This window comes from Ascaphus truei, chromosome 6 (genome assembly GCF_040206685.1).
Source record: "Ascaphus truei isolate aAscTru1 chromosome 6, aAscTru1.hap1, whole genome shotgun sequence".
Lineage (NCBI taxonomy): Eukaryota > Metazoa > Chordata > Amphibia > Anura > Ascaphidae > Ascaphus > Ascaphus truei.
The window spans coordinates 116,545,700-116,651,555 of NC_134488.1; the positions used below are offsets into that span (position 1 = coordinate 116,545,700).

The 105,856-nt window shown below is 44.9% G+C and overlaps 2 protein-coding genes across 4 annotated transcripts; one reads left to right on the forward strand and one right to left on the reverse strand.

Annotated features, from left to right (window-relative positions):
- Positions 1–258: 258 nt before the first annotated feature.
- On the reverse strand, positions 259–68,567 carry PADI2 (peptidyl arginine deiminase 2). 3 transcript variants are annotated; one of them, XM_075605977.1, is made up of 16 exons: positions 68,329–68,564; positions 52,009–52,192; positions 51,469–51,541; positions 47,374–47,435; positions 46,612–46,729; positions 46,374–46,499; positions 41,361–41,524; positions 36,351–36,454; positions 35,631–35,742; positions 35,096–35,203; positions 22,985–23,136; positions 8,227–8,371; positions 3,487–3,580; positions 1,704–1,780; positions 1,200–1,328; positions 259–838 (listed from the first exon to the last, which is right to left on the reverse strand). In XM_075605977.1, the coding sequence occupies exons 1-16, from the start codon at positions 68,421–68,423 to the stop codon at positions 602–604; spliced, it is 1,980 nt and encodes a 659-aa protein (XP_075462092.1). In that variant the 5' UTR covers positions 68,424–68,564; the 3' UTR covers positions 259–601. The 3 variants fall into 3 exon arrangements, with proteins under 3 accessions (XP_075462092.1, XP_075462091.1, XP_075462090.1); XM_075605975.1 differs by lacking the exons at positions 259–838; positions 1,200–1,328; positions 1,704–1,780; positions 3,487–3,580; positions 8,227–8,371 and adding an exon at positions 8,405–12,956 and having other exon boundaries at positions 68,329–68,567; XM_075605976.1 differs by lacking the exons at positions 259–838; positions 1,200–1,328; positions 1,704–1,780; ... (11 more) ...; positions 52,009–52,192; positions 68,329–68,564 and adding exons at positions 8,380–12,615; positions 12,791–12,884.
- LOC142497735 (uncharacterized) lies at positions 16,723–20,271 on the forward strand. Its single transcript, XM_075605978.1, has 2 exons — positions 16,723–16,884; positions 17,060–20,271. The coding sequence occupies exon 2, from the start codon at positions 17,080–17,082 to the stop codon at positions 19,195–19,197; it is 2,118 nt and encodes a 705-aa protein (XP_075462093.1). The 5' UTR covers positions 16,723–16,884; positions 17,060–17,079; the 3' UTR covers positions 19,198–20,271.
- Positions 68,568–105,856: the final 37,289 nt, after the last annotated feature.

Genomic DNA, 105,856 nt, shown 5'->3' on the forward strand with positions numbered 1-105,856 from the left:
CTCATTGTCTGGTTCGGAGGTATTCAGGATGCATCTTGTTGGTGGTTTGGCCGAGGGGAAGCGAGACTGCCGGCTGTGTGTCTTGTGACTACAGTTTTTTAGGGCTTTAGCAAAGAAACCGAATGAGTTCAGAGCTGGTAGGAGACAAGCGAGGACACTAATCAGCCAGTTATTAGGGGGCCACCATTCCTCACATAGCTCTCAAGCACATCAGTGCTGGAGGACCATGCAACATAATACTCTTCCAGTGGTGAAGGGTCAGCTGGGATAGTGGTTTTTATTGACAAACATGTTATTAATCATGTAAAATGAAAATCATACATTTCAAACCTCATTAACTGGGCCCTACAACATTTGCTTAGCTTGCATTAGCTGCGGTTCAGGTGTCCCAAGCAAGTCCTTCCTACTTGTCAAAGCGGAATCATTGGTAAAGCTCAGGCACCTCCTGCACTGAATAAGGCCGAGATGGAAATTACATTAATGATCCTAATAATTCAAGGGACAACTGCATCACTAAATGCCTTCGCAGCTGGACTTCTACAAACAGCAGTGAAGGAGAGAAAGAGGGGCAAGGCTTGTGCCAGGTGGTGGTGTCTGGAATCTACGGCTCTTCCATTTCCCACCACTTGAAAGTGAAGGGCTTCCGACGCACATTGGTTCCGCAGTGCACCTCCCCAAGTTTCTTGTGATAGGACACCACATCATCTATGAAGGTGCACTTCAACTCAAAGGGCTTCAGCAGCGAGACAACGTGATCCTCTAGACAGCATGTCTCCTCGATGACAGGTCCATAGGGTTTGGGGATCCCCAGATCCTTCCCCAGGACAATCATGTTAACCTGCAGAGAATAGAGTCCCACCATAGTGATCTCCTGTCATACAGCGCTTTAAAACATAGCTGTAACAAATCACCATCATCCTTTCCCCGAAGTAGCCCATTCTACACCGAATTCACACAAACCCATCATATTTGTCATCTATTCTAGTTCATGCACTGTTAACCTTTTTGTAGCATGATCCATCAATAGCAAAACGAAGTTTGCTTCTAGACTCCATCCCTCTTAAAAATGGCCCTTTAAAAACTATTAAAGAAATGGATATGTACCATTTAGGAGGTATACAATCCACAATAAAATCATTACCATACTCTTATTTCCCATCCCCCCAACTCTGCTGTGTTCGAACGTGCACACCACTCACCATGTTGGGGAAGAAAGATATCGCTCTGCCCTTTGCGTCCAGTTTGAATAGTGCAGGGATGTCAATGATGTCATCCTCCGTGAGACCCAGCTCCTGCTTGAGAATATCCCGGTTCCAGTCAATGCATTGCTGGAGAAAGAGGAGCCAGGGTCTGATTTACTGTTATTGAAAACCATGAACATCTCACAATCATGAACTGCTCTCTCTTCTTCTGCTCATCCCTCACTTAAAGCAGCCGTTTCACTGCCACCCACCCCTTTTTTATTTTTCCATGTATAGGAAGTAAGGTTCCTCCAAAGCGGAACCATGTTAATTGCAGCTCCAGGGGGCCCAAGTTCCACCAGTACTTCATGGAGGCTTAATCCCAGCATCACATGGGCCAAATGGAAGATGATCCCTAGACGCTAGCTCTCTCTCACTGCAGTATGCACAGCTGTAGCTTTCATTCCCAAGTTTAAATATTCAGCAATGTCATGGACAATCAAGTTGCTCCTCTTCACTCACCTGAACATAATTGTTCTCCTTTAGAATGATATCAGTGGAGAGGATTTTGGTGATGGTCCATCTTTTGGTTTCTAGTCCTGTAGTAGTACCAAACAGACACAGTCAGCACAGGGCATGGGGGCAGGGTTATGACACGTCCTCTAGAGGTGAATGGTAACAAACTAAACTAGTTACTGTACAAGCAGAGAAAGTGGGGACAAGGATCAGCTTTAGAATACTTGTTATGGCACTGAAGGGAAATGCAGTAACTGTGCTGTTAGTGAGAAGCAGAGGGCAGCAACTTGCTCAGGGAGTTCAGATTGTCCAAACTGGTAAGATTTGGGGGTTCTGATTGCAATATACTACTAAATATGGTTTGTGGTAAAAATGTTGTGTACAGTGTGTATCCATCTGTATGGTTTCTAATAGGTTAATACACTGTTTAAACCTTTGCTACTCCAAATCAGTGGTTCATTTATAGTGCCTAAATGGTTCTGATTCTTTGTAGTAGAGATGGAGCGCTGTGTAACATCTTGAGTGCGTAACTGCTGATGTGGTGGCTGCTTTGCGGTTTTCTTATGTGAGCCGAAAGTAGAAGCTGAATCTGGAACTATGTGAAAGCTAAAGTAACCAGAGAGTGAGAAAATGATCAAGAAACTGGACAAAGATCTGAGCCACGATTCAGTGATGGGTAATCCAGTGTGGTAGGAAGGCCAGAGACTGATCCACCGAGGGGAAGCCCCGTGGATTGGTCAGTAAGGCAAGTGCCAGCAGACACAGTTCTATGGGTAGACCGAATTATGCCTGCCATGCGCCCGAGGTTCTAAAGAGAAGTGTCATTGTGAGTAACTGGTAGGATCGCCAAAATCAAAGACTCAGCAAAGATCTTAATGATGGATAAAGCTTGCGCAACCATTCCAAAGACTAGTGCGCTAACTGGGTGCGACTCTGGGAATCTGGCAGCCACTTAGTGAATTCATATTTATTTTGTTTGCGGAAATTTCTCTTTTTTTTTCTTTTACTGAAAAATCAATGTTGCTATTTTATTGGACTCTGAATTCATTGTAAAGATTGATTATTTCTATTTTTGTTGCAGATGTTATAATATAGACTTATTTCTGTTGATAAAAGTTGTCCTTCCTGGCCACACCGATCCACTTCTGGCACTGCTGAATCCAAACAGGGCTGTTTAAATCACATCACTTGGATGGTAAGCTCTCTGGGGTAGCAGTTACCTTTCCTATTGTCTGATCTTGTTTGTTGCACTTATTGTATTATAATTCCCTGTACCGGTGGTCCTCGCTCTCTGACGAACGGCATATCCGACTCTTTATAATGCATACCAATGGGCAGTTTTCCAATATCAAAACGCCTTATCTGGCTTATATACAGTATATATATAATATAAACCAATGGACAGAAAATGGGTTTCACTCTAAGACAATTCACTATCTGAACTACCAGAACACATTGTGTTGGGTAACGGAGGACCACCTGTACTGTATCGTCTCTCTTGGAAATCACCGAAAACATTGTGGGCACTATATAAATACATACATACATACATACATACATAGTGTCAGCAGCCCCCTGTAACTGACATTTGATCCATAAAATCTAACACTCACATGGGGGGTGTTCTATGATATTTTAATAGCTATGTGAATAGTGATGTTTATATTAATGTGTATAAAACCATTGTTTATGTAGATGAGTGAGATGTCCCTGAAATAAGAAAGCCTCATCCCAAAATGATGACATTAGATAGGCACGTTGTTGCCTGCACTAAGGAAACTCCACTTGCCTTGGAACATTGTGGCGTCCCCAAACCCTTCCTGCTTCTTCTGGCGGAACACCCGATAGCAGGCGACTGGGCTAGCCAAGAGCAAACGGAAACCCTAGCAATGATAAATAAAAAGAAACACGGATGAAATGCCAGTAGATACACGTAACGGTTTCCAAGACCAGCTTGTGATGGTTTATGGAATTGGTTACCAACCTTATTGTGTTTGACACAATAACCAAGCAGCAGAACGTCCTGTGACACACATTTTATGGGCAGAAAGGTGTGCTAAAGTTTTGCAGCCTTTAGTGAATGTAGCACCAAGAACGCTTTTAAAATGTGACTATTGTGCTTGTTTTTTCTTTGCCTCTACCCTCTTCTCTCACAGAGTAGGCCGAGGCTAAGAGGACAATAGAGTACCAATTTGTAAGATGACGTGTACACCAGTGATACTTATACTGCAGGTTGGGAGCCCCTATAATAGCTGGCAAAGCACTGAGCACCATCAGATGGAGTCACCCACAGCTCTGCTAAAGCCACAAGTAGTCGTTGACTTTCTCCATCCAAGATTAAAGTTGTAATTTCCAACACAATGTGCATCTAAAATAGATTTACAGTCGTTGGCAAACTCCCCGTGCAGGTGTTTTGACGGTGTGCCATGTGCAGTACCAACAATGTCCAGCAGATAGCACCATTGCCTTATTTGAAATAGATCAAAAGTTTGGCGCTGGTCATTCTGTTTGTACTTTCCAAATGCCTCAGCAGAAGATGTTTATTTATTTATAAAATGTGTTACCAGGAAGCAATACATTGAGAGTTTCCTCTCGTTTTCAAGTATGTCTTGGGCACAGAGTTATGATGACAAATACATGGTTACATTAAGTGAGCAGGGTTGTACATTATATACAAGATATTGCATGCACAGTAACAGATATGGTATAGGTGTATATTACTGTCCCTGCAGTCATGTTATCGGCTATTCATGTACCTTCACTACCAGCTCTTTGGCCTCACCATGATCTTATAGTTTTTAAATCCCCATGACTGTCAGGTTGCATGTTATGCTGAAGGTGATCGGTTTCTGCATTGTTTGATATCCAGCAGCCTGTGACATCCAGACAGTTTAATGAAGGAGATGGTCAAAGAGTTCAAAACCCCATCTCTGTGTGTAAAACACAGCTCCAATGTTTGCTTCACATCTCTCCCCAGTCAGGCTTTTTCTGCCGGATTAACTTGCTTATATCACGGAAGGAACAGCAAGAGCACTCCAATGGAACAGCAAGAGCACTCCAATGGAACAGCAAGAGCACTCCAATGGAACAGCAAGAGCACTCCAATGGAACAGCAAGAACACTCCAATGGTCTTAGATGATGGTGCCATCGTGGTACCTTCCTTGAAATCTGCTGTTCCCATTGTTTGCTCACTATCTGGTGTGCACCCATGGCAGTATACCTATACTGTAGTACCATGAGTGCACCTCTTCTGGACATTAACTTGCTTATATTACATGGATAGGAGTATTGCTATATACATTTGTGTGGCGTCCTCCTTGGGTTGGAATGAGAGGATCCTCCTTTGAACTGAAAGGCACTATTTTCAGCGCTGGGGACCCCTTGGTTCCCAATATACATAGCAGGGCAGGTAGCGCATTGCAGTACCCTCAAGGAAACAAAATGGTGGTATAAAATCTACCATATCACGCAGGCCAATAGGAGAACGCAACGCTATCTTTTGAAGCTTTCTATTGGCCTGCATGACGCTGCAGATTGAAATACCAGGAAGTATTGGCGCTGCCTTCACCTGTAAGAGCCCGAGGAAGCAGGGGTCCCAGCAGCGGAACTGTGTGTGGCTCAGTAAAACAATCCGACATGGCAAACACATTTGCTGCTTTCTTTGTTAGTGTGCAAATGTTGAGATTTTTATGTTGCACATGTTTCAGTATGTAAATAAAAGATTAGACATTAGTGAATGGGATGTGTTTTATGTTGCTGTTTTTAAAATGTATTTATAATAATAGTGACATTTTGACAAATTTCCATTGATTTGATTTAAAAAAAAAAAAAAAAAAATGAAAAAACCCGAGTCACAAGACCAATGTGAGCATGGGAACAAAAAATATATATCAGATTTCCCGTTTGTAAACGTTTATGTACATGTCACTGGATCCTACTTCTCACATATAAGGGTTCTACCCCGCTATACAACACAGACCTTCTATCCACACTCCCTCTCTGTCCTTCCCAGAACCACCTCCCTCACAATCTCCTCCAATTCTGAGACTTCTCCTGGGATCAAGCGCTTCCCTTGTGGATTTTTCTGCCCTGCGGCATCAGAATCAACCCCGCCCTCCACAGCACCCTGAAAATGCACTCCTTCAAGAAGCCTGTGTGACATCCCCCCCAGATATCCTTACTCATATAAAACCCGTAGTCTCCAGGTCAAACTCGGAGTGGTGGCAACCCTGGCACACACTGTTTATGTAAAAGGTGCATGTAACACACGACTGCTCTGGCTAGTGTATTGCAGCGGGACTAACGTGTTATCCCACCCGTTGTAACACAGTAACGTGTGTTACATCTGTATGTGGTGCACGGTAAGTGTGCGATTGGGAAATATATAGTGTTTGTTCACGCTGTGTGCATCTGGTATGTATATCTGTGTAGGGTGCGTGTATCTGGTAGGGTGCGTATCTGTGTATGGTGCGTGTATCTGTGTATATGGCGTTTGGGCCGCCTTGTTTTTGGGACAGTTTGTTTGACTTGCCCCGGGCTAAAGTTTGCCAACCAGCCCCTCTCTGACCTGATCACATCGTTTGGGTTTAAATATCACCTCCATGCTGATGACAAAAAATTTACCTTTTAGCCCCTAACCTGCTGTCCAAACCAAAGTCTCTGCTACAGTATGTCATCCTTAATGGCCCTTCGCCGATTCAAACGGAACATTTCATACCCCCTCCCCCCCATGCCTGGCCCGACTGCCCCTTCTCGATTTGACTCCTCTCATTCACAATGTTGATAAAACCTCTTGATTTTCCCTCTGTAACATTGCAAAGATACACTTTTTCCTCTGTCGCCCACTGCTAATACTCTAACCCCTCCTCTCATTCTCTCCCATCTCAACTCTTGTAACCTCCTGCTGTCCGGCCTTCCTACCTCTCACCCGTCTCCCTACAATCTATCCTAAACGCTGCTGCCAGAATCACTCTACTCTCTCCTGCTGAAATCTCTCTCCTGGCTTCCTATTAAAGCCCATATTGATGACACATTGCCCTCTCTTTTAAGGCTATACACTCTTCTGCCCCTCCTTACATCTCAGCCATAATGTCTCGCTATACACCTGCCCGACTCTCGCGTTCTGCTCACAGGATGTCTTCTGTCTACCCCTTTTGTGTCCAGTCTTCTTCACCTAAAACCTCTCACTTGCTGTCCCACACCCCTGGAATGTCCTTCTCCGCAATACCAGACTGGCGCCCTCTCTCCCCACCTTTAAAGGCCCATCTTAAAAACACCTCTTCACTGAAGCATTTGGGTAGCTCCCTTGGCGGATACTATACGTCTCATATGCATTTACCATGACCTCTTGCATACGCACACAGAGACAGTTGGAGTGTGTTATGCCAAGTTCTCCTTACCCCTTAGATTGTAAGCTCTTCGGGTCAGGGACTCTATTTTCTAACGTCGACTTTTAAGTAAGAAGCACTTACTCCCATTACTGCTGTAAAGCTCAACGTACAGTCATGGCGCGATACAAATAAAGATATACATACTCACAGCTCCTTTCAACAAATATACTGCACTATACATATAGCGCACTGTATTTACATTACTATTAGCACTACTATATGGCTTCTATTCGATAAAGTTGTGAAGCAATCTTCCCTGTTCTGGAGAAGACTGTGGTCCCTGCATAGGGAAGAATATTTCAGAACATAGACCCTTCAACATTTGGCACTTAAAAATGGGTATACTTTATTTGCTACAGTATATCAATATGGGAGAGAGGAGCTTCCAGGCAAGTGACCTCACCAAAAAAAAGCACAATAACTTTTAAGATCATTTGTATATATGAACACACACAGGCACACAGGCACACAGGCACACAGGCACACAGGCACACAGGCACACAGGCACACAGGCACACAGGCACACAGGCACACAGGCACACAGGCACACAGGCACACAGGCACACAGGCACACAGGCACACAGGCACACAGGCACACAGGCACACAGGCACACAGGCACACAGGCACACAGGCACACAGGCACACCGGCACACCGGCACACCGGCACACCGGCACACCGGCACACCGGCACACCGGCACACCGGCACACCGGCACACAGGCACACAGGCACACAGGCACACAGGCACACAGGCACACAGGCACACAGGCACACGAAATTCCCCCTAACCAGCTGATCAATAGCAGATAAGTCATAAGTCTCCAGGCTGCTTTAATTAGCTGAAGCTCCAGCAGTCCCTGGCAGCAATAGATACGGCTGAATTTAATCGGTACAGGACATAAAACACACAGGTACAGTACCTGCTAAATAGGTATAGTTGGAGGGTATGTAGAATATTGAATAAAGGAGTGTAGGGAGAGAGAGGGGTGTGTGGGTGGATAAAGGTAAACAGAGATGGGCTGGTAACAAACAAAAAACATCTGCAAGGCTGATTAAGGCCTAATGTAATGCAACATTAAACCCATATCTAAGCACAAAGCCGTGTGAAGAATGCAGCAGACACAGAATGTTCTATTACCTTTTTATCTGATGTTGGTACAAAGGTCATGAACTCATCCACGTGACCCACCAGCAGCCAATCGGTGAACAGCTCAATGGGCGCCTGCACCCGCTGGGCGTGCAGGAAGTCTCTTACTACTTTGGTCATCCTTCTCCCTGAAGTGCTGTGTGAGGGATAAGAGAGGAGACACTGATAGAGAGCGACAGTACCAATAACAACATCTGCTTTTTAACACATTCTCTGCACGCTCCAATGTTCACCTTGCTACATAGTTACAGTTGAAAAAAAGACGTGCGTCCATCAAGTTCAACATATGCTAAATTTAGACGACAGATACTTTATCCTATATCCGTACTTACAGTATATTGATCCAGAGGAAGGCAAACACAAATCTCCAGTGAAATATCATCTAATGATCTCATAAGGGGAAAAATGAAATCCTTCCCGACTACAAGAATTGGCAAATCGGATTACTCCCTGGTTCAACATCCTTCCCATGTTTACTTATTTGGTATATCCCTGTATACCATTCCTTTCTAAAAAGATGTCCAACCTTTTTTTGAACAAATCTATTGTATCTGCCATCACAGACTCTATGGGTAATGAATTCCACATTTTAACTGCCCTTACTGTAAAGAACCCTTTCCTTTGTTGCTGGTGAAATCTCCTTTCCTCCAACCTTAAGGGATGCCCCCGAGTCCTTTGTACCGACCGTGGGATGAATAGTTCTTTTGAAAGCTTCTTGTACAGTCCCTGAATATATTTGTATATAGTTATCATATCCCCTCTTAGACGCCTCTTTTGTAATGTAAAGGTTCATGCTATTCTTTCTAAACTCCTCTAGTAGTTTCCTTTTTAATGATGATGTTATACAAGATTTTTGGGGCTTCTTATTGTGATTGTAAGTGATTTTATACTCATCTAGGATTACTACAACTTCAGCAGTATCAGTCAGTCATTCTCAGTGATGGTGATATTAAGCTAAACTAAAACATATACTAAAGCGCTCAACCTATTAACCTAACTTAACTACCTACTTGTGATATATAAGTCTCTAATTATTAATTCCTCTATAAATGAATTTATAATGAATATGAACTGAATCCTGCAATCTAATTATTAAACTGAGGAAGTGGCTGCCTATGGACGAGAATGGCACACCTATCCACAAGGAATGCACAATCAATACTGAACAAACACTACAAAACATACAATAAACATAAATGTCCTTGGCGCACTATCTGGTGAATAACCTGACAGTTAGGGAAGTCCAATTGGTCCTTGATGATAGGGATATTAAATCCGGAATCCAATCTTTTCTGGAGGTCCTTAGAGGTAGTTGAATCAAATCTGTATTGATATAAAAGACAGAACAACCATTGCGCAGTACTTCTGGTCAAACTTCAACTCCCCCACCGTTGCCAGCTACTTACATAAAAATGATTATAAAAGGGCCTCAAAAGGTATCTTTCACTTCTTCCCCGTCACCTTAATTCTGCTATGTTGCCAGGTGGGATGACTCCTCTGTTAAGAGGGAGGCCTCTCTCCAGCGTGATACCGGAAAATAAGGGAATAGGGCCAATGGTATGATACCGTCACAATTTTAATACAATAAAAACAAGACTATAAATCAGTGCACTCACATGCTTATAGTCCCTATATACGTGGTACAATGTGCCGTCCGCTTGCGTGGCAGGATGCTGGGTTGCTGCAGATAGGGGTGAGATTCAGCGTGTGTCCCCGCTTCGTGGCCTCGATTCGGAGCGCCTCGTCTCACACCGATGATGTCACTGCTCAAGCTCCCCTTTTCCTCCGTGCATGCGTGGACGTAAGCAACGTAACACTGCTACAGAAACTCCACCCTACGCGCGTTTCGTGACTGCTGACGTCACTTCCTCAGGGGCAATGGAGTGTCCATGGTAGTAAGGGCTATTTAAACCCACCGGATTATCAATGCAGGGCTCCCATTGGATATAACCAAATTGGAAACCCCTACTCATTACGTTGCACAATTAATCAATGTACAATCAAATGATATCATTAATACATGTAAATCAGATATTATAAAATTATAAAACCGCATTAGCACAAAATTAACTCAACAGAAGACAGGTAATTAATGTGTATGCTTATAAAATGAATTCGGAGGGGGTTAACCTATATTGCACAGGGGATTACCCTCTATTGCATCTAATAGAGAACTCAGAGGAAAGATGTTTATTGAGGTTGAGGAATATACTAGCAGATATCTAACCAATATTATATTGATCTATCCATTTTTTAAAAATGAAGCCAGATCAAACTCTATATTGAGTCCTTTTGGGGTCAGAGTTTTTAGAGTATATATCCAGAAGCTTTCGCGTCTGGATATCAGATTTATTTTATCTCCCCCTCTCCAATTTTGCTTTGGGCATTCAATTCCCTTACAGATTAACCCTGCTGGGTTCTGCCCATGCTTCAATCTAAAGTGGTTGGAGACACTATGTGTCTCCAAACCCCGTTTAATATTGAATACATGTTCTGCCAAGCGCCGCTTAAGTGGTCTACCTGTTCGCCCCACATATTGAAGCCCACACGGGCATTCTAACAGATAGACCACAAAAGGGCTCCTGCAGGTGATGAAAGACCTAATTGGGAATGATATACCTGTTATATTTGATTTGAAGTCTTTACATTTTTGACCATATTTGCAGCCTATACATTTATTACATAAAAAGTATCCATTGAGTTCCTTTAACCATGTAGTGTTCCGTGACTTTACCTGGTTAAATGGGCAACTTGGTGAGAGTTTTAATTTAAGGTTGTCAGCCTTTTTAAAAACTATCTGTGGATGCTGGGGTAATATATTTTTTAGCTTCACATCACCAAGTAGGATACTCCAATGCTTTTTAATTATTGTTGTAATTTTATTTGCCATGCCATTATATTTCGTGATGAAAGGAATAAACTCTACCCCATCTTTTTTAATTATGGTCTTTTTATTCATTTGAATTAATTCCTCTCTATTTGTGTTTTTAGCTGCCTCTAGTGCCTTTTTTACCCTATTATGGTTATATTCCCTTTCAAAGAACTTGGTTTTTAGTTCGTTGGCCTGTGTGTTAAATATTGCTTCCTGTGAGCAATTCCGTTTCGTTCGTAGAAACTGGCCTTTGGGAATATTATTTATCCATCTAGGATTATGATTACTCGATGCTAGTAAGTAAGTGTTTGCATCTACTTTCTTATAAAAGGTCTTAGTTTCAATTAATCCATTTTCAATGAATAAGGTTAGGTCTAGAAAATCAATGGTGAGTGGATTTATATTGAAAGTAAATTTTAAATTCATATTATTGTTGTTAAGATACTGTTGGAATTTACCCAAATCCACTTCATTACCACCCCAGATACATAGCACATCGTCGATATAGCGCCTCCATAGCGCCAGGTCCGCCCCAAATGGGCTGTTGGAATGGATATAGTTTTCCTCCCACATGCCCATAAATATGTTGGCATAACTAGGGGCGAACCTGGTACCCATGGCAGTGCCACATACCTGGAGGTAGTATTCATTATCGTAATTGAAGAAGTTATGGGTAAGGATATATCTAATCCCTTCTATTATAAATTCCCTAAATCCCGATTCGAGACTATCATCCTGCTCTAACACTCTCCTAATGGCCTCCACACCTTGGTCATGATTGATGACGGTGTATAGAGAGGTCACGTCACACGTGACCCATATAAAATGATCCTCCCACTTAAGATCATTTACTATATTTAAAACATGGGTGGTATCTCGAAGATACGATGGTATTTGGGAGACATATTTTTGTAATGCAGAATCAATAAACTGGGACAGATTTGAGGTCATCGACTTAATCCCAGAAATTATTGGGCGACCGGGGGGATTCCAGAGATCCTTATGGATCTTTGGTATGAAATAGAATATTGGAATCCTTGGCTGTTCAATATCCAAGAATTCCAATTCCCCCTTTGTAATTATACCATCTGTGAATCCCTTATCTAAATATTTATTTAGGGCTAGCTTAAACTTAGCCGTTGGATTACCTGGCAACTTTTGATAGGTCGTGGGATCACTGAGTATTCTCATGGACTCCTTTTTGTAATATGCTGAGTCCATGATTACAATACCGCCCCCCTTGTCTGCTCCTTTGATTACAATTTGAGTATTACTCTCTAGGCTCTTAACAGCATCTATCTCTATTTTGGTCAAGTTGTGTTTATCAAACTTAAACTCGCTGGTGGCCTTCTCTAAATCCTGAATTACCAATTCGGTGAATGTCTCTATAAAATTACCCTTAACATGTTTAGGATAGAAAACAGAAGGTCTTTTAAATTTATTTGGTGGACTCACCTGAATGTTATTTGGATTATTGTTTGCCTGCATAACCTCTCTACTCACCGCATCTTTAAGAAAATATTTTTTGAGTGTTAGTCGTCTGACGAATTTTTGAGTATCTATATATAAATCAAACATGTTAGGTCCCTGGGAGGGGGCAAAATTGAGCCCCTTCGAAAGGACCCTCTCCTCAACTTCGGATATTTGTTGGCTGCTAATATTAAACACATTGCTGACCTCTACCTGTGGCTCGCTTGGTCTGACTTTTTTCTCTTTCCTCCTTCCTCCTCTTTTTCCTCTGAATCCTCTATTCTTTTGCGTCTCGCAGTTCGTGGGGTATCTTTTCTCCCTGTTGGATTGTCTGTCTCGCTGTTTCTCCTCGGGGGGAAGTCGTAATCCCTGTCGTGATCTAAAAAAGACGTTTGATGTTGATTATTTTCATGGTCCCTAGATGGTATATGGTAAGGTCTAAAGCCATTATTTGGTCTAAAAACATCATCATAACCTCTATGTCTTTCTTGTGGTCCATCATGATAGTAGTCATGATGTCCATAACCTCCATGACCGTTGGTATACCCTCCCTGTGGTGGACCTTGGTATCTATAAGGTCCATTCCTATATGGTGCTTGTGGACGAGCTCCAAAAGAGGGGCGTTGTACTGCTCCCTTTTTATTAAGTGGTTTGGGTACTTGGTTACTATCTTTTTTAGATTTTTGTTCCTCCTTAGTTTTTGTTCCCTTGCTGACTGGGGTGGTTTTAGCCTCCGCGGAGGTGATTTCTTCTACAATAAGGACTTTCTTCTCTGATTTCCAGTCTCTCTGTCTATTCTGTTCATAGTCTTTTTTATCCCGTATATATTTTTTCTGTTTTGTACTAATGACCTCCTTCTCTAGTTTTTCAATCCTTTGTGTAATTTTCTCATCCAATACTTTGTATTCTTTGAGTTCAGAGAAGTGGCTCAATTTACCTTGGATTTCTGTAATCTCTTTATCCAAATAAATAATATTCCCAAAGGCCAGTTTCTACGAACGAAACGGAATTGCTCACAGGAAGCAATATTTAACACACAGGCCAACGAACTAAAAACCAAGTTCTTTGAAAGGGAATATAACCATAATAGGGTAAAAAAGGCACTAGAGGCAGCTAAAAACACAAATAGAGAGGAATTAATTCAAATGAATAAAAAGACCATAATTAAAAAAGATGGGGTAGAGTTTATTCCTTTCATCACGAAATATAATGGCATGGCAAATAAAATTACAACAATAATTAAAAAGCATTGGAGTATCCTACTTGGTGATGTGAAGCTAAAAAATATATTACCCCAGCATCCACAGATAGTTTTTAAAAAGGCTGACAACCTTAAATTAAAACTCTCACCAAGTTGCCCATTTAACCAGGTAAAGTCACGGAACACTACATGGTTAAAGGAACTCAATGGATACTTTTTATGTAATAAATGTATAGGCTGCAAATATGGTCAAAAATGTAAAGACTTCAAATCAAATATAACAGGTATATCATTCCCAATTAGGTCTTTCATCACCTGCAGGAGCCCTTTTGTGGTCTATCTGTTAGAATGCCCGTGTGGGCTTCAATATGTGGGGCGAACAGGTAGACCACTTAAGCGGCGCTTGGCAGAACATGTATTCAATATTAAACGGGGTTTGGAGACACATAGTGTCTCCAACCACTTTAGATTGAAGCATGGGCAGAACCCAGCAGGGTTAATCTGTAAGGGAATTGAATGCCCAAAGCAAAATTGGAGAGGGGGAGATAAAATAAATCTGATATCCAGACGCGAAAGCTTCTGGATATATACTCTAAAAACTCTGACCCCAAAAGGACTCAATATAGAGTTTGATCTGGCTTCATTTTTAAAAAATGGATAGATCAATATAATATTGGTTAGATATCTGCTAGTATATTCCTCAACCTCAATAAACATCTTTCCTCTGAGTTCTCTATTAGATGCAATAGAGGGTAATCCCCTGTGCAATATAGGTTAACCCCCTCCGAATTCATTTTATAAGCATACACATTAATTACCTGTCTTCTGTTGAGTTAATTTTGTGCTAATGCGGTTTTATAATTTTATAATATCTGATTTACATGTATTAATGATATCATTTGATTGTACATTGATTAATTGTGCAACGTAATGAGTAGGGGTTTCCAATTTGGTTATATCCAATGGGAGCCCTGCATTGATAATCCGGTGGGTTTAAATAGCCCTTACTACCATGGACACTCCATTGCCCCTGAGGAAGTGACGTCAGCAGTCACGAAACGCGCGTAGGGTGGAGTTTCTGTAGCAGTGTTACGTTGCTTACGTCCACGCATGCACGGAGGAAAAGGGGAGCTTGAGCAGTGACATCATCGGTGTGAGACGAGGCGCTCCGAATCGAGGCCACGAAGCGGGGACACACGCTGAATCTCACCCCTATCTGCAGCAACCCAGCATCCTGCCACGCAAGCGGACGGCACATTGTACCACGTATATAGGGACTATAAGCATGTGAGTGCACTGATTTATAGTCTTGTTTTTATTGTATTAAAATTGTGACGTATCATACCATTGGCCCTATTCCCTTATTTTCCGGTATCACGCTGGAGAGAGGCCTCCCTCTTAACAGAGGAGTCATCCCACCTGGCAACATAGCAGAATTAAGGTGACGGGGAAGAAGTGAAAGATACCTTTTGAGGCCCTTTTATAATCATTTTTATGTAAGTAGCTGGCAACGGTGGGGGAGTTGAAGTTTGACCAGAAGTACTGCGCAATGGTTGTTCTGTCTTTTATATCAATACAGATTTGATTCAACTACCTCTAAGGACCTCCAGAAAAGATTGGATTCCGGATTTAATATCCCTATCATCAAGGACCAATTGGACTTCCCTAACTGTCAGGTTATTCACCAGATAGTGCGCCAAGGACATTTATGTTTATTGTATGTTTTGTAGTGTTTGTTCAGTATTGATTGTGCATTCCTTGTGGATAGGTGTGCCATTCTCGTCCATAGGCAGCCACTTCCTCAGTTTAATAATTAGATTGCAGGATTCAGTTCATATTCATTATAAATTCATTTATAGAGGAATTAATAATTAGAGACTTATATATCACAAGTAGGTAGTTAAGTTAGGTTAATAGGTTGAGCGCTTTAGTATATGTTTTAGTTTAGCTTAATATCACCATCACTTGTTTTATCCATCACACATATCAGCAGCCAACCATTATTTAAAATGACACTTTTTTCTAGTCGAGCACTTCGCAGTTGTAATTTAGATAATATTTTTTCAGAGGACACAGAGGTGGAAAATATTGATGTTGACACTGAAACTCTAGACACTCTATTTAATAAAGTAGAAAAACTTCTCACGCAAGAAATGAGGCAGATCTGGGAAGTAGTAGCATTGAAAAAATATTTAGAACAGAAACGGATACCGAGAGGACTGAGGGTCCTCAAAGTACCGACACTTGAGACAGAGAATGAGGAATTCATGAAAGAGTGGAACCATCTCCTTGACTCATGTGCATTTGGTTTAGTGAACCTGTCTATTCAGTATAGAACTAGATCCCTAGATGTTTTGGATAAAGAGATTACAGAAATCCAAGGTAAATTGAGCCACTTCTCTGAACTCAAAGAATACAAAGTATTGGATGAGAAAATTACACAAAGGATTGAAAAACTAGAGAAGGAGGTCATTAGTACAAAACAGAAAAAATATATACGGGATAAAAAAGACTATGAACAGAATAGACAGAGAGACTGGAAATCAGAGAAGAAAGTCCTTATTGTAGAAGAAATCACCTCCGCGGAGGCTAAAACCACCCCAGTCAGCAAGGGAACAAAAACTAAGGAGGAACAAAAATCTAAAAAAGATAGTAACCAAGTACCCAAACCACTTAATAAAAAGGGAGCAGTACAACGCCCCTCTTTTGGAGCTCGTCCACAAGCACCATATAGGAATGGACCTTATAGATACCAAGGTCCACCACAGGGAGGGTATACCAACGGTCATGGAGGTTATGGACATCATGACTACTATCATGATGGACCACAAGAAAGACATAGAGGTTATGATGATGTTTTTAGACCAAATAATGGCTTTAGACCTTACCATATACCATCTAGGGACCATGAAAATAATCAACATCAAACGTCTTTTTTAGATCACGACAGGGATTACGACTTCCCCCCGAGGAGAAACAGCGAGACAGACAATCCAACAGGGAGAAAAGATACCCCACGAACTGCGAGACGCAAAAGAATAGAGGATTCAGAGGAAAAAGAGGAGGAAGGAGGAAAGAGAAAAAAGTCAGACCAAGCGAGCCACAGGTAGAGGTCAGCAATGTGTTTAATATTAGCAGCCAACAAATATCCGAAGTTGAGGAGAGGGTCCTTTCGAAGGGGCTCAATTTTGCCCCCTCCCAGGGACCTAACATGTTTGATTTATATATAGATACTCAAAAATTCGTCAGACGACTAACACTCAAAAAATATTTTCTTAAAGATGCGGTGAGTAGAGAGGTTATGCAGGCAAACAATAATCCAAATAACATTCAGGTGAGTCCACCAAATAAATTTAAAAGACCTTCTGTTTTCTATCCTAAACATGTTAAGGGTAATTTTATAGAGACATTCACCGAATTGGTAATTCAGGATTTAGAGAAGGCCACCAGCGAGTTTAAGTTTGATAAACACAACTTGACCAAAATAGAGATAGATGCTGTTAAGAGCCTAGAGAGTAATACTCAAATTGTAATCAAAGGAGCAGACAAGGGGGGCGGTATTGTAATCATGGACTCAGCATATTACAAAAAGGAGTCCATGAGAATACTCAGTGATCCCACGACCTATCAAAAGTTGCCAGGTAATCCAACGGCTAAGTTTAAGCTAGCCCTAAATAAATATTTAGATAAGGGATTCACAGATGGTATAATTACAAAGGGGGAATTGGAATTCTTGGATATTGAACAGCCAAGGATTCCAATATTCTATTTCATACCAAAGATCCATAAGGATCTCTGGAATCCCCCCGGTCGCCCAATAATTTCTGGGATTAAGTCGATGACCTCAAATCTGTCCCAGTTTATTGATTCTGCATTACAAAAATATGTCTCCCAAATACCATCGTATCTTCGAGATACCACCCATGTTTTAAATATAGTAAATGATCTTAAGTGGGAGGATCATTATATATGGGTCACGTGTGACGTGACCTCTCTATACACCGTCATCAATCATGACCAAGGTGTGGAGGCCATTAGGAGAGTGTTAGAGCAGGATGATAGTCTCGAATCGGGATTTAGGGAATTTATAATAGAAGGGATTAGATATATCCTTACCCATAACTTCTTCAATTACGATAATGAATACTACCTCCAGGTATGTGGCACTGCCATGGGTACCAGGTTCGCCCCTAGTTATGCCAACATATTTATGGGCATGTGGGAGGAAAACTATATCCATTCCAACAGCCCATTTGGGGCGGACCTGGTGCTATGGAGGCGCTATATCGACGATGTGCTATGTATCTGGGGTGGTAATGAAGTGGATTTGGGTAAATTCCAACAGTATCTTAACAACAATAATATGAATTTAAAATTTACTTTCAATATAAATCCACTCACCATTGATTTTCTAGACCTAACCTTATTCATTGAAAATGGATTAATTGAAACTAAGACCTTTTATAAGAAAGTAGATGCAAACACTTACTTACTAGCATCGAGTAATCATAATCCTAGATGGATAAATAATATTCCCAAAGGCCAGTTTCTACGAACGAAACGGAATTGCTCACAGGAAGCAATATTTAACACACAGGCCAACGAACTAAAAACCAAGTTCTTTGAAAGGGAATATAACCATAATAGGGTAAAAAAGGCACTAGAGGCAGCTAAAAACACAAATAGAGAGGAATTAATTCAAATGAATAAAAAGACCATAATTAAAAAAGATGGGGTAGAGTTTATTCCTTTCATCACGAAATATAATGGCATGGCAAATAAAATTACAACAATAATTAAAAAGCATTGGAGTATCCTACTTGGTGATGTGAAGCTAAAAAATATATTACCCCAGCATCCACAGATAGTTTTTAAAAAGGCTGACAACCTTAAATTAAAACTCTCACCAAGTTGCCCATTTAACCAGGTAAAGTCACGGAACACTACATGGTTAAAGGAACTCAATGGATACTTTTTATGTAATAAATGTATAGGCTGCAAATATGGTCAAAAATGTAAAGACTTCAAATCAAATATAACAGGTATATCATTCCCAATTAGGTCTTTCATCACCTGCAGGAGCCCTTTTGTGGTCTATCTGTTAGAATGCCCGTGTGGGCTTCAATATGTGGGGCGAACAGGTAGACCACTTAAGCGGCGCTTGGCAGAACATGTATTCAATATTAAACGGGGTTTGGAGACACATAGTGTCTCCAACCACTTTAGATTGAAGCATGGGCAGAACCCAGCAGGGTTAATCTGTAAGGGAATTGAATGCCCAAAGCAAAATTGGAGAGGGGGAGATAAAATAAATCTGATATCCAGACGCGAAAGCTTCTGGATATATACTCTAAAAACTCTGACCCCAAAAGGACTCAATATAGAGTTTGATCTGGCTTCATTTTTAAAAAATGGATAGATCAATATAATATTGGTTAGATATCTGCTAGTATATTCCTCAACCTCAATAAACATCTTTCCTCTGAGTTCTCTATTAGATGCAATAGAGGGTAATCCCCTGTGCAATATAGGTTAACCCCCTCCGAATTCATTTTATAAGCATACACATTAATTACCTGTCTTCTGTTGAGTTAATTTTGTGCTAATGCGGTTTTATAATTTTATAATATCTGATTTACATGTATTAATGATATCATTTGATTGTACATTGATTAATTGTGCAACGTAATGAGTAGGGGTTTCCAATTTGGTTATATCCAATGGGAGCCCTGCATTGATAATCCGGTGGGTTTAAATAGCCCTTACTACCATGGACACTCCATTGCCCCTGAGGAAGTGACGTCAGCAGTCACGAAACGCGCGTAGGGTGGAGTTTCTGTAGCAGTGTTACGTTGCTTACGTCCACGCATGCACGGAGGAAAAGGGGAGCTTGAGCAGTGACATCATCGGTGTGAGACGAGGCGCTCCGAATCGAGGCCACGAAGCGGGGACACACGCTGAATCTCACCCCTATCTGCAGCAACCCAGCATCCTGCCACGCAAGCGGACGGCACATTGTACCACGTATATAGGGACTATAAGCATGTGAGTGCACTGATTTATAGTCTTGTTTTTATTGTATTAAAATTGTGACGGTATCATACCATTGGCCCTATTCCCTTATTTTCCGGTATCACGCTGGAGAGAGGCCTCCCTCTTAACAGAGGAGTCATCCCACCTGGCAACATAGCAGAATTAAGGTGACGGGGAAGAAGTGAAAGATACCTTTTGAGGCCCTTTTATAATCATTTTTATGTAAGTAGCTGGCAACGGTGGGGGAGTTGAAGTTTGACCAGAAGTACTGCGCAATGGTTGTTCTGTCTTTTATATCAATACAGATTTGATTCAACTACCTCTAAGGACCTCCAGAAAAGATTGGATTCCGGATTTAATATCCCTATCATCAAGGACCAATTGGACTTCCCTAACTGTCAGGTTATTCACCAGATAGTGCGCCAAGGACATTTATGTTTATTGTATGTTTTGTAGTGTTTGTTCAGTCATTCTCAGTATCAGATGCCCTAGACTAGGGGGGCGCAATTTTTTCCCCTGCACCCCCCTGCTGGCTTTCCCCCTCTTTCCCCCCCCCCTCTTACCTTGATTCAGACATCCTGGCGTCATGTCATGGCAACGTGACGTAACATGCCCCAGCGGCGTCAAATGCCATGGCGACGCGTCACCAGGAGCGTCTGAATTAAGGTAAGTAAGGTTTACAGAGGCCCTGCATCTCCCCCGGCATTAATTTAAAGGCATTCGGGAAGCGCACGAGGGCATCTGTAAACCCCGCAGCGATTCTCGCGCTTTGCGCACCGCTTCCCTAGACCTAGAGCATAATGTAATAAATACCTCCCGATTAACACGTAGAAGAAATGGGGGCGCTGAATAAGTAATAAAAAAGGAATACGGCACGCCTAGAGGGCCTCAGGAAAGAGGTCTCCCGGGTGCCTGCAGATCAGCTCTACCCGCCGATCTGCACCAATATTTCTCATCCATCTGTACGGAAGTGGAAGTTCCCAAACAGGCAAAAGGTATAGAAGAGATCCATCAGAATTCCCATAGGGGCCCGGAGTAATAGGATCAATACGGTTGTTGGTTCCGAAGCAACCAGGAGGGCCGGGTCCCACACGTACTCAGAGCGATTAAGTAAAAGTACCTTCATTGAAGTGTTAAGATTGGGCACTGATGGAAGAACTGTATTCACGTATGTCTGTTATAAAATACAGTGCAATGTTATTAATGTGTACGAGCGGTCCCTGCGCTCGGGGACACGAATACATGACTGTTGTACTACAAAAGTTCCTGGCACCCATTATTTTACAACCATGCTACATCATCGCCCAGCCGCCGGGATCCAGCCCCCCGAATCAAGGTAACCCATGCGGAGCAGCCATATAATACACCCCAATGTAATCTCCGTACAAGCCGGACAGGGAGGCTTTCAAATGCATACAGCAAGTATAATAAATAAGACCATAATCCCCCAACTGCTTTGGTATTGAGCTTCCACCAATGGGAACAGCAGAGACAATGGAACTCTCAATTGGAAACATTCTACTGGATACCTGCTGAGAAACTACAACTACAAGAAATTCACTCTGACCTCAGGTAACCATACATTAAATGCTAGGCCAGAGGAAACTCGTAGGTAAATGGGTTACATATTGGTCAATCATTCACCATTTTGGCCTAATGTAGAGTAGCGAGCTGTGTGCGTGTGTGAGAATGTTCCTTGTAGCTCTGGCACAGGTTCTAAGTTATACTTGGGTTTCAGAAGGGAATACAGTGTAGGGACTGTCTCAAATAGTTCCGTCAACTCAGCAAAGCTGCCGCCGTCACAGTCTAGGGGTGTTTATTGCTACACGTGACAGCTGAGGATCTAAAATTATCTGCTGTCCCTCCATGTCACAGACAGGAGAGGGTATAGTGAGGACACAGGCAGTACTAGAGTACTATTGAGATCCTACCGGTCACTGCAGCAGTGGTTGAAGTGGGATGGTACAAAAAAAAAAAAAAACTTTTCTTTTGTCTTTCATGGTCCGCTGCTCTGCTGATAGAAAGTACTACAGGCTGCAGATGTGAGTTATAAAAATACATTTCCATGGTGGGCCATAGACTGCAGTGTGAGAACCCCTGGTGTAGAAGATTAAGGTTTCCCTTAAGGTTGGAGGAAAGGAAATTTCACCAGCAACAAAGGAAATGGTTCTTTACAGTAAGGGCAGTTAAAATGTGGAATTCATTACCCATGGAGACTGTGATGGCAGATACAATAGATTTGTTCAAAAAAAGTTGGACATCTTTTTAGATGGGAAAGGTATACAGGGATATACCAAATAAGTAAACATGGGAAGGATGTTGATCCAGGGATTAATCCGATTGCCAATTCTTGGAGTCAGGAAGGAATTAATTTTTCCCCTTAATGGGGTTTTTTGTTTGCCTTCCTCTGGATCAATAAGTATAGATATAGGATAAAGTATTTGTTGTCTAAATTTAGCATAGGTTGAACTTGATGGACGGAAGTTTTTTTTCAACCTCATCTACTATGTAACTATGTAACTATTTAACTATGTAAGATGGTGCAGAAAATATTTTCCCCCACCATATGTAAAAATTATTGTGTTCTACAAAACTAATGCACAGTATCACTATATTTAAGGCACTTTGACCACTGAATAGCAGAAAAGGTGCCTATTAACCTGCTTACTGCTGGCATGCAGATCAGCATTGCGTTAACCCTGTAATTACTTAATACACTATTAAATCACTGGTTCCATCAGCAGTTAATGTTGTACTGATTGTAGTGTGAAGGTTTTAATGCATTTGACAGACCTAGGACATTCAAGATCAAGTGACCCAAGGTTAATCCATCTACTCTATATACATTTTAGATCTGGTTCTCAGTAACTAAGGTTAACATGGCATGGTGCTCGTGGCAGGGCTTCATTATGTCAGTATTGTTTGGTCATGTACAGCACTGCATACTGCACACTGTATGAATAGACAAAAATGTAAACAGTACGGCGTGGCAAAAAGGACCAGAATGTTGAAGTAATGCCAGGGCTGAAGTGGTAACACCCAGCTGTACTGCCAGTGCAACAAGGACTACGCCAGCTAGAACTATAATCAATCATCTCATAGAATCGGAGGGATACGTTTGACAGTTCTGCTGGTGATCTCCACATGTCCCCAAGCTGCCCTCTTATCCTTACGTGGGGAAGCTACTTCCGATCAAAATCCTCCCCAGGGGATACTTCTTCCCATGCACGGTCACAGGGGGGCTGACTTCCAGATTACCAAAGGAGTCCAGGCTTGTGACTTCCTTGGACGAAGCGACTTTGGTCACATAACCAAAGTCTGGGCCCTGTTGGAGAAAGGAGGGTAAGATATCTTCTAGTGACATTAAATGTGGAAGCTAAGCAGCTTGAAAAACAAAATAAACAAGCCGCAGCAAACAAATAGAGGGAAATAAACACCAAGGAGCAAACCAGTAATAAAATCAATGAGGCAAAGACACCAGCAGCATAAAGAACACACATACAGAGAAGTACTACAGTTATTATAGGGGCAAGGCGGTCATGCATGGAGGTAGTGGTTGCAGATGGGCCACGAGGGCATGTAGCCGGTAAGAGTAATATCAACCACATCACTACTGCAGCAGACTGTATGATCTGGCATATATTTTACCACGCTGCCATAAGTGAAGGTAGAGCAACATGCGCCCTGTTTATGTTCTTCTTTGGGACTCGCTGCACTTATGTTGTGAAAATCGCACTTCTTGGTTAAACATGCGCCACAAATCAGAGTCTGCAGGAAAAGTGCGCTCTGCAACCCTCAAACAAACACTGGAAGCCCTTCTATCGAGGGGGAGACAATCAACATGAACTATTACCCATATTATATGTGCTATACTTTATCACAAGCTTATACTGTAAGATAAGAGCCTGGTAACAGCTTATTAATTATCCATCAGATATTCATTCCCTATTTGCTCTGGCAGCTAAGCCAAAGTACCAGCACAGCTGGAGTAGGGTAGCATCCTGGTTCCAGATCCAAGGGTTTAAATTGGGATGTAGGTTCATTGCAGGTTGTGATTTGACCAACATGGTCCAATAAATGATATCATACCTTACAACAAAGCTACAGTAAATGCCTCCTTGACTATCCCAGGTACTAGAATGCTGCATTAGCTTATTTAAAAGAAGCTGGCTGAAGCCATCTTTAGCTTTTAAAGCCTTGGGCAATTACCATCCACAAGGAAGTGTATTATGTGTAAATACATAAATAAAAGTACTGTGGTGTGAAAAAGAAAGTACACCCTCTTTGAATTCTAAGGTTTTACATATCAGGACATAATAACAATCATCTGTTCCTTAGCAAGTCTAAAAATGAGTTAAATACAACCTCAGATGAACAACACATGACATATTACACCGTGTCATGATTTAACAAAAATAAAGCCAAAATGGAGAAGCCATGTGTGGAAAACTAAGTACACCCTTACTGCTTCCATAGGAATTAAGATGCTAAGTAGAAGACAGGTGCTACTAATCAAATGTCCTTGATTAATTGATCATAAGCAAGTGTGACCACTCTATAAAAGCCAAAGTTTTAGCAGTTTGCTGGTCTGGAGCATTCAGGTGTGTGTTAACACAATGCCAAGGAGGAAAGACATCAGCAATGATCTTAGAGAAGCAATTGTTGCTGCCCATCAATCTGGGAAGGGTTAGAAGGCCATTTCCAAACAATTTAAAGTCCATCATTCTACAGTGAAAAAGATTATTCAAAAGTGGAAAACATTCAAGACAGTTGCCAATCTTCCCAGGAGTGGACGTCCCAGCAAATTCACCCCAAGGTCAGACCGTGCAATGCTCAGAGAAATTGCAAAATACCCAAGAGTTACATCTCAGACTCTACAGGCCTCAGTTAGCATGTTAAATGTTAAAGTTCATGACAGTACAATTAGAAAAGAGACTGAACAAGTATGGTTTGTTTGGAAGGGTTGCCAGGAGAAAGCCTCTTCTCTCTATAAAGAACATGGCAGCACGGCTTTGGTTTGCAAAGTTGCATCTGAACAAACCACAAGACTTCTGGAACAATGTCCTTTGGACAGACGAGACCAAAATGGAGATGTTTGGCCATAATGCACAGCGCCACGTTTCACATACATTAAACCACTTTATACCAACATTTTGCCATCTTTCTACACTGCCATAAACACATGTTTTAGGACAGCTTTCCCCTCTCGGCATTTAGGGCAGTTGCCAGAAACATCTCCAGTTGCAAATGTCCTTTGTCACGGTGAGATGCCAGCTCTATTTCTTATTTGAAGATGTGTGTCTTGCACCAAGTCACCTGATAATGCTCATATTATTCTCATTGGGTTTCAGAATTACTTCAACTGAAGACAAGTCAGGAAAGTCTCTTTTCCGTGCCCTGTATATATTTTTTTCATTCATTTCTCATATGCGCCTGTCAGTATAACTGGGTTATACAATAGTGTAGCCCCCCCAACTGGGGACTACTAATTAATACAATAGGTTAACAGCCGTAATGGGTTAACTGGGTGGGCTCACTCAGGTTACTTGCTTCCTCATCATGTGATGCAGGGTGACTAGGCATTAATGGATAGCCACTCCCCAGTATGTTTCGTGACGTCAAGATGGCGGTGATGTAGATATAGATAGAGTTCTCTAACCAGGCTTCCTAGGAGTGGCCGCCTCGTGAGTCATGTAAATATGTGTACGTGTGTGTGATATGTGTTTTAAAGAAGTTCCTGTCACTGTTTATTCTTTTCAGTTAGGGAACATGCCCTACTTAGTTAGTGCCTGAAGTTGTACTGCTGTTTACATTTTAAATTATAATTAGTTTCCCCTATTTTTTTCCTTATGATTATTGTTAAGGGAATATTTGAATAATGAGAGGGAGAGAGAGAGAGAACATCCCCAAAGGATCGTGGCAATTCCAAGCTATTACAGTATATCCTCTCTCTAAACTGTTGAAATAAAGCCTGGGATTGATTTATTAAATCAGATAGGGTCCAACAATTTCGTCGGAGCAGTAAAAGTTGTCCCTTGGCTATCCCTCGAATAACCGCTTGGGGGGGGGGGGCAGATGTGAGAAATGTGAGAAATGTGTTTCGAGAATTAATTGTGTGGAAAACATCTTAATGTCAAGATCTACAGAAAACGAAAGATCTCGTTGGTGAATATGATGGGGATTAAAATTATGAGTTAACGACAAATTAACGGTGTTATTATTCAGATACACATTTACATTTTTGGTGATAGTTATATTTTCCTAAAATTATTCTTATTTATAAAAGATTTATAGAGAAAGGATATTTATTTGGAATGGAAATACAGATACACTTGTATTTTTATTTTTAAATATCTAAACACATTTACAGTAATTGGTCTCACAATTCATCACATTCACCATCTTGATCTTGAGTTGTATGTAGATCTTGACCTTATATCGCAACAGTTTCCCTGCAAAATTAAGTGTCAAACACATTGCGCACCCCCCCCCCCAAAATGATTATTCGAGGGATACCCAAGTGACAATTTTTATGACTCAAGATGAAATTGTTCTACCCTATCTGATTTTATAAAGCAATCCAGGATTTATTTCAATGGTTTTGAGAGAGCGGATATAACATCGCTTGGATGTGCAACAAGCCTTTGAGGTCTATTGAAAGATCTTATTATTCAAATATTCCCGTAACAGTAATCATAATAAATAATAAAATAAAAAAGGGGACACTCATTTTAATATAAATGTAAATACTAATAGAACTTTCATAGAATCAAAGGAGTGACTTGAAATTCCTTTGTATATTATTCCGTGTAGTGGATACAGTAATTAAATCAATTATCCACAGGCATTTGAACATACTGTCCCTCAATCCTCATTTACGAAAGTATGTTCAATCTGGTCCTAGATCAGTCTACATGCCAATTGTTAATCTCTGAGTTTATTGCACCCATCAATTAAACTCAAAATAGATTATTCTGCAAACCTAGTGAAGTTCAGTAACACGGAAGAATGGCAAAGTACACACATCTGTATACAAAAAACCCACAGACAGATGTACCTCCATAACTCCAACTTCCATCCCACTCATACTATACAAAGCGAGCCATCATACACAGCCAGGCTATAAGATATCATCGCATATGCTCTGACACTAAAGCCAGAAACAGACATCTCACAACCCTGACTGAATCATTCAGACAGAAGGGATACAAGTCAAAGACTATTGCTAAAAACAAATCACATCGGGCCTAAAAGCCCCACGAGAACACCTGCTCCAATACAAAAAGAAAGAAACAACCACACGCGTACCACTAGTGCAGAGGTGGGAAACCTATAATTCAATGTCGCCTCAGGTGTGCGAATCAGAAGTGAAAATCGCCACAACATGAAAAAATGGAGAAATGAGGCTGCTCAATCGAACATTTAAAAACACACACTGTTCGTCTGCTTCACTTAGCACTATCACCTGCTGCTGCTTCCCTCAGAAGTGTATGTACAAAGCTCCTAGGCATTGTGGAATCAGGTTGTATTCTTCTTTTCATTTGTGTTATTTTGGAGTGAAACTGTGGGGGATTGTGTACTATGTAGAGGTTTAAAGGTTGTTTTTTTGGGGGTTTAAAAACCGTTTTTGGTTTTTCACCCAGGGACTGCAGTATTTTTCAACCCAGCACAAGCTGCACTTTGGCTGGCTGGTACTGTAGCTTTCAACCCCTCTCTCCTTCCCACACCCCTGGTTGTTTTATTTCTATTTTCACTTTATTTCTTAAGCCTGATTCCTCTTTTCTCACCTGCAATTAAGAGCTCTGTGTCTTTTCTTTAATGACTTATAAATTGTGTGGCTTATTACAATAGAGAGAGAGTAATAAGGGGAAAGAGAGAAGAACTACAGCAGGTTTCAAAAGCTGTCTTTTTCCCCTCCCTTTGCAGAGAGGTTAATTGGTTCTTAAAAGGACAGTTCCTCTTTGCACCTTTTCTCCCTAAACACTACCTCCTCCCCTGACTAAAAGGCTTAATATTATCATGCCTAAGGGAGGTAGGAGTAGTGTGGCAACGGGGACCACACCCGGATACAGGACACCAAAAACTGTGGCCCCTAGGAGCAACACTCTTAGTCACAGCCCTAGGCCTGGTCCTTCCAGTGCCCTGGCCACGCCTCCCCCAGCGCCTGTTAGTAGCGTGGCCCCTGCGGCCCCAGTTCAAACATGGGTGCAGATAACAGCTGCAGGCGTCGACCCCAGCAACAACAATGCTGGGGCCACACCCGGTGTGAGCAGGAAGCTTGGGGTGAGATGCCCAATGTCACCTGGCCTTAACATGGAGATCTATGTAAGGGCTGTGGCAGACGTTGTGGGTCCCTCTGCTGTGGTGGCGGCCAGCAATATGTATGGGAGGGGCATTTTCTTCCTCCGTACGCTGGCTGCCCCCCACACCCTGGTGCAGAAAGGCATCAGTAGGGGGGATCTACAACCCTATAGAACCCATGGAGGGGTTAGGCACAAAGGTCATCCTTTCAAATGTGCCCCCCTTCATCCCATACAGCCTCTTGCGGCCGCACCTGCAAACCCTGGGAGACATTAAGTCTCCTATAACAAAATTGCCTATGGGCTGCAGGGATAGGGCGCTGAGGCATGTGCTCTCATTTAGGCGGCAGATACAACTGCTGCTGCCGAGGAGCATAGAATCTGTGGAGGGTTCCTTTAGGGTGCCCTACGAGGGCATTCAATATATTTTTTCTATGGCACGGAGGGGGTTAGGTGTTATCTGTGCAAGGAGCTGGGGCACACTCGTAGGAGTTGACCCAAAAGGGAACAGGAATCCCACCTCAGCTCCTGCACCCGCCCCTCCCTCTGCCAAGACACTCGGTACCGCTGTGCCTACCACAGCGGGCCCCTCGAGAGCCCAGATCCCCCCTGGGACTGTAGGAGATGTTGCTGCCCCATCTCGGGCGGTAACATCTGCACCTCTCCCAAAAGAACAGAGGGAGAAGGTAAAGCCCTCGAGGGCCCAGGTCCCCCCTGGGACCGCAGAAGCTGTCGCTGCCCCATCTCGGGCGGTGACATCTGCACCTCTCCCTAAAGATCAGAGGAAGAAGGTAAAAGCCACCCTGAAACAGCAACCCTCTGTTGTCACTGTCCCCCCCCCCAAGAACACCTTACCCCCATTGTAAGCACCGTACAGGGTGCGGGGGAGCAGGAGGAAGCTCCTGCTGGGGAGGCAGCGGCACCCTCTCCTGGGGAATCAATCCCCAGGAAGAGCAAATTTAAAAATAAAAACAAGAGGGCGTTTGAGGAGGTCGAGGTGGGTGAAATGGATTACGTTCACCCGCGGATGTCTCCTAAAGGGAACGGAACATCAGTTCCGCACGAGGTGGCTCCATCCGGCCCACTGGTTGGGATTAACCAGTGTGAGCCGGATCTCATAAATGTACAGCCCCCCCCTCGAAGATCTGGAGGGAATGCAAGAGGAGGTACCCGACGTCTCTGGGGTGGAAGGTCAAAGTGCTCAAAAGCATGAGGCCTTGCCCCTGGAAATGGATGCTGGGGAGCCTCCCAACGCCCCTCTGGGTTGGAGAGAATCCCCCGGAGACTTGTGTTTCGGTGAATTTACCCCACCGGACACAAAAAAAAATACCTGTCTTCGGGGACCCGGGGGTCGACCGGGATCCCCTTCCGGTTGTACCGCCTTCGGATGATGCACCTAAGGAAAAAAAGCCCCGGTTTGCGTCACTAGAGGAAGGAGATGGGTTAGGGCTGACCCCCGTGGGTGGGGGTTTGGAGGGTGTTTTGGTGACCCTTCCTTCGAGGTCCTTGCTAACGAGTGCCCTCCCATGGTTGGTGAGGGCCCTCCCGCGGACGGTGGGGGCCCTCCCGCGGATGGTGGGGGCCCTCCCGCGGATGGTGGGGGCCCTCCCGCAGGTGATGCGAACACCCATGGCATGCCATTCATCTGTATGGCGCTTGAGGAAACTAGTAAGGCATTGTGTGCTTCTGTGGCCCCCGAGGACTCTCAGGAGACCACTGCCTCTGCCATGTCGCCACCAGCTGCCCCTGAACATCCTGACTCGGGGATGGAGGGGGAGAGCACAGTGGACCCCCTCGTGGAAACACTGAGGAGGGGATCCAATCTATGGCTGAGAGAGGCCCCCGCAAACAAGGACAGGGGTCTTGAATTCTCCAGCCAAGAGTAGCCTGGGGAGTTGGGGCTCAGTGGGGAGTCCTCTGGCACCATGGAGTCGGTGGACTCCTCGATCCCCGTTATCCCTTCTCGGGAGCTAGATAGTTTCCTGGATGAAACCCTCTGTAGACACGGACATACGAAGGTGCAGTTGGCCCTTGAGAGGCGGAAGGATGCTTCGGTCATTCTCCACTCTCTCAGAGTATATATCAAGGCTAACCACAAGGCCAAACTTTCCGGGACTATCGAACATGTTCGGGTCCTAAAGTTTAACAAAGTGTTGCGAGAGCACGTAAAGGCTTCTCGGGGTATAGTACCCTGAGCGCCTATGGGAAGCAAGACTCTTGATTACCAATGGCTTTGAGCATCGGTACGCTAAACGTAAATGGATGTAAGGACGGGTTTCTCAGGTTCCAGGTACTCTCCTTTTTACAAAAGGGAAAGTATTCTGTGAGTTTCCTGCAGGAAACCCATACCACTCCAGAGGCTGAAGCCAGCTGGCATCTGGAGTGGCGAGGCAAGGTCTTTTTCAGCCACCTCACTTCGACATCTTGTGGGGTGGTGACCCTGTTCTCCGAATCCTTTCAACCTGAGCTGCTGTTTGCCAAAACTGTTGTTCCAGGTCACCTGTTGCATTTCAGGGTCCGGCACGAGGACTACACGTTTAATTTCTTGAACGTGTATGCTCCTGCCCCCGGACCCCTGAGAAGGCAGTTCTTCGTCAGATTGTCCGAATACCTGGAGACAGTCGACGCGGGCGAACACGTGGTGCTCGGGGGTGATTTTAACTGCACCCTCAAGGCTCTGAGGGACCGGAATGGTCCGGAGCCACACCCGAGTTCTGCGTCGGCCTTGCGGGAGGTCATCACCCGCTACTCCTTGGTAGACGTCTGGCGAGAACAACATCCCGGGGTATCCACTGAGTTCACCTATGTTAGAGTGTTTAGAGGTGGACGGATATCCTGGTCCCGGATCGATAGGCTGTACATATCCAGCCACAGCCTGTCGCGAGCTCAGTCCAGTACCATTAGGCTAGCGCCGTTTTCGAACCACAATTGTGTGTCCGTGACGCTGGCGCTAATACCAGCAGCGCCCTCGGCCGCCTATTGGCATTTCAACAATACGTTGTTGGAGGACAAGGGGTTTGCGACGTCGGTCCGAGACTTTTGGATGGCCTGGAGAGGTTGCAGGTCAGACTTTGCCACGTTAGAGCAGTGGTGGGACGTGGGCAAGGTTCATCTGTGCCTCGTTTGTCAAGAGCACACTAAAGGTGCCAGCAGGTGGCGCGATGCTGAGATCGAGACCCTTAGGGAAGAGGTGCTCGATCTCGAGAGGCGGCTGTCTGTGGCAGGAGAACAATTCTTGCAGTGTGCGTACGTGGAGAGGAAGTGCGCTCTCCGGGACTTGGAAGATTGGAGAGCTCGGGGGGCGTATGTGCAATCCCGCATCCACTTCCTTCGGGAAGAGGGTCGCGGGTCGCGCCTCTTCTACGCGCTGGAGAAAAAGAGGGGAAACCGTAAACATATCACCTGCTTGCTAGCAGAGGACGGTACCCCTCTGACTGACCCGGAGAGCATCCGGGACAGAACCCGGAGGTTTTACGTAGATCTTTTCTCTCCGGAGTCCATCCAGCCGGATGCGTGCAGGGTCTTATGGGAGGGCTTCCCACGGTCGGCGAGGGTGGAAGAGAGCGGCTTGAGTTACCTTTGACTCTGGCCGAGCTCTCTGAAGCTCTTAATCTCATGTCCCACAGAAAAGCGCCGGGGCTAGACGGGCTGACTGTGGAGTTCTTCCGTTTTTTTTGGGAGATGATGGGACCTGATTTCACCGAGGTCCTGGCCGAAGCCCTGGAGACTGGCGAGATGCCCCTTTCATGTCGGCGGGCAATACTGTCTCTGCTGCCGAAGAAGTTGGATCTCCGCCAGATCTCTAACTGGCGACCGGTCTCACTGCTCAGCACGGATTATAAGATCGTAGCCAAAGCGCTCTCGCTGAGGCTCAAGTCCGTGCTGGCAGAGGTGATTCACCCCGACCAGTCCTATACTGTCCCGGGCCGGAGCATTCATGACAACATTTTTCTGGTCCGGGACCTGCTACACCACGCGCAGAGGACTGGTCTGTCATTCGCCCTCCTGTCCCTAGATCAGGAGAAGGCGTTTGACAGGGTGGATCACCGTTACCTCATGCAGACCCTGTGGGAGTTTGGCTTTGGCCCACAATTTGTGGGCTTTCTCCGGATGCTGTACGCCTCTGCAGAGTGTCTGGTAAAAATTAATTGGTCCCTGACGGCACCTTTTGTGTTTGGTCGGGGAGTACGTCAGGGGTGTCCCCTGTCTGGGCAACTATACGCGCTGGCCATCGAGCCCTTCCTCTGCCTACCGAGGAGGCTCACCGGGCTGGTGCTGCGGGAGCCCAGCATGCGGGTAGTCCTGTCGGCTTATGCCGATGACGGCTCCTCGTGGCCCAGGACCTAGATGATCTGGAGCGGGCACACGCGTGCCAAGAGGTCTACACCGCGGCCTCTTCTGCTCGGATCAACTGGTCCAAGTGCTCCGGCATTTTGGTGGGTCCCTTACAAGTGGACTCTTTGCCCCCCGCGTTTCGTAATATCTCGTGGGGGAGCGATACTCTCAAATATCTGGGAGTCTACCTGTCTGCTGCGGAGGACCCAGCCCCAGAAAACTTCAGTGAACTTGAAGAATGAGTCATTGCTCGTCTGGGGTCATGGGTGTATCTGTCAAGAATGCTTTCCCTTAGGGGAAGAACCCTGGTGATCAACCAGCTGGTGGCCAGTCAGCTTTGGCACCGGCTGATAGCCATGGGTCTGCCCCCCGAATTTATCAACAAGATCCAGAGGAGATTGATGGATTTTCTCTGGATGGGGAAGCATTGAGTCTCTGCGGGGGTTGCGTGCCTTCCTTTGGAGGAGGGTGGACAGGGAGTGGTGTGTGTCCACTCCCAGTTACACACTTTCCGCCTCCAATACCTGCAGAGATACCTATTCGCAGATCCGTCTCCGCAGTGGTGCCGGCTGGCGACCAGTTTCTTTCGCCAGCTGCGCAGTATGAGGTATGACCGGCAACTGTTTATCATCAGGCCCGAGGGTTTAGGTAGAAACCTCTCGGAGCTGCCGGCATACTACCGGGACTTATTAAAGGCCTGGAAACTGGTCTCCGCGACCAGGAAGGAACAGGCGGCGGGGGTTGATATCCTCGCCGAGACCCTGCTGTATAATCCGGCAGTGGGGGCTCGGATGTTGGATTCACCCTCTATTTGTCGCCGGCTAATCCTGGCACAGGTGACCAGAGTCGGGGATCTCCTGGACTATGAGCGGCGGAACTGGGTAAGCGCAGAGGTGCTTGCGCCCCGTATGGGTATGCTTACTGCCCGTGTCCCTCGTCGTTTGATCCGGTAGATTAAAGATGCAATCCACCCCGACTCACGCACCTTCATCAAGGGGGTTTTGCAGACTGGAGAGCCTTGTCAACCTATCAACTTCAGCTCTCCAGATCTTTGCGTAGAACCCAAACCACGGCAACCCCCTCGGGCTCCTATCTCCCCCAGCCTCAGCAGGTTGGGGGATATGTCCCTGGCATGTTTTCGCGGCATGCCGAGGAAAGTCCTGTATTCTCTGGTGCTCCATATAGTGCACTACCTCGCCCTTGTCACCCGCCCAGATACAATCTGGAGGCGGGTATTTCTTGGGAACGAGGGCGAGAGACCCCGGTGGAGAGAGCTCTATTCAGCTTTGGTTCCCCGTCCCGCCGGAGATTTGAGTTGGAGGGTCCTCCACGGTGCACTGAGCACAGGAGAGTACTTGGCACACTTCACGGACTCCCCCGCTGCCTGTCCCTTCTGTGGCGAGCGGGAGTCCGTATTCCACATTTATCTGAGCTGCGCCAGACTGCAGCCCCTCTTATCCACCTTGAGAAGCCTTCTCCTGCAGTTCTGGCTGGGTTTTTCCCCTCATCTTTTTATTTTTGGGTGCCCAGTGTCCCGAGACAATAAGCCTAGGGATCTCCTAGTCAACCTGCTCCTGGCAGTGGCTAAGGTAGCCATTTACAAGACCAGGAAGCAGTGTTTGGAGAGGGGGGTCCCAACGAACATCGTGGCAGTATTCCGGGCGCTGGTGCACTCCCGTATTCGGGCAGAGTTCACCTACGCCGAGTCCGCTGGGACGGTTTCGGAGTTTGCCTCCCAGTGGGCGTTAGGCGGGGTGCTCTGCTCGGCATCCCCCATTCGCCGGCCAATCAGTATTAAACCAGATCAAAATAGGCTGGTTCACTTCGTTGACTCCTTCAGAAAGCGGAAACCAGCACACGCCGTCCGGAAAAAGTTTTTTACTGTGGGAGCTAGCAAACTCAAATTCGCCACACTTTCATGCCAACCAATCAAAGATCTGCAACTTATGCTGACAGAGGATGAAACATTAAAAGACATCTACCCAAACCTCCTATTCTTGCCTTCTGGCAACTGCCAACCCTCAGACAGATGTTAATCCACAGAAAACTTCATAACGAACTCAAGGACGCAATTGTCAACTAATCAACATTTACGTATTTAGAGATGACGCACTCTGCTTCCCACACGTTTGGAAAAGTAGTGAATTTTGGACTCCTGTTGCCTGAGAAACATTTTGCAAAAGGGATCAACATTTACAAATATTCCCCCAATCACTGGCAACTCATTGTGCGTTAAAAATGAACCATAGAAATCGCTACCCTCTCCAAATTTGCATGAATTCTCCTCACAGTGCCACAAGGCCCTTTGAGCAAGTTGATCTTGGTGTATTTATGTTTCACGGAAACAGAGTTAAAATGTGGGGTTCATGGCGATGTTCTGCAGATAGCAGGGCACAGACGTAAAAGAAATTGTGAAAAGTTTTTCCGAACCGATTAGCAAATTATTCACACATCTCTATTCACCAACACACAGCTCTGCACAGAGACTACGGGGCGTATTGTACACCTGCCGAAGAAGCCGGTCTGGCTGTTTTCAGACACACTCCACCATTGACGTTAATGGGAAATTTGGGCCAGAAATTGCCCGGTCGACCTCTGAGGGCGAACATAGAATAAACCACTAAAACGAACAAGCCACTCTGATCTTACCACTAGCTCTTTGATGGGGAAATCCTTCAGTTCCCCGTCTCTTGGGGAGTCCAGGACCACAGGGAAGCTCTTGTGTGGAGCATGGATGTATCCAAACTCCATTTCATCCTGTCCAGAACACACAGCAATTACAGATATGCAAATCAGTGCATTAGCGCTGTAACCCTACCTTGTTTGGTTCAACACATATGAAATCAAAGTGCTTTTTATGCGTTTTGTTAAAAATGTTGAATATCTTAATCCAACAGTAAAAGTTAAAAAAAAACACCCACAACTTGTACTACTCCACAGCACTCTCCAGTACAATATTACTAGGGTTACATGTCAAACTCAATACTCCTCGTGTGCAGATAAACACTGAAATGTAGTAACTGTGATAAAGATTTTTTTTCCACAGTAATACTTCAATCAGCTCATGTTTGCACTGAACAGCGAAGTTTTGTACTGAACAAGTATGAGTGCCATGGTAAAACCACAGACTATAATACTTCGCCACAAAATATCGGCGAGTAAAAACATTACCGATATCACTGACCTGCATCCAACGATCTCCGCGGTTCACATTCTCGAAGCAGATCTTGATCTTGTAGTTGGCCTCACTTACAAGGCTCTTGATCTCCTTCAGGAAGAGATAATTATCCTTCACACTGCAGAGGGAAAGAAAGAATGTAGGGGGAAGTGTTAACCCTGTGACTCCCACTTAAAAATGAGATTCGGACACTGGGTGGTGTAAAAATGCCATTAGCTTAGCGTCAGCGAAGAGGACCCTGGCATGAGCATGAGGGGAAAAGCTCAGGGTTTGGTGCTGGTGAATAGAAGGCTGTCGTTGACTGGAAATATTTATATTGTCAGATTGAGGATTCAGTCAAATTATTAAACTACACTACACGCTTTCATAAGGCCTCGGGCATGGTCATCGCTTATGCGCTGACCCGTGCTGAGGCGCGCTGCTGCTCAGCACTGAGCCCCTACAGCCGCAATGAGAGCAGCTTTAGCAGGGGCTCGCGCACGCTTCCGCACACAGTGTCGCACACAGTTTTCAAATTTGGCGCTCGCCTGAGCGCAGGGCCGGTCACGTGAGCGGTTCGCCCAATGAGGGCGAACCAGCTCCGTGACGTCACTGGCCCGCCCCCAGACGGCGCGCTGTGTAAGGCCAGGGAAAGCACCGCTTTCCCTGAGCCTCAGCGCGCCTCAGCCCGGACAAAATCACTATGTCCCAGGCCTAAGAAGCGCAGAGAAGGCAGAATGGCTTTACCTGCAGACATACACCTCCACAGGCTCTAGTGTATTTGGAGTGATGATCAGAGGAGCCACACGGAAGGTGATCACATCGGTGAATATGGGGGTTTCTGGGACTCCCTGCAGGAGAAAGCAGAGGAATACAGGAAAGCATACACAGTGACAATGTCTCCCAATTCAAACCACCGCATCGCTGGCCTTCCCTCACTAATACTTTCCCCGAGCGAGTGTCTTTCAACATGATGTTGCCAGACACCACCTTTCCCTCTGCCACCAGCCCATGTTACTTCACTGTATCGCCACCTCCTCACATTTCAAGCACACCACACAAGGAATGACCTTTGCAGCAAGGCCCCGCTTTTCGGCGGGGCGCCGATACCGACAAGGGGACTCCCATGCCTGCGAACGCGCAGAACAGGCTGGTCCGGTGTCGCGTGTGCAGAACGGGCCGGTCCAGGGTCGTGCATGCGCAGAATGGGGGGGGGGGGAGAGGAGGGGGTTTGCCGATGTTGCGCATGCGTAGAACGGCGCATTGCCGGTCTGCGCATGCGCAAATAACGAAAATCGCCGGTTCTGCTTTCCACCGGCTCCTTAGAACAGAACCCGCCGCGTGACTGGGGCCCTCCTGTATATCATTCCCGATCGCCTCCTAATGACGACTGTTAATTAGTTACAGTATGAGGGTTTATGACCCGTATTGTAGTGTCGTAAAAGCCATTGAAAAAAGGTGTCCGAGAGATGCCAAAACAGTAGGGCATTGTTGTAGGTGTTTTACTTTTTACCCATTTTTTCACACAAAAAAATGCAACTGTTTATATATTGAACATAAAATCGGTGCTTCTGTATGGCTCCTTTTGAAAAAAAGAAATTTAAAAAAAACCCTCAATATGCAGAGAAACACATGAAAAGTAGAGATGGACGAATCCGCCGAAATCCTTTTCCTGCCTTTTCGCTGATGTTACCCCCAAAATCCATTTTGCAGTGTAAAATCCACAAACTGATTGCGAATTCATCAAAATCCGCCATTGGATACAACCTGTGGACAGATTTGTAGAATCCAGTCCACGGATTCAGCGATCCATTGGTGGATTCTAAAAAATACGCCGACGGATTGCTGAAGCCGTAGATTGGATCCTACGAATCCGTCCACGGGTTGTGGAATCTTGAGTGTATTGGTAGTAATAATAATAATAATAATAATAATAATAATAATAATAATAAAAGCAAAATGTGAATTGCCCGTTTTTTTACATTGATCCGCTGAAAATCGGCGGCCCAAGAAGAAACCAGACGATCCGCTGCGGATCCAAATTCACCCCCAAAAATGTGCCCTTCTCTAAATGAAAAGTAACCTGCAGATTCAATAGGTAGGCAACTAAATCTTGTCAGCTGTATGCACCAGGTAAACAGCGGAAGTGGAACAACAAGAATCGGGCTGAACCATACGCACGTGGGAGAGTGACTTACATTTTAACCCCAGTGTCGCTCATGAGATGAAAAATGTGTGCAGCGTTTTGAAATAATGAAGATCATATTATGACATCAAGATTGTGTCCCGCTATAGGCTGTGGATCAGGGGTGGCCAACTCCAGTCCTCAGGGGCTGCCAACAGGTCAGGGTTTCAGGATATCCCTGCTTCAGCACAGCTGTGCTGAAGCAGGGATATCCTGAAAACCTGACCTGTTGGTGGCCCTTGAGGACTGGAGTTGGCCGCCCCTGCTATAGAACTTAATGGATCTCACAAATACATGAACATGTTGGGAAGAGGTCAACCCTGTGCTGGAAACGACAGTAGCAAAATAAAAAATAAAAACTGGGGATAAAATCTGCCCCAGCGCTGGAAAAAAAGGAAAATAGGAACGGAAATAATGTAAATATTAAAATAAGGGCATATGAGCAAGCTACTCGGCTGGCTGTTTCAAAAAGGTACAGTATATTGCTGGGATTTGACGGTTCTTACAGCAGAAAGTGTATAACAGCCCGAGTAATGGGAGGTATAGAATACATTTGCTGCACATATTTTAATGTGACCGTGTGTATCAAGGTTTCTTGCACATCACATACAACAATCTTCTCTTGGAATATATTTTTTAAAGCTCTTGCTAGTGAGCACATGCTTTCTTGGATAGAGATGTGTTAAACTTTTTTTTTTGTGAGCTATGCGAAACTGGCTCTTTAATTGTCGTGAAAAAAGCAGCAGCTGAGACAAGAGTTCACAAGCGATTCGCCAGGTATTCTCTGTTAACGTGCACTGCAATTTCTTTTAATGTGTCGACTTGCAAAACGTTCTAAAGATTGCTAGATTTGCTTAACAGACAGACTATAGATAAGCCACGCACACCACGTCTATCTCACTGCCGGGCAATTCTTTGCTGAAAGCTTACTTATTTGGAGACCTTATTAGCCCTGCAAAGCTTGGCAAAACGTTTTGCAGGAAATATAATTTGTAGAAAGAAAAAACAAAACACTCTGCTTACAATTTCACCCATTTGGAAAGTTTTGCACATCTCCGCAGCCTGCCACAGTACCAGTATGGCTGGTACAGTACCGGTAGGTACTGCACCGGCCAACACGCAGTGTGCCTGCTTGTACCGGTTTCCCCTCTGCTGCACGCTGTGACCGTGGGCCAATCAGAATCTTTGACGATGCTTATAGGCTGGCCGGGCGGTCCCCACTTGCCCAGCCTATCAGCATCGCCAAAGATTCTGAATGGCACCTCTGCGGTCCTTCAGTGCGCAGGGGGCCCCCTCTGCCTGCAATGGCTCAGCAAGCTCAGCCTACAGCTGCAATGAGCTTCCTTGTCAGGTAAGAAGCAGCTCAAATTTTTTATCTGTTCTTGTAGTAGTGGGGTAGGGGTATATAAAGGGTGTAGGATATTTAAGTGGGATGTGGGATATTTAAGAGGGTCAGGGGGGTATATAAGGCTTGTAGGGTATATGACTGTCTATATGGAGGGGTGTGGAGATTTATATGAAGTAGATGATAGGTAGGGGACATAGGGTTATAGTAGATGCATCTGTACCTTTTTTTCGTTGTGAAATGTTAGAGTACAGTATGCATCTCTATTCTAAGATTAAAGTGAAGAGCGGCTCAGTGAGTAAAGACAGAAAGGAGCGGCTCAGTAGGAAAAGGTCCAAAGGAGCGGCTCAGTAGGAAAAGGTCCAAAGGAGCGGCTCAATAGGAAAAGGCCCAAAGGAGCGGATCAATAGGAAAAGGCCCAAAGGAGCGGCTCAGTAGGAAAAGGTCCAAAGGAGCGGCTCAGTAACAAAAAGGCCCAAAGGAGCGGCTCAGTAAGGAAAGGTCCAAAGGAGCGGCTCAGTAAGAAAAGGCCCAAAGAAGCGGCTCAGTAAGAAAAGGCCCAAATGAGCAGCTCAGTAACAAAAGGCCCAAGGAGCAGCTCAGTAAGAAAGAACGAAAGGAGCGGCTCAGTAACAAAAGACAGAAAGGAGCAGCTCAGTGAGTAAAAGCACTACCTCTGAAAACAATAACACCGACTTTGAAGCAAGGGAGCCGGATTAAAATCCAATTGTCAGGTCCTTGTCACTATCTCCTTGTGCCTCAGGAACCAGACTTGGATTGTATGCTCATTGGGGCAGGGACAGCGCCTGTAACAAAGTACAGCTCTGCGTACCGTGCACTACATTGTAACTGCGAAGAGCTGTGAGGCCACTGGGGGGAAAAAAACCCCCACCATTTATTATTATTTCCTTAACAATGGTGCACTCCAGGAGTTGCATTATCTGTGGTCTTTACCTGCAACAAAGGGAAGCCCATAATTGTAACTTTGTAAATGTATGCATATCCGCAGCAAAGAAGCCAACTACTACGGGAGCTGAACATGCAAATGGCTTCTCTGAGCTGGCATTTCATACCATTAGAACGATGTGTATCTTTCTTCCCAGACAGCACCAATTTAATAGACTTGGGTGCATGCCCAGACTTTTCAGGAGATTGGTACAGCGTCTGAACACTTATGGCACTTCTAATGACTAGTACAGCAAATAGGACGCTCAAAAGGAGCGAATGCATTTTACTTCTAGGCAGCATTAGACACTGGCCTCTGCATAAAAGGTATGAATTGGATATAAATTGGTCCCACTCTTGGCTCTACTGTATTGACGGATGGATCCGATTAATTTCGGGGAACCTATAATCCCCCACTCAGAGGTGGCACCTCTCCCCAGGTCAGTTCCTTCCCCAATGTTCTACAGAAGCTCTGTGCTATTGAGAGTGGATAATATCATGCCAGGGCTGGCACCCCGCCCACACCATGGTGCTGATGATGTGGTTAGCACTGAGAGACAGTTTTAAACAGGAATGAAACTAAAGCCTGTGACAACGTGGCCGTGTCAAGAGCCGAGACGATCCTGTGCCCGCGACTCACACCGTCGATGTGAACCTGCTAAATTTGGAAAGTAGAACAATGGAGAGGAAGAGAGGAAAGAAGGAGGTGTGATTGAGGCATGTTCACACATACAAACGAGGGCAGGGAGAAGGAACAGAATATTTTAAGTACCAATGCAGGATCATATTTTTCCTTCACAATCATAGACCTTAACTGAATTAATATATTTTTGCACTTGTTGCCACTGAGGAATTTCAATCGACCCTGTGCATTCCACTTTAAAGAGAAGGTGACATGAATAAGCCTATATATATTCTGTTGGGGGAACTTTAGAACCAACTTAGAAGATATTATGTATCTCACCACAGCCACAAGGGATCAAGATCTTAAAAGAACACTTACCTCATTTAAAAACAGAAATAACATCTACTTACTAACTAATTTATTACTTGCAAGTGTAAATAAAATATATGGGTATGGACAGATTTTTTACTAAGCCAAAGTAATGCGAGTATCTTATAGTGCAGCCAACACCAATCTCACTTTTTAGCTGCACTCTTCTCCTGCCAGTAACACCAACCCAGCTCTTCTCCTGCCAGTAACACCACGCAAGCGCTTCTCCTGCCTGTAACACCACCCCAGCTTTTCTCCTGCCAGTAACATCAGCAGAGCCCTCCATACCTCCAGCGTGGACTCCAGCAGGCTCACTTTGATGGATACCAGACCGTTATATCCTTCGTCTGGAAAGCGCAACCCTTCCACAAAGAACTCCAACTCATTGGTTCCAGTGTACCTGGCCTTGTAAAAGAGCTTCCTCCTGCCAAGCACATGGGAATACATCTTATCTGCAAGCAAGAGAGAACAAGTCACTCATTACCTCCCCTTTGGCCAGCAAAAAAGTATCACATCTAGACTCATCAGTTGGGATTAGAAATTGTCCCTCTCACACCCTGACAAATATTATACACACCTAATTTCCTGCAGAGAGAGGCACAAAGAGACACAGAGAGAGAGACACAGAGAGAGACACAGAGAGAGAGACACAGAGAGAGAGACACAGAGAGAGAGACACAGAGAGAGAGAGACACAGAGAGAGAGACACAGAGAGAGAGACACAGAGAGAGAGACACAGAGAGAGACACAGAGAGAGACACAGAGAGAGACACAGAGAGAGACAGAGAGAGACACAGAGACAGAGAGAGACACAGAGACAGAGAGAGACACACAGAGACAGAGACAGAGACAGAGACAGAGACAGAGACAGAGAGAGAGAGAGAGAGAGAGACACACACACGAGGGAGAGACAGAGACAGAGAGACACACGAGAGAGAGAGACACACGAGAGAGAGAGAGAGAAACGAGAGAGAGAGAAACGAGAGAGAGAGAAACGAGAGAGAGAGAAACGAGAGAGAGATACACGAGAGAGAGAGAGAGACACGAGAGAGAGAGAGAGACACGAGAGAGAGAGAGACACGAGAGAGAGAGAGACACGAGAGAGAGAGAGAGACACGAGAGAGAGACAGAGAGAGAGAGACACGAGACAGAGAGAGACCGAGAGAGAGAGACAGAGACAGAGACAGAGAGACAGAGACAGAGAGACAGAGACAGAGAGAGACATGGAAGACTGTGTCTCTGTGTGTGTGTGTGTGTGTGTGTGTCTCTGTCTCTCTCTCTGTCTCTCTCTGTCTCTCTCTGTCTCTCTCTGTCTCTCTCTGTCTCTGTCTCTCTCTCTGAGACACACACACACACACACACACACAGAGACACAGTCTTCCATGAGGCAGGTTGGAGATCTGGAGCTGTGCTGTACGGAGGGACCGGAGCACAAATTAGGGAGGAATCTGTGAACAAGGACCCGAGGAGGACCGAATCAACGAGAAACAGAAAGGGAGACATTACTATGTGAGTTAATTAGCTAGACAAGGTAGTTAGGTGGAATCATACTGCAAACTCAGGACTGCAACTTCCTTTTGCTATAGCAGAACAAGAACTCAAACAAGGCTACACTCTCCATTACAGGCATACCCCGGTTTAAGGACACTCACTTTAAGCACACTCGCGAGTAAGGACATATTGCACAATAGGCAAATGGCAGCGCACACATGCGCCTGTCAGCACGTCCTGAACAGCAATACCGGCTCCCTACCTGTACCGAAGCTGTGCGCAAGTGGGGAGACTATAAAGCCTGTTGCAAATGTGTTATTTACATCAGTTATGCACGTATATGACGATTGCAGTACAGTCCATGCATCGATAAGTGGGGGAAAAGGTAGTGCTTCACTTTAAGTACATTTTCGCTTCACATACATGCTCCGGTCCCATTGCGTACATTAATGCGGGGTATGCCTGTACTGTCCAGTATAATAGAACCGTTTGTGGGACATCACCAAGACTCATATACATAAGCGAGACATTACTCCGCTTTGCACAGTATACAAGAACTTTATAAATGGCCTTACTGTAGGTCCTATTTTGGAGGTATAGATGTATTTTTATGTTCCCCGTATATATAAAGTCTTACTGAAGTTTTATAAAGGTATAGTGGTGATCTATTAAGTACATGCTCCTTTTCTATTTTGTTCGGGGGGGGGGGGGGTGGGGGGGAATTGAATTTGGGACCCTTATCATTCAAGCAATCCATGTACTGTATTCTGAACAAGGGTTACATGGGATTCCACACACGTAAAAATCAACCAACATTTCTGGGACTAGGACAGCTACTGGCACACTTGAATCCTGACTCAAATAAACGCTTATCCGTTTTGCAGCCAGTGGGGTCAGCAACGTACCCTCTTGCAGTGGAAGGGTTAAAGAAGCAAACGCCAGTGCTTATTTGTATTTGATTGTACCATTGAGGGGGTGATGCTACCAGCCAACGAAGGGTTAAAACAAGGCACAGTTCTCGTGTACGAATAGAGATGGTGTAATGGTTTCAAGTATGCTTTTAAAATAGAGACCCCTAGGAATTAAAAACAAATTCTGTGTTGACTGCATCACTCAAGGAGTTATTACAGAAGTGTTAATAGTTCATTACTTCAGCCCTTTTGACAACCATGAGCTCACCAATTCCCAACTAAACCCCTTGCTGGGACTCCCATTACATGTTATCCACCCTCCTGTTGTAGTATCCAGTGTCTGTTGCAATGCTGATGAATGCTCGGAGGAGCAGCAATGCAGATCGTGTTTTGAGTGCCCTACATTCCTGTTGAAATGACTTTAAAGGAGCAGACATGGTCAAGTGGGACTATAGTGTGCGGAGGAGAGATGACATTGCGCTGCCCCCCTCCTAAACACAGATAGGCAGCCTGTTTCGTGGCTCTCGTTTCATTCTGCTCTTTCCGGTCCTAGATTCTGTAGCATCATCCAATGATAAGATACGTCAAAATTCCTATGTCATTACCCAGAATCCCTTGCTGCAGTGGAAGCATTATATGACGAGATAATGGGGGAAGGCAGGGTTGTGGACATGGCTGTGACAGAGGTATTTTTACTTGCAGTACACTGTACGGTGAAGGTTTTTTGTCACTTTTTTACTCACCGTACTTTGTGTCTGGACGTAGTGTAGTTCCCCAGATTTTATGTTATGCGCATTGTAACAGTTATACACTATTTATCCTGTATGCAGTTACTTTACATCTGCTATACATGGGCACAGGTCATCTTTGTTTTTAAATACATTAGTGGTGTTTATCACAGCTGTTGGTTGCATTTTCTGTTGTCTGGATTGACATGGAGCTCACTTCCTGTGTGGGAGTTCACTTCCTGTGTGGGCCAATGTATGCGGAGAGATAATGGTGAAAGGCAGGGTTGTGGCACACACACACACACACACACACACACACACACACACAAGCTTGAGAATAGATATCACTGCATTCACCAGTGTTTTTTTGCGGGTGCTACAGTAACTGGTAAACAATATTACTGAATTTTAGGTTGAGTTTGACCCAGTCAAAAGGCACTTCCGTCCTTCTCCCATACACAAATAAAAGGTTTTGAAACCAGGAGACAAAAAAAAAACAACCCCCTTAAGACTACAGAATGGCCTTCTTCATTTACATACTGTACGGCGACTTTTTCTTTTTTTTTTTTTACAGATAAAACCACTTAAAAACCTACCACACTTTAAATCATGCTATTCAGCACACCCTATACCAGTGTGGGCAACTCCAGTTTTCAAGGGCCACCAACAGCTCAGGTTTTCAGGATATCCTTGCTTCAGCACAGGTGGCTCAATCGAAGACTGAGCCACCTGTGCTGAAGAAGGGATATCCATAAAACGTGACCAGTTGGCGGTCCTTGAGGACTGGAGCTGCCCACCCCTGCCCTATACATACAACTCTGACATTACCTCATCTTCCTACAAGCTGAAGATTCAATAAACCATTTAGATTTAATATGGCATGTGTCATCTCTGTCCTGTTGAAATACAATTCTCTCCTGCAGTACCTACGTAGAATTGTAGTAGTACTGTGCTATTTTATTGCTTGGAGAAAATATGTCCCCAAAAACAAACACACACAGCTTACACCAGTCAGGATATGAAACCAGTGAAAAGAAAAAGATATAAGTGTGCAACTATAGTTAATCTCTATTGTACTCGTAACCCATATACACCTCTGTGATATAATATTAAATAATCAACAACCTCTGACTGTTGAGTTTGGCATCTGCAGCCGTTAAGTGTGTAGAGGCTCAGCACCCCTAAATAGCAGTGAGACAGAAAAAACAGCGCATACACAATAGTGAACTACTTTCAAAAAAGTGTATAAAACATAAAAGAATATATATCTGCGTACATCAGGTTAAAAGTTTACAGGCATGAAATGCACTCAGGCATAAGTTGCCAACACCGCTCGCCGTGGAGAGAAGGAACACTCTGGTACTCAGTCCCTCAGATTAGGCAGCTGGGCGGGTGTCAGGATACAGGTCAATCGGCTAGTTCTTATATCCAATATTCTCCTTCCAGCTCGGAGCCCTCCGATCAGCTGGTCCGTGAGGTCAGGAGAAGAGAAGGAAAACCTGCAGGGGCAGCCGATGATGCACTCCCGCCTGCTGTGCAGTCCCTCAATACAGCTTCACGACACGCCGTCAGACGAGGACGGCCGTCAAGCCGAGATGACGTCGCTCGAAATCAAACAAGCTCCCAATGGGATATAGAAGCAGTGACTATAGGCCACCCAAAGTATATTCAGGAGTCACTCGTTCCGCCTCGTAGTTCCAACCGGTTTCGTGGTCTGAAAACCACTTAATCAGGGATCCCTTGATTGTTTGATTTCGAGCGACGTCATCTCGGCTTGACGGCCGTCCTCGTCTGACGGCGTGTCGTGAAGCTGTATTGAGGGACTGCACAGCAGGCGGGAGTGCATCATCGGCTGCCCCTGCAGGTTTTCCTTCTCTTCTCCTGACCTCACGGACCAGCTGATCGGAGGGCTACGAGCTGGAAGGAGAATATTGGATATAAGAACTAGCCGATTGACCTGTATCCTGACACCCACCCTGCTTGCCCAGCTGCCATATCTGAGGGGCTGAGTACCAGAGTGTTCCTTCTCTCCACGGCGAGCGGTGTTGGTAACTTATGCCTGAGTGCATTACATGCCTGTAAACTTTTAACCTGATGTACGCAGATATATATTCTTTTATGTTCAAGGACATGAAACCAACATGTTTTTTGTAACAATAAAGAGCACTTACTTCGGTAGTGAAACACTCCCAGGTTCTCAGAGTCGGATACAGAGATGTAAAGCAACAATTGATACCCCGTGGGGAGCTTCTCTGGCCCGCACGTTCTCAGAACCATCCGAGACATGTCCAGCAGGTCTATGGAGAGACACAGGTACAGGATTCAGGTATTTTCCAGCCCTTCCCAGACTCTCTTCAGGCACATACAACAAACGGTGCTTGTGGGCAGAAGAAGAAGCCTATTAATTACCTTCCTTACTAAACATAATGTCATCTCCTCCATCCACCGTGCGAGAAAACAGACTGTCCTTGTCACAGTTAACCAGCAGGATGGCTCCTTGGCCATCAGGACCCCAAGTCCAGGATGCCTGAATATGGTGGCAAACGTAACAAAACACAAGTCATACCGTACTACTTTATTGATGCAACGCAGTGTGCACACTGGCATATGTACAGATCTCTAACTGGTCCACAATTACAATTAGACATTTGAATTCATCATGTAGTAGAAAGTAATTTTAAGCAATACCAACGTGTTGCTTTGAACGCAGCCATTGCAACATCCGCATTGTGGGTTAGATTGATTCAGTCGAAATACTGTAAATGTGGCGTGCTGGTGGTGGTGGTGGGGGGGGGGGGGGTCTGTACACACTTTGTACAATATCACAGGACTTTGTGATTTTAGAGCTCTAGGTGAGCAAGTTACTCTGAGTTGGCTTGCATGTGAAATTTGTACGCAGTCCCCGAAATACTTTGTCAATGTCAGACCATTCCCATATAATGAAATAATGCCATGACACTAAAACATCTGCAATTGTGCATTACAACCGTAACAAATGATCTTTTCATTAGCTCCAGCCATATTTTTGGTAATACTGGATTGAAGATGTGGGATATACAATTGTCTCCTTCTCCCACTCCCTTGCAGCCGAGCCCTGAGCTCCGTTCCCTGTAACTTTATAATCGCTCAGCCCCACAACCGGTGAAATCCCAGTTTAAGAGATGGATTAACCTTCTTTGGATTGTTCTTTTCCACAACACCGTCACGGTCAGCATCCACATCCAGGGAGATCCCTGTGAAAAGGAGCACAGAAACTTACTACTTCCCACCCAAATGATGGTTTCCCTCCGGTCTTGGACATTCGATCGGGGCCATTTTGCCGCGACCAAATCTCGACCGCTGCTCACCTCGCCGCAGGGACATCTCGCCGCAGGCCACTTTGCTGGCAAGGTAAACCCCTAATCTTACCCCAAAAAAAACCCAATCCTAACACTACCCACCAAACTACTCCCCTACCCTAAAGCCTCTATCTGTAACACCCTACACTAAACTCTAGAACCCCTTAAATTAAGTTACCTTGCTGGCGAAGTGGGCGACGGCTGAGTGTGCAGTGGCAGGGAAGTCCCATGGCGACTGAACGCTGGTGGAGACCTGGCCCGGCGAAATGGCCACGACCAAAATTTCCCATTCCGTTTACCCACATATACAACCAAGTATTGGACCAACGGACACAATATTTAATATAAAAATAAGAGATCCGTCTAAGAATATACCTCTACACACTGCGACATCAAGGTCGGAAGCTGTGAGAGCATTTACAGGAAATAAATGATCTAGAAAGAGCCCATGTAAAATATATATATATATCAAAAAATAAATAGATGATACCGTTCTGTGGCTAACGAAATGCTTTTATTTGTGCGAGCTTTCGAGATACACTGATCTCTTCTTCCAGTGATGTTACAATGAATGAAGCAAGCAAAAGGTATACACACAATACTCCGAAGTGAGGAGTGCCCACCTAGAGAAACTAACTGCTGTTATCCAGAACTTTAAGAATATAGAGGAGAACCAAAAAATAGCGATCCTCCTGGGAGAAGATGAAACCACAGCAGAAATGGCTGCACACTATATCAGCACCTGCCACAAGCTGAGAGACGTCCACTAACCCCCACATCCCTTTGTGAAACTGTTACCCATATACCGTGCAATCATTATACCCTACCCCCTAGTATTCGTGTAATTATTGTCCCCCACCCCTTACTATTCACGCTTTGGCAATACTGAAATGTTCTTTCGTCATGCCAATAAAGCTGATTTGATTTACTTAACAACAGTGTCTATTGGAATGTTATCTGTGCTGGTCCTTCCCCCGGTGTGGATGTGTTTTATGGCTAGAGGTGTCAAAAGGTTCCTGTAAGCAAATAATGTAAGAGTGTGTGTGTGTATCAGTGTGAATAAAAATGAATGGAGAGCCCACAGCGCTTTACAAAAGGTGTGTGTGGAGTGGGAGTGGATATAAATGGTGTGGGTGGGTGTGGAAATGTGAGAGATTGTAGCACAACTAAAAGTGTGTGTGGATACTTTGTGGTCCCTATTGGTGTATAGGGATGGAAAAACAAGGAGTATTAGTATGTGTAAGAGACAGCTGTGTGTGCATACATATAACACAGTATGTACAGACATGGCCTTTAGCACTCATGGGAAGAGAGTTCACTTGTGTCAGTAATGACTCATAAAATTTCGATCTCTGTTTAGGCCACTGCCAAGTGTCCCGAACAGTTGCATACATTTGTATTCATGCAACAGTCTCTCTTTCGGTGTTTTAAGATTACTTTTGAGTATGGTAAATGGTATATATATAGGAAATAATATCCAAATGCTCAAATTAATAAGACAGCAGAATGGGAGAGGAAAATGTAAAAAAATATATATTTTTTTAGGTTTTTAATGTAGTACAGAAACATAGCGTACATCCACTGTTTCTTTAACCACCAATGCAAATTATACTTAACAATAGGTCCAAAGAAAAATAAATAAAGTACAAAATAAGAGGGAGGGAGGGGGGAGGGGTCCTCTCCTCTGCCCGGCGTCTCTCTGTTAAGACCATATGTCACATGAAATGTTAACCGACCTCATCTGGGTTGTGGGCAACTATTCCCCACGGGGTCCCGGCTCTCCACTAAGTTCGAAATTCTCTGCTTCCCCTGCGGCCCAATGCATTACCCGACCGTCATACCAGAACGCACCTGCAACTAGCATAGCCACATTGTGGTCATCTCCACCCCTGGGGTGTCTGTCTGTGTCAGCCATGGTGTTGGAAAATGACATTTTAATAGATAGTAGAACCGCTCTTGGAAGTCAGAGCCTAATGTATATGTTAGAAGAGATAAACCAGAGTGAGAGAGCCTTCCACCCAATGTGACGGACTATAAAAGAGTGAGACCTGAGAGCTCTTGGCAAGTAACAAGGAACAAGACTGTAATAAAGAAAGTGCGGTAGGAAATGGGGAAGATTTGATTTATGTAATACCATTGATGAAGCATTTCTTTCGAATTGCACTGTTTTCCACCAGAAAACGTGATCTACGGTTTAGGTGGCTCAATCAGTCCCTGCTTCAGCACAGGTGGCTCAATCAGTCCCAGCTTCAGCACAGGTGGCTCAATCAGTCCCAGCTTCAGCACAGGGGGCTCAATCAGTCCCAGCTTCAGCACAGGGGGCTCAATCAGTCCCAGCTTCAGCACAGGTGGCTCAATCAGTCCCAGCTTCAGCACAGGTGGCTCAATCAGTCCCAGCTTCAGCACAGGTGGCTCAATCAGTCCCAGCTTCAGCACAGGTGGCTCAATCAGTCCCAGCTTCAGCACAGCTCGTCTTCGGCTGAGCCATCTGTGCTGAAACTGGGATATCCTGAAAATCTGTCCTGTTTGCTGGTCTCGAGGACTGGAGGGGAGCACCCCTAATATGACCCCCTCATCCCTATTTTTATGTAATATGCACTATGTTCTTATGTAACATGCACTATGGGGCTCTTTTTTTAGAAGCCAGGGGTCTAAGAGGACACGGTGAGAGTCACATTTCCTCACACATTTTTCACCCATCGCTACTCGGGTAACAGCTGGAGAAAGAATTTCTGTTCCTACGAGGCCCATAAAAAAGGGTAACACCAATAAATGTAAAAATACCTGATCCAAGTAACCTAGAACATGGGTAAATATCCTGGGGTTATTCAAATGGAAGCATAGATCATGTCTCTGACCTTGCCAGTGACGGATCTTGTAACCCTTGCATGTGTGCGTCCAAGTGATTTCTTATTACATAGAAGAGTTCCCTCTTGCTGGGATATTTCTGGCTTCTGTAGGACATGGTAATATGAGCTCTGATTGATAGTATTCTCTGACATTTCCAGAGAATACCAAGAGATATTCGGTCTTTGATGCCACTCGCCCTTCAGTTTGCGATGACAATACAGCTCAACCCCTAAAGCTGTGCTTGGGGTCCAAAGAATCACATCGCGTTACAAGCGGATCGCCTTAGAAATTATGAACAATTGTATGCATTGTACAATAAAGTATTTAAGATACCAATAATCGTGTTGTAAAGTACTCATAAATACGAGAATTGGGAGCCACGCTTGCATTGCGCTATAAGCGGATTCGCGTTGTAACGGATCGCGTTATAACGGGGTTGAGCTGTATATACTGGATAGTGATTGGAATAAAATTCTTCCTTTTGACACTTTAGAAAGCGCTTGTGCCTTTTCATGCAATATAAAGTGACATATTTTAAAGCTGCACACCAAGCAATATCATGTGTGGGTTTTTTAATATCAGTTCTGTACTATGAGAAAATACTTGTAGCATTTTTTATCAACTCTAAATGACATTTGTAATGTATTATAATGTAACAAGCATTTTTTGTTTCTATATCAACCATTTACAAAGTCACATCCCCATCCCGCTTCTAAAACAGGCTTTGGCACACCCATTTTTGAGCCCTGCCCTCTCTCTAGCATTACACCAATTGTATCTAGTGACTGCCTGTTCACATGATCTTCCCCACAGAACTTTGCATCTTTGGTCCTCGTCTGCTGCACTGACAGCCATTTAGTGAACCCCCGAGCCAAATCATCGATCAATCACAGGAGAACGGAACGATCGGCAATTTATCTAATTACTTATTGTGTAGATTGTATTGATGCACATTCTGTATTAAAAGGGGGGAAAACTGCTAACTGTTTCATGAAAAATGTGCACAAGGCTAGGAAAGAAGTCTTCTTCCAATACAAAACCTAGAATAATGCCACCCAGCGTCAGCTCGAACACTTACCAACACCAGTGAGATACACCCCGGCTTTATCTACAGGAGCGTCTGACCCCGGCCCATAGAATGCAAAAGTAATCTGTAAAAATAAATAAACACACAGTCACATTACTGAAGTTCCCAAATCTGGTCACTAGTTCTTCTCACGCCCTAGAAGAGCAGAACATCTCCTTAGAAGATGTGCCGCCGTCCAATATTATATTAACCAACTTGCTAAAGGCTGCACTGACAGCCAAAATCGTTGTTTTATTTTTTGGCTACAACAAATCAATCTTTTTTTTTTTTTGGCAAATTCGCAGTGACCTGATACTTTTCTTTTAATCTGCAAAAAAACGGAAATCAGCGGGGCCCCTCCATGACTAGGAGCACCTGTGTACCTATCCTAACATTATCTTTGCATTTGATGTGCAACATGCTCAGAATTTTGTCAATATAATATTAAACCATAGCAAAGCATGTAGCACATGATTCAATGTTATTATCTTCATTATATTGCAATGTAATACGGCTAATGGCCTGAATTGGTATCTGTGAGCTGCGTCTCACCTTCCCGTCATTCGTTTCTGTACTGGGTGCATTCATGTGAAGTTCAACCAAGGTCTTGCTGGACAGTGGCCACAGCTTCTCTCCATTGATGACTTTCTGTTTGGCGGCGTCGCTGTTGAGGATTTCTGCTTCGATGTTCTGCGAGTGGCGCATGCTAAACCATCGGCAATCCAACGGGGCAGCTCTGCAAGTCAGAGAGCAGTGGAATCATCAGCAAGAGGCAAGGACAATGCCATTTCGGTTAAGCAAGACTCCTTGCAGGAAGGGGAAGCGGTCAGGCCCCAGAGGAGCTGTGAAGCGGTTAGTGCAGTGTAGCCATGTGCAGTTTTATAACAATATATTATTGTAAAAAACCTTTAATAAATTATGGTGGGTTAAAAAAAATAAAAAGTGACTAAACCCTTCCACCGTGTAGCATAGAGCCATTTAAAATACCACTTGTGAGCACATTCATGGATTTGAAGCACAAGATGAACACACAGTGTCATTTGCACGTCATTACCCAGAATCCCTGGCTGCAGTGGAAGCATTGTATGCTAAGAGATACTGGACAGGGGCGGGGAAGCAGGGGTGAAGACCTGTATGACCTGTGAATGTGCCCACACGTGGTATTTTTATTTGCTGTACAAAACTTGTACATTGGACACAGTGCCATAATGTTTCTCTTCTATATGCCCCTCAAATCAAGCTCTTGAATGTACTGTATACAGTGCAGTGATGTGATAGGAACTCTTAGTAGTAGTGTTAATAGTATCAAGACAACGTAGACACCCGGTCCCCAACCTTTTCGGCACCAGGGACCGGTTTCGTGGAAGACAATTTTTCCACGGACCGGGGGGGGGGGGGAGGGGGATGGTTTCGGGATGATTCAAGCGCATTGTGCACTTTATTTCTATTATTATTACATTGTAATATATATATTGAAATTATACAACTCACCATAATTAGCTTGTGGGCTTACCAAAACTGTGACAAGTGCGCAGTGCGGGAAAGAGGCGCAGAGTAAAATAAGTGTCGGATTCTGACTTCTCATAAAAGGGCCACGCAACATAGATCCCGCGCATGCGCAGCTTACAGTAGGGTTCGCGCTCCAATGAGAATCTAATGTCGCCGCTGATCTGACAGGAGGCGGAGCTCAGGCGGTAATGCGAGTGATGGGGAGCAGCTGTAAATACAGTTGAAGCTTCGCCTCGCTCGCCCACCACCTGCTGTGCGGCCCGGTTCCTAACAGGCCATGGACAGGTACCGGTCTGTGGCCCGAGGGTTGGGGACCCCTGACGTAGACCACTGTACCCAAAATATTGCAGGTTTCAGGGACAGTGCTTTAAAGCACAGCAGATAATCACAGCCTTACATGGTGGTGCAAAGGACTCCCTTTGATTCTCAGTGTCACAGGCAGGACACACACATCCTTTCGGAATACGTGGAGAGGCCCGTCCCTTGTACATTCACTCTATACACGGAGGTGCCAATCGCATGTACATTCACACACTCGGATCTTAAGCTTAACACAAACAGACACATGCATGACAGCTTCTGTTCACACTCTTCCACTGTCCAACACATGCCCCACATCGCTGCCTCTGGCTAAATACGGAAGGTCCTAATAGTGTTATAGCATAAAACGGTCAATCAAAAGCCACGCTGGCTGTGCAAACATACGGCTTGCGATCTAATGCAGTGATCACATTCATATATTCTAGTACTCGGACACTTTGTGGACTAGTGTACCACGCAATTGAGAATTCACGGTGTTTCATTAAAAGGTTCACCAAAGAGTATAAAAAATAAATAAATAATTCAGGGCTGTGTACTCGCCTGAGGCATTAAAAGATCCATTCTACCAACGAGTGCCAGGGACTCGCTCTCCCTCTCTTTCCGTTGACCACATGCACGATGATAGGGAATATTCTGCTATTGCCATCTGCATGATATCCAAGAAGCCGATTTATGGCGTTTCAAGCATTTGCCAAAATATGTCGTCGGCATCTCAGACCAACTGGTTCATTTGATACATCAAATATTGAGAAACGGGCAGTGGATGCGAAAATAAAGAAATGAAAACAGAATTCCACAGAATGGAATTTTTGCCCCAACTCCTCCTCTTGCTCCATGTATCTACTCCCAGCATCACGCACTGACGTCAGGAGACTGATATTCTGAATGTATCCACTCCCAGCATCACGCACTGACGTCAGGAGACTGATATTCTGAATGTATCCACTCCCAGCATCACGCACTGACGTCAGGAGACTGATATTCTGAATAATTCCAAATGTAAGAATTGAATGCCCAATTACCACCAATAAAACCTCCGCACAATCATGCAAGTGTTTGGCCCCAACCTGGACGTTCCACAAGGTCTAAAATGTCACCACGAAACCATAGAGAATCTAGTGAACCCGCACCCGCTAGGCTCACATGGCTCAAAATAACCAGGAACAGTGTTCCCAATGTAATAACACCTTGTGCCGCGCCTGCAGTATCACCTCAGCAACCACATTCCGTCTGGTTGAATATCACAATGCAGAAGTCGCAAGACCCTAAACCAACATTGCTTCTCTATAACCTTAATTAGATTGTAAGCTCCTCGGAGCAGGGACTCCTCTTCCTTGATGTTACTTTTATGTCTGAAGCACTTATTCCCATGACCTGTTATTTATATTATCTGTTATTTATTTGTTTACCCCCCTGTATTACTACTGTGAAGCACTATGTACATTAATGGCGCTATATAAATAAAGACATACAAATACAATACCCTTCCTTCACTGACTGACACTGAGATTGCTACAGGGGAGCCTGGTTCAATTCCCGGTGTCGGCTCCTTGTGACCTTGGGCAAGTCACTTTATCTCCCTGTGCCGGGACCTGTGTCTGCAAAATGTCTATGTAAAGCGCTGCGTACAATTAGCAGCGCTTTACAAGAACATGCTATTAGTATTAAAATTAGCCCAACATGATCAACCATGGAATCCAGTCATTTCATCTCCCCCATCAAATTATTGTGCAAAATATCAAGCGTCCCCATCTGATTTAAGTCAGCCCTGTTCCTAGATCTTCCTTCGTTGCAGGTTTAGTACATATCATTATCAGGAAGATTGTAATAGAAATGCATTAGGCTTTGATGGACCCAGCCTCTCAGAAGTATACCAAGACATGAATGTAATGATTTCTTGTCACAGAATATTGCCGATTCACGGGAGAGAGAAGCAGAAGTTAACATTACTTCACCCACCTCCCCCTGCCATTCTCTGAAGCAATGTGCCAGCGTGATGACATGCGGAATGGGAAGGGGTTTGCGAACACTAAGGGTGTTTGTCCCTTTACTGGTCAACAACAAGTGGCATTTAAAATGGTACGACTGTGCACTGACCGATTAATTAAATGTTTAATCTTCCATTATTTCAGGGGCCGTATCTGGCCCCAATTGTATTGCGACTTCTGGGATTTTTGCTGTTGCTATGTAAAGAGGCAATCCACGTGGCCATTTAAAAGAGAAAAAAAAATACATCGTTTTTTTGTTTTCATACACAGCCTTTGATTAGCTTTATTGAAACGAATTGCCTAAACCGCCGATTGATTAGTTCTCCCGTAAAAGATCCTGCTTCCCAGGGTTCACTAAATGTTTGCCCTTTAGTTTCAATCAATCCTTCAGTTAGTGTAACTCAGCAGCTACAATGTATCCTGATATTACTAAGGTAACATTATCTATTGTAACAGTTTGCAGCTCAAACAGCTGGGAATATTGGCAACAAATTATCACAAACAGGAAAGTGTTGCAAAAATGTTGAACTACTGAGGAAGTGTGCTAAAGCCTGCTATAGAAATCAAGGAATGCTCATTATATTAAATATACTCAATGCTATTTTTAATAAAGTTGAATTTAATTTTTTTTAGTATTAACTAATACTATAGAACTGAGAGAGATAGAGATAAACATGTCCGAAATTGCATGAATTGCTCCTTTAAATTAAGTTTTGAGGCAACCCATTCAAAAATGTAATAGATGTTGCATTAAGAAACAAGTTTTTTTTATGGTGTTATATGGCTTAGATCTTTCACCTTATTCTCATGCCAATGTGCTATTAAATATGACAGCACCTGTAAAGTGAAAGCTGTTACACCGAGTGAACAAGTAGTAAAGCAATTAACTAGACATTTATAGACGTTTACTGAACATGTATGCTGTTCCCCTTCCAAGGAATCAAACTATTGGCAGGAGAAATGATTTTAATTGCTGTGATAAGAGATTAGTTCTTACCTTTGTCAGACGCGGAACACCTGTGAGCACATGGTATATATGTGACAAGGGTTCATACCCGTGGCAAGGCTAGACATGCGCGGGCCAACCGGGCAAACATTTTTTTCAGGGGCCCACTATAAGTGAACGTATTCCGTAGATTCAAAATTAAATATACCGCACACATAGAGATTAAATATAAAATATAGGTTACTCATGTACTCACCATTCATTTTTAAGTCAGAAGTTCTGTTTCCGCACTTTTCGCTCAGCAAACGCATCAATGATGTAATCCATTAGGCCCGAGAGTGCGGCAAATTTATATGGGGGCGCACATTTTTGCTGCCCCCGGCCCGGGCCTCGTGGTAAATCTGCCACTGGGTAAAGCAGAGGGTGGGAACCTCTCTGCACCCATCCACAATGAGATTCAATAGCTTTTTTTCTCAAATACTATTGGGCTTTTTTCTCTAAAGTTGTGTAAAATTCACCTTACACTTTAAATAAATCAGCATAGTAGTATAAGATAATACGGACTGAAATGTCTTTTCTCCCTCATTCTCATTCATATTTTTTCTCTCTCCATCTTTACCCCTTCTGTCTCGATTTTCTCCCCTCATGTATTTCTCTTCTTTCCTCCCGCATGTCTCTCTCCTCTCAACCCCCCCACAGCATGTCTCTCTCCTCTCAACCCCCCCCCTGCAGGTCTCTCTACTCATCCCCCCCCGCAGGTCTCTCTCCTCTCAACCCCCCTCCCCCGCAGGTCTCTCTACTCATCCCCCCCGCAGGTCTCTCTCCTCTCAACCCCCCCCGCAGGTCTCGCTACTCTTTCCTCCCCCCGCAGGTCTCTCTTCCCCCCCAGCATGTCTTTCTTGCTCCTCCCCACACAGAATATCTCTCCTCCCCCCACATCAAGACTCTTTCGACTTCCCCCGCATCATGTCTCGCTCTCCTCTCCCACCAGCATGTCTGTCTCTTACTCCTCCCCAGCATGCCTCTTTCTCCCCCTAGCATGTTTCCCTGCATCCCCCACTGCCTCTCTCTCTCCCCCTAACATGTCTCCCTCCCTCACCCAAGCATGTCTCTCTCTCCACCCCCAGCATGACTTCTTCTGTCCCCCCACCATGTCTCTCTCCTTTTACACTGCTCATCTTATGCTCACATGTTCTCCCCTCATGTATTTATCTTATTTCCCCCTTCCCCCTCATGTCTTTTTTTCCCTCCCTCTTCTCTCACACATGCCACTCTCTTTATTTAACCCCCTCCATATATTTTCCCCTCTATGTCATCCTCTCTCTAACCACCTGAGGTTTCTCTTCCCGGTATTTTTTCTCTCTTTTCCTTCTCCCTCATGTATGTATCCCTCTCTATTCTCTTCCATCTCTTCCCCCCCTCGCGACGTGTGTCTCTTCTCCCCCTTATGTGCGTCTCTCTCGTCTTTCCTCCCTCATGTCTGTCTCTCCCTCATGTCTGTCTCTTTCTTTGCCCCCCGTCTCTCTCTCTCTCTCTCTCTCTCTCTCTCTTTCCCCCTCATGTCCCTTATGTATTTCTCTCTTGTACTTAATTTTTTTCTCTTAATTTTTTTCTCTGTCTCTTCCTTCCTGTATCCTTTCTTTTTCATGTCTGTTTTGACCCCTCCCCTCCTTCTCACCTTTCCCATCCTGAGAGCACCTCCAGCCCCGCCTACTGACTGAGGCCCCACCCCTTCCATCCCTCACCTTTCCCAGCCGGTCTCTCAGGCTGCAGCTCCAGCCCCACGCGGTTCTACATGAGGCCCCGTCCCTTGACCAAGGCCCCGCCCACCTACGGAGGCTCTGCAGCGGAAGGAATTTCCTCTCTGTCCTTCCTACTGCATCTCAGGGCTCCGCCCCCTGCCCCGCCCACCTGCAGAGGCAGGGATTTCTTTTTGTGCTTCCTGCCGCATCTCAGGACCCAGGCCCCCTAACACCAGGCCCGGGACAGCAGCCCTGGCTGTCCCCACTTATCAGGCTGCCGCATACCATCTCCCCCTGCCCGTCTATCTAAAGAGAGAGACGGAGATGGGCCGCCGACAGGGGGGAGGGGAGGGGGGGAGAAGAAGCAGACCCCCCCCCCCCAAGAGCCCAGGCTATAGCTACTCCCCTGGTTCATAGATACTATACAGCTACCTATCTGACTCAATCTTTATATATGTAAGGTCCCACAAATGAATAATATCTACCCTCAATCCGTCACAATATAGATCTTTACGTACCATTTGTCACGTACAGGACACCTGATAGCGCGTGACTTGTATATGTGACAAGGGTTAGTACACACAGCGATCTATCAGATCCACTTTGTCACTTTGTTTTTACCCGCAATAACATTTTTAATGTCTGGTTATACCCACTTACCAGCTTCACGTTGCAGAGCCAGCATAACCAGCTGGTGAGACCCAAAGGGTCGAAACAGGGGTCTGAGAGGAGATTTACTGGCTACACACTTATTTAACCAAGGCCGTGCTGAACAGCTGTGTAATGCAGCACACTAAGCTTGTAGGGTTCCATGTTAACATGGAGAAGTAGAGCGACACTGTGTGCTCATTTGCAGATTATCTCCCAGAATTTCTGACTAGTGGAAGCAGTGTATGCTGGGAGATAATGGTGACAAGCATTGGTTGCAGACCTGCCTGAGACATGTGAAAGTGCTCACAACTGGTATTTTTATTTACTGTGCTCAAGGACGATAGGCGGACCAAAAAGAGGCCAATCGCATAAAAACGGCCAGAAGCAACAATTAGTGAATGATCTTTTAATACCACTCTACACTTGAGATTTACAAGTAAAATTATGTTTGGGAGAGCTCCAAAAAGCCCTGGTTCTCTCAAATATGTACCTTGTCCTGAAAGTCCCCTGATCAACAGTAGCAATAGCCGATTCAGTAACAGTCTGTCCTATTTATACACGTGGCATAATGTATAGGGGATGGTCACAGTGCCAGCTTTAGATGTTGGCTTAGTATGGGTATGTGCCTTGGCTTTAGATAAAAGTACTCTGTTCTGTAAATAAAGTTTTACAAGTGTGTTGTGTAAGGGTGTAAGGGTGCCAGGCAGAACTTCCTAGAGGCTTCTCTAGATCATGGGTGGCCAACTGCAATCCTCAGGAGCCACTCACAGGTCAGGTATTAAGGATACCCCTGCTTCAGCACTGGAGGCTTAATCAGTGGCTACAGTAAGTTGCCATTTTTCAACAGTGCCTTCGATGCCCATCACCCTTATTCCCCCCCCCCCCCGTCCTGCGTTTAAGAAACTCGTTTAATACCAGGTTTAAATTTAATAATCAGTTAGCCAGGGAGGTTTCCTGCTAGCTTGGACTTTTGCGAGGCAGAGAAAAGAATGAACAATTACAGCCAGGGTCACAATTACAGAGGGACACAATGCTTGAAACGGCACTGACGGCATTTCATTAGAATTGTCTGCGCTGTTCGGTCCTTTTAAAATTGGTGAAATAAATATTTATTTTTTTAAACTTGTTGCATTTGGGGAGTGCCTCACATAGAACAGTTTTTTTGTTATATGTGGTAATATAGATCTATGAAATACATAATAAATATAATTTCTTAACACAGCAATGCTGCATTCCCTCCCACCCTTTTTTTCCTTATTTGTATATTCTACAAATACCCTGATTGTGTGCCTTACATAATGGTTGCCTTTCAGTTTCAATAAATCCTTCAGTCAGTGTAACTCAGCAGCTACAATGTATCCTGATATTACTAGTGGTTTCCAACTTTTTGGGGGGTAAGGACACCTATGTGAAATTCTGAGGAATCCTCCAACCCTCTCTAAATAGCGTCTGAAATCAGATGTATTTGAAATGCTTCTGGATTTGATACAATTTTCAAAATCACCAGAAAATTACAGGGAACCCTTTGGCGATTCCCGGGGAACCCAAGGGTTCATAGTAAACCATGTTGAAAAACAGTGCACTAGGATAACATTATCTATTGTTACAGTTCAAACTGCTGGGAACATTGGCAACAAATTATCACAAACAGGAAAGTGTTGCAAAAACCTTGCACTGCTTGGGAGTTGAGCTAAAACTTGCTATAGAAATCAAAGGATGCTTTAAAACTCATTAAAAGTTGCATTTTTTTTTTAAAATGCAGTATTATCTAATACTATAGAACTGATTTCTTAAACAAAAAAACATAAGATTTCATATATTTTGCTTTAAACTGACTAGCCGTCTTCTGACTCTACGCTGCAGTCAGTGAAATGCTGCATCTGATATAATGTTACATATTACTAAGTGTAATATTGTTGTTACAGATTTCAAGAGTAATCTGCTGTTTGAACTGCAGCAATAGATCTGGTTGTGATACTTTGTTGCCTAAGTGCAGAGCTCAAAAAGGTGTGTATGTCCAAGCCTGTTTCAAAAGAGGACGTGGATGTGACTTTCTAAATGGTTGCTGGAAGTGACGCAAGAAGCCGACAGAAGCGCGAGTATTGCGATCTGGGGAAAGGACGCGAGGGTGCAACACCTGTACCTCTGCTCCATTCGTGATGTACACCCTTTTTATCTTTTAGAAAATTGGTTTTACACTAACCGGAAAGGCTCCAGCTCATCTATATTCCAGTGAAGCTGTGGAAAGAAACCTTTACGTGCCTGGTGACCGGGCACTTAGACGTAAGTGCATATCTCACCATTTTCCTTTTTTTCTGATTCATTAGAACGTACTTCATTATTTTTTGCTTTTTTCTGTCTTTATTTCTTGGAGGTGCGCCGATTTTGTCCTGAGCGAATCTTCAAATCAAAAGAACTGGGAACAGCTCCTTTTTTCTTCAAGCAGCACCACACCAATTCCGTTTTTGTTTAGACACTATTTGAACTTTAGAGCGTTTCCCGTTTTGTATGAAAAAAGGTTGCTGTAGCAACCAAACAATAAGCACATTAAAAAAAAAATCATTAAAATGGCAGAAGTTTAACAAAAAAAAAATGAAGACAGTATTATCCAATACTTCAGAACTGGTGCATTTAAAAATATATAAACATTGGATTTTTCTCGTTTTGCTGCTTTACGTATGAAAATATAAATATTTATTAAATTAAATGTTTTTAAAGACATAAGTGAAATTGTATTAAGTCTCTTCAAAAATATGAATGAAATACATTTTAAATCTCTATCCTCAGTGGAATTGTAATATGTTAACGTAGCCTTTTTTTTAATTTAGTTTCTTTTTTGGCCACAATCCAAAACAAACCCACCTTTTGGTCAAACAAAATTTAAACCCTGAGAAAACTAAAATTGAGGGTCAACCCCAAACACCAGGTTTCTATGTCAGCTCTGATTATTAAGTACTATTCAATGCCACTATACACTGTGTGTCCAGTGGCACCGACTGTCTTTTCAGATGACAAGGAACAGGGTTATTATGGGTTACATTTTCTGCAGTGCAGGACAATGATACATTGTTCTCACAGATCATTAACACCTTGTTTAATAAAATATTTAGTAAAGGTGGCAACACCATGTAAATACTTCTGGTATACAAACTTAATCTACAGTGTACAACACACAACCCTGACAAAATAACCTGTTTGAGACAGAAGCCACAAAGCAAAATGTACTACTTGGAATTCAGATCAGAACCAGATATTTTGACGTGTTCAAAGAACAAATTTAGGACCAAGTCTTACAAACCCTTAGAAGGTTATTGAAATCTATTATTCAGCACTCGTGTTCCTTCTAATATACTGTTCAGCTCTCAGATGCTGAAAGAGATCGTTCTTCACAGAGATTACAGGAGTACAGCTGTACATCCCAGGCACCCATTCCCGTGCCAACAGAATCTAACCTCAGATCTGATTCTGCGAGAGAGAGATTACTGGCGTACTTAAGACAGAAGAGGTATACTAGTGTTTTTCATTTATTAAATGTACAATTTCACCGAGGGTGCAGTTTAAAAAGTTTAATCTTTTTCAAGTAGAACACTTTGGAAAGCAGGAGATCCACTGTTATTTAACCCATCTACTATCAATAATTCTGCAGTACAGTTGATCTACAATATTTTAATATATTAACCTACAGATGCAGCGGCCATTATTTTAACAAATCACACGGTGTATACCGTGGAATACCACGTCATGGCGCGGGATTGCGTCCAACCGTACCGCCTTAAGACGCGAGTGCAGAAAATGGCATTTTAGTGTTGTGGCTTTTAAACACACCTGAAATTAGCACAGTACTGTACACATTACAATTCATTCATTTCATTTCATTGCACACAATCCATGAAATTCAAACAAAGCAACCGCGATAAACACGTGTGCCTGGAGCGATGGGCGCGTTCATGTCGCGTGGAGTACAGCAGCGCACACGAAAACGGCGCCGTGATTTCTTAAAATAATTTTCGCTGCATCTGTAGCAATATTTCCATTATAAAGTGCACAGACTAGATAGAAGAGGCAAAGACATGTACAGTACGAGTACATTGCAGCTATGTCAACACCAGAGGAGACTTGTTCAGGATCCCTTAAAATAGGCATTCTGCAAAACCAAGCAAGTCAGATCGGGGTTATCTACTTCCAACAGAAACCCATATTCCCTACAGAGAATGGAGCTTGAAAAAGTGTGGACCACAAATAATGGAAGCTACACACCACTCCTAGTGACACACACACACACACACACACACACACACGGTGCTGGAAAACCCCTTTCAACCCAGTTACTTCAATGAACCACAAAGTGTCCTGCAGCTCTGAAAGGTGGTGTCCTATGGCAGAGACCTAAATCCCTTATGAGTATGAGGCACTTGAAGTTAATGGGACAAACTCAATAATGTGTGAGATAAGCCGTGCAAAATCGGCCAAAGACTGAAGACAGTTTGCGGTCACCGTACTAAGCATTGCAAGTTGAATTTTTTTTGGGCATAAAATTGACCCAAAATCTTATATTGCGTGCATATTTCTATTTTATTTTTGTGGTAAGAGTAAAAAATGTTTTTTTTTTAATCAGGTGTATTGGAGCAAATATGTTAAAAAGGAGATTGTGCAGTGCTGATGCCCACGACATGGGTATAAATAGTATGTTCTCAAATTATTTATATACGTGCATCAAAAATGGCAGAACCGCATAAACATTTTTTACACCATGTCAAACCTGGCATAAATCTCAAGGCTGTTTATATTGTTAGCACAGGAACTAAAAGTGCTATGTATCAACGGAAAACATTAAAGCATGGGCGCTTTATTATAGAAATTAAACAAATATAACATTTAATAACTCATATGTTCAAATATGGTTTTAATTAAAATTGTATCAAACAGCTATGCGACAAACATCATTTCAGACTATGAGCAATGCGGCTTATGTAACAAAGTTAGAAACCCCATTGCAAATAGTAGATCTGGCATGAAGGCGAATTCATTAGATGGTACTGGACATCGGCTCGTACGTAGCACCTCCCCAATCGCCAAAAGGCCGTCATCGTGAGGCATTGAGGTGTAAAGACTCTGGATATCCACAGTTATGAAAATGCTATCACCCTGTAACTGGGAAAAGAAATCTCCACTTTTACGTAAAGAAATAAATTAAATAAAAATCGGTAATGTGTGGAATGAACGAAGGTGCTGCGGTAACTAGGGATCGGAGGATGCGATCCGTAAAATCGGCCAGGGGATGGGGAAGGACGCGGTACCTGCTGCAATAGGGCATTCCAGGGGTTTGCCAGGGTTTCTAGGTATTTTATGGGGGATTTAAAAGACTGGGGTAATTAGGTGTGTGGGTAACAGAAAAGTACCCTTGCTTAGCTGTGATGAGTCCTGATGCCAATGTATCCCTCACCAGCAGGCACACTTTTTTCAGTTGGATCTCCCTTTCTCCACCCAGGGCCAGAGCAACCACTAGGCGATTTAGACGGTTGCCTAGGGCAGCACATTTTGGGGGGCAGTGGAAAGTGCCAGGGCGGTGCCAGCAGCGGGAGGATGGCGGGCGGCGGGAGAGGAGGAGGATGACGACAGGAGAAGAGGACGGAAGATCGCAGGAGCGGAGCAGGGTGGCAGAGAATGGCCAGGGAGGAGTGCGCCCAGCGGTCCAACCCGTAAGTCTTCACTGACTTCCAGTGTCTGCCGCTGCTACAGCACGCTGCTCCCCGGCCGTCCTGCTCGGCTCCCACTGTCCTCAGCCCTCAGACCTCTTCTCCCGCAGTCCTCAGCCCTCTTCTCCCGCAGCCCTCAGCCCTCTTCTCCCGCAGCCCTCAGCCCTCTTCTCCCGCAGCCCTCAGCCCTCTTCTCCCGCAGCCCTCAGCCCTCTTCTCCCGCAGTCCTCAGCCCTCTTCTCCCGCAGTCCTCAGCCCTCTTCTCCCGCAGTCCTCAGCCCTCTTCTCCCGCAGCCCTCAGCCCTCTTCTCCCGCAGTCCTCAGCCCTCTTCTCCCGCAGTCCTCAGCCCTCTTCTCCCGCAGTCCTCAGCCCTCTTCTCCCGCAGCCCTCTTCTCCCGCAGTCCTCAGCCCTCTTCTCCCGCAGTCCTCAGCCCTCTTCTCCCGCAGTCCTCAGCCCTCTTCTCCCACTGTCCTCCATCCTCTTCTCCCGCAGTCCTCAGCCCTCTTCTCCCGCAGTCCTCAGACCTCTTCTCCCACTGTCCTCCATCCTCTTCTCCCACTGTCCTCCATCCTCTTCTCCCGCAGTCCTCAGCCCTCTTCTCCCGCAGTCCTCAGACCTCTTCTCCCACTGTCCTCCATCCTCTTCTCCCACTGTCCTCCATCCTCTTCTCTTGCTGCCGCCCGCCGTCTTTTTCCTCTGCTCTTGCCGTCTCCACGTCAGACCACCAAAGCCAGGTAGGTGAGAGGAAGTTGGAGAAGGAAGGGGGGGAGGGTGTGAGGAAATTGGAGGAGAGGAAATTGGAGAAGGAGGAGGAGGGCGAGAGGAAGGAGGAGGGGGGCGGGCGAGAGGAAGGTGGAGGAGGGGGGGGGCGAGAGGAAGGAGGAGGAGGAGGGGGGCGAGAGGAAGGAGGAGGAGGGGGGGCGAGAGGAAGGAGGAGGAGGGGGGGCGAGAGGAAGGAGGAGGAGGGGGGGCGAGAGGAAGGAGGAGGAGGGGGGGCGAGAGGAAGGAGGAGGAGGGGGGGCGAGAGGAAGGAGGAGGGGGGGGCGAGAGGAAGGAGGAGGAGGGGGGGGGGGGCGAGAGGAAGGAGGAGGAGGGGGGGGGGGCGAGAGGAAGGAGGAGGAGGGGGGGGGCGAGAGGAAGGAGGAGGAGGGGGGGCGAGAGGAAGGAGGAGGAGGGGGGGGCGAGAGGAAGGAGGAGGAGGGGGGGGGCGAGAGGAAGGAGGAGGAGGAGGGGGGCGAGAGGAAGGAGGAGGAGGGGGGGCGAGAGGAAGGAGGAGGAGGGGGGGCGAGAGGAAGGAGGAGGGGGGGGCGAGAGGAAGGAGGAGGAGGGGGGGGGGGCGAGAGGAAGGAGGAGGGGGGCGGGCGAGAGGAAGGTGGAGGAGGGGGGGGGCGAGAGGAAGGAGGAGGAGGAGGGGGGCGAGAGGAAGGAGGAGGAGGGGGGGCGAGAGGAAGGAGGAGGAGGGGGGGCGAGAGGAAGGAGGAGGGGGGGGCGAGAGGAAGGAGGAGGAGGGGGGGGGGCGAGAGGAAGGAGGAGGAGGGGGGGGCGAGAGGAAGGAGGAGGAGGGGGGGCGAGAGGAAGGAGGAGGAGGGGGGGCGAGAGGAAGGAGGAGGAGGGGGGGGCGAGAGGAAGGAGGAGGAGGGGGGGGGGGGCGAGAGGAAGGAGGAGGAAGGGGGGCGAGAGGAAGGAGGAGGGGGCGCGAGAGGAAGGAGGAGGGGGGGGCCGCGAGAGGAAGGAAGAGGGGGGGGCCGAGAGGAAGGAGGAGGGGGGGGCCAAGAGGAAGGAGGAGGGGGGGGCGAGAGGAAGGAGGAGGGGGGGGGGCCGAGAGGAAGGAGGAGGGGGGGGCCGAGAGGAAGGAGGAGGGGGGGGTGCCGAGAGGAAGGAGGAGGGGGGGGGGACCGAGAGAAGGAGGAGGGGGGGGCCGAGAGGAAGGAGGAGGGGGGGGGCCGAGAGGAAGGAGGAGGGGGGGGGCCGAGAGGAAGGAGGAGGGGGGGGGCCGAGAGGAAGGAGGAGGGGGGCGAGAGGAAGGAGGAGGGGGGCGAGAGGAAGGCGGAGGGGGGCGAGAGGAAGGCGGAGGGGGGCGAGAGGAAGGCAAGGGGGGGTCGAGAGGAAGGCGAGGGGGGGCGATTGAGGCGACGGGGGCGATTGAGGCGACGGGGGGCGATTGAGGCGACGGGGGGCGATTGAGGCGACGGGGGGCGATTGAGGCGAGGGGGGGGCGATTGAGGGGGGGCGGCGATTGAGGGGGGCGATTGAGAGGGGGGCGATTGAGGGGGGGCGATTGAGGTGGAGGGAGGGGCGATTGAGGCAGGGGGCGATTGAGGCGGGGGGCGATTGAGAGGGGGGCGATTGAGGGGGGGGGCGATTGAGGTGGAGGGAGGGGCGATTGAGGCAGGGGGCGATTGAGGCGGGGGGCGATTGAGGCGGAGGGGGGGGGCAATTGAGGCAGGGGGGGGGGCAATTGAGGCAGGGGGGGGGGGGGGGCGATTGAGGCGGGATGTGGGGGCGATGAGACAGTAGGAGTGAGAAGAGACAGTAGGACTTAAGTGCCTAGGGTGCCCAATACCCTTGCACTGGCCCTGTCTCCACCTTGTATATCTGACAGAAGTAGGCTGTAGGCTGCTTGCATTTAACATGCAGACTCCACCATCTGTTTCTAACACGTTACAGTTATTCTGCTATCGCTGATTCAGCCGCTTTGCACTCCCCAGGGGATGAGATGTTGCCTGGTGGGCCCCATGCAGCATATTTAAAGGAGTGACATGGAGAGCCCTATGGCCCAAATTCATTAACCGGTGCTATGCTTTAGCACGCCCTACCTCCCATCATCGACTTTGGGCCTGTGTTACACCAGCCCAAAGAATAAACAGTTTGTTTTGAAACATGTGGCTAATTGTGGGGTGAAGGAGCCTCCTGACCCTGTCCGAGATTCTTCCAATAAAACACACATGATGCCAGTTCATCCTTTTTTTTTGCTGAGGGCTGGTTCCCACCATCTATTTTAGTCCTAACTGGAATCACCAGTTGTTTTTTCAGAATTCTTCAATATTATTATTATTATATTTATTATTAATATTATTATTTATTAAAAAAAAAATAAAAAAGGAGAGACTGGCCTTATAAAACTTATGAACATGTTACGAGATTAACATATTGCTGTTTCTTTTGTATATATTAGCATCGCTGCATTTAACGCCTGATTGTATTGCTATGTGGAATGCGTCAGCACCGTACAACAATATTGGTGGGGATCGCAATATTTTCAGTTTTTTACAGCATGAATATTTTAAACACGTGACCCCATGCAGCTCTCTCCTCAACGTTATTGTGCAGATCAATTTACTGCATGCACTACAGCGAGTGTGCGGTGTGAGAAGGGGGAGATGTGCGTGTTGAATAAAAGGGGGCGTATGATGTGGGAGTAGTGGGCGAGTGTTTGCGTGTGAGTGAGAAGGGAATAAGGTCCGATGACCTGAAATCCTTCAGGGGTGCTCCTGCCCTACCACATGCATGCAACTACATTCAGCAACCCACACGTTTCCAGTATTTAGTGCAATATTCCAGTAACCCTACCAGTAGATCGAAGTTTACATCACAGGCTGCAATACCTAAAAGTGGACCAATCTTATAACTATAGCAGTGTGTACAGAGCTTGCAAAACCTCACATCCTCATTTTCAGGGGGTCTAAAGCTCTGTACACCATGATTAATAACATTATTAAACATTTGGGATAAACATCCAACTCCCTACAGGATCATTTCAAACCACACAGTAATTCGCACCTTAAACCCCACTATGTGGTTGTACCCTAGACTCCAGTGCTACAGGGGAACATTCCTACTACCATGTCATTGTAGCCAAGCCTCAATATTGCACCTTGCATTTAAACACCTTTAAAGTCCTAGTTTTCCTATTCCCAACATGAATACAACCAGGCCCAGGATACACAGAGAGGAGAACCCCAGCACTGGAATGAGCAGCTTAAATACTCTGCATACACTGCACAGGTGTTAACTCACTCATTGATGTCTATGGAGATATAGGTGCCCAGCACACAGACCGCCTGCACCCTCTCCCCGCGCTCCAGACGCATAGTCCTCCTCTGCTGCTGCATCCTGCCCGGACTCTTCTTCTCCTGCACGGTCCCCTACACTGAGACTGCTCTCTCTGCACTGGGGCTGCTCTCTCTCACCTGCAAGGAGGTGAAGCTCCACCAGCCCCTGCAGCTGCCAGTGCTTCAGTGTTGCTGACAGCTATCTCCGCCCCCCCGTGTGGGAATTGGCTCCTCTGCATGCCAATCATAGAGAGCATTAAATGAGCCACACCCACTCCGGACTCTTGCATAGAGGATCAGTGGGATTTAATCCCTTAGCTAGGTCCCTAAACGGTGCTAAACCCTCTGGCTGGTGTTACAGTAGGCTTTGCACTGCTAAGACGTATACACACAGAGCTAATTATAGAAGCATCTAGTATGTAAATGTGACAGCTATTTGGACCCATCTTATTCTCTGTAACTGTATTTGAGCTTCCTGGAATCATTCTTCTTTGCCCTTTAGGTTTAATCATGGGGTATTTGCATGTAGTGATGCCCAGTGGAAATATAATGGTACTCAGTGATAAAAAAAATAATAAAAAAAATAGTTTTATCAGTCATATTGGGAAGGTTAAAGTCCAAAACATTAGGTAATGAATCAAGCGAAAACAAAGAAACTTGGTGAAATTATACATAAGACGCTAATGATTACAAATTCCCCAGAGAATATGAAGCAATCAGCAATTAAATATTACAAACAATAAACAGTGAACGACACAATATCACACTGGTACTAGAAATGTATCTCAAAAAGCACAACAACAAATCAAATATAATGTAGAAAAAATACATGGTTCTTTTTTTTTTTTTGCTGAAAAGTAATAGTTTAGGGGAAAATGACATCATAATGACCCTAGTGTCTCATGCGGAGGCAGAGCCATTCCGCCAATTTGAACGCTTTTCTTTTTCATTGTCACATGCCAGCGGGGCACAATGCTTCACTTTGTGGTGTATTTCTGGGCCTTCTCTGACAGCAAAGGATTTTTAGAGAGAAACTGCACCAGTGTGAAAACATAACATTAAAAAGATTCATTCTTTAAGCAAATATTATTTGCCCCGTAATGTTCTGATAGGAGGGGAACAGCTATTAAGCGCTGCAGGCAGTGGCGGATTTAAAGTCTCTGGGGCTCCCCCTTTGGGGGGCATTCCTCGAGGCAGCCCTCCTCCTGCAGCGTTGAGGCGTTATGTGACGTTGCGTTGTCACGGCAATGCGCCGCCATGTGACGTTGCGGCGTCATTTGATGTCAGGTCAGCATGACAACGCGATGCTGCAGGAGGAGGGCTGAAAGTGACTGCCGGGCTGCTGCATGGGGAGCTGGGGAGCTGCAGTACCGACCCACTGCAACCTATGGGGGTCCCTAGGCACGTGCCTAGTGGGCAATCCGGCATCGGATTCGTCCATGGAAACCGCCGCAATTAGACGCAAACCACTCAGGCGCAGCCGGTTAATCACCGGGACACTTGGCTGCAAGGAAAGTTTGCCGCTGCAGGTAATGTATTCCCTAACCCAGGGGGGCTCAACTCCAGTCCTCAAGCCCCTCTAACAGGCCAGGTTTTCATAATATCCCTGCTTCAGAACAAGTGGTTCATTCAGTCCCTGCTTCAGCAAAGGTGGCTCAATCAGAGGCTTCCCTTGAGCCTCTCATTGAGCCACCTGTGCCGAATCTTGGATATCCCGAAACCCTGCCCTGTCGCAGGGGCTTGAGGACTACAGTTGAGCACCCCTGCCCTAACTCCTTACCCAAAAACCCAAACCTTAACCCCTTACTCTAAAGACCTCAGACCCTTATCCTAAAAACCTTTACCCAAAGAACCCTAACCCCTTACCATACCCCCTAGCCCATTTGCACCTACCTCAGGGCCCAAACGGCTATGGCAGACTGTCCCTCGGCAGCTGAAAGAACTCAGCTAATAGTCCCATTGTGTGGGAGCCCTATAGTAATATAGGTACCCCAAGTCTTGTTCAGATATCAGGACGGGATCTATTAGGAGGTTATTAGATGGAAAACTTGGGGAACACAATATATAACATCCCCCCCACCCCCCCAACAAAAATCTCACATCATTTTCAAAGAGACTTTGGTAAATTGCTTCTTTTTAATAGTTTAATATACCAAATGGAATTATATATACAGTATCATTTTGATACATTCATTATTATATTCAGTCATAGCACTGTAATACAATACAGTAATAGGAAGACATATTTAAAGCTGAATATTGTATTACACTTAGGACACATATATAGGTGACTGCTAATTAATCCAGTTTGGTTATTTTAATAATGGTCTGTTTAACCATGATGCATTCTCTTAATAATTTGGCATTGGGGTTGATGACTGCTGCGTACACTATGCTACTTTTCTATGGGGTTTGTTTAAATATCTATGAAAGCTTATTACGGAGGGGTAGGCCATGTCCTGTAATAGGGGGATTCTATTCTATCTGTATTAAGGCTAGTACCAGTACCAGTACCAGTACCAGTACCATGAAAACACTCTTGGACCAATGGTAGTACTTTTATTATTATAAAGTGAAAACCAACTTTATGTTGATGTTGGACAATATGTTTCAATTCCATATAACCATTCTTCAGACGTACATTGTATCAACATTTTTAATAGGGTCCCCCCAAAAATATTTTACATGTTTAAACACTAACTATAAAAATGTTTTACACCAGAATTCACTAAAAAAAACAGATCCTAGTTTTAGAGGATTTATTTTTTACAATCACAAATTAAGGGATCAGGAGAACAGGGTAATGTGAACACAAAGAGCTAGGTTTACTTATTAGTGCTAAACTTTAGGGCCTCTTATGGGCCATTAAAAGAATGGGCCTTAAGGTTGTTACTGTTTAGTAAAAGGGGCCTTGTAATTTGATCTGTTGCCTTTTTTTTAAGTCAGTGCTGTACCTGTAAATACAGTTAGAAAAGGCAAGGTACGACCTGGAGACCATACATGTGCAGAATTCTCATGTGTACCTACAGTATTAGATTCCACTAGAAATGCTGTATATTTCTACTACACGTCAATCTTTTTGACTATATACTATATAATATATATATAATAATACTTCTTATTCCCTTAAAAGCTTCTTGTAATTGGGAAATGGAGGCTGAAACAATCTACTTAAAGCACAGTCCGCGCTGATCTAACTTTTTCCCTTGTATCTTTTCTCGCCCTTTCTGCTGTTTTTTATTTTAAAATCTGATGCTCCGTCAAACGTTTGAAATATGAAGTGGCCGGGAGGTTAAAATGGAGCTCTCCCTAGAGCCGAGTGCAGTCTAAAGGTTACTGTTGTGTTTTGGACTATGAGACCGCCAAAATATACCAGGGGAGCGCAAAATTTTGCTGCTGCGCCCCCCTGCCTTGCCTCCTCTGGTGCTCGCGCCCCCCCCTTACTTTGTGTGGCGTCAAATGATGCCGCGGGTCATGTGACGTCACGTCCCGTGACCCGCAGAGTCATTTGATGCTGCTTCGCTATGGTAAAGCGACGTGTGATGTCACATGACCCCGTGGCGTCGAATGTTGACATGGAGACGAGTCCTGACGCCGGCATTTAAAGAGTGCAGGGGCCTGTGCAATCGCCGCGCCCCCCCAGAAAAATTTCAGGGGGGCACAGCCCCCCACTTTGCGCACCCCTGAACAGACCACTATAAGAGAGACTGAATAAAATGAACCAGCAAGGGATGGGTTAAAGCAGGGGCCTGCAAACTGGGGGCGCGCAAGATTTTCCATGGCGGGCACGGGAGTTACAGACGTCCTGCGCTCCCCCCAAGGTATTTAAAATGAATGCCGGGGGACCGCACGAGGCCTCTGTGACTTTCTCCTACTTTGTCTTCGGCAACGCATCGCCATGGCAACCTGGCGTTAAATGACACCGTGGGGGTCAGGTGATCTCGCGTTACCATGGCAACGTGACGGCACATGACCCCATAGCCATTTGACACCAGAGCCGAGGGGGGGGGGGGGTGAGCTGGGGAGGAGAGCAGGCAGGGGGCGCAGGGGGAAAACATTGCGCAACCCTGGGTTAAAGTTTGAATGCAGAATAGGGGTTAGTTTGAATGCAGAATAGAGTTTAGTTTGAATGCAGAATAGAGTTTAGTTTGAATGCAGAATAGGGTTTAGTTTGAATGCAGAATAGAGGTTAGTTTGAATGCAGAATAGGGTTTAGTTTGAATGCAGAATAGGGGTTAGTTTGAATGCAGAATAGGGTTTAGTTTGAATGCAGAATAGGGGTTAGTTTGAATGCAGAATAGGGGTTAGTTTGAATGCAGAATAGGGGTTAGTTTGAATGCAGAATACGGTTAGTTTGAATGCAGAATAGGGTTAATTTGAATGCAGAATAGGGTTTAGTTTGAATGCAGAATAGGGTTTAGTTTGAATGCAGAATAGGGGTTAGTTTGAATGCAGAAAAGGGGTTAGTTTGAATGCAGAATAGAGTTTAGTTTGAATGCAGAATAGGGTTTAGTTTGAATGCAGAATAGGGGTTAGTTTGAATGCAGAAAAGGGGTTAGTTTTAATGCAGAATAGGGGTTAGTTTGAATGCAGAATAGAGTTTAGTTTGAATGCAGAATAGGGTTTAGTTTGAATGCAGAATAGGGTTTAGTTTGAATGCAGAATAGGGGTTAGTTTTAATGCAGAATAGGGGTTAGTTAGAATGCAGAATAGGGTTAGTTTGAAGAAGATCAGCAAGATTATCTTAAACAAGCTCCAGACAAAAACAGCTACAGCTACAGGGAACTTTGAAGAATGAATAAGGTCTATAGACAATTGACTTCCCTGAAGATAAGACTTTGGTAACATGTTTTACCTGGACTAAGCCAAGTCTACTAATACACATCCCCCTACACTAAGCCACAGTAAGGAGCTACAGCTAGGGCGTGGGGGAAATAGAGTCTGCATGATGTACAGTAGAATGGAATAGGGATACTGTTTCCTTCAGCTATGTGTACTAGTGCTTTAGGAGAGGTCATTTGTCTCGACCAGGTGTTTGCTGAGGCAACACTGTTCTATTATCCTATTTGTGTACCGTGCTAATAAACAAAATGTACTTTTACAAATGTCTCCATGTTAAACTCTCCTTCCTTCAGTTACCGTGGCAACCTCAAATGCTGCAGATTAACAAAATCATGGCCGTTAACACTGAAAGAAAAAAAGAGCAGGACAGCTCAGGGGACAAGATAGTAACATTATAGGAGTTACATTCCTACAGGGTTCTGGGGAAAGGGGTAGATTGCTGCTTTGACCCTTTCATGCCCTAGGATGTAGCTACTACGTCGTGTTCTGGCACTGACTGCCCCACACCTCTGGAATGCCCTTCCCCTCAATATCCGACTAGCACCCTCTCTATCCACCTTTAAGACCCATCTAAAATAAACACCTCTTTAATGAAGCATATAGGTAGCTCCATGGCTGATACTATACACCTCATATGCACTGGCCAAGGCACTCACCAGAACACCCTCCTACTATCTCTGCAAGTTCCCCCTACTTACCACTTAGATTGTAAGCTCTTCTGGGCAGGGACTCCCTTTCCTATTGTCTTATGTCTAAAACGCTTATTCCCATTGTGTTTTAATATTATATCACGAGTACCTGGATGGCGCGATATGAATAAAGATATACATACATGTAAAATTAAATGCTCGTTGCCTTAGGGGAGATCGCGCCCCGCGTTCCTACGGAGCTCAGGACGCAAGGATAGTGGATGGGAGGGGGGTGACTCCTCCCCTTTTGTTCCATCCTCAGTGACGGAGCAATCATGTGACTGTGTGGGGAGAGCAGTCACATGACCGCAAGTGCAGGAGGGGCCACGGCAATCGCTGGCCCTTCGCATACAGAGGGATAAAGGAGATCCATCAACTCCTCCATGATCAGAGGCCAGCAACACATTGCAGGGTTATCCATTGTTACCCTCTCTGCCACTAAAGGGGTTCTAATACTTACAGCTGCTGATACCCCCGGTGCACAAGACCAACAGCCGACATCACTGCGTTCAAAAGCTTTTTCTCTTTGTGTTTTTTTTCTTCTTCTTCTAGGTGGGAAGCTAGAAAAGCTGGAGCTGAGCCACGCAGCTGAGCCACGCAGCTGAGCCACGCAGCTGAGCCACGTAGCTGAGCCGCGGAGCCGAGCCGCGGAGCCGAGCCACGGAGCTGAGCCGTGGAGCTGAGCCGTGGAGCTGAGCCGTGGAGCTGAGCCGTGGAGCTGAGCCGTGGAGCTGAGCCGTGGCGCTGAGCCGCGGAGCTGAGCCGCGGAGCTGACCCGTGGAGCTGAGCCGTGGAGCTGAGCCGTGGAGCTGAGCCACGCAGCTGAGCCACGGAGCTGAGCCACGGAGCCGAGCCGCGGAGCTGAGCCGCGGAGCTGAGCCGTGGAGCTGAGCCATGGAGCTGAGTCGCGGAGCTGAGTCGCGGAGCTGAGCCGCGGAGCTGAGCCGTGGCGCTGAGCCGCGGAGCTGAGCCGTGGAGCTGAGCCACGGAGCTGAGCCACGGAGCTGAGCCACGGAGCTGAGCCACGGAGCCGAGCCGCGGAGCCGAGCCACAGTGATTTCCGTTCTGGGGTCCCCCGGCTTCCCACGATTACATACCTCCGTCATACATAATAAAAAGTCACGTGGGCCAATAGGAAGCCGCGGCAGATGACATCATGCTCCCTATGGGCCCGCATCACACGGGAACTTTAAACCGCCATATTGCTTGCCCTGCCGGGGCTGTTACCAGCATGAGCTACAGCATTAAGTATCTTGGGAAGGCAGGGTTCCGCTCCAGAGACCCCCTGCTTCATACAGCACCTAGTATGGAAAAAAAGAAGGGGGGGGGGCAAATAGACGGAAACGCTCCTTGAAATTCAAGCTCTAATCATGAAATCTGCTTTGAAATCCCTTTTTATCTGCCTTAGACTTTGTTACGCAGAGAAAACATCCCAACAAAAGAACTAGTTTTAGCCAGGAAGCACCAGCCAGTGCTGACCCTGGGACAATAGCCCATCAGAAGAATGGAGCTGTGTTGGCAGGGCTGCTAATCACTATAAACATTTGCAGTGACACGGGGAGCTGTTCTCCAATGTGTGTCTGTGATCCCGGCCCATTGGGTATTCCAGTTGGATTATTCAGAGGAATTTGAGCAAATGATGCGCTGTCACCAGCGTACTTGGGAGATAAAAACAAAAATGTTCATGACATGAGGGCTTGCCAGAAGCGTTATATCTTTCCATCCTGAGCATCTTGGATTATACTGACAGGTCATCCGGGTCATATGTAAAAAAAGAAAAAAAAAAGAATAGTGCTGTGGCTGATTGCTGCAGAGCACAATCCCGCTAACTCGTTTTGCTGCTTGGTCTTCCACGGGGTACACGGGCAAGGTGGCAAAGATATTAACCCCGGGGTTCTCAACTCCAGTCCTCAAGGCCCCCCAACAGGTCAGGTTTTAAGGCTATCCCTGCTTCATCACTGAGCCACTGATTGAACCACCTGTGCTGAAGCAGGGACGTATTTGAGCCGTCTGTGATGAAGCAGGGATATCCTCAAAATCTGACCTGTTGGGGAGCCTTGAGGACTGGAGTTAAGAACCCCTGGGTTAACCCCTTCGCTACCATGGGGACTCCTGCGGCATTCAATATGGAATGTCAGCATTGTATAAATTAACTGACATCACAATTCTCCCCCTGACAGTTAGAGAATATACATTGAAGAGATACATTTAGCTCGCGGATGTTTCAGGTCTTGGGTTCCAGTATCCTCAAGATCCCTTCTTCTGGCTTCCAGACTGTTTTGACTAAACATTTTGTCCTCTCCGGGACACCCTGTGTCTCAATGTATTTTCACGTGGGGAAACATGATATAATTGGAAACCTAAAGGTAAAACGTTATACACGACTATGGCCAATGAAAATGCATATAACGGATCACCAGCCGCTTGTGAGTCGCACAGTGGTAAGAAAACGGCATCTGAAGCAGGGGGGTCCAGTTCCAATCCCAGGGTCCTCTCTCCCTGTGACATTGGGCGATTCAGTTTTTCTCCCTGTGCCTCAGGCACCAACATTTCATTATATTCTCTTTCCAACAGAGACCCTTTGTGCCTGCAAATTCTGCATACGGTACCGTATACATTGTCTGCGTTATATAATACCCAGTAATACATATATATCCATCATCATTAGCAGCAGCCCTTGTTGATCCACTGCTGGCTGAAGGCCTCCACAGACATCTTCCAGGTACTGCAGGTGCAGCCTCTCTTCTCCACATTGCTCCAACATTGCTTGAACACAAACTTCAGTCTGACTTTTTGAGACTCGAAAACTGGATTTCCCAAAACAAACTGTTTTTAAACACTGACAAGACTGTAACAATGGTATTTGGGACCAAGAGTGCATTTTTAAAGCTTCCAGTGACTGAGCTCCACCTACCTGAACAAGCTCTCCACCCCTACCACACGCAGCACTTATCATCTGAGATCTGACTCCAAAAGACTGTTCATGGTCCCAAGGCTCAACAAAGTATCCGGCCGCTCCTCCTTCTCTTACTGTGCACCCCAAAACTGGAACAACCTCTCACATCCACCACCAGTTTGAGTTCTTTCAAAACTAAAGCTGTCTCACATTTTAATCTGGTCTGTAACTGTTACATAAGCCTATAATATACATGTTCTCTAACTGTGCTTGCAATGTATTGTATATAATGTATAACCCTGTATTATTTGTCATATTAACTATGCCCAGGACATACTTGAAAACGAGCGGTAACTCTCAATGTATTACTTCCTGGTAAAACATTTTATAACTAAATAAATAACACAATGTCTGATTTCATCCTCCCATCTTACTTCTGCCCGTCGCCTTAGTCTTTTAGTTTACCTTGGAATCCAGGCAAGTTCCATCTTTCTCCAATGATTGTCATTTCTTCTTTGCGGAAAACAAAACTATATATACTTTCTCTCAACCTAGATATCACAGGTAATATCACACTTACGGGAATACTTTGATACCAAGAAAAAAAAAAAAAAAAAAGAACAGCCCAGAGGGGGCCGAGCCCCTCTTTGCGGGCACTCAATACCCGACGGTCATGTGTATATTTTCTTTTAAATATGAAATCGCTCTGATGCGTATTGGAGCATCCGAAAAAAACGGGGGGACGGGGGGGACCTGTTAGTGCTATACTTCGAATCATGACCCTAATGATATATATATATATATATATATATATATTTTTTTTTTAAACTATACATTTTATTTCACACATTATGAAAAAAACACACACTTGTATCAAAACTAATGCTCATAGTAGTGAGGGCCACGAAGATGGATATATAATTTATCTCAACATTTACTGTCATAGCAACCCCTTCATGCAGTTTGATGTACTATTGAGTGCAGTGAATGCTGTGTGGTTGTTATTATGGGTAGAAGATGTTGTTATGGATTGCACTCTGTGCTGGGATGCTCAGCATCACCTCAGAGGAACAACAAGTGCTCCAGTTACTAATAGAACATGGAAATCAAGCTAAGATATTAAGGAGCAAACCATGGGAAATAATTGTGCACTGCTGCTGCTCACATGTAATGTAAAATACATGTACTTTTCCATAAGCTCTCTGGGGCAGGGACATTCTTCCTATTGTCTCAGTATTTCTTAACATATACTGTTTGAAACTCTTACGTAGTTACATAGTAGATGAAGTTGAAAAAAGGCATATGTCCATCAAGCTCAACCTATGCTATATTTAGATGACAGATACTTATACCATATTTGTATTTACAGTATTTTGATCCAGAGAAAGACAAACAAAAAACCCAAGTGACACATTATCCAATGATATCTCATAAAGGGAAAAATAAATTCCTTCCTGACTCCACATCAAGGCAAATCAGACTTCTCCCTTGATCCCATGTTTACTTATTTGGTATATCCCTGTATACCCTTTCTTTCTAAAACGATGTCCAACCTATTTTTGAAGATATCTATTGTATCTGCCATCCCAGTCTCCACGGGTAATGAATCCCACAGTGTAACTGCCTTTACTGTAAAGAACCCTTTCTTTTGTTGCTGGTGAAATCTCCTTTCCTCCAAACTTGAGGGATGACCCCGTGTCCTTTGTACTGCCCGTGGGATGAATAGATATTTTGAAAGCTCCTTGTACTGTCCCCGAATATATTTGTATATAGTTATCATATCCCCTCTTAGACGCCTCTTTTCTAATATAAATAAATCTAATTTAGCTAACCTCTCCTCATAAATCAAATTATCCATCCCCTTTATTAATTTGGTGGCTCTTCTCTGCACTCTCTCTAGTTCTATAATGTCTTTTTTTATGGAGTGGTGCCCACAATTGTACTCCATATTCAAGGTGTGCTCTAACTAATGATTAAAAGGGGGGCCTAATTATGTTTACTTCCCTTCCATCCATTCCCAATTTAATGCAAGATAAGATCTTATTTGACATTCCTGTCATTCAATGTTATTGTCCTCCCTCCCACATTGTACTGCGTTGCGAAATATATTAGCACCATACAAATAAAAGATAACACATTAGAAGAAAATGTACCAAGGCAAATTTGAAGCACAACTAGGCAAAGAGAGCCATTCTCATCTTGCAGCTCCTTGAACCAGTACATGACATTACTTTGCTTGGATTTTGCCCCAGTTTTGAGAAACGAGCTTCTGACAGTACCGTACATACGCACGCTTCTCGTTGCGTCGGTGAAGTAATCAAAACTACAACCCAAAAAAACCCATCAAAAAGTCGCGAGGACGCTGGGGAACCTGGGGACTATTTATCAGAGTTTCCTGGGTGTAAAACGAGTGTGGAAAAAATGTGCAACTTCAATGGGATTTCTCCTTTGATAAAGGAAGTGGAGATTTGCAGCTGAGAGATAACTCCTCTGAAATGTTGTAGGAGAAAATGAGCATTATTGTAGGCAAATGTTCTCTGATGGGATATTAAATATTTCATGCCTGGAAATAAAAGCTGACACAATGAAAACGCAAATAAGCAACATGATACAGATAGTACTTTCGTGGGTACAGATAGTACTTTCGTGGGTATTTAAACAGGGAAGAGTAGGAAAAGACACTTTTATGTGGGGTTTTTTCAGAGCACCGGTCACACTAAGGGGCGAGGAATATTATTCCCGAAGCTGATCTTGGCTGCTAAAAAAAAACCATGTTCTTATTGCATGAGACTTTAATTATCCAAAAATAAACAGGCAAGAAGCAACTAGTTGTGTCTTCAAATTGAAGGGGCTTTCTGGACATCCTACTGGATGGGATTTTATTTCCATTCATTTTTGGGCCAACACGGACTTGAAGTAATTGAATCTCTCATTTTAATATTTGAAGACGTAATAGATCTCCGGTATCTATCCATCCACATGGGTTTAACTTCCTACTGTGGGGAGCGAGGAGCAGTGTTCACGCAGAAGTTCATAGTAACCTAATTCCTTAGGAACTTTCATGCTGAGTGTGTCGGGTGCACCACAACTTCATTCATTGCTTTTCTATGGATTTAGCACCAAAAAAAAGAAGATTTCCCAAAAGGAGTCGCACTGCACCACGGACATTCAAGAGCCCAGGATCAGTCAAAGATCACAACATTTATTTATATATACACAACACCACATCTATAAAAATACAGAAACTTCCTACGCGTTTCACACCTACTGGTTCTTTCTCAAGGATGTCTCAATGGGTTAAAGTGGTAATACTGGTTATTTTGTCATCTGTGCCCTCCTGAATAGGTAGGCAATAGTAAAGGCACTCAAGAGGGGTGGATATGATGGAAACTTTCAAATACATAAATGGTTTCAGCAAAATACAGAAGGGAAGCATATTTCAGAGACGAGAAGTAGTAGAACAAGAGGTCTGGGAGGTAGCAGGGGAATGGGGAACCTCGCCGAAAGGGTGGTAGATTCGTGGAATAGCCTTCCAACATAGGTGGTAAGGGCTAATATAGTAAGGGAATTTAAAAAAAAAAAAGAATTGGGAGAAGGCTATCCTAAATAGGAAAGGAATCCACGGATTAGATAGGGTCCACGCTTTTATAGCAGATAGGAAAATAGGCAGACTAGGTGGACCAAGTGGTTTTTAATCTGTCTTCAAATTCTATTTCTATGTCCAACAGAATTGACCTTGTGTCTGAATGTATCAAGGGTGTTTGTTCAAATGTGTTTGTGCAGATAGTATTTTCTAGTTCATGAAAGAAAAAATGTAATTTTCCCTCCCCAAAATGTGTTTTCTAAAACGTAACGTACACGGCTGCTCATCAATTCAAGTAAAATTTGCATGGCGGCTATATGAGTTTAAGTTTAAATCTAAAGAAAAATCAACTAAATACAAATAGAAGTATATATAACATTTTTTTTTTAAACTTATTGAGTAACTACACAGGACACAATATGTGATTGTGAGGTTATGTGATTGTGTGATTGTGTGCTTGTGCGATTGTAAGAGCTACATGCCAATTGGCACTGAAAAAAAGAAAAAACTAAAATAGATAAGTGTACTTGCCACAATTCTTATAAAAATAAATATATCCAATAAAATATATGATATCAGTCTGACATTGGTAGTAAGGATGGATTACACAGTCATATCTGTAGTGAGAATTATGTAAAGAGGATAGAGTCAATCAAAGAGGTAAGTCCAATTTCTTACTTATTGCTTGTGTCTCTGATAGTTCAAAAGTTAAGTGACAAAGGCGCTCCAACGCTGAATCCCTTCAATGTAATGATATATGCAATATGCAAATGAAAAGGATAGGACAAGGGGGGGGTGGCAGAATAATGCTTGTAGTAAAGTCCCCAGACGGACCAATGATCCCTGAAGGGTAAGGTAAGAGGTAAGAACCCCACTCAAACCCTCATTGGGATGGTTCCTGGACTCACAGTAAGTATTCAAAGATAATGAGAAATAATACTCACAGATGCCCCCGTCCCATATCCTGATGGGCGTGCAGCCAAGTGAGATGATGCTGATCTTGGAGAACAAAAAGGAAAAGACTAGCGCACAGCCAAGAGTGGGTCCCAAACCAATGTATAAAAAATTCTTCTTTATTAATCCATCTTAAAAGTGGAGGTAAACAACCTCCTACGTGTTTCGAGTAGAGTACACTTTATCAAGGAGTACACTAGTCTTTTCCTTTTTGCCTCTGATAGTTGTCAGGGGGTTGTTACCTCCTATGTTCCCCTACTTGTTCAGATGGTGTTCACCTTCCACTGTGTAAAGATGGTGCCCCTGCACTTTCGTTGCTGATCGCTTGTCTCTGTAATACATATATGCTGCAGTGCGCCTCTCCGGATCAATCCTTCCGCTTCTCTGCTATCTCCGCTTCACTCATCTCTTAGAATAAGCCCTTATATTAAAAAGTAAAAAAGGGAACATTATCTCCATTACGGGTGGAAACAATTAGGAAGAAACGGTGGGTATAATTACCAAAGTAGATGAAAAATATTTCTTAAAAGATAATAAAAAGAGCTCTTGTCGCCGTTACAAAAAGCCTTGTATTGTTGCCTGCGCGTTTTAAGCAGATGTGCACTCTTCATCAGAGCAATAATGAGGAGTGCATGTGTGCTTGAAACGCATAGGGTCCTGATAAAGAGCCCATGTGCGCTTGAAACATTTAGGCAACACTTTTTGTAACAGCGACAAGAGTGAGAAGGAGTGGCTCAGTGAGTAAAGGCACTGATGCTGAAAATAAGGACAATGAGTTTGAATCAGGGGAGCCTGGTTCAAACCAGAGGGTCAGCTCCTTGTGACCATAGGCAAGATCTTGCACAAGCTTTCAGGATCACAGAGTGTCTTTAGATATGGAACATGCAAAGTATTTACTCAAGCATGCATGGGAGGGAGGTCTTAAATGCTGTTTATCAAAATATTGCTCCAGTTTTGTATCCAAGAGACTTTCAGAAATAATTCCACTGTTTTTCGTTTATACAGCGTTTTGTCAGTTTTTGCTTTTCATTCCGGTTCTTAAATCTTTGATACCAATAGTCTGAGAGAGAACAGAAGAGAGCAAACAGGTGAGTGTTGCAGCTGACACCTATTCATTTCAGTTGGTTGCAGTAGAATATGGGTGTTGAAAGGATATCCTTAAGGGACATTACCTTGGCAGGGCTCCAAGGGTTTCTTCTGCTCAGTGCCAAATAAGTATTGCTATAACAGCGAAGCCATCTCTATTGCCTTGAGCTATTCAATGTTAGACTGAGTATTTCTTCTGATCCTGGATTTGAATAAAAGACGATAAGTCCATTGCATGCTAAAGACAGTCACGGTGCAGATCAGGATCAGGAAGGCTCTGCCCTTTTATTGCAATAACAAGTGTATTGACGCCTCCACGCATGTGATGAAAACCATGTGTACAGTAAGTTGGGCGCTCACCCTTTTCATCACTAGTCATCTTTTTCCTCTCATAACAACTACTTTATAGCAGAGCTCCTCAAGTTCAGTTCTCGCGAGCAAACAAAAGGTCAATTATTTGCGGTATGCCGGTCCGTCCATTAGGTGAACCCAGGCGGTCGCCTAGGGCGCAAAGGTCCTAGGGGCGCATTAATAATAATTATAATAATAATTTTTTCCTCTTATTATTTTTTATTTATTTATCTTTTTGTTTTAAATTATTTTTCTTTTTTTTGTTCGGTATTTTGGCGCCATATTATTTTTATTTAGCGTCGCGCTGGGGTGCGGTCGCACCCCCTGCAGCCCCGATAGCTACGCCACTGTTTATTTTATTTTGGGGGCGCAAATTTTAGGTTTTGCCTAGGGCGCATGAAACCCTTTCCCGGCCCTGGCGGTAACAAATATCTAAGCAAGTTGTCTTAGTGAGAAGGAGTTGCTCAGTGAGTAAAGACACTGACTGGCACTGAGAGTTTGAAGCAGGGGAGCCTGGTTTAATTCCTGGTGTCGGCTCCTTGTGACCTTGGGCAATTCACTTTATCTCCCTGTGCCTCATGCACCAAAACATAGCATGTAAGCTCCACGGGGCAAGGACCTGTGCCTGCAAAATGTCTCTGTAAAGCGCTATGTAAAACTAGCAGCGCTATACAAGAACATGCTATTATTATTATTATTATTATTATTATTACTAGAGATTGATTTATTAGTTTATTCAGATGTTACTGGAAAAATCTGAAAAACCTGATCTGTTGGTTGGTCTTCAGGGTGGGAGAACCCCGCTTTTCAATGAAAGGACAACTGGTAAATCCCTCACATACCCAAAAGTACATATGTGTCCGAGTGTTTTGTATGTACTGTATGTAAGTATGTATGTATATCTTTATTTATATAGCACCCAAAGGGCTTTACAATAGAGACAATACAGTACAGGGAATTATAATACAATAAGCGCTACAAGTGAAATCAGACAAAAGGGAAGGAAATCTCTGCCCCGAAAAGCTTACAATCTAATCAGTGTTTTGCATATTTCTACCAAAAAGGTCTATATTAAACAGTTTGGGGTCTATTTACTAAAGTCTGGTTGTTAAGCAGCCCTATTGGCTTAATTTTGTTTAGCTTGACAGCAGGGGAGAACTTAAGACGCAGGTCTATGACGCTACCCAGAATCCTCTGAAGAAGTCGCTGTCAGCGACGAAACGCGTCAGGAAGCACGTGGTACCAGGCATTGTGTCATCACCTCGCGACACGACCGTGGCCGGGTCGTGTAGCTTATTCTTCGGCTGGTAGTATTGAGTGATCCATCAACATCGGGACACCTCCTACCTTGTTACGGACAGCTTGGAGCAGAAGGTTTTGGACGCATATTATTCACTAATGTTTGTTTTTAACTGAGATCTTGTAAGTGCGCTTGATCCCTTTGTTTATTTTGTCCCCTTCCCCAATAAATGTCATATTGCGCTATGGGGTTGCGCTCTCTCTTCTTTTCTTTTTAGGTACTTTGAGGATTTGGTTGATCCTTATGAGAGCAGCATCATATCCCCACAGCAGGAATTGGACTTTTATTTTTCCACCATGGGAAGGAACATTTGGGACTGGTCATTTATGTTATGTGTTGTGTGTGTCTTGTGTGTCCTGCTCTGTAATGTGTTATTGTGCATGCTTCTGTTTAACCCCTTGTGTGCTGCTTGTCTAACATTATCTGGATTTTTGGATATTGATAGTTTGTGTATTTGGTTTATGAGTTATTTCTTGAAGATTAGCGCTGCTATATTTGTTCTTTATATATATATATATATATATATATATATATATATATATATATATATATATATATATAATGTACGTGTGTGTATATATTTCATTTACATACATTGTATAATTTCCTTTGAGAAGCACAGTGCTGTATTTTTTTTTTTAATGTTTGTACTTGGGAGACTGATAAAATAAACATGCATATGTGACAAAAATCCTGCACAATGATTTTTTGCAAATTTCAGTATTTGATCCTGTATGAATTCAAACAAAATGCACTTTGCCTGTGAAAGGGAAGCGCATGCCCAATTCTAAAAATCATTACACAAAAGGAGAAATGATGCATAACTCCCTTGCTGTCAGTTTATGCTCTTCCATATGTCAGTCACTTCAACAATATTTGAGAATGTTAATCATTATCCCACCCTCAGTGAGAATATTTTCTCAAGTTACCCTGTGATGGTTTTGGATGGATATTATCATTATATATTTGATCTACACTTTTTTTAAGGAGACTTATCCAACACTATTCCAATTAGAGACACTCAACTTCCCCATGGTGATTATTCACATGCAAATATTAACAGCTCAATCCCTAACTGGGCACAACCTATGTGTTTGGTGCCCGAGGCACAGGGAGATAAAGTGACTTGCCCAAGGTCACAAGGAGCCGACACCAGGAATTGAACCAGGTTCCCCTTATTCATACTCAGTGTCATTATTCTCAGAGTCAGTGTCTTTACTCACTGGACTACTCTTTTCAACGTGGGGAGGTGTTTTGGGTTACTTTGTGTCTTTGCTTTATTTTTGAAGAAAGTCACCCATTTGTGAAACTTTTCCCCCTGTATACCGATGCTATTTGGTGTAAAATAAATAAATAAATAATACCACCAGCGTTCCAAAGTTTCATGGCAGTCGCTGAAAATCACTTAGGTCCTCATGCAGAGAGCAGCGCTATTTAAAATTGGAGAGGGGAATAAAAAGTAGGTTTAATGGAGAGTTTTATTCTCCATATGCAGAAATGGGCGAAATCCGCTATTTTTAGCATTACTGCATGTGGAGAATTGTAAATGAGGAGATTCGCGCAGCTGAAAGGGAAAAAAAAAAAATCGCACATTTTTTTTCCCCCTATAGCCGGCGACCTCCTGCTTCTTGCCAACTTTAGTTGGCGGAGAAAATTGAAGAAAATCGCGCCAAAAACAGCCGCCAGATGGCGAGCGCGCCTTTCTGAATTCGGATATTTTTCAGACTGGCGACATGTAGTTTCTCGCCAGCCGCGCGGCGAGATTTTCAAATAGAAAAAAAAAAATGGCGCTTTTTTCCTACCTCTCCATTTTTAGCTGTTTTTTGCGCGATTTTCTCCGGAAAATGGCGAGATTTTAAATAGCGCTGCTCTCTGCATGAGGCCCTTAGTGTCCCGTACACAACTCCCTCACTTCTGCCTAATCGTAGTCTCTCTCTGCAAAGAAAGTGAATTTGCCGCGGCCGGTCATTTGCTGGGCACAATATAATCACTGAATAATATTGGGGGGGCTTACGGATTTTTCTGAATACTGATATTTCACAGCAGTTTATAGTTTACTACGTTATTCATTCTCTGGAGGAATTAAGTATTTTTTTTATATCTCAAAAAGTTTAAATATACAGTACATATAATGTTTTTAGTTAGGTGTTTGTCACAGGCTCATATCTAAAGCCAGTAAAGGCTATTTTGTAAACTTTTAAAACTTTTACTGTATTTGCCCCAACCTCTGCTGGAAAAATTATCCCCTGCACTTACAATGAAGAAACCTTGTATTTCCTGTAAGTCTACCCCCGTACTGACCAACATTCCTAATAACCCAGGGGCGGGCAACTCCAGTCCTCAAGGGCCACCAACAGGTCAGGTTTCAAGGATGTCCATGCTTCAGCACAGGTGGCTCAATCAGTGGCTCAATCAGTGGCCCAGAAACACACAGTGTGAAAGTCACAGTTCACCACTTACAGTATCACAGAATCTCGTTATGTCCATCTGCCAGAGACTCAACAGTCACGTCCTCAAAATCCCCTCACAGATGTGTATTCAGCCATCATGTCAACAGGCAACTATCCTTCCTAATTACCCAAGGAAACCAGCTCTGTAATCCAGACACAGGATCAGGGAGGTGGACAGATTCCTCCTGCACTATCCTATCTATTATCACTCTAACATCACCGACCCTGATTAATTGACATTATTTAAATGCTGATGCGGCTCCTGGAAAAATAGACTCCTGGCAGAATATGTAGAGAAGGAGTTACCGCTGCGATTTTCTTTTACATTGCACAGCGAGGGCAAGAGAACTGCAGCAGATCCGCAACACGACCAATTTACCGTTTTTGTGTGTGTGTGTGGTTTTTTTTTTTACAGTATTGGAAGCAAGGTATCCTCAGGAACCGAACCGTATTACTTTTAACTCCTGGTGTCTCGCAGGGTTCCTGAGGTCATTGCTGGTGAAGTTACTGGTGTTTCTGCTCCCGCCTGGGAAAAAGAAAGTGCTTTCAAATTTCACCGATCCTGTCATCCAATAGAAAGCTGCAATGTCATCGTTGGCCACGCCCCATTGGATGTCTATTTAAATGCCCAGAGGAAATACCGGTAACTAAACTGCTAAGTATTTTTGCAACCTGGTGGTCACTGGAGTTAATAATTCATTTATTTATAAAATGTGTTACCAGGAAGTAATACATTGAGAGTTACCTCTCGTTTTCAAGCATGTCCTGGGCAGAGTTATGATAACAATACATGGTTACATTAAATGAACAGAGGTTACACAGGGTAGACTTGAGAGGAACCCCCGCTTCAGCTTAATAATAATGCAGGAAAGGATGATGGTGCTAATTGAGTAATGAGTAACGCAGCAACTAAGAGAAAAAGAACCCCAATTTGTAGCACTCTCTCACCCAAGTGGATAATTAATGTGTTAGGTTAAAATTAGATTTCATTGGAGCAAACGATAAAATGTAGGGCTTTAAAAAAAACAAGGAAATGGCGCACTGTGAATCCAGTAGGAGTAAGTAAACCCCGGATTACAGACAATGCTTGGTTCAGTGTATAATGATATACACTGTCCTTGGTGATATCTATTATGAAAGAAATCCACCAGAGAAGGTGGGTGGAGGAGGGAGATAATTACTAAAGTACCAGGAGTAAAATGCCAGCAGCTGACAGGAGTAGATGATTGGTGCACACTGAAGAAAACCTAGTTGGTAGGTAGTCACGTGTATGCAGTACACAGTAGATGCGCTGCATCCCTGAAGTGTCAGTAATAATCTGAAGTGTCAGATGACTGCCGACACTGTAGGATCAAGGTGAACCAATGGTAACGCGCGTGTGAGCAAAGATCCATAATATAGATAATTGCCTACACATGTTGGTAACCATATGGTTAGATAAGTACACTTGTATAATTGCTGTATAATTGCTCGTGTGAGCAAGGATCTCTAATTGGTAGATCTGTGCAGACACTGGCGCTCCTAATAATAAACAGCTGCGTTGATAATTGATGCACTGCTGGAACTCCTAAGTAAAAACAAAGGAGACCGTAACTAAACGATACTCTGTATTGGGCAGTAGTAGCAGAGTTCTCTAATAAAGGAGCCTGCAGCTTAGTAGTACAACGTGAGTATAACCATGGTCAGGAATAGGCACCTCAGGGGTTAATAAATGTAGTATAATCAACTCCCTGAATAAAACACCACAGTGTAGCCCGCAAAAAAAGGATAATACCCCCAAATAGGCTGGTATATTAGATGTAAAACCTATTGACAGATAGTAGTTGAACACTGCTTAGGATAATAATAGCCTGATTAATTGTCAGATTATAATCCTGAAGGTTGGAGTGGATGCAGTGAACGAGGGGTATGCAGATAGTCCGGGTACATGCTTACCCAGTTACAAGGTACAGAGACTGTAAGTGCCTTAATTATATCTCTTCCCCCTTGGAGGGGTCCTCCGTAGGACCGTCGGATTGTAACCAGAAGAATATATTGAGCAGGAGCAGGGCAGCACGAGTACTCCCATGTACTCCCGTGTAAGTCTATGTCTGCGATTCAAATGATCAGCTCTGCGCGTGCACGTGATCAGAAGTGATGACGCGTGCGTTTCGCGAGGAGAGCGCTTTGTCAAGGACAGTAGGGGGGGCCCCTCCTACTTGCCTTAACAAAGAGTTCTCTCTCTCCCTGCTCCAGCACTGTCCAACCCCCTCAAGACTTAGATCAGGGGTGCGGAAACTGGGGAGGGCACGAGATTTTTATTTTGGGGGGGTGCGGCGGTTACAGAGGCCCCGCTCTCTTCCCCAAAGCATTTAAGTGAAATGCCGGGGAGCACGCAAGGCCTCTGTAACTTACCTTGGCTTCGAGAGATGCATCACCATGGCAACACACGTCAAATGATGGTGTAGTGTCACGTGACTTCACGTCGAATGTCCCCACGGCGTCATTTAACGCCGGTTCCTAGGTAAGGGGGGGGGGGCGGGGTTGCGAGAACTGGGGCTGAGCAGGCAGGGGCCGCAACGCAGACGCAGATGACCGAATATGGGTATCTACATCTTGAGGGGCAATACTACAGGACCATATTCCTCATCTACGCCATCAAGGCAGCGCGTGCAGCAGAGGAGATCCGGTAAGTGGGTTATTGTACGAGCGGATGATTGGCGCCACTGTGGTTCCAATTCAGAAGCATGGAACCCCCGCAACGTCAATCCTCCCGCGGCTGCAATCCACACCGTCACAAGCTCCGCTGACTTTGGATTGTTTGTCCGGGCCAGTAAGTTTGGGTACATCTACTGTATAACGTCCGTTACTGATTTTGATAATATGACGTTATGAGCCCCGACAACGAAGTTTTGAGACTCTGGGCCTTCGTTATTTATTTATAACAACATTTATATAGAGTCCTTATACAGAGCGCTGCACATTAGCTAGTAAAACTTGTTTGGTTGGTGGGCAGGGGAGGGAACATTATGGACCGGGCTTTAAGAGCTTGCTTGGTTGATGGGCAGGGGTTGGGGTAATGTCTCTGGATTTAATCTGGTCGGCCGCATGGTGACGGGTCTGACAGTGGGGACAGTGGTGTTAATTGGATCTATGAGGTGGGTGACTTTGGAGTGTTTTTGAGAGGCTTTAGGAAGGTTTAGGATGGGGTGAGGGTAGGGGAGATCATGGGCGTTGGGTGGGGCGAGGGAGGGGATTGGAAAGGATTCATTCCTTAAAGAAGTACCAAGTGCAGCATTAGTTGGAATATATTGTGTTTTAGCGGTTAGGCTTTTCTACAGTTGTAAAGTTGTTAAATATGTATTCAACAAAAGACCAATACTAAAAATGCTGTACAAGGTGTTACATGCCTAAGTGCTTTCACTTTATTGCAAATCCAATATATGTTGCTAAACGGAACTGGGAGAGGCAATCCAAGGGGGAGGATTGTTTTTTGAATTTAATTATAATTTTTTTATATAGGGTTGAAGCAGGGGGTCTCCTCCGCAGCTGATTCCTGTTAATTTCAGCTGCCCCCTCAATTGACCACCTTGTTCTGGAGCAGCTATCGGCACCTACTCAGTAGGTAAGTATCTCCAAAAGTAGGATGTCCCCGGAGCTGAAATGAATGGGGTTCAGCTCCGGGGGCCCCTTGCTTCAAATATATATATATATAAAACTGTTAAATGCCAAATTGCTTTCACCTCATCAGAACTGTAATATGCTTTGTGTAATGACACTGAGCTTTAATGGTGCAGTATGACATTGCTAACATAAAGTGTATATTTGAGCTGCAATCCTGTGTAAGCTATTTCACTGTATCCCCGACGCCTTCTTCGGATAACCTCCTGGAACCCATACCATACATAGTTAGTGGGAAGGATTTATGTTACCACACAACGTGTTCCTAACATTTATTTATATCTTTATTTGTATAGCACCATCCATGTACATAGCGTTTCACAGCAGTAACACACGTGACCAAATAACAGGAGACACAGTGGGATAAGTCGCTCCAGACATACAAGAAAACATTAAGAACAGGAGTCCCTGCCCTGAAGAGCTTACAATCTAAGTGGTAAGTAGGGAGAACGTACAGGGACAGTAGGAGTTTGGGTAGAGGTAAAAACAAATGTTATTGGATGCTAAGGTGTTTTTGTGTTATGTTTTTGATATACATACAGACTAGGACTTCTGGCACACTGACTCCAGTATAGAATACCAAGTTAGATATAATTGTTTGGTATAATAACTACTTGTAATTGAATATGGTGAACACGTTTTAGGAAAGATACTGAGATTTCTTAAGTAAAATAACAGCAATGCATTTGGCAGACACAGGGCGCATACTTGTTTTCCAATGAACTTAAAGGACGCTGGTAATGAACTCAACGTGGTGGACTAATCATTGGTCTGTTGCAGCTGTCTGAGCTGCCTGTTGTACCACTGTGCACTTTGGACAATGGAAATAAGGTGAGAGCAGTACGCAGCACAATCGCCCCAAAGGATCAATTGGGATGACAGAATCCAGCCTTACAATATTGAGAAGAGCAGGGGGAGGTACTTTTAGGAAGCACTTAGCCATGATGGAGCTAATTAAATACGACCTGAATGTTCCTGGACAGGGGCCCAAAGAGCCTGTGAAAAGAAAGACTGACGGATGCAGCATATGGCGCATGAGTTCGTGTTTTGGACAAGTTGACCTGGACAAAATGATCCTTGTAACATAATAATAGCCTCTATTTTTCCCCCTCTTTTAAAGCTCTCATGCATGCCCAAGGGTTAATGTCACAGCCCGTTTCATAACTTGGTTCAGCTTGTCTTGGCATTGACACCAATAGCAGACAGCAAAAGACTGCATGCTTTCACCTAACTTGTCCCCAAAGAGCGTCCAAGAATGATAACAAGGTGCCAAGGAGCTCTGTAAGGTCCCCCCGGGGGCCATATACATTACATGGACACAATTGCAGATCTGCCCCAGGCTCTGTTTACAGAACCTTGAAACGGCATAACTTTCTTTAATGTCATTCTCAATCCTTCTCAGTGAATAAAATGCAACGAACAACACCTACTTGGAGATGGTCATGGACAGGACAGGAGACCTGTTAATATCACAGCATTCCTCTGAGAGGGGCCTTGATATAATTATTGTAATGCTGTAGTGGCCATAGCTGGGAAAGACATCCCACGCTCCCATTAACACCCAGGCGTCCCCATAGTGTTTATAGACCTGTCTCTTGCAGATTATCACCACAGTAGAAGAAGGTTTGATAAAACCACCCTCTCACTTGCACAACATAAACAAGGTTTCACCTGTAGAAAAGGTACAAGCCAATTAGGGCAAGAGATTTGCATATGAAAATCCAGTTGTGACATCCTAATTTCATATTAGTTTAATGTGGCAATGCCAGCACGTGCTTTGTGTGTACAGTATGCACTGTATATCGTTACAAAAGAGACAATACGGTACAGGGAATTATAGTACAATAAGTGCAACAAAGTCAGACAATAGGAAAGGAAATCCCTGCCTCAGAGAGCTTACAATCTAAGTGGTATGTTGGGAGACTCAGGGCTATTTTATAGAGTGTGCAGCCGTGCGCGCGTGCCTGTGTGAACGCGTGTGCACGTGCCGCACGCTTTTTGTGTGTATGCTGAGCTGTGAAATGTGAGAAGGTACTGTGTGTTTGTGTGTGTATGTGTGTGTGTGTGTGTGTGTGTATGTGTAATTTATTATTTATTAAAAAAAAAACAATTTCGTAAAAATTAAATATTTATTAACATTGTGCAGACATGTTCAGACACACACATACATACACACCATATATACATACAAACACATGCATACATACACACACACACACACACACACATTTTAGCGCCGGTAGCAGCGCGAAAAGATTATTTTCCCCATCTTCCCCGCTGTTGGCCGGATGCACGCTCACTGCCGTGCGCGCGCGCGGCCCTGGTATAGAAGGGCTGACTAACCTCAGCCAATTATAAGTGACTCGCACGCGCACGGCGTAGCGCACGCGGCCACTATATAACAGCCCTTACAGAGGCAGCAGGTGAGGGAATAAGTGCAGTAGATGGCAGTGCTTGGCCACAATAGTTGACAGGAGTGACTGAGTGTGTGGGACAGTAGCTATAAATCTGGGCTATTGTGATGCTTCTTTTAAGGTTAGTTTTAAGGTTTGTCTTAAAGGTGGGGAGAGAAGGTGCTTGGCGTATACTGACAGGGAGGGAGTTCCACAGGTAAGGAACTTTATACATACAGTAGATTTAACCCATACTAGTGGGTGCTTTGAGCACAAAATAACTGATAATATTACAGACGTTCCATAAGTGTCAATGGTGATGCTGGCGCAGAATAGTGTAATAGATCACACTATATCATGATGGCATGGTATGGACTACATATGCAGATAATAATTTAGGCAATGAATCCCCTGTCATAAAATGATTGCAGGTATCTGAGACAGAGGGAGATAACGGAAATGCTGGGAGGTCAGTAACAGAGAAGTTGCCTATCTCCCAATCTTGTGTCGTGTAGTTTGACTTATACTGTAGAAATAGGGGGTGATAAGGATGTAAAATATACACACAGTAACTGCTAAACTAGGTTACATAAAAAATGGCTCTATCAAACTATAAAAAAAGAGGATCAATGAGGTCATGTTGATGGAAAGATTGACAGCTTTCTTAAAGCAATCCACCTCTGAATTTTATAAAACCTGGGACCCGTGGCTGAGATATTGATTTGAACCCAAAGACTACCCCCTTATTGGGATTGACTAAACCCGGCAGATTTGACCACTGGTTGGTGGATATCGGTATCCGGCGGCTGGAGCGAGAGGCAGCCTCCCCATCTCCCTCCCCTCCCACACTTGTTCCCCCCCATCTCTCCCTTTTTTCTTCTTTCTCTTGCCTCCTTCTCGACTGACCCCTTAATCACCCCCCACCCTTGAGTTCTATAAGTCCAGTTGATAAAGATCGAGAGTTTTTTATTACCCTCCCCTCCTACCCTTCCTTCCATCAGTCGAGGTCCACTTTATGGTCAAGAGTCCTCGCCGTATACGGCAATGTTCTTTTCTGTCTTCCTTGTATTATTGAAAAAAAACATGTGTATTAGGCTATGTATAAACTATGGGCTGTTGTCTTACTACTTTTGCCTAATAAAAATGTTGAGAAAAAAAAAAATGGCTCTATATATTAAGTGGTCGATGGGTAATAGTATTAGAGGCTATTTACTAATACTACTCTTTTATTAACACCCTGAGAGGACTTTTCCACATAAATTTAGACTTCCACTTTAAGTTTAAAGAAAAATGCATGTATTTTGGGTAGCCTCTCTCGCTTTCTACTTTAAAAGTACAAATATTGTATACATCTTTCTAGAACGGCTTTTACACATACTAGAAATGCTTTTCCACAATCAAAGAACACCTTTCACATAACCTAGAACAGCTTTCACATAATCTAGAACCACTTTAACAAAGCCTAGAACCACTTTTACACAACCTCAAACGGCTTTTACACAATCTAGAACGGCTTTTGCCCAATGTAGAGTTAGGGTACAATACCGTTACTTTTTTTAAAGCCACTTTGACCTTTATATAAAGATATAGATGCACTTAGTGGAGCAGTCCCCCTGCTCGATTTATTTTCTTCTCCTCCTGGAAGGGGAGCAGGGGGTTCCCAGAGCTGAGCCGTGTTCATTTCAGCTTCTGGGACTGACTCGTTCTGAGATACATATTAGTAAAGGTAGCGTCGGTACTGTCCCCTTCAGACAAACAAAATGGCAATTTAAATCTCCTGCGTAACGCAGGCCAATAGGAAGCTGCAACGTCATTCGTCGCGCCATCCGATCAGCCCACGTGATGTGGAGGACTTACATCTGCTTGCGTACCGGTGGCACCTTTCCCGGTACGTATTTCAAGAATGAAGGAGTCCTCGGAGCTGAAATGAACATGATTTATCCCCGGGGAACCTGCTACTTCCATGCCATGTAAAGAATAAAAAGGAGGGGTGAGAGAAGGTGGATTGTACCCTTAAATACGATTAGTTAAGGGGGCGGATGTTTAGAGCTGGCGTTCTCAACTCCACTCCTCATTAAACCAGGTCAGGTTTTAAGGATATCCCTGCTTCAGCACAGTTGGCGCAATCAGTGGCTCAGTCGAAGGGCTAAAAAAAATGGCAAAACCAGTGGTAGATGTTGCAGGAATCTGTAAAAACATTTCGTAACACTGAGATACAAACCCTGGAGGGGAGGGAGAGAGGGTGCGAGAGTGCGAGGGAGAGAGAGTGTGAGGGAGAGAGAGTGTGAGGGAGAGAGAGTGTGAGGGAGAGAGAGTGCGAGGGAGAGAGAGAGAGAGAGAGAGAGAGAGAGAGAGAGAGAGAGAGAGAGAGAGAGAGAGAGAGGGAGAGAGACAGAGAGACAGAGAGACAGAGAGAGAGAGAGAGAGAGAGAGAGCTATTAGAAGAGTCCCCATTGGCTTATAGTATATACCTTCCGAAGCCCTGTACCGCAGGGGTTCTCCTCTCAAGTCCTCAAGACCTCCCAACAGGTCAGGTTGTCAGGATATCCCAGCTTCAGCACAGGTGACTCAATCAGTGGCTCAGTTGAAGAGCCTGCTTCAGTCTTTGACTGAGCCTCTGATTGAGCCACTTGGACTGGAGGACTGGAGTTGAGAACCCCTGCATTGCAGCATGTGGATACATTACCTGTGAACACACCTGAGCCAAGGTTCATATCTGACCCCCCCCCTTAGGTTTTACGCAATGAATTCATTGTGTGCTGACACACGTGACATGATGTAACACTGGCATGCAACATTTCCTTCGAATTTCTCTCTATAGAATACAATGCAGCAAACGTGACATTTCCGATAACAGATTATTCATAAAGGCGTACAATTAAAATATCAGATAAGTCGCGCGCATTAGAGGTATTTGCTCTCAAAGCTTTAAGTGTAATTATGATGGTGATATCAGAAGGATAAGCGGTGAGCTGAGTTTCTGCCGTGTGTGTTTCATCACTAAACCTTAATTGACCTTCCCTGCAAACCATATCTTACCTTCTGTCCATGAGAAGTGCTGCAAGATCGCTGGACGTAGGAAGGGATGATGTCAGATTAACTGCATAGATGACATCACAGACCATATACTGTACATGCATTTAAAATGCTCAGTACATTGTAACATGCTGCATGACAACGCTGAAAAGAATGAAGCTGCATTTTTACTTAATGGTAATGATCATTTAACTGCAGGCTGATCCTGTGGCACAGATATTAATACGATGATTGATACGTTAAAGAGGTTTGCACTCATGAATCATCCATCATGTGCTGGAAGAAGCCCAGAGGACTGTCCTGCTGAGCATGTGTTGCTGAGGGATTTTCATAATGAGCTGCGAACAATCAGGGGGGATAATCTGCTCTTGTGTTGTGCGGAGTGTTTCCAATAACAGAACCAACCTTGGATGGGATCCGTTATGTGCCTCCATTCACTAAAGCAGCGGCGGCCAACTCCAGTGCTCACCAACGGCTCAGGTTTTAAGGATATCCCTGCTTCAGCGCAGGTGGCTCAGCCCATGGCTAGCTGGCCACTTTAGCTATTATATTTATTAAATTGTTAAACGTTTTTTTTTTTATTTTTTTTATTTTTTAGCATACAGTAAGATTGAAGCAGCGGCTCTGCGGAGCTGAACCCCCTTAATTTCAGCTACGGGAACCCTCTGCTTCCAGAGATACTTCCCTCTGAAGGGGATGCCGGTATCGCTCAGCTTTTTTTTTTTAAAGCTCCGTTAACCTGTGGACCAATAAGAAGCCACACCGGATGACATCACGGCTTCCTATTGGCCCACAGGATCCGGCATTCCGTGATCCCTGCTACCGAGCCAGAGCAGCTACAAGCACTGCCTACTGAGATCTGTATCTCCAGAAGCAGGGGGTCCCAGGAGCCGAAATGAATGGGGATCATCTCTCGGAAATCCCCCTGCTACATTCCTATGTTAAAAAAAAATTTGTTTGCCTCTTTAATGTATTTTTATCACCTACAGTATTTTAGATTGGCTAGTGAGATCTCGCCTATGTATATAGTAGGCATTATATTAAATGCATGATAGGCCAACTGGAGTAGGTTATAACAACCTGCTTTAGTTTTTGGCGATAGCTCGGTATCGGCAGGTATCAGACTCTAGTGAGTATCACGTGAATAAGTAATGTAGCATTCATTACTCAATTGCATGCTCATTAGTATACTTCATATTAAAACTATCTCCGAAGTATCGCTGCTGTGAAACGCTAATGATCAATGCTTTAGCCCTGGTGATATGGCTTTAGCGACTAGGTCGATTTTAAATACATTTGCTTTAAACAACGACAATGCCAATTTCCCATTTTATTGAGCTAGTATAGAGGATCTAGCAGAAGATCTAGGAGTAGCAAAGAAAACCCAGTAAGAAATGCAGAGAGTAGGCCTGGTTGGCCAAGTGTAGTGATATGGAAAATGCTTTAGACAGGTCTCCTGGAGAAAGGTCAGTGGGCTGGGGATGAGTTTCATACTGTACCATGCTGTCTGGGATATAGAAATAAGCCCAGCTATCCTTACACTGTCACTGCATCAGGCTGTATATGTAAGCACGCCTGGGTCATCTACTTTACTGTTTTATGTCCTATAATCCATAGATTAGTGTTTATGGGACATGCTGCGTATGATATACAGTAGGGCATACAGAACATACCAGCCATGTCTAACATATATATTCATTCTGCGTAACAGTTGAGCATGCGTGTATATCACTGTGATATTTAATTACCTAAGCACATACCAGGAGTGACACATGTACTCACTAGAAGGCAGGAGGGACAGGGGGAACATGATAGAGATTTTCAAAAACCTCAAAGGCATCAGTAAGTTGCACAAGGGAACTTACCCTGCCAAAGAACCAAACCGTTATTCACCCATCAGCTCACCGCTGTGACCTGCCAGGTATTCACCAAGCACTCTGACTCCCCACAACTGAATGGGGCGCATTGCTGACCTGGTCATGGGGATAAGCCGCATTACCTTCCCGGGGCTTTCCCCGTGTTACCAGTTCTCTCCCTGCGATTAGTCCAGCACTGCTTGCATTCGGTGCGCTACGGTGGGGCCAGGCTATACTGCTTGGGCCAGGCAGGGAGGTAGCAGGGGCTGGTCTGTGCATGGTGGTCAGGAAGGGCCCCACACAAGGGTTAATGGCATTGTCCTTCCCTTCCCCGGTCGCACCTCGTACCCCCCCGGGGGTGCACTGCGCAGAAGAGGAGAGGAAGGGGTTAATCTTTTTATGTATGTTACAAGCAGGAATGTAAAATCAGTCAGTTAATATTTTGTGGGTGTCCCATGTGATGTCACTTAAAGGGTAAATTAATTATTATTTGGATTGGGCCTCAAAACTGGGACTGATGATGCTTTTGAATAATAATATTGTGCGGGCTAATATTTTGAAACCATACTTCCCTCTGATCCCCTATAGACTTGTCTTTGTTATGGTGGGTTTGTGGTTGGTTAACGTCAGGGATCACTCTGGGTGTGGGATAGGACAGTATGCCGACAAATAAGAAAGGAAAAGTTACATTACAGATGCAGCTATTACTGCACAGAGGGTTCATATATACATGCACATCATGTGCTCCATGCGGCCACCCCTCCCCCGTCAACTCCACGTGGCCTATTGTGTACAATGGGATTAAATGGGGAGGTTTCAATGGCCGCATGGCAACATCCAACCCCCAACATCCCCGCCCCACCCCCCATCCCCCATATAGATAGGGAATGTTATGCAGGGAGCAAATTCAGGAGCGAACAAATACAGGAGTACAAGCCTTTAATTGTGTAATTCATAACCCATGTGAGGAGGGAACCCTTATATATCGCTATAAATTATTACTAATTCATTGTGAATTTTACACGGCTGGACTCGAAAAAAATAAAATAAAATTCATCCATTTCAATGCGGGCCGGCATTAACACAATGGGTGTGATATTACATTACAGAGGTTGTCTGGTTTGTGGGGTTTTGTTTTGATCTAACAGACATGGGGGACCAATGATAACATAATATTTCGTGTTTATTGCAGTTGGAATTTTACCTTGTGCAAGATCAATTCAATTGGATTCATGACCATCTGTATCGATGGCGCTATAATCATTACACACGCACGACAATACAAGAACTAGTATCGCACATACAGCGCTTATCTTCAATAGTAATATAACTGCTACCACGCAAACATCTCTCGTATATCACCAGCAGTTATGGCTTTTGAAAGTAGAACCATTCAACTACTTGCAGAGGCGCAGAACCATGAGATGGATGGTTCCAGCACCACATATATACACTCATGCACGGAGCGGACAAGGCCCGGCGAGCGAGCAAGGCCGGATGGGCGCACAAGGGAAAGCGAGCGGACAAGGTGGTTACACCGCAACATGCGCAGACGCCTGGCCCTCATCTAGCGATGAGGGCAACCATAGCCAGGAGATGCAACCCGCTTTAGCGTTGCAAGGGGGGCATTTTAACGTGTAGATTTTTAAGGCCATCGGCTGTCGCTCACAAGCCGTGGAGGGTCATAATGTAATGTCAGAAGGGCTGGGGGTGGCATGCAGCTCCAGGGCGAATCAGGGGGGCATGTCAACTCTTGGATATTTAAGGTCATCGGCTGTCGAAGACAAGCCGGTGGGGGTCAGGCGTCATTCTGTAATTTCAGGTGGGCCGGAAACGGATGAGATGCGGTCGCTATCGCTACCCAGCATTCGTGGTACGTTATCAACAGCTCAGAGACGCTCCGGACGCCGGGGGAGACCTTCTGCCACAGGTCGGGGTGAGGCGTTCGCTGGGGCGGAAACTGAAAGGCGGTTCGCAACGCCGCCCGGGATACCGCAGGTTCCAACAAAAAAAACGTCAAAGGGTAAGCGGAAGACAATGTCCGATACAGCCATAGGGGGCGGGAACGTAACCCGAAGCGGCTAGACAGCACCCTGGGAACTCAGGTCAGGGAAACTGAGTCCACCATTGATGTGGGGGCACAAATGTTGGAATCAGTAATGAAAGGTGTGAGGGAGGCGCTGACACTGTTGGCGTCGCTCTTAACTACACGACACATAGGAAACGCAGGAGTCGCAAACGATACTCAAGGGACAACAACAATAGGGACTGCAGGGCAGGCAGCACAACCCGCATCAATGCCTTCAACTTTGCCTATTCACATTTTGGGTGAGAGCTCAGGGGCATCCGAAACACGCATTAAAGTTAACAAGATGGGGGAGGGGGGGTACTTTATTACGATATGTTTAGCAATGAGCTAAAGGAGGGTGTGGAGAGGTCATCGTGAGTCTGGCGGTACGGGCCTAGTTTAAGGGGAGTTAAATAGACCCGTTGGTTGCGGCAGTTGGAGGGTAAGCTGGGCCGCCAACAGCGGGGGAGAAAGGGTACTGCCTTCCGGGCCCCGTGGGTCAGTTAATTAGATACATTTTTTAAAAAGTAAAAAAAAAATGGCGGCGATTCCCCCGCGGACCTGGCGCGCATGCGCAGGGCCCGCTCCCCCCCACTCCCAACGTGGGACGGAGGGGGAAGTACCAGCTCCTCCTGCGGCCTGCTTCCCCCCGCAGCCAGCTTCCCGCGCTCCCCCCGTGGCCAGATTCCCGCGTGGCCCCCCCCGAGCCCACCTCCCGCGCCCCCAAGCCCACCTCCCCTCCCGGGCAGCTGCCGCGGGGATATCGGGGGCAGGAGTGGCAAGCTGCACCCACCCGGTCAAGGTAAGTCACTGTCACCCACTGTCACTGTCACCCACTGTCACTGTGACCCACCCAGTCACTGTCACCCACCCAGTCACTGTCATCCACCCAGTCACTGTCTCACTGTCACCCAGTCACTGTCACCCAGTCACTGTCACCCAGTCACTGTCACCCAGTCAGTCTCCCACCCACCCAGTCACTGTCACCCACCTAGGCACTGTCACCCATTCACTGTCACCCAGTCAGTATCTCCCACCCAGTCAGTGTCTCCCACCCACCCAGTCAGTGTCTGTCATCCACCCAGCCAGTCACTGTCATCCACCCACCCAGTCACTGTCATCCGCCCACCCACTGTCATCCACCCAGTCACTGTCATCCACCCAGTCACTGTCATCCACCCACCCAGTCACTGTCATCCATCCACCCAGTCACTGTCATCCATCCACCCACAGTCAACATTGACCCACCAACCGTCATTCACCCACCCACCCACCCACCCACCGTCATTCACCCACCCACCATCATTCACCCAACCCACCCACTGTCATTCACTCACCCACTGTCAATCATTCACTCACTGTCAGGAATCGGCGTCCTCCGCGCTCCCCACACAGAGCACTCTCTCCCCTCAGGGAGTCCCTGGACACACAAAACAATCCTGCCTTACCGACCTCTGCGACTCCCCGCCCCTGCCGCCGTCGCGGGATCACTCCCCTCGGCAATTCCTCTGCTCAGCGCCGGGCGCGCCCACGCCCTCCCGCACGCACACCTGCACCATCCACTGGCTCGGTCCACGCGCGTACACGCGTTACGGAGCGTGCTCATTCTGCACACTCTTCTTCCCGTCCCCCGGACCTCAGGCTCCGCCCCCGCACTCCACACGAGCATACTCAGGTTACCAACAAGACTCACCTGGCCTGTTGTGCCTGCACCAATCTGCAGTGTCTCCCTGTAGCTCTTACTGTCCCGCCTCCGTTCCTAATTGGACCTTCCTGCTTTATCTAGCTCCTCTCTGCTCTCAGTCTTTGCTCGACATAGTCTCTGTATGGAAGTACTTCTGGATTCTCTCAGTGTTTTCACAGGTTCTGACGCGGCTTGTACGACTACCCCCTCTGGCTCTCGATCTCGGCACTCCTTGGACAACGCTCACTCTGGTTACCCCTTAAACACGTCTAGGACTACGACCTATCTCCACTCTCCACTCCCTGACCTCGGCAAGGCATTCTTCACTCTATCTCTACAACCGGTACCGGCAAGTATTGTCTACCTTACTACACCTGGCCTGGCAACGCTTCATACCACACTCCGGACACGCTCCCTTTGCTGTGGGTGCGTGTATTACCACTTCCCCCTTCAGCTCGGGGGACGGGTCTGGTCTGCGGGCAGCATCAGCGTAACACTCACCCACCGTCAATCATTCACCCACCCACCATCATTCACCCACCCACCATCATTCACCCAACTGTCATTCTACTGTCACTCACCCACCCAGACAGGCAGTCACATGTCTTTTGTTGAAAATATAAAAATAAACAGGTTACATTGTAATGTTTTTTTCTTTATCACAATAAGAAAACAGTTAAGTAAAAGTTGCGTGCTAAAACATATTTTTTTGTGGTAGGTGCGCTATGGGTTCGGGGGGGGAGTACGCTATGGGTTCGGGGGGGGGGGGGGTCCTGCTCCTTTAATTTGTCCCGGGCCCTATGATTTCTGTTGGCGGCCCTGGGGGTAAGTGCTTGTCCTTGCCAGGCGGAGCTCGGCTGATAAAGCCCGGGGGTAGAGGTGTGTGGGCGGGGCAGATGGAAGTAATTTCCGTCGGCCCACTCGTGACAACGGCCGGCGCACGTGGGCACGGCTACGGTTGACGAGGCGAGTGGAACAAGGCCCGTCTGACCCGACACTTAACCTAGAAAGCGAGCATTCTGGCAGCGACTAGCAGTTACGCTATTATTATATAATAAACAGAAGCTGCAGCCTTGTTATACATCCTGACCGAGTCTGTGGTTATTTGTATGTGTTTATGTGGGTACTGGTAACAGAGGGGAGGGGGGCTTCCTCGCAGTGCTTCTGGGGTCATGTGCTTTTCTTTTCTTTCATAGGTACAGGCAGTCCTCGCTTTACAACGAATGGCTTATCCAACGCTATGCAATGCATACCAATATTCATTTTTACAACACCAAAATGGCTTATCCAACGCTCTTACGACGCTTTGCAACGTTGTGTATGTGTGTATATATATATATATATATATATATATATATATATACACATTCATATAAACAACGTTGCAAAGCGTCGTAAGAGCGTATATATATAATATTATACTATATAATATTATATTATACTATATAATATATTATTTATTATGTTATATTATATATATATAATACAGTATATACACTATATAATTTATGTGTGTGCTGCGTATCTTATTGCCTGCATAAAATATTTGGTGTATTTTAGTGTTAAAAATGCCTTCAGGACCGGAACCTTTCATTTAAACAGTGTTCCTATGGGAAAACGTGTTTCGCTTTACAACGTTTCGCTTTACAACATTTTGAGTAACGCATTGTGTCGGATAACTGAGGACTGCCTGTAGTACCTTATTTAACAGAATACACAGATTATTGCGGGACCTGAGAAAGAGTAACGAAAGCTTATGATCTGAATATATATTTTAGTCTATAAAGATATCGCCACAGCCAGTAAAGCAGGTACAGTATAGGCAACTCCAGACCGCCAACAGGTTGGGCTTTTCAGGATATCCCTGCTTCAGCACAGGTGGATCCATCAATGGCTCAGTCTGCAGCTTCTTATTGGCCCACGGGGACGTGGGAGCTTTAAAAAGCAGAGAGATACCGGCACCCCCTTCGGAGGTAAGTATCTCTGGAAGCAGGGGGTTCCCGGAGCGGAAATGAATGGAGATCAGCTCTGTAGAGCCACTGCTTCAATCCTAAAGGTTTTTATTTTTTTTTAAACATTTAACAATTTTATAAATATAATAGCTAAAGTGGCCAGCTATCCCTGTGCTGAATCGGACCTGGTTGTGGCCATTGAGGACTGGCGTTCCCCAGCCCTGCACTAAAGGGTGAATAGATACCTATCTGAACAAGCTCCTCACCCCTACCACAAGCAGCACTTATCACCTGAAATCTGACTCCAAAAGACTGTTCATGGTCCCAAGGCTCAACAAAGTATCCGGCCGTTCCTCCTTCTCTTACCGTGCACCCCAAAACTGGAACAACCTACCAGAGACTCTCACATCCACCACCAGCTTAAGTTCTTTCAAATCTAAGGCTGTCTCACATTTTAATGTGGTCTGTAACTGTTTCATTCGCCCATAATATATATTTTCTTTAACTGTGCATGCAATGTCTTGTATATAATGTATACCCTGATCATTATGTAACTGTATTTGTAACCCTGTATTATTTGTCCTACCTCTATGCCCAGGACATACTTGAAAACGAGAGGTAACTCCCAATGTATTACTTCCTGGTAAAATATTTTATAAATAAATAAATACCTGAATCAGCCCCCCCAAAGATCAATGTATTTTCATGTATTGAAGGAGCTGTCAGTATTCAGAATAAAGTCAATAAAATCCTAAAAGGGCTTTTGATTAAATTATTGTTTTTTTTCCCCTTCATCTGGTCCTCAAAGGTGAAATGACCAATTCAACCGCAAAATAAGTGTTAACATTTCAGAAGAGAGCTGTTAAGAAACCAAAATACCAGCCAATCACTCATACATCAATGTGAAACGCATACAAAAGCTATCTGAGTTAATACATAGTACTTGTCCCTTATATACAGTAAGGCAGTTTATTGTGAAATCCCGTCCAAGAATACGGCTTTTCTGTTACACTTTTCTCTCAGTGCCCTTTCTGTGTTTTTTTTAAGGGGAGAGGTGGAATTTCTGCAGATTTTTGTGCTTATCTAATTTTATTGAATTTTGTGATATCTTTTGAAAATGTAAAATGTTCAGGGGAAGAGGTTCCAAATAGGGTAAGACAGGGATGGCCAAGTCCAGTCCTCCAGGGCCACCAACAGGTCAGGTTTTCAGGATATCCCTGCTTCAGCACAGGTGGCTCAATCAGTGGCTCCGTCATGATGGAGCCACCTGTGCTGAAGCAGGGATATCCTGAAAACTTGACCTGTTGGTGGCCCTTGAGGACTGGAGTTGGCCTCCCCTGGGGTAACACAACCTTCCTAAAGTAGCAGAATGACATTCAGAACCCGGAAGAACAATGTTTGCATTGGGCAATGCTTCATTCCGGAATGGGGGAAACGACTTTGTGTTATGTTGTGCAATGTGCACATCAGCATTTGTGTAGCCACAGATTTTGTATATGATAAACCCTAGCCATGCATTAAAAAATATTTCCCAATTATAAACAGGTAACATGCTCTGGCATCTACATTGCTGGAGCCTGGAGGCGCCAGGAACGCATTGCAATGCAATGTGCTCCAGGTCCCGAAGGCACCGAGGGAGTTAAGTTATCCAAGTGCACCCAATGAGCCCATATTTAGTCAAGCATAGCTTACATTTTCTGGCCCAATACCTGGCTCTTTTGTCTATAAATACCCTTTTCAGGTCCCTAATACCCCTTACTTATCACTTCATTATCAGAGTGGACACTTATAAAGTGCTTGCTTGTCACCTTGATGTATGCCCTGTGCCCAGCTGCTCAGTCACTTGCTGCAGTATTTGTTTGAGTAATTAAACCGCCAGCCTTTGGCTGTTGAGTGGTCATTACATCAGCCATCAACTACAAGAGTAAGGTTTCATATAATCTCTATGTTAGGGATCAGAGTCCATGCTGGCTGCCTTAATGCATTCTGGTCTTTGTAGTCAATTTTCTTTTTCTGTAGCAGCTTACAGAGCTATTTCCCCTGTGTTTATGAATACATGTAAAGAATACTAGAAATACTCAACGGTAAACATTGATACTTGTACATTCATGTCTGGTTATGGCAACGGATGAACTGTTGCTCTCCTATATGTATACAGTAGGTGAGACTGTGAGAGTGGGCGTAGTTTATGGTTGTGCGTGTCTGTATGTATACAGCACCAGTATTTATTTACACATGCTCAACATTCATCGATACACAAATACGGTCAGGAATAGGCATCAATTATGCGTGCAGCTGAGCGTTCTGCAGACTCTGGCCAGTAGGTGGCGCTCAAATTAGGCTCTTGGGGCTCACTCCTCTCTGCACTGTGCTGGTAAGAGGTGTGTGTTGCGATGCATGTGTATGGGGTGGGTATGTGTGTTGCGATGCATGTGTATGGGGTGCGTGCATGTGTATTGGGTGCATGTGTATGGTGTGGGTATGGTGTTGCGATGCATGTGTATGGGGTGAGTATGTGTGTTGCGATGCATGTGTATGGGGTGCGTGCATGTGTATTGGGTGTATGTGTATGGGGTGGGTATGTGTGTTGCGATGCATGTGTATGGGGTGAGTATGTGTGTTGCGATGCATGTGTATGGGGTGAGTATGTGTGTTGCGATGCATGTGTATGGGGTGAGTATGTGTGTTGCGAT

Excerpts from the sequence above, each read along its gene's own strand:
- LOC142497735 (XM_075605978.1), top strand. The coding sequence starts at position 17,080 with ATGCAGGCAAACAATAATCCAAATAACATTCAGGTGAGTCCACCAAAT.
- PADI2 (XM_075605975.1), bottom strand. The coding sequence starts at position 68,423 with ATGCAGCAGCAGAGGAGGACTATGCGTCTGGAGCGCGGGGAGAGGGTG. Across the intron at positions 51,542-52,008 it reads CAGAAACGAATGACGGGAAG|ATTACTTTTGCATTCTATGG; the intron begins GTGAGACGCAGC and ends TTATTTTTACAG. Across the intron at positions 41,525-46,373 it reads GGGAGTGTTTCACTACCGAA|ATAAGATGTATTCCCATGTG; the intron begins GTAAGTGCTCTT and ends TCTTGCTTGCAG.